We start from the raw sequence: 137,357 nt of genomic DNA on the forward strand, positions 1-137,357 counted from the left end.
TCTGAAATAAACATAATATTATAGATGAGTGGATAAACAAATGGATGGATGTTCAGATGAAAGAAAGAATGAGAGAGACAGAGAGAAAGAAAGAGAGTGTGTGTTAGTCTGATGGAAGGAAAGATAGAAAACTGGTTTGTCTTGCCCTACCCAGTTTAGCTCAGTGAAGAGAGTGTCGGCCTGCAGACTGAAGGGTCCCAGGTTTGATTCTGATCAAGGTCACATGCCCGGGTTGCGGGCTGGTTGAGGGTCGGTTGCGGGCTGTGGGCTGTGGGCTGGTTGAGGGCTGCGGGCTGGGTCCTCCAGAGGTGGTGTGCAGGAGGCATTGATGTTTCTATCGCTCTCGCCTTCTCCCTTCTTCTCTGAAATCAATACAAATATTTTTTTAAGAAAAGAAAACTGTTTTGTCTTCAGTTTGTTTTCTGAATAAAATTAAGATGCAGTCACTTAGAATATTTCTTCCTGAATCTCTCCTTGCTGTCCAAGAAATCCTCCCTTAGCAGCTGAGAATTCCTGATGAGGTTCCTTTGGAACCCTGGGGTCAGCCTGGCCTAGGAAGTCACACTCTGTCATTTTCACCCTCTTCACTGTAGAAGGGGATCACACGGGGCATAAATACATCTTCGGGGCTGTCTGCCACACTCACATCATGGTTGTTCAGTAAGTGTTCAGAACGAATGAGTTGTGTTTTCATTTTATAATTTAACTCTTATTTATAATTAAACATCTGCCTTATTGCCAAATGTTTGGGGCAAGAATTTGTCACCTGCCCACCCTCACCTGCAATAGTCTGCAGGGTGTATCTTATTTCATTTCTCAAATAAAATGTAAAAAAAAAAAACAACCAGCAATCCTGGAATGTGGTGATGCTTTTGTACACTTTGAGGTACTTATAGAAGGACAGCCAAGCAAAATATTTTAAATTAGCAGCATTTCAGAAAACCTGGGCATTGTGGCTGCTGTACATATCCAGTAACGCCACTAATCAGAACATTGAGTTCCCTCCATCTGGAGAGCACGCCCTAGTGTGAAAAGCATTTTCACATGTACGATCTCATTTGAACATATCACAGCTCTGAAAAGAAGACAGGGTAGATTCTATTCCACCTTTACAGATGAAGATTCCCTGACCAGGTCCCAGTTTAGGTACGAGGCAGAGCCAGGCATAACTCTTTGGTTTTCTGATTTCTGATCCAATAGGGGTTTGAACTATTAGAAAGGACTTCCAGGAGGTCCTGTGCATAGGATAGGGTGGGTTATACTGCAAAAAAGACAACCCCAACATCTCAGTGGCTTAAAACAACAGACATTTGTTTCCGCTCATGTAAGTCCAGTGCAGGTGGGTTGACTTTAGTGATCCCATACTTTTTATTTTTTATTTTTAACATTTCAATACAGATCAGCATGTCAGGCTCATTTCAGCTCCTTCACCGCCAAACCGGGGGCAGGGACTGCTTCAGCTTCTTTGTCTGAGATGACCAAGGTATAAGGGTATCAGCTGCATCGGACTTTGAACTTCACATTATCCTTATTTTTCTTGGTCTTGACAGACTTGGCGTCCTTTCGCCTGGCTGTGCGCGGGAAGTCCTTGATCTCCTCAATTTTGCGAGGCATGTCTGTGGCCGCGCAACAAGTGCCTCCCATACATTTTTATGAGTTGATTCTGACAACAGCCTGGAAGGTCAATATTATCCCTGCATTTCTGGTTTAGGAAGCGGAAGCCCTGAGGGTTAAATAACTTGCTCCAGAGTTCATACTAACCAGAGGAGGGGAGTCTAACTCCCTTGCTCTTCCTTTTCTCCACCTCTCAATTTCATAGAATGTTCTCTTTGTCATCCCATAAGTGATTTAGTTTTATAAAGCAGTGGGTGGGGGATCCTTAGGGGCTGGCAATTCTACTGACAATGTTTTATTTCTTGAGCTGGGTGGCAAGCACACAGATGTGTGTGTGTGTGTGTGTGTGTGTGTATACATACTTCTTTTTATGTCTTAAATATTTCAAAATATGTTTTTAAGAAAGAGGGGGAGGGCAGATGGAGTCTGGGAACCAGTGACAGGTTCTTATCTTAATAACATAAGCATTTGCTATGAACATTGGCAACTAAAAAGCAGGAAATACAGTATTGTTATCACGTATTATATCATAGACCAGCGATTTTCAACCTTTTCACTTCACAGCACACATAAACTAATTACTAATATTCTACGCCACACGAAAAAATAGATTACATTTTTTGCCGATCTGACAAAAAATAGGTGTCATTTTGATTCATTCACACTGGATGTCTATGTCGTGTTGGCTGTTGTCATTTTTTTATGTGACGATCTAAGGGGAAAGAGGTCAGTGCCCCAGGCTAAATAGTCAGGTATTGCATGTTTTAAAAATTCTTGCAGCACACTGGTTGAAAATTGCTGACCTAGATAGTTATAAATAGTGTACTTACATTACTAGCTAGCTAACCTCATCTTTCCAACAAACATGTGAGGTAGGTACTATTACATCCTCATTTTCATATGAAATGAAAAAAATGGAAGTCATATTACGTAGATTATAATTTATAAAGGGGGGAAAGCTAGATTTAAATGAAGCACTCTGGTTTTAGAATATGTGTACGTAAAAGCCACCACCATGTAATACCTCCTTCAAGAGCCAAATTTGCAGAGGTGGGTGGAAATTTTGTGTGCCTCCCCTGCAAAGTGCCTGTTACATTCCTTAAAGATTTGCATCCAGTAAACAGGGAATTCAAGATAGCTTTCTGGTGACATTGACAGGAAAAGGGGCGGTATAGCTGGCAGCAGTTTCAGGGGAGGGGGGAAATGTTTAATATATGAGCTTGCTTGCTTGGACTGGTTGAAGGGGAAGGACCAGGTGATAAGAGAGGATTCTGCCAATCATGAAAACTTTCTTGGCAAGGGAGGTGGAGTCTAGGAGGGATTTAAGAATTCTCGATGGTCAAGTGATCTAACCCAGTTAGGGGTTTCTCCTGATTGGATAAGGAAAGCTATAAAAATCGTTTTGATTGCTACTGTTGTGGCAGCTGCTCACCAGATCGCTCACCGTTACTGGGGCAGATCTCATCGCCGTAGTTTTGGGAGAGAAGCCCAGCCCCAGCCGGTGTTGACAGCTGGGCCAGCCCCAGCTCCAGGTTGACAGCTGGACCAGCCCGCGCATGCGCCGCAGCGCGCAGAGATGGAGGACCGCCGCCAGGGGACGCCCCGGCCCGGCCGCTCCTCCCCGCCCCCTCCCCGCCCCAGCTCCCGGGCGGGCAGAGAAGGCGGAAGTAGGGGCATCCGCGGCTGGGGTTTGGGCTCCCGGCGGTCCGGAGACGCGGGAGCGACGGCCTGCGGGCCGAGAGAGAGGCGTCCGGGCCGCCTCGGCTCGGAGCGCAGTGCCCGTTCTTTCCTGCTGCCTTGGCTGAGCGGAATCGTGCGGGCGGAGGAGGCGGCGGCCAAAGGACGAAAGCGGTGAGTCTCCTTCCGACGGCCCCCCGGCAGCCGCGGCCTCCCCTCTCCTCTCGCTTCCCGCTAGTGGCGGACGCCGCCCCCTCCCCTCTCCTCTCGCTTCCCGCTGGTGGCGGACGCCGCCCCCTCCCCTCTCCTCTCCTCTCCTCTTGCTTCCCAAGGGTTGGGGACGCCTCCCCTGTCCCTTCGCTCCCCCGAAGTTGGGGACACGTCCCGTCCCTTCGCTCCCCCGAGGTTGGGACGCCTCCCCCCTGTCCCTTCGCTCCCCCGAAGTTGGGGACACGTCCCGTCCCTTCGCTCCCCCGAGGTTGGGACGCCTCCCCCTGTCCCTTCGCTCCCACAAGTTGGGGACCCTCCCCTCAGCTCCCCAGGCCCGCGGGGACCTCCTTCCCAGCTCACCCCACTCCCGGGCGGGAACCCCGCTCCCACCAGGTCAGCCCGCACATTCCCCTTCCCGGCAAAGGCAATTGCCCCCTGGATTTTCCCGTCCCTCCGAGCCGATACAAGCTTAAAAAAAAAAAATCCCTTTACGTTTCCAGCCAGTCCCTCCGTCACTGTCATGGGAAAGCTATTTTTGGGTTCTCCGGTGAACTCGTTTGAGGTCCCAGGCAGCAAGTTTAAAAAAAAAAAAAAAAAAAAAAAGGTTAGGATGACACAAGTCTTCCTCCCCGCCCCGCGCCGCACTGTTCCAGCCGCGGGCGCGGAGCCCTTCCCGGTACTCGGCTTTAGCGGAACTCGGTCCGAGAGGTGGGACCGGCGTGAGTGCGAACAGAAAGCACCTAAAGCGCTGGCAGCTTGAATGTACAGTGTCCGCGTGTTTCTTTTGTTTCTCGGGAACTGCACATTACTGAACGTCTCGCTCCACAGCCAGAGAAACCAGAGAAACTCGTTCAGAAAGGCGACGTGTGGGCCCCGTGCACCTGGCCCCTTGGCGTTGGGTCCATTCCCCTGCGATTACTGGGGAAGGCGGAGGGGCTTTTCTGACCTTGGCGTTGGGGGCGGGGTGAGGACTCCGGCACTCCAGGGAGAAATGCATTTCAGGCCCTTGTTGCGCACGTTGATCCGAGTTTCAGCCTGCACACGCTGTATACTTCGCGGTATTTCAGGATTGCCACTTGAGGGTCTTTTGTTTGATAAAGATGCCGATCAATTTTTGGCCCCTGGGATTTTGAAAGAAATTGTGTGAACAAATAGTGCCTGCCCCTTGAATCTGTATTCAAAATCAAGACAGTTGACTGTTTGGCAGCATTTGCATCTGCAGGTCTTTGCATTTTAAGAATAGATTTTAAGGAGTAAAACAGTTCCTACCTAGTGTTCCTAAAGCTAACAGCAAATTAAAGGCATTTCTTTTTCTTTTAAAAAATATTTTAAATGAAATGTATTGGGATGACACTGGTTGGTAAGATTATGTAGGTTTCAAGTGTACATCTCTACAATACATGATCCGTTTGTTTTACATGGTTTTACTTTATGAGTCATATGTTTAGCTATGAATGAATTTCTGCTGACTTAAAATTGACCAATTCACAATATGACCTGTTGATTTCTTTTTTTCTTTTTTTTATTAATTTCTTTACTGATTAAGGTATCACATATTTGTCCTCATCCCCCCATTCCCATCCCAAACCCCTCCCCACGCATGCCCCCACCCCCCTGTTGTCCGTGACCACTGGGTTAGGCTTATATGCATGCATACAAGTCCTTTGGTTGATCTCTCTCCCTTACCCCCACCCTCCCCTACCTTCCCTCTGAGGTTTGACAGTCTGATTGATGCTTCCCTGTCTCCAGGTCTGTTTTTGTTCATCAGTTTATATTGTTATTTCCCCTAGATGAGTGAGATCATGTGATACTAGAAATACACTTATAAGAACCGAAAATGAGACAAGCAATAATGGTTATGCTGGGAGGCAAATGAATAAGTCTGTAGTGAGTTTCTTTCTGAGTCCCAATTTCAATGTCAAACAGTTCCTTATGTGTACATGTCAGCGATGATATTTCAGTTCTGGATGGTGGACAAATGGTGGTCATGCAGATCCGACCCTCTCTGGTTTGGTCCTGGGCAACCTGCTGCGACGCACAGCTGCTGACTGCTAGTATGGCGAGGTGTTGTCAGCATCTTCCATCTTTGGACTGTTTCTCTTCTGTCTTCATGGCTGGAGCAGTCCTGTCAATTGATTTCTTTAGCTTAGACATTTCTCTCATTAGCACCCTCCTGCCCTCACGCTGGGGCTGGGGGACCTGAGGCTGCACCCTCCCCCCCCACCCGCCCCAGCGCTGGGTGGGGGGACCTGAAGCTGCGCCCCCTGCCCGGCAGGGCTCAATGGGGGACTGGACGTGAGGCTGTGCTCTCCGCCCCGGGGGGTTTGACTGGGGACCTGGGGCTTGACCATGATGGGGCCGGCCGGGTCTGGGTCTCACGCAATATTGAGGCACACGTGCGTGGGCAGGGACTTTACTCTGCGTCCTGCAGCGCACCCCAGACTCTGACAGGAGGGAGATTTTCATATACATTTTACTAATTTTCTTTCATCTCTGACACTTCTATTATAGAGAAAGGGCAAATAGCAATATTAAAATATTTCCTCTAATTAATTCCCTTTTAATGTGCATGAATTTTGTGCAACGGGCCACTATTATGTAATATATTCCCAGATACAGATAGGTGGAATATGAAGTTTGGAAGGTAAAGAAACAGAAGACACGCAGGACAGTTCCCCTGAAATGATTGCTCTGGCTCCGTTATAATACGGCCCCACCCCTGTCATCTTTCAGAGCTTATGCAAAGCCAAAGCCTGCTTTGGGAGCAGCTCATGAGATGGATATCCATGGCACCATATAAAGTAAAAAGACTCCTAAAAGAGCATGTTTTCTGCATGGATGTTGGATCATGTTCTTCTCACGTCTATAGTGGACTCAAAGCACTTTCTATTCTTCCTTCGGTGCTAATTAAAATAGTGATTGTAGTGCCGAAACCGGTTTGGCTCAGTGGATAGAGCGTCGGCCTGCGGACTGAAGGGTCCCGGGTTCGATTCCGGTCAAGGGCATGTACCTTGGTTGCGGGCACATCCCCAGTGGGGGGTGTGCAGGAGGCAGCTGATCGATGTTTCTCTCTCATAGATGTTTCTAGCTCTCTATCCCTCTCCCTTCCTCTCTGTAAAATATCAATAAAATATATTTAAAAAAATAAAAATAAAAATAAAATAAAATAGTGATTGTAGTTAGGAAAGTGACTTTCACTTAAGTCATTATGCCATCCCAGTCTCTAAAAGAAAGGGAGGAAATGTTTTAACTTGCCAGAAAGAAAGGGTAAGCATACATACTGAATGGCACTCAAAATACTGTTTTAGCTTAACTTTTTCTTCGCAGTACAATTACGTGGGTCTGTCTATATACTGCAGGCACAGAGCATGACTATCTGAAAAAAAATTATTTGGAGGATATAGAGCTTCTGTGTTACTTCTTAAAGCATGAAAAATAATGCGAAAGTCAAATACATCTAGATTTTTAGAGTGCTCACTTTCATGTCAACACTGCATTCCTACAGTGGAATTCGTTTTAAGGAATTGTGACTGATTGACAGGTTTTCTTAATAACACATTTGCTATAAAAGGTCTCTTTAAATCAAAATACCTTCAACTCTTTCGAACTGGACTGCAAGAGGGCAGGATATAGACGGCCCAGTAAACTGAATTGTAACTCAACAGTTGGGCAGAAAAAGCAGACTTAGCTCACTCAGTAAGTTGCTTTTTTCTTCTGACTAGCACTTTGATATATTCTGTACAACTAAGCAACAAATACTAATTTCTCAAAGTGATTTTACTTTTTAAAAAAATAAGTGGTTAAAGATCCAAAAGATAAAAATACCTAGAATTGTCAAGGGCAGGGGTCGGCAAACTGCGGCTCGCGAGCCACATGCGGCTCTTTGGCCCCTTGAGTGTGGCTCTTCCACAAAATACCACGTGTGGGCGCGCACGTACAGTGCGATTGAAACTTCGAGGCCCATGCGCAGAAGTCGGTTTTCGGCTCTCAAAAGAAATTTCAATCGTTGTACTGTTGATATCTGGCTCTGTTGACTAATGAGTTTGCCGACCAACTGGTCTAATGTAATAAAAACAAAGGGAAAGAAATTTTAAGTGCAGCTTTATAGACATATTTGTCGCAACTCGAAGAGGCAAACATGGGTATAGTACAAAGTGCACAGGCTCTGGGGTCAGGTAGACCTGGATTTTCATTCCAGCTCTGTTATTGATTAGTTGAATAGTCCTCGACCAGTTACTTCACCTTTTTGAGCTCCGGGGTTTCCACTTTGCTAAAGGGGAGGGGGCAGTGAAATTACTGCATAAAATTACTCGGGAGAGCTGCACATAACAGTGACTCGTTCTTACTTCCAGGCACAGTTCTAAGTGCTTTCACATACCGGCACGTTGGTTCCTCTCAGTCATTCACCACTTGGCTGTCCTGCCCCTCCAAGCCAGAACAGGGCCTCAGCTCATCAGACTGTACGCAAAATCTTTCTGAGCAGAAGAAAAAGATACCTGTGGTGGCCAAAACAAAGATAGAGGATTGCTTTCGTAACCCACCAGGGGGATGATAGTTCATATTGAACCAGAGCTTGCGTTCTGTTTCTAGAACTGTAACTGGCACCTATTGGGAGTTTTCCACAGTCTACTGCAGAGACCTGGTCAATAGGCCATGAATTGCCTTTGGACATTAGTTTCTCACTCAATAATATCATATGATTTAGAGTTTGAAGGCGTCCCACAAAACCAGTAGTTTTCCATAGACAAAGGAAACCTCACTTGTTTTTCCTGTCAGATGATGAAACATAGTCACTTAACATGACTGAAGGCAAAAGGACATACAAATATACTTTTTCAATTCTGTTCTTTCTACACAATAGAAATCTCCACACTGAACATTTGGAAGTACTCATGGAATTTAGATCTAGAAGAAACCGAGATCCAAATGGTTAAATTGCACCAAATCACACACGTAATACTTGCACATGATCATCTAACCCAGGGATGGGGAACCTTTTTTTCTGCTGAGGGCCATCTGGATATTTATAATATCATTCGCTTAATATAATTCACTTAATATAACTTTATGTTGCTATGAAAGAAGCTCCTAGATTTATTGCATTTCGAGTCCCACCTGCAGTTGCCTTGGCAGGGCTGGACCAAATGATCCTGAGGGCCTTAAACAGCCCACGGGCCAGCTATTCCCCACCCCTGGTCTAATCCCTGGAACATTCATTGCTCCTCCGTGCGCTGCCTGCTGGTCCTACTGTTCCTTCAGCTCAGGATACTTGAGGGGACTTCAGCAGCATAATTAAGTTCTTCAGCAGATGCTTAATGAACACCTATTACGTGAAAGATCGTGTGCTGAGTACTAAGGATATGAAGAGTAAATTCTTGACTTCAGTCACAGGAAACAGAATTTAAACATAATTGTGAGATAGCTAAGTACTGCAACGGAGGTCATTTCTTCTTTTAACTTTACATTCTATCTACCTACTAGATCTTGAACTCCTTATTATAGATGCTAGTCATGAAGTAAAGCTCAAAAAACTTGTAAAGTTTTCCATAAATAAGATTAATGCAGCTTTTCTATATCAACGAAGAGGTGACCTGCCTCGATAAACTACGATGTATGTGTATGCACGTTAAGGCATTTTTTTCTTGCGATTTTTACAGAGTAATTGATAAGCTCGTTACTATGAGTCTGCTAAACTGTGAAAGCAGCTGTGCATCCAGCCAGTCTGAGAGCGACTGCTGCACGGCCATGGCCAGCTCCTACAGTGCTGCCGCAAAAGAGGACAGCGTGGGCGCCCCCGCCAGCACAGGGAATCTCTCCAGCTCCTTCATGGAAGAGATCCAGGGCTACGACGTGGAGTTTGACCCCCCCCTGGAAAGCAAGTATGAATGCCCCATCTGCTTGATGGCGTTACGGGAAGCAGTGCAAACACCCTGCGGCCATAGGTTCTGCAAAGCCTGCATCACCAAGTCAATAAGGTACGTGAGCATAAGAAAGAACTGTGTCCTCTAACAGAACCAAATACGGAGAACGATATTCCACAGGACACGGGGCATCCCCAGAGTAGTCTTATATGTAAACCTACTCAAGGAGAAAGATCACTGGACAGAAACTTGAGACATCTGCATTCTTACCCTAGTTCCTACTGTGGTATGAAAGGTAATGTCTGTCTTCTACCCTCCTCTGATCCCCACATAAATAAGTTCTCTATGCTTTAAGAAAATAACATAAGCCCTGGCCGGTTTGAGTCAGTGGACAGAGGATCAGCCTGCGGACTGAAGGGTCCCAGGTTCGATTCCGGTCAAGGGCACATGCCCAGGTTATGGGCTTGATCCCCGGTGAGGGGTGTGCAGGAGGCAGCCAATCAGTGATTCTCTCTCATCATTGATGTTTCTATCTCTCCCTCTCCCTTCCTCTCTGAAATCAATAAAAATATTAAAAAAAGGAAAGAATATAAAATAAGTACACCTTAAATGATAGTAGAGTATGATCAGCTCAACCATACAAAGAATGCTGACTCTATAATCAATCAGTGATGGTTTTAGCCACATTAAATTCAGTCTGTTATCTGATATCTATGGACAAAAGTAAAATAACTAGTATTTTTAAAGAAAGCACTAGTCGATGCCTCTACCTTTACAATATATCCAAAATTCAATCCCTTCTCACTGCCTCCACTGCTGCCACCCTGTTCTGAATCCCCATCAGCTCAGTCGCAGGCCTGCTTCTCGGAACCCTTGCCTTCCAGACTGTTCTCAGGGTAGCAGCCAGAGGGAACCTGGTCATCTCTGCTCAGAACATTGCAGCAAGTCATCTGCGTGTTAGGCCCTGTTCTTAGGCCCATAATCCATTTTCTGACCTCCTGTCCACTATTCTCTCCTTCCACCACGTCACTCTTTGCTGTTCCTTCAACATGCCAAGCATGCTCCTGCCTTGGGAATTGGCTTTTGCTGTTCTCTCTGTGGAACATTCTTTCTTCAGTTAACTGTCTAGCTAACATCTTTCACTCCCTCCAGTGTGGCTCAGATCTCACCTCTCATAGGTGCCCTGGCTGTCCTGTTTACACCACAGCATGCCTCCCCTCTGTCACCCCCCACACTCCCAACCTCTCTTACCCAGTTAGAAATAAGCTCCTTGAGAGCAGGGGTTGAGAGCTGTTTTATTTCTGGATATTTCCTCTGTGCCGGAAGTAGTGCCTGACACCCAGCAGTGTGCTCAGCACCATGGTTGCTTTAACTGAATGAAGGTATGTGGGAGTTCCACGAATGATTCAAGTTCATCTCCCAAGAAGTAAATACGTTTTACTTAATTCAAAAGTAGATGGGAATATTTTAGGTGACTAAGGAAGTAGTGGGAGTATTTTATGTTCTCAATAAATAAGCATCTAGTTATATCGGTGAAATGATTTGTAAGTAGGTAAAACTGGTTATTTACTAGCTTGCAGATTTTTCTTTCAACTTTTAAATAGACTTTTTTCTTTTCTCATGGTGTCCTTGTCTGGGTTTGGTATCAGGGTAATAAAATGAGTTTTGAAGTGTTCTTTCCTCTTCCATTTTTTGGAAGAGTTTAGGAACAATAGGTATTATTTTTTCTTCAAATGTTTGGTAGAATTCACCAGTGAAGCCATCTGCTCCTGGACTTTTGTTGGTTGGGAGGTTGGGAGGAGTGTGGGTTTTTTGGGAGGTGATTACTGATTTACTCTGTGTACTAGTAATCTCAGATTTTCTGTTTCTTCATGATTCAGTTTTCATAGGTCGTATGTACCATATTATGGATCACTGACTTTTTGTAGATAGAGAGATGTATTTTATTGTCACATGCCCCAGAAGATCATCTTTAGCAGTTTTTTAATAGCAAGATATTCATGAAAGTAATGGACAGTGGTCTTAAAAGGAAGTAAAACCCACAAAAGGAAGTCTGAGGCTTTCTTTTCCTATCTCCCTCTCAGCTAGAAATGACCGCTTACTTTGAGTCTAATGTTCTTACATGAAGGGCTTCAAACTTTCTCATCCATTATAATCATTCAGGAAATCAAAATACATGTTAATCCAGTTCCATTTGCTGTGGATAATGGTTTTCAGTTTACTTTGTAAGTTTGTTTTTTATTTTCTCTTTGACACCCATACCTTAGCTCTTAGGTATATATGTCAATAAATTTCTTTATAGTGTCCTATGCTTCTCATAAAAGATCTGACTGTACTAAGAACATTATTCTGACAGAAGCCTCATTAAAGATTGGCTGTCTTGCCAAAACCGGTTTGGCTCAGTGGATAGAGCGTCGACCTGTGGACTGAAGGGTCCCGGGTTCGATTCCGGTCAAGGGCATGTACCTTGGTTGCGGGCACATCCCCAGTGGGGGGTGTGCAGGAGGCAGCTGATCGATGTTTCTCTCTCATCGATGTTTCTAGCTCTCTATCCTTCTCCCTTCCTCTCTGTGAAATATCAATAAAATATTAAAAAAAAAAAAAAGATTGGCTGTCTCTCTCACCTTTATTAGTTCTAAGGCGTTTGATAGTAGACCCATTTTTTATCCACTATGGCAATTTCCGCTCTGGCTTACACACAGGAGTTGCTCAGCAAATGATCTGAGTGATTGATTAATGCTTCAGTAGTCTACCTGACCTGCCACATTTTGTGAGTGAAGATTAGACATCCCAAAAAGTTAAAGGGAAGGGGCAGACAACCAAACTTCCTGGGGATGGTTTTTCCCATCATAAGATGAAGTAACCACTGGGAAACCACTGGGAAGGAGGAAAGAGGTCCTTTAATTCCCCACTAAATTGTCCCCTAGACATAAAAACAAAGGAAAACTTGGGTTGTCCATGAGCCATTGAAGTGTTATTGGTATTACGAGCAGCGTATTTAGTCTATCTCACTAGCATGTTGTATAGCTGCTGACAGAACAGAGGCCTGCCAGACTGCAAAATCCCCATCCTTAACTTGACTTAATTAAGGACAAAGTAGGACTTTATTCAGTTAATTTTTCTCATTTTTTTGGTTGAAATCTATCCCACAGTCTAAAATCCCATAGTTTTTTTGGCCCTAGCTGGTTTGGCTTAGTGGGTAAAGTGTCGGCCTGTGGACTGAAGGGTCTCAGGTTCAGTTCTGGTCAAGGGCACGTGCTTGAGTTGCAGGGATTAGTCCCCAGTGCAGGAGGCAGCCGATCAGTGATTCTCATCATTGATATTTCTGTCTCTCTTTCCCTCTCCCTTCCTCTCTGAAATCAATAAAAATATTTTTTAAAATAAAAATAAATTAAAAAATAAAATCCCATAGTTTTTTATAGGTCACCAATGTGGTACTAGTTGTATTCATTGCATAAAAGAACAGTTCATGAACTGTCCATAAAAGGACAGGTGTTGGTTCTTTTTATTTGGGTGGGGGGAGGGTAATATTATGAAATATAATGTGTTAAATTATTTTCCATAGGAAATAATAAATGGAGAATGTGTATGTGGTGAGCTATACACATATATAACTCTTTTAAACCTGTAAAAGTTGTTTGTATTTTTTAATGTTAATATTTGCTTAAGTCTACTAAATGTATGTATCTTATTTGTTTCTTTTAGGGATGCAGGTCACAAATGTCCTATTGATAATGAAATACTGCTAGAAACTCAGCTCTTTCCTGACAATTTTGCAAAACGAGAGATTCTTTCTCTGATGGTGAAGTGTCCAAATGAAGGTTGTATGCACAAGATGGAACTGCGGCATCTTGAGGTATTAAAGTTATTTCTTAGCCTTATTAGCATCTAGGCAAGGCAGTTCCTAGAGAATAGACACTTCGCTGTGTCCATCAGCGTATTGTTGGTGCCTAGCATATAATTGCTTAGTGAGGTACCAACCCTTTCATCATCTATAATAATAAAAGCATAATTTGCTAATTAGACCGGACAGCCGAACGACCTTCCAGATGTCCTTCTGGACTAAGCTGGGGCTGCACAGGCCAAGGGAAGCCGCCACAGCTGCGAGGGCCAAGCCCCGTGCACAAATTTTGTGCCTCTAATTGGATATAAGTAGAAACCAGAAATTTCTTACTCCGTCTTCTCTGGACTTGCCAAATGATAATAAAGAAATCAATATTCTTTAAGTTTTGGGGTGAAGATTATTAACTATAATAATGAAGAGCATTTTAAATACGAGTGTCACATTTCAATCCCATAACTTCACTTATTTCTATCTTTTTGTTTTCAATCCTCACCCTAGGATAGGAAGGACACACACACACACCAATGTGAGAGAGAAACATCTATTGGTTGGCTCCTGTACACACACACACACACACACGCGCACGCACACACACACACACACACACACACACACACCCTCAATGTGAGAGAGAAACATCTATTGGTTGGCTCCTGTATGTGCTCCAACAGGGGATCAAACCCGCAACCTAGGTATGTGCCCTGACCAGGAAATCAAACCCTCAACCTTTTGGTGTATGGGACGATGCTCCAACCAACTGAGTCACCCAGCCAGGGCTGTTTTTCTCATTTTGAAATAAGCAACAAGTCTCATAGCCATCATCTTAGTACCCTCATACTTTTTTCTAAATTGTGCGTTTTATTATTGAGTAAATGGAGTCTTTCTATAACTTGAGATGAACTGAAGGAATCAGGTAAAAGAATTTGCTTTTAAATTAAATAAAGTCATGTTTATTTTGGTGGTTTTATGAGAAATTAAATATCGTTTATGATCTATTCGAAATTAAGTGTTTAAAACATATTTGCAAGTTGCCCCTTTTACTTAGCTCCTTGGGAAGGAGTAGCTGTTTTTAGAGAGAACAGTATATACTCTGAAGAGATTATATTTAGGAAATCTCTTAAAGATTAGCAGATGCTAATCAATTCTTTTTTCCTTATTATAGGATCATCAAGCACATTGTGAGTTTGCTCTTACGAATTGTCTTCAATGCAACCGTCCGTTACAAAAGTGCCAACTTAATACTCACATTCTCCAGGAGTGTCCAAGAAGACAGGTTTCTTGTAAGAACTGTGCTATGTCAATGGCATTTGAAGATAAAGAGGCATGTACTACTTGGGTTTCTTAATTTCTTCACTCCTTCTCAATTTGTTTTTATGTACATTTAAGGGCTTCACAGTAGATGAGGATGTTATTCCATTCCTGAGTCTATGTTATCAGTTGTGGGAAGACTGATTTTTAAGGAAGTTTAGTAAACCATTTTAGTGACTAAGTGTAGGGTTTATATTTGTATATCTTTTTTTAAATCATTTTTAAAAATACATTTTTATTAATTTTAGAGAGGAAGTGAGAGGGAGAGAGACAGAAACATCCATGATGAGAGAGAATCATTGATCGGCTGCCTCCTGCACGCCCCGCACTGGGGATGAGCCCACAATTCAGGCATGTGCCCTGACCGGGCATGGAACCGTGATCTCCTGGTTCACAGGTCAGTGCTCAACCACTGAGCCGCACTGGTCAGGCTGTATATCTTTCTTAGAAAACGTTGTTTGTACTACTTACCACCACAGTAGATCTGCAAGTAACAAAACCTTCCAGGAAAGACGAGCTGATCTACTTTCCTATGTGATATTTTAATGACCAGTCTTGGATTAGAGACAAACAAGTAGAATGATGCCTGTATAAGAATTATGCCTTACTCTTAATGGGATGTTAAAACTTTTATGGAGAATAAATTAAATTAAATCTCACAACGTGTGTTTTTTGGTGATAAATCACTGAGCTATGCACATATAATGAATTCACTTTTCTGGGAATATGTTACACTTCGATTAAAATGTTATCATTAAAAAGAAACTTCATGGCACCTGACAGCATCATGATGATAGAGCAGTTTTTTTCATATAACTATTAACATACTTCTTTAAACTTTATTTATTATACAGTCAAGTCGTGTTTTTCAAACATCTCTCATCTCAAACAGTTTAGTCCTTGACCAAGTTGTTCACAGAAAAAATGTCTGGGTTGTGGAACCAAACTTGGGTTTCCAACCTGACACTTTCATGCTGATACCTCAGCATGACAAAAAGTGTCTTTCAGGCAACAAAGGAGAGAATGTTTTGTGGCTGGCAGAAATCAACAATTAGCACAATTTTAAAACATAAAGAGGCCTTATTAAGAGTGCTAATGTTGCTAAGAGTGTGAAAGAAGCAATAATCACCGTCAATTGAAGAGGAAGAAAAACTGAACCAGCAACGATGCTGCATGCTGACCTGAAAGACATCCTGGACCCAATGCTAAAAGTGATTCCTTTAAGACTAGTAGGGGATCGTTTAATAAACTTAAGAAAAGCAGTGTATTTATAGATTAAACAGTACATTAGACATGTATTGGATGTAAGAAAGGTTAAAATGGAATCATTTGGGGGTCTGGAAAAGATTAATTCAATTTACATTATTTCTAATGGGAAAAAGTGATTTGGTTTTCAAACAAATTGCTTCTCGAACAGCCTTCTGGAACTAATTAAGTTTGAGAACCGAGGTTCCACTGTAAGTTTATCTTGGTAATTTTTCCTACTTTTTTATGCAATCAAGCATATTATACTCATTAAGTTGATGAGATATTCAAAAAACGTCAGCTGACTTCCTAAAAATGGGGAGAAGGCTGATGCATAACTAGAACAAATTGATGTTTTCCTAAACTTCAGTAAATTAAATGGATGTAACCTGAAAGTACGAACTCATTGTACTTTAGAAAACAAGGTTCACCCTTCCAGGGCCTGTGAGAATCTGAGCACCAGAGCCTCCTGCCCTAATAGTGCTCTGTTCTCTAACCCCCTAAGACCGTGGTTGGCAAACAGTGGCTCGCAAGCCACATGCAGCTCTTTGGCCCCTTGAGTGTGGCTCTTCCACAAAATACCACGGCCTGGGCGAGTCTATTTTGAAGAATTGGCATTAGAAGAAGTTTAAGTTTAAAAAATGTGGCTCTCAAAAGAAATTTCAATCGTTGTACTGTTGATATTTGGCTCTGTTGACTAATGAGTTTGCTGACCACTGCCCTAAGAGAGAGAATTAGATATAGTATTGGCCAGTGATGTCCAAACTAGTCACAGATGCTCTGCCTCCGGTTAAAAGAAGTGATTTCAAAGATTCTCTTTTGTGTACTGTATCCTTTTAAAGAGCTGAAACTCAAGATGTACTGGCAGAGAGAGAAAACAACCTTTACATATTATTCTCACTTTTTTATTTAACACACATCGATGTCCTTAATTTGTTTATAGTGAAAAATTACTTTTATAAAAATAGGGTTTTTTTTCCTCATGTTTTTCTTATATTTTTCTATTACAATTTAGATCCATGACCAGAGCTGTCCTTTGGCAAATGTCATCTGTGAATACTGCAGTACCATGCTCATCAGAGAACAGGTATAATGATTTCTTTTCATGAATTAATATTTCCATAATAGATTAAAGGAGTGAGTTCGGTTTTTAATTAAATCAATACGGCAAAATGAATACAGGTTGAAGAAGTGTTAGAACTCTGAAAATTTTTCATAAAATTAATAAATATGAACATTTCAGAAAACAAATACTCAGCCCTCTCTAAGTACTTAAAGTCATTAATATAATCTCCATGTTTATGTATATTTATACAAGTTCCAGACAAAATCAGGTAATTTTAAGATACAAATAATCAAAATTCCCATTTAAAGGAAAAAACACACACCTTAAATACACTGAGTGGCCAGATTATTATGATCTCTGAACACATAATAATCTGGCCACTCCATATATATATGTATATATGTGTATGTGTGTGTGTGTGTGTGTGTGTGTGTGTGTATACATATATATATATTATGTATATATGTATATATGTGTGTGTGTGTGTATATATATATATATATTAGAGGCCCAGTGCATGAATTCGTGCATGGGTAGGGTCCTACCAGCCTGGCCAGGGGGAGGGGACATGGGCGGTTGGCCAGCCTGCCTGCTGGTCGAACTCCTGGTCGAGGGGACAGTTTGCATATTAGCCTTTTATTATATAGGATATACACTGAGTGGCCAGATTATTATGCATTCAGAGATCATAATAATCTGGCCACTCAGTGTATATATTTACACACTACAATAAGGGTCATAGGTATCCAGAGACTAGCCAAAAGAACAATGAGGTAGAGGAGAGCAGGTCTGTCCAGTGGTAGAGCATTATTTGTCCCCATGGCCCCTGCGACACATTGAGAGATTCTGAGACTCCCAGGATCTGTACCCCTCTGTTCATTTGTCCTACAGACCACTGATGGGGCTGCGGCGGCAGTAGCAGTTACAGTAGAAAACTGCATTTACATTATTAATAGAGATAGGAAAATTCCATCTGATTGCTAGCTTCTGACATTTGGGGAATTTACCCACACAATTTGAATATTAGTCACTATTTATACACCCATGAAATCTGCAAACCCATTGATTACCTTACTAACTAGAAGCAAGCAAAACCTGTCACTCCACTAAACTTTTCCATTTGTCTAAACAGAGTCCTATGGTTTTTTTCCAATAGTCTTCATGTGAAGGTGTTAAACTTTGTTTTGCTTATGAAATCTCACCTCCCTGGGTTTTCTTTTTGCTCTGCTGTAATATTTAAAGGAAACCATGCAGCACATCTGAAACCTGGCAAAAATAAAACTTAATGTAGGAAAAAAAATCCTTGGTTAACAGAAAACCTAGGTTTTGACCCTGGTTGTGCCACTGACTTGCCGCTGATCTCTGGCAAGAAAGTTGAAATTCTAGATAAGGGATCAGCAAAGCAGCCTGCCAGCCCAATCTGGCCCACTGCCTGCTTTTATAAATAAGTTGTATTGGCACATACCCATGCCATGTGTCTGCATGTCATCTATGACTGGTGTTCTCCCACAGTGACAGAGATGAGTACTTGGGACAGAGACCATAGGGCCTACAAAGCTGAAAATATTTACTATCTGACCCTTCATAAGAAATTTTGCTATCCGCTGTTCTGGATGATGCAAAATTGAAAGATTGAGTTAAAACGTCTCTAATACAATTTCCGCTTGAAATATCTATGACTATAGCGAACCTAAATTTCTAAAGGGAATTTGGTAACCAGTTTCAAATATGATTCTCCATAATGGATCTTACCTTAAAAAGTGTTTTTAGAATCCCCAAAAGCTGACACATTCTTTGGAACTTTTATTAATGTGCTTATGAAATACTTCCTAACATCTGAGTCTCCCATTGTAGCCAAAACATGCCCAGGTTAACAAAAGGTAAGATTTGTGAAAGGGGGTCATGAGGGAAGTACCGGGTACAGTCCGTGGCTTTAATGTGCACAGTTGGGTGGTCCCCATTAAATGGCCTGGGCCACAGTGAGAGTCCTGGTGAAGTTTGCAGTTGAGGCTGACATCAGAAGGTGATTTTTCTTTAAAATGCCACTATAGCGTTCCAGTTCCCAGCAACAGGAACAAATTCATTTTCTTGAATTGCATTTTGAGTGATTTGGGGGGTGGTATGTAATGTTGGTATTTCCTTTTCTCTGTGACTTTTGGAAGTAAATACTATTTTAATCTTCGTGGGCTACCTAGTTTCTGTTGCAGCTATTCAACTCAGCCATTGTGATGCAGAGGCAGCCATAGATAATACATGATTTTGTTCATGTGAAATGTAAACCTTTATTTCAAGTGTGGTTTCATCAAACTAGAACATGATATGCAGGGAAAAACATTTTTCAACTTCTGCTTTGGTTTTCAGATGCCTAATCATTTTGACCTAGACTGTCCTACAGCCCCAATTCCATGCACTTTCAGTTCTTTTGGTTGCCATGAAAAGGTAAGGTGTTTCTTTTTTTTCTTTTGACTCTTGAATATAGATCAAGAAAATTCAGTTACATAGTGCAGTGGAGAATATTAGTGGGAATGGAGGTACCTGACAAGGTTTTATCTTCCTTAACCAAGGACACTTAGGAGCAAATGTTTACACATTCTAGACTGGCCTCGGTCCCAGTCCCTCTTCAATACACTCATAAAACTAAATAACCAGAAAATAACCCTAGCCCCTTTACACACACATTTTGGTGAATCAACATACTGAGGGACACATCTGAAGAGCTAATGAATATTCTGTTTGGTCCTTCCCAAAGACCTCCCCTAGGATTCCATCAGCCAAAGAGAGATTAAATAAAAACCTCAAGACAAAGGATATGGCATGCTTTCCCTCCCAGGAGCACGCCCACACCTTTCCCGTCCCCAACTTCTTCCACAGGCGTGCATCTCCTAAACCTCAAGGGACTCCCACAAGACTTGCACCAGGCGAGCGGTGGGCAGTGGCAGCTCGTCCCAGGCTTACCCCTTGGACCTGTCATCAGGGCCCCCATTTTCTCTGACTGCCCAGTGAGCTCACTCTGTCACTGTGACTTTAATTTCTCAGAGAGCCAAAGCAGCCCCACCGGGGCTCTCTCATGTTGCTTCCCGCGCCTTGTATCTTTGCTGTTTTTCTCCTAAACTCTAAGGGACCCCATGAGACTTGCAACCAGGGGAACGGTGGGCAGTGGCAGCTCTGCCCAGGCTGCCCTCCTGCACCGGTCTCCCAAGACCCCCTTTTCTCTGGCTTTCTCTCTCCTATTGCTTCTCCTGCCTTACGGGCCCCAGCTTGAATCAACATCCTCTCCAAAGCCACCCGGACTCCTGTTGTGAAATCTTTCCCTACACAAAGTCAGGAGCCCACACACTACAGTCAGACCCATCCTGGGCTCAGACCCTGTCCAGTAACAATAGGATCGAGAATATGGAGACAAAGAAGGTTGTAGGGGATTGAGTGAAGTGGTGACGTTACTTAAAACCTTTTATTTGGCGCGGCTAGGTCCCTTTCCCAGTCCCCAGTATCTGTTGCCAGCCTAAGGCTTGTGCTTGATTTTTAGATGCAGAGGATTCACTTGGCGCGCCACCTACAAGAGAACACCCAGTCACACATGAGAATGTTGGCCCAGGCTGTTCAGAGCTTAAACCTGGCGGTGGCTCCCGTGCCTCAGCGATATGAGTCTGCGTCTCTGCCTCGGGTCTCCTCTGGGTGTAACCCAGAGGCCTACAATTTTCAAGAAATCATTCAACAGCTAGAGGGTCGCCTTGTAAGACAAGACCATCAAATCCGGGAGCTGACTGCGAAAATGGAAACTCAGAGCATGTATGTCAGTGAGCTCAAACGCACTATTCGAACCCTTGAGGACAAGGTTGCTGAAATAGAAGCACAGCAGTGCAACGGGATTTACATCTGGAAGATTGGTAACTTCGGGATGCACTTGAAATCTCAAGAAGAGGAGAAACCTGTTGTCATCCACAGCCCTGGGTTCTACACAGGCAAACCCGGATACAAACTCTGCATGCGCCTGCACCTCCAGTTGCCAACCGCTCAGCGCTGTGCAAACTACATATCCCTCTTTGTCCACACAATGCAAGGAGAGTATGACAGCCACCTCCCTTGGCCCTTCCAGGGTACAATACGCCTCACAATTCTCGATCAGTCCGAAGCACCTATCAGGCAAAACCACGAGGAGATAATGGATGCCAAACCAGAGCTGCTTGCCTTCCAGAGACCCACAATCCCACGGAACCCAAAAGGGTTTGGCTATGTGACTTTCATGCATCTGGAAGCCCTAAGACAAAGAACCTTCATTAAGGATGACACTTTGGTAGTACGCTGTGAGGTTTCTACTCGCTTTGACATGGGCAGTCTTCGGAGGGAGGGTTTCCAGCCACGGAGCACGGATGCAGGGGTATAGCATCCCTCGTCTGTTTGTTTCCTAAAAGCCTCCTGGAGAAAACGGCCTTTTCTTGCCCTGTTCACAATGATAGCATGTAAACAGCAAAAGCAGCGGGGAAAATGGAACACCCACCAGTGAATGTGGTGAGGGAGGTCGCTCTTGTCACCTGTACTTGTTTCTGTTACAAATACCTAAAGCAGTTTTTCCCCGGGATCTACGGGTTCCATGCTTTTTCAGGTTTGTTACTACTGAAGTACCTGTGGCACATGGTAGCAGCTACTTGTCATTAGTATACCTCTTTGTTGTGCTTTCATGGGCCTTTTTCCAGAAAAATTCTGTCAAAAGCCCAGGGTTGGAGTAGCAAAGCTCAACTCTTTTAATAGTAATGGCCGTGCCTTAAAAGTTTAGCTTATTTTTCTAGTATTGTATGTAATATATTAAACTTGAGAATCACTACCGCCTTGTGCTGGTGCCAGTGGGAAGTTGCTACTATAAAGTTGAGTTCTCATTTTATTTGACCACCGGTAGCTTTCAGAGAATTTGAACGTTAGTGAATCCTTGGAAAACTTAAGTTCTCATTCACCCCCTTTCCCTCTGGGGTGTTACTAAGGCTATTCAGGAACCAGTTTAAACCCTGAATATTAACCTTACTTTTTTAGTGTCAGCATGTCTGTTGAAGAAATCTTGTTAAAGCCTTTCATTCTTCCTTGCTTGCTTACTTCTTCGAGGCTACAAAGTAGCATTTTCAGAGTTTAGAATGCCTCGGCTCAGTGTTGTGCTGTAAATCCCTTGATGTCTACTCAATGCAGAGCGAGTTCCACAGCCCTGCAGCTGTTCTCTGACGCTTAATGCTTGTAGGACAAGGAGAGGCACACGTAATTACCAACATAACAATTTAAAATGGCTCAGCTAGTCAGCTAATATGGCTTCTCAGTGGTGGTGACAAAAGCTGTTTGAAGCAGACGTTTTCAGCTTTTCTCAACACCCTCTGGTTTAGTTAAGTGGGACCAAATTGATTGGCAAAGAGCAAAATGTCTTAATACTTGGGAGATCATTGGTGCCAGCTGAGCAGTCACCAAACTAAGGTTGGAAGTTACAGTGTCACATCAGGACTTAGCTTGAGCAGTCGCCTTAGTCCAACAGTTCATACCTGAGGAGGATCATGGAGAATTTATTAAAGTGGCCAAGTGCTCCTCATAGGGAGAGATGACGTCTGTGCCATTACATACTTGTTAAAGGCCTCTATGTGTTAGTATCATGGTGACATCTCGTTCCCAGGGTGTCCTCCAACTAGTACGGGCTCTTCTCAGGAATCTAAGGGCCTTAGTACCTTGCCCCGATGCAGTTCGAGATGCTCCCCGGGATCGCCACCAGGGGTGCATGCTTACCCACTCCCAGAGCTGCCACTGTGCCCACCCACAGCCTCACTAACGGGGGCAAGGGGAAAGGGGTTGCTATTACTCCTATCAGTGGACTCTGTGGGAAAGAGAGGGCTGTGTCTCTGAAGTTAATTGTCACTGTGTGTCCAAGAGTTTAGAGAACACTGATTAAGGAAACATTTTCCCGACTGATGAAAAATAACTCAGCTATGCTGACCTACCCCTGCTGGAAGGTTCTGCAGTGCATTACGTAGTATGCAGTGTATTATGTGGTGCATAATAAAATTTTTTTAAGAAAGGAATCTAAGAGGACCCATACACTATTACAGTTTGCACAAGGTTGTTTAAAGTTGTGTGGCCATGAGAGATCGTTCTGTCTCTCCTGAGAAGCCATATCAGAGACCCCTGACCATTGTTTCAGATCAGCCTCAGAAAAAGCTAAGAACCATATGATTTCACTTCTGTGCGGGCTATAAAACTGAAACGCATAGACACAGACAGCAGTGTGGTGGTTTCCAGAAGGAAAGGGGTGGGGAAGCAGCAAAGGGTAAAGGGGGCCAAAGGTAGGGTGATGAGAGATGACTTGACACTTTGGGTGATGGGCACACAATGCAGATCATGTATCATAGAAATCTACACTTGAAACCTATATAATCTTATTAACAAATGTCACCCCAGTAAACTTAATAATTTTTTTAAAAAAAAGATCAGCTACAATTTCAAGAGGAAGCAAAGAGACTTTGTGGAGAAGAAAGGTTTCGGTTCCAGGCAGAGCCAGACTGGAAAGTCACTTGGACCTTTACCTTCCCTTATCTCTCTACCTTCCCTCCCCACCCACATTTAGGTTCCTGCCCTGGTGCGTTATGTTTTAAAATGAAAATCAAGCCCTAGCCGGTTTGGCTCAAGTGGATAAAGCATCAGCCCACAGACTGAAGGGTGGTTTGATTCTGGTCAAGGGCACGTACCTCAGTTGCAGGCTCCATCCCGGCCCTAGGGCCCATGCGAGAGGCAACTAATCAATGTGTCTCTCTCACATGGATGTGTCTCTGTGTCTCTCCACCCATCCCTTCCAATCTCTAAAAATCAATGGAAAAATATCCTCAGGTGAGGATTAACAAAAAATAATAAATGAAAATCAAGGTCATGCAGAGATCCTGTTCCCCAGTGCCATTGTCAGTACCCCCTGATCATCGACTAGGTGGCAGTGTGTGTCCCTAGCTACCCCGCTTTCCAACTGGCTTCTGAGGCTCATTGCAGCACCTCTCTCTCTCTCTCTCTCTCTCTCTCTCTCTCTCTCTCTCTCTCTCTCTCTCTCTCAGCAGGGACCCCCGGAACCCCTGCTGTCCCTGTGATTGTGTGTCAAAGAAGAAGTAATCATCGCGTTCCATTTACAAAGTAAATGCTGGTTATTTTTGTTGCCTACCAAAAAGTCTGAAGGAAATATACGAAACTATTTTTGATGGCTTATTTTCTTTGTGCTTCCTTGTATGTTTTACATTTTCTATAATAAACATGTACTTTTACCAGAAAAAATTAAATGTTGCCACAAAACATTCAACCTCACCAAAAAAGGAAATGATATTTAAAAGCTTCCTGGTCTGGTCAAATATCTATTAAAAGCGTGGCTGTGCATTAGGTGCTGAGGAGTCATTTCCTGCTTTGTTTTTTTTTGTGTGTGTGTGTGTGTTTTTCTTCTTTTTTTTCCCTCTACTCAGGAATCTTAATCCAAATAGTAACGGGTGTTTTTAATCTAACTTCAATTTCTAGCTCCAGGTTTCCTATTTGTAAAATGAGGAGTTGGATTAGATGTTTCTAAGGTCCACTCCAGCCATAAAATTCTGCTTTAAGACATTACGTTCTAACTAGCAGCATATCAACAACACTTATGAAAGGGTTTTGCCAGTAGAAAATTGTCTTAGCTTATTTTTTGCTGACAGAATACTTTACTTCAACTGGGTCTGTCAGCTGGGTCTCACTGTAATTTTAATGAGCAATGTTTTTAATCCCCAACATTTGGCATTTTGTAATAAACCAGCCCTTATTTTAGACTAGTCATTCATTGTGAATATAGACTAAAAATAATGATCAAACTGACGTTCCAAATAGAAATGTCTGTTAAGATTTCAACTCCTAATCAAGTCTTTCCTGGAAAGCAGGTGTGTTTTTCCAATTCCTGCCCCTCTCTCCGAAACATGCTGGTGTCACTCAGCTGGCCTACAAGTGTTTGGGCCATGTGTTCATATTTTATCAACCTTTTAGCGTATTTATCACTTGACATTATTCTTGGACATTGCTAAATTGAAAATAAATCGGTTCCTCGTTTCCCAGACATATCTGACCCACTGTTGGAAGACACTTGCCTCAAGACATACATTTTGCTCTTGAAAAACAAGTTGGGATATTGATTTATAGTTGGGTAATTTCTTACTACCCTTTGGCTGTTGCAGCAAAGATAGTTTCTGGCTATATCATGATACAACCATGTTCAACCGTGTGCCGCAAGAATTTTTAAAACATGCAATCCCTGACTATTTAGTCGGGGCACTGACCTCTTCTCCCTTAGATTGTCAAATTAAAAAAACAAAAATGACAACGGCCAACACAACAATAGCCACCGGTGTGAATGAATAAAAAAAAATCACACCTGCCCTGACCGGTTTGGCTCAGTGGATAGAGCGTCGACCTGTGGACTAAAGGGTCCCAGGTTCGATTCCGGTCAAGGGCATGTGCCTTGGTTGCGGGCACATCCCCAGTGGGGGGTGTGCAGGAGGCAGCTGATCGATGTTTCTCTCTCATCAATGTTTCTATCCCTCTCCCTTCCTCTCTGTAAAAAATCAATAAAATATATTAAAAAATAATAAAAAAAACACACCTATTTTTTGGTCAGATCGGCAAAAAGTACCTTTTCTGGTATGCTGCAGAATTTTCGTCATTCGCTTATGTGCGCCAGGAGATGACGCAGGTTGAGAATTGTGGCTATGGTTCAACTTCTATTTTGAGGAACAAAAATAGAAGAGAAAAAAGTGAAATAGCATGAAAGGTGAAGAGATGTTGGGTGGTTAGTTGGGGGGCAGGTTTTAGATTATCAAATGGTCCTGCATCACTGCTCACGCCAGGAAGTCTTAGATAAACTAAGAGAACATTTGTGACCTGTGCATGCAATTAGGACGCATTTCATCCCTGGCTTGTCATTCCTCTATCCAGAGACTCGCCAGTCTCTGATGACCAGATGTTTTTCATGATTTGAGAGGTTTCTCTAACTTGAGACTTTGAAGTACTTTTCCTTCATTCGGTTACTGCTGCCCTTCTCTTGGCTTGCCTCAAATTCTACTCGTCGTTTTCTAGAAAATACCATTGGGTGTTTTGGGGATGCCTAGTTCCTAAGCAGCACAGTGCCTTCAGGGAAATGAAAAGGGGAAAGAAAAGAGTCATTTGTATTTTTCTTTGGAAACACATTTCTTTTCAATTCCCAGGTTCGCATGATGACTTGTAGTTAGTTTCACAGCTGCTGCTGTTGCATCTGTAGAGTAGAGTTGGCACCTCCAGATTCCCAGGATCCAGAAAGATGATCTGGTGAAATCCAGCGAGACGGGCCTGCAGACTGTAACCTTGAATCACAGCCTTCCCTGTTGGCGGACGATGCCTGGTTGTTTTTGCTAAATGACACCTAAGCCTTTAATGTTTTAAAGCTTTCTCCCCCCTGAAAATTCGAATTATTATAAAATACCTGTGAAGTGGGGACCAGAATTTGGAATTTAGATATTGTTAAGTAATGGCTAACACTTAATATGTGGATCTATTAAGAAAGACACCCGATGAATCCAGGGAGCCTCTTACTAATTGTATAGCTGTATGACAAGCCATGAGATGAAATCTGACTTGAAAAGTCGAAGCACACGGTGAAAGAGTTCTATCAAAAAACCTGCTGTTGCCCAGCTGGTGTGGCTCAGAGATTGAGCACAGTCCCATGCACCAGGAGGTCACAGGTTTGATTCCCAGTCAGGGCACATGCCCAGGTTGCAGGCTCGATCCCCAGTAGGGGGCGTGTAGGAGGCAGCCAATCAATGATTCTCACTGATGTTTCCATCTCTCTCTCCCTGCCTCTCTCTGAAATCAATGAAAACATATTATAAAAAAAAAAACACGCAAAAACAGCTGTTGCTTGGAACTTACCAGTAACTATCATGGCAGAATTTGTGAGTGAGTTTTCCTAACCCATCTGGACTCTGCCATGAATGTGTTTTGTGAGAGGGAGTGAATGCCAATTTGGGAGAAAAGGGACACTCATCACAGAAAGACTGAAAATCAGGGTTCGGTTGAAGAGCAGGTTGTATGGAACGGGGAGGGGCTTAAAGAAATTACCCAGATTTACTGCAACACATCCTCCCCTAGGCGTCCCCCTCCATCACCACACACAACACGAAAAACGAGCCCTGGCCTGCCTGCCTGCGGCTTCGCCTCAGAGCGTCTCCCTCAGGCCCGACCAATGAGCCGCAGGGCTGCCCGGGGGGTAACAGGGCCGGTGTACTCCACTGAGTAGATGCGTGACCTGTCCTTTCTAAGCCCGGATTGCGAATGTAGAATCACAGTCATCTCCCAAAGGCACAAAGGATTGTTTACTAGATGACATCTTCGTCGAGGTTGCAAGGATATGACCAAAACAGTGTTTCTTGAATGGCCCCTTATTGAATATGAGAGGCCCGATGCACGAAATTCATGCACGGGGTTGGCCCCAGCCCCCACCCGCCACTGCCACCTCTGCCACGCCCCCCCTCCCCCCCGCCCACTGTGGCTTTGTCTGGAAGGAAGAACATCCGGAAGGACGTCTGGTCTAATTAGCATGTTATGCTTTTATTATTATAGATTAGGTAAAAGAAAACAAACGCTCGATTGACAGGATTAATTCCTCCTGTTAGTTGTTGCTATTCTCTTATCAGCCTGTATATTGCATTCATATCTTTACCCAGAAAGTACTCTCTGAATCAAAATGAAATCTGTATCTATTAAAATACAGTGAGCCCAGCCGGTGTGGCTCGATGGTTGAGCGTCGGCCCATGAACCAGAAGGTCTTGGTTCAATTCCCGGTCAGGGCACATGCCTGGGTTGTATGGAATGGGGAGGGGGTTAAAGAAATTAAGGGCTTGATCCCCAGTGTGGGGGAAACAAAATCAGGCCCTAGGAGAGAGAATGCTAAACAGGTATACAGAAAGTGTGAAACCGGACAGATAACAGCACAAACTTCTTTCCAACTAATGGACGAAAGCCGCAGTCCTCCGGGTTCCAATTCACATTCCTCCTGCTGCTGGCTTCCTCTCCCTAGCCAGCTCCCTGCGTGAGTGTCAGTGAGGCTGCCCCTATTGTGGGGCAATTAAAGTCATCTCTAGTAAGCTTTCTATGGGTCCACCCCTATCTCTTCTAAAATAGACTCAGTTTCCCCACGTCGGGTATAAAAGCTGGCGAGACGCGTCAATGCTTTACAAAACTCCACAGTAATCTTTAAGTTCCATAAATTGAAATACTTAGTATTAATCTCCAAGTAAACCATACTTCTTTTTTTAAAAAACACATTCCACCTCTATTTTGGGGTAACTTCTTCACACTTCTGATTCATTCTTGTGAATGTCTGTTAAACTGTTGTCACTTTTTATTTTGCCACATTTTTTCAATTAGCTTTTGTATGGGAACCAACAGGGACAGGGTTACTTGGTAAAGTAATCATTGCAGCCTTGTTGGGGGATGATGCATAAGCACCCATTTTTGGCTTGGTGGGTAGGGATTTGTACATTGTAACATACATGTGAGTCAGCGAGTCTGATCTTCACAGAATTTATGCTCCTGAAAACTTAACAATAAAACCACACTGAAAAGTAGATCCCAAAATCCTGAAAAATTAGCTTCCCATTCTGCTCTATCCCGACTGGCATGGGGAGAGGGAGCGGGGGAGGGAGGGAGGGAGGAAGGAGGAGAGGGAAAGGAGAAAAAGGGAAAGGGAAAAGGAAAGAGAAAGGGAAAGAGAAAGGGAAAGAGAGAGACCCTGTCTGAGGAGCTCTGGCCTCTGTCTTAATTTGTCTCCATCCCAGGTGCCTTCCCCGCAGCGGGTCACTGAACTTGATGCAGTAGACAAAGCCCCACCAAAGGTCCTTAAAGAAGGTAGCTGCCCTCCCTTTAGAACAGTTAGGAGCCTGAAAGTAAAATGTTTCTCAAACCTAATCTGATAGTCCTTAGGAGCCATTGTTAAAGAAGAAAAGGAAAGAAAGCTCAGGTTTTCTGAATACAACTAGGCTAATAGAGCCGAATTTGGCTTTTTTTTTTTTTTTTAATGTCTTTAGGGTCAATGTTTGCAATTTTTTTTTTTTTTTTGTCTACAGTAAATTACATACATGGGTGGATGGATAGACAGAAATAATATGTACACTGATCTCAACAGGAATGAAAAGTTTATGAGACACTTGCTTTTACTACATCTGATGCACCCTGGTATTTTCTGGTCCTGATGCTCCTGCCTCTGTCTCCTTCCCTCGGCAGGAAGTATGGCCTCAGTGCTTTATTGAAAGGAAAGGCCCATCTCTTCTCTCTCTCCACGTGGGTCTGCTCCAGCTCCACCACTCCTCTAAGTTCTCCTAGCTTTAGGGAAACATCTAGAAATACTTACAGACTCCTTTGTTCTGCTTTTGCCAGCGCCCCTCTCCTGAGGCAATGATGCAGTGGTGGGCTACCTGTTTGAATAAGGACAGTGGGGTGGGGAGAGGAGAGGGGTTTCTTTAAATCTCAAAGAGTGCAATGCTGGCAACATTGAGCGTCTCCTTAATTAGACTTTCAAGGAAGGGGCGGGCTCTTCCATATCTCAGATGGCAACCAGAGATCTCTAATAGGATCCCGGCCTTTGTTAAAGAATCATTTTCCAGAACAGAGCCCAATAATGGCTCTTTTACAGATATCAAATGAGCACGTGTTAAAGACTTTATTAATTTACTGAAGGAACCAGGCAGATGTTATAACCCAGTCAAAGGAGAATCCGAAGAACAGACACACCGACTGGGAATATCTAAACGAATGTGCACAAGGAGGCAAGACTTGGCTTTGTTCTCGATAGGGGAGAGAAGTCAAGAGGTCTAGAAACAAGAGTGGCTTTGCCTCGCTCTCCATTATGTACAGCACAGAGCTGCAAAATAGCTCCCCTAGAATCAGCATCTGATGACCCTGAAGGGATGCATGGGTGTTCCGTCAAGGCACAAACTTTCCCCACGCCCTGTACCCACGGTGCTGTTCAGTGTAATGTGTGAATTATAAAACAGTGCGTCTGTGATGCCCACGCCTGCCCAGAATGGGACCACTGTCAATCAGCTGGTGTGAGATGACAGCTGGTTCTAGTGCCTACAAAACTCCAAACCGGAGCCCAGGCCTGAATAGAGCCAACCCAGCTGGAGACCCAGGTGGCAGTAGGGGGCAGCAAAGCTCCATCCCTAGAGGAGGCAGCCTTCCGAAAGAAATCTGTGGAACAAGGTTAACAAATAAGGGGTCCTTGGCCTTTAGAGCCCATCAATCTCCCCGAGATTGTATGGAGAAGGTTGTACTTTGTGCATTTTTCTGGGAAGAGCATCCTTGTTTTTATGTTTATTTTCTTTTTTGCTTTAAGCCTGATGTAAGCTCCAAAACACTTTCCCCTGATAGTGCAAAGTCCATATCCCAACTGTCATATTCACAAGTTGGTTGCCGAATTCGCTTCAAATTAGAAACACCTGAGGAATTATTAGGTCCACCCATACAAAACCACCATTATTGCAAGGTCAGAAAGAGTCAAGCATCAGCAATTTCAGCCATATATATATATAGCATTCATATATATATATATTCCTGGTCACCCCCTCTCTCCTGCCCCTGTTCTGATACAGCCAATGGGAGATGAACATCTGAGATGAACTGCTATCACCAAATTACGGTTTAGGAATATGGACTGTTGGACTCTAGTCCATCCCAAGGCACCAGCGTTTAACCCTGTTCGTCTCTGGCCACGCTGAACAGTGAGAGCCAAGTCGGCGTTAGGACCACGGCCACCAGGCACTTCACTGCAGGGCTTGCTCAAGGTGTCTGGCCTGAGGACCAACGCCTTGGGGTCTGCTGGGGTGCCTATTGAAATGTGTGTCATTAGACATCCTGCCAAACTCCCAGAGTTAGACTTCCCAAGGGACACTGGGGGATCTGCATACTAAATTGGCATCCAGGTGAGTCTTCTGCAAAATAGAGTAAGTAATCACAGGACTGAAGGTGTCCTATTTCAGGCACTCATGAGAAGGCTGGGTTCTTCGGAAAAGACAATAATGTTCAGAAACTAGAAGGCAGCAGGAAAAGAAGAAGACCCCGTATGAGATGGACCGGCTCCATTAAAGAAGCCATAGGCATGGTCTCCAGGAGCTGAGCAGGGGTGTTGAGGACAGGACATTGTGGACATCACTCATTCAGAGTTGCCAGAGTCGGAGCCAACCCAACAGCCCATACTACACACAGTCACAGAAAATGGGAAGAGAAAGTATCATCCGAGATCTGTCCACTACGTTCAGTATATTTGTTAAAACAGTAAAATCATGGCTCTCATTCAATGGAGAACAGACACGTGTCACAGGTTTTGTTCAGCTCATTCACTTATGATGGAACCATTCGATGGCCAAGCTGATTCCAAGAGCATTCAAGGAAAAAGAGTGCATGTGATCCACCAGGAAAAGCATTTTCAAAACAAAAAAGAATCTTCTATATATATATAAAAAGCCAGCGACCATAACAGCATCACACCCAGAATACCAGAGACCAGAACACCACAGCCCGTGGCCCAGGCTGGCCTCGCCCCCCAGGGTGTGGTTAGGGGGCGCCCTTAGGCAACGCAAGGTGCGAGTTTGATGGGGGAAAGTCAAAGAAATAGGGGGGAAGGCCTTAAGGGTCTGTGGGGTTGGGGTTGTCGCCCGGGGTAGGTTTGGAGCGTGCTGGGGAAGGAAGAGAAAGATCCCATTGGAAAACGGCTCAGCACAGTACCTTTCTCATTGCGAACGGGACGGCGCCAGCCATGGACTGAATGGGCGGTTGTTTCATGAGTGCGCTTGGGACGGACATGTTCATGGCAGCAGCAGTACTCCCCAAACGTCACTGATTCCAAATAGTAAACAGCTATCAACGCCAAAACAGAAAAACCCTGTCCAACTAGAGGCCCTGGGCTTGCCACGTGACTGAAGGAAACACCACTTAAGGAAGAGCTTGGAAAACCGGAAGTATGCGACCAGGGGATTGTGGGATTGTGGAGGACGCCTGGGCACCTACCGCTAGAATGTGAGCCTGTTACTGCGCATGTGCACAGTCAGCCCTTTAGTCCTCAGTCTCGCAGTGTGACTTCTGGTGGGAAATTATTTCGATTGAGGTTTGCTGTTCCCTTGTGGCGAGGAAGATCAGAATTAAAGATTTCATTTGTTACCTTGGTTTGAAGCGGAGGAAAATGGGGTAGTGACGAATAAGAAACTTTGGGGATAGTGAAGGGCCGTTTGTCCAGACTGTTGAGAGCTCAGAATTAGAGTTTAACTGGGATAGAAATCCTGCTGATAGCACCTGATGCCTGAAATCTGAGCACTCTACTCTTAGGTTTTCCAGTTCAAGTTTTTGGAGACAGCCTATTACACATTCCTGGTTGGAAAGTGTTTGTATAGAAGCCCATAAGTATTAGGTATTTGCTGTGTTTACCATGCTTAGGTCTCTGTAAGGTATATGGAATAATGTTAAATGCCTCATGTTCTCAAGAAGCTTGAATTTTAAAATAAAAATTACTAGGTGTACCAGTTAATAATGCGGATTTTATAATCAAAGAAAACACGATAACTTCAAGAGAAACATCAAAAGTGCTTTATTCAAAGTAATGCCCATCGCTAGCTACATATTTACCCCATCTTTCAGGTAATTTGTGGATACCGTCCCAACAGAACTTTTCTTGTTTTGAGGCAAACCATTCAGAGACCTAATTTTCCACATCTTTGTACGTTTTGAAGTGCTGCTTAGAAAGTGCATGTGCCATCGATTGGAACAAGTGGTAATCTGAAGGAGCATGGTCTGGTGAATATGGCGGGTGGGTTAATACTTTCCAGGCAAGATCTTTTAACGTGTCTTTAACTGGTTTTGAAGTGTGTGATGGTGCGTTATCATGAAACAAAATTACTTTGCTGTGTCTTCTGGCCCCTTCTGATTGTTTCACGATCAAAGTGTGGTTCCAATTGACTATTTGTTGTTGGTAGCGATCAGTATTAACGATTTCACCTGGTTTTAGAAGCGCATAATACACCACACATTCCTGATCCCACCAAATGCAGAGCATTGTCTTCTTTCTGAAGCGATTTGGCCTTGCAGTCAATGTTGTGGATCAACCCATGATTTTGTGTGTTTAGGATTCTCAAAATAAATCCACTTTCCATTGCCAGTCACAATTTGGTGCAAAAAAGTCTTTCATGCCATTGAAGCAACATTTTACTGATGACTTTTCAGTTTCCCATTTGTCTTTCATTCAGTTGATGTCACACCCATTTTCCTTCCTTTAAAATCTTTCCCATTGCTTGTAAACGATCGGAAATTGTTTGCTGAGCAACGTTTAATCTTTCTGCAAGTTGTTTTTGAGTATGACACACATCTTCATCTAATAATGCTTATAATTGTTGGTCTTCAAACTTTTTCAGTTGACCTGGACGTTCTTTGTCTTTCACATCAAAATCATCACTTTTAAAGCGTTTAAACCAGCGTTCACAAGTATCTTGAGATGGAGCATGTTCATCATAAGCTTCCTGAAGTATATGATAATTTTTTCTTCAAAATAATGAATTAAAACTTCCCAAAAATGCTCTTTTTTGGCATGAAATTCAACATTTTTAAGTGTAAAAATATCTATGATGTCAACACCTCAGCAAATTTGACATATGAAGTTTTGAAGCTTACTGTCAATACAACAAAATAGCATACATATCAAATTGCATATATATCAACATATGTGTAACTCCATCTATTGAAAAAAAATCCACATTATTAATGGGTACACCTGGTAAAGAAGAAATATAAATATTAAAAATAAAAAAAAGCAGAAGCTTGAGTTTTAGGGGCAAAATCAGGCAGGCAGGCGAGTGGTTAGGGGTGATCAGGCAGGCAGGCAGAGCAGTTAGGGGCAATCAGGAAGGCAGGTGAACAGTTAGGAGCCAGCAGTCCCAGATTGTGAGAGGGATGTCTGCGGGATTGGGCCTAAACCGGCAGTTGACATCCCCTAAAAGGTCCCGGATTGTGAGAGGGTGCAGGTCAGGCCACCCCCCCTTGCACGAATTTTTTGCACCGGGCCTCTAGTGTTAGAATAAGATTGGTTGGTTACAGAAGAAACTGTTCATGTCCCTCAGGCTACTAAAATTATAACCTTTGGAGTTTCCCTTCCTACCAGATAGGAAAAATACAGATTAACATGTAACTTCACAGTATCTGGGCTATCATGAAATAACTAGAGGCCTGATGCACGAAAATTCATGCAAGAGTAGGCCTTCCTTCCCCCAGTTGCCGGCACTGGCTTCCCTCCAGCACCCAGGACCCGGGCTTCCCTCCTCCAGCTGCTGGCAGGCACCCGGGACCCAGGCCGCTTCCTTCCAGCCCCAGCTTTGTCAGGAAGCGTGTCCGGAATGATGTCCGGAAGACGTTCGGTCTAATTAGCATATTACCCTTTTATTATTATAGATAAATAGCAATATAAAACACGGATACATTCTCCTCGAAAATGAGGTAAGCCTTCACTATGACTTTGAAAGGACATGCAGCCTAACTTTTTGCCTTATTTCCAAGTTTTAAGTAATCCTTTTCTGCAGTGAGTGAGAACTGAACCTGGAATGTGTCTACTCACCACCTCTGAGTGAGAACATTCAGGCTGGAGCAGACACATTCAAAACCAAGAACCAATCAAATCAGAGGGAGGAGAAAACAGACTGACGTTCAGAATTCATGTATAGCCTCCTGGGATTTATTTTAGACACCAGCTACAATCACTCCTTCCTGCTTCTTATTTTATTTTATTTTATTGTATTTTATTTTGTATATCCCCATTGATTTCAGAGAGGAAGGGAGAGGGAAAGAGAGATAGAAACATCAATGATGAGAGAGAATCATTGATTGGCTGCCTCCTGCATGTCCTCTACTGGGGATCAAGCCGACAACCTAGGCATGTGCCCTTGACCAGAATCGAACCCGGGACCTTTCCGTCCACAGGCTGACACTCTATCCACTGAGCCAAACCATCTAGGGTTCCTTCCTGATTTTTTAAAAAAAAAAAATACATATTTTTATTGATTTCAGATAGGAAGGGAGAGGGAGAGCTAGAAACATCAATGATGAGAGAGAATCACTGATTGGCTACCTCCTGCATGCCCCCTACTGGGGACCGAGCCTGTAACCCAGGCAATGTGCCTCTGACCGGAATCGAACCCGGGACCCTTCAATCTTCAGGCCAACGCTCTATCCACTGAGCCAAACTCGCCAGGGCTCTTCCTGCTTTTTAAGTCAGTGATCTGTCATTTTTGTCGTTATTTGGCTTGCACACTAGTCATTCCCCAGTAATTTCTCTTTGAAGTTTATCTAAAAGCTTGCTAAGATTTTCAACTTTGTTCTTTTGTTTTTCATCTAAAAACTCAGGCAACTTTGTTTAAACATCAGAAAGGTCCTCTGATTTTTATGAAAAAAATTGTCCATGTGGGGGAATTAAACTCTGACCCTCAAGAAACATGTATTTATATAGAAAAACAGCCTCAATATTTTTTATAACTTATGTTGCCTCTGGAGAGGTAGTTCAGGAATGAATAGCTCTGTTGTAAATGGAGAACCTGAGCTCAGCAACTTCCTCATTTCAGTTCAGTTTCTTCTACTCATTTAAAGTAAAATTAAAATTTAGTAGCTTTTGTGTAGTAACCTTTCAGTGTTTATTTATCTCTAAGTGAGATTACAGATACTTCTTTTTTATACGTTTCTGTATTTTTCCTTTTTCTTAATCTTGAACATACCTTTATATATATATATATATATATATATATAAAATTGATTTTTTACAGAGAGGAATGGAGAGAGGGATAGAGAGTTAGAAACATCGATGAGAGAGAAACATCGATCAGCTGCCTCCACTGGGGATGTGCCCGCAACCAAGGTACATGCCCTTGACCGGAATCGAACCTGGGACCCCTCAGTCCACAGGCTGACGCTCTATCCACTGAGCCAAACCGGTTTCGGCTGAACATATCTTTTTTATTAAATAAACTTAATTTTTAAAAACTCTGTTGGTCAAATTTACCAATTTTTAAGTTATTGATAACAGCATCTACCATTTATTAGCTCTTTGGATTTTGAGGAAAATATTTTGTTTTTTATTTTAAAATAACCTTATTGTGATATATTTTACATATTATAAAATCCACCAACTTGAAGATACTTATACACCCATATTCATAGCAGTCTTATTCATGATAGTAAAAAAAGTGGAAACAACACAAATGTTCATCAATGGATGAACCAAGAGTGGTATATACCTACAGTGGAATATTACTCCGCCTTAAAAAAAAAAAGAAAATTTTGACACATGCTACAATACAGATGAATCTTGAAGACACTATTCTAAGCAAAATAAGCTAGTCACAAAAGGACAAATATTGTATGATTCCACTTACATGAGGTACTTAGAACAGGCAAACCATAGAAGAGAATGTAGAATGGGGTTGGGTGGTGGGGAGGTATTGTCGGGAGTTGTTTAATGGGACAGAGCTTTCATTGGGGAAAATGAGAACGTTCTAAAGGTGGGTAGCAATGAGGGTTCAATGTGAAGGTGCTTGATGCTGCAGAACCACACGCCTAACCATGATTAAAATGGCACATTTTGTCATGTATTTCTTACCACAGGTAAAAAAAAGAAATGCAATTTTAGGTATACAGTTCAAAGACTTTTAGTAACTTTATAAGTTACTAAGTCATAAATCAATTTTAGAATAAACATTTCCATCCCCGCAATAAGAACCCTGAGGCCCATGTACAGTTAATCCCCATTCCCACACCCCAGACAAGCAGTACGCTATCTTTCGTGTCAATAAGTCTCCTTTGCCGGGCATTTCACATGAATGGAATTATACACCATGTGGTCTCCTGTGTCTGGTTCCTTTCCCTCAGCATAACGTCTTTGAAGTCTGTCCATGACGTAGCATGTCATACGTAGGCTCCTCCTTTTTTATTGCCAAATAGAACTTCACTGTATGAACATACCTCGTTTTGTCTGCCCATTCGTCCATCGATGGATGTTTAAGTTGTTTCCGGGGTGTGTGTGTGTGTGTGTGTGTGTGTGTGTGTGTGTGTGTGTTTTCCTCTGCAAAATTAACTGCATTTTGCAGAAGAAGAAAAGAGAGGTTAAGTAACTTTTCAAAGGTCACCCAGTCCCTGGACATGGAAAAGGGTCTGACTGACCACAGTGGCAGCAAAGTGACTGAGGAGAAAGATTAAATTATAAACAGTGTCCCCTGGTTTCTCTGTGTATTCGACCATGGACTGAATCAGGGACAAATACATGATTCTTTAACCAGACCTGGTTCTTGAGAACTTGAATTAAGAAATCAAAGAGGTCTGTAGTCCATCAACTTGAAGGTCTCTGTACCTTTGGGAGATCATGTATATGGAAGAGCAGAGCATTTACACGTGTGTGTGATGTGCACGCATGTGCAAGAGTCAGCTAGATAATCTTAGTTCTTTTTCTTTTTCTTGATTTTTTATTGATTTTTTACAGAGAGGAAGGGAGAGGGACAGAGAGTCAGGAACATGGATGAGAGAGAAACACCGATCAGCTGCCTCCTGCACATTCCCCACTGGGGATGTGCCCGCAACCAAGGCACATGCTCTTGACCGGAATCGAACCCGGGACCCTTCAGTCCCCAGGCCGACGCTCCATCCGCTGAGCCAAACTGGTCAGGGATAATCTTAGTTCTTAAAGGGTTTCCAGGGCAGAGACCAGGAATCCCACCGAATGTCCTCTCCTGTGCCCTCAGAGGTCCTCTCCAAATGGCAGTACGGTGATTATAAAGCAGAGCGACAGTTAAAAGCTCTTTGGCAAGAGGTCAGAAAGAACTAGGTTTGAATCTTGTCTCTGTTATGTTCCAGCTGTGTGACCTGAGGTGAATTGCTCAGTCTCTCAGAGCTTCAATTTCCTCATCTAGTGGAGATGATAACATTTACTTCATAAAAGTGCTCAGGGATTACACAAAACAATGAATGTGAAATACTTCGGGTGATGTTTAGCATATAATTGATGACCAATAAATGATAATTAATGTATTATAATGTATACTAGAGGCCCAGCGCACGAAATTCGTGTGCAGGTATGGTCCCTAGGCCTGGCCTGCGATCAGGGCCATCTTCCCCAGCTGCCTGCACCTGGCCCTGCCCCCCACCGCCACTGGTTCCTCATTTGCCATTGGGTGATCGGTGCCTGACAGCCGGGGAAAAGGACCAAGAGGTGGTCAGTGTGCCTCATAGTGACTGATCCTACAGTCGTTCTGGTCGTTCTGCCCTTAGGGCCAATTTTCATAATACCCTTTTATTATATAGGCTCTTTCTTTTGAATGAATCTTGATCATTATGAAATTTGCATAACTAAATTAGCAACACCAAATTTCTTTTGCTAGTGTTTACATGGTATATATATATCTTTTTCCATCTTTTTATTTTCAATCTTTCTGTGTCTCAGCATTTAAAGTGTCTCTTACTAACAGCATATTGTTATTTTTTTAATCTGGTTTGATTATCTTTGTCTTTTCATTGGAATGTTTAGTCTATTTACGTTTAATGTAATTACTGATATAGTTGTGTTTTAGTCTACCATCTTCCTACTGAGCATGACTTTTACTCCTAGAGTGTGGCCCTTCTGGGGCCTTAACCAAAAGGCCAGGATGTTTCTCAAAGCCCCTCTACCTCAGTAGGACATGAACCTCTGTCTCCTCACCATTGTGCAACAACTCAAATCTGTTCAGCTCTTTGGCTTCCCAGCTGCTGTTTTCTGCTGGGTTTCCTGGAGTTCTCGCTGTCTGCTCAGCTGAGGAGTCAGCCAGCAGCTTGAAGAGCAGCTGTCTCATTAAGTCCTCTCCATCATTCTCCCTTCAAGTCCCAGCTACTCTGGCAGCCTTAAATTCTGGTCTCAGCCCCGTAAGACTGCTGCTTCTGCTATCACCATTCTTCCCCTCCATCCAGCCGCACCAGTGATTTGGCAAAATGCCCTCAGGAAAAACCAGGGTGAATGTGAAGATTGCCCAATACATTTCCCTTCTCTTAGAGGTCATAGCCTCTCAGATCCCGTCTGGACTGGGTGTTCTCCAATTCCTTCAAACAGATGCTTTCTATATTTCGTCCAACTTTTATAATTATTTTGGCAGGAAGATTAATCTGAGACAAGCCATTCCCCTATAGCCAGAACCAGAAGTCTTATGCTGTTTCCACTTACTGAGTGCGTCTCCAAACTACCTTAGCATGGGCAGCCAACGTATTTGTTGACAGGCAATTGACTTGATCCTAGATCAGTCTCCAGAGAATGGAATGACCTCATAAGTTGGACCCCAGACAAAACTATGAGATATTTAACTGATATAAGACAGAAGTATAGGTATTTCTTAAAAGTTATGTCGTCCTAAGAATATGAAAGAATTCAGGAGACTATTAAGATTCAAGACATTCACATTGCTTAGGATTCTTCTCAAAGGTCCTCAAACGTAGGCCAAAAGGCCAAAGAAATTAAGAACCAATTGAATGAGTGACTTGGAGAGAAAGCATACTTCTGAAGGTCGAGTGAAGAACTAGGCAACTGTGTAAGACAAGTTCAGGTGTGTGGCTTTTATTGGAAGGCAAGGAGAAGTTTTACTAAGAATTGAATTTTAGAAAATTCAGTTGGGGATGTCCACAGGAGAGATGAAATCTGCAGACAAATTGGTACCAAGTCATAGAGGTCCAGACAGGGGTGATGAGGGCCTGATAGGCATATGAGCTGAGAAGTAACAGATTTGAGCAAGGGATTCCAGAATCATGGTCATTGGGGGAGGCCAGGCATTGACGGGTGGAGGCCGGGCTCCGAGGCCTGTGGGCCAGGCCAGCCAGTGTGCCCTGGCCACTGAGACCCACCCACCCGCCAGATGCAGTTTCATTCTCCAAGGCTCCCATGTGGCTGGCCTGTTTTCTATTGAGAGAGCAGCAGAGGCAGTGCCCACAGAAACCTTGACATGAAGATTATACTGAATTACCGGGATGGGCCCGATGGACCCACAAGGGTCCTTCAAAGTGGAAGAGGGAGGCAGAATGCGGGCTGGCGAGAGGGAGTCCACCCACCATCGCTGGCTCTGAAGGTAGAGGAAGAGGGCCAGGAGCCAGGGAAGAGGGCAGCCTCTGGAGGCTCCCAAGTAAGGGAGTGGAGTCTCCTTAGAGCCTCCAGAGAGGAACACAGCCCTGCCAACACCGTGATCCCAGCCCAGGGAGACCCACGTCAGACTCCCAGCCAGCAGCCCCGAGAGACAATAAATGTGTGTGTGTAAAGCTACACATCGGTGGTAGATCTGGTGCGCCAGCCATAGAAAATGAAAGCACGTTGTGAGGCTGGCTCCTTATCACTCAGGTCTCAGTTCAAGTCAATGTTAAGAGAGACATTCTCACCTGGCTGGCGTGGCTCACTGGCTGAGCGTCAACCTATGAACCAGGAGGTCACGGTTCGATTCCCGGTCAGGGCACATGCACAGGGTGCCAGCTCAATCCCCAGTAGGGGGCTGGCTCAATCCCCAGTAGGGAGTGTGCAGAGGGCAGCCAATCAATGATTCTCTCTCATCATTGATATTTTTATCTCACTCTCCCTTCCTCTTTGAAATCAATACAAATATTTTTTTAAAAAAGAGAGAGAGACCTCCTCTAGCCACCTTACCTCAGGTAACCCTCTACTCAACTGCCTTTTGCCATCAGCTGTGTTTCTTTATTTGAAATTCCTGTTGGCCTAATAAGATTGTAAGCTCCAAAAACACAGGCACCCTGGCGACATCCCTCACTGTATCCCCAGCACCACGCACAGCAGCAGCTCCATACATGTAATGGGTGGACGAGTGGATGGGTGAGTGGATGCAGCGGTGCACCGAGGACATGAAACCTGCCGAGGGTGAGTGCTTGGCCGCTGTTTCCATAGCAACAGCCTTGGAAGACTCAACAAAAGTGTACACACTCCTCGCTCTCCATCCTCCAGGACCGTCTCTCAGTTCAGGTCACGCCTCTGTAAATGCACTTCCTAAGCCTTCAGAGGTCTCGGGCTGCTGCTGCTCTCGCCCTCCTAGGAAAACGTAGGCCAAGAGTATAAAACATTATAAATTCTTTCTGCCAAAGCGAACTAGAGGGGAATGCATGGGACACCCACGAGTAAATAGGGTGAGCATCCCCCGAACCCACACACCCCGGGAAGAGACCAAGCCCCTTTGGCAGAGGTCCTGCCGTCTCAGACTCAGTGTGGCGTCTTCCAGGCTCCACAGACAGGCCGTTGCTCCAGGAAATGACTTGCCAACCCAGACAAGGACGGCAAACAAAACCCAGGGAGGCCAGCTGGGAAGGCTGCTGCCAAGCCCCGAGGGGCGGCAACAGGAGAAGGGACATGGAGGCAGGAAAAGCGGGGACAGAGTGTGAGGACAGGACGCCCAATGGCCTGCTGCGCTGGCAGATTCAGTCCAGGCGCCGCCCCAGGGAGCAGGGAAGGTGGCGTGGACAAATCGATGTTTATCGGATCCATTTCGGAAACAGACAGCATGAGAGGTTTTTGGGTTTGTGAGCTCACTGGGGGTTTAGAGTGATCGCTTCCTGTCCTTGAACCTCAGCCACAGGAAGATCCTCACTCAGTGATGAAAAGGGATATTCATGCCATGAAGGGGAGAAAGTGTTAGAACACGCTGATGGCTGGAATGCCCATGAACATCAATAACGTGTGTATAGGTACAGTCTGAAGTGTTCACTGTGCAAACAGCCGGTGTGTACATCAGAGGTGAAACTGGCTAACAGCCCTCAGCAAAGTCAGGTTCCCTGGGTCTGGACTGACACTCCCCTTCTCCACCTGGGAGCTCGCTCATTGATGACCGCTGTCCGCATCGGGGCCACTTACTATATGGAAAAGGCACTGGAACACGTATGTAGTGCTAGCATTGTAAACGAAGAAGAAAAAAAAACAACCCAAAAGCCCACAAACCCCAGCATGATTCATTACTTTGCCTGGATCAATACAGCCAAGTCCCAAGTGCTCCGTGTGCTAAAGGACCGAAGCCATCCATTAAGTACAGCACCGTGCTGTGACCGACTGACGTTCCATCCGCTAACGCACATCCGCCAACTTGTGGATCTTACCCCACACACTCTCCAAGATCCTGGTTGTGTTTGTTTGACGTTCTCAGACCTCCGCTGGACACTTGTCTTCCAGCACGCTCGTGGAAGGATGAACATGAAACAACTTGTTAAAACACAACTTCCAGATTAGCAGCCACCCAAAGCACAGCTCTGGTCATGGTTCGGATCTCCGCCCGGGAGGGAAATGCTGTCAAGTCTCAGAGGCGCTTAGAAGGCCCTTCCCCTGCTGGCGGCGAACCTGCCCTCATCCTCCCTCAGCCTCCTCTCGCCTCTGAGATTTTATTAACAAACTTTCCAAGCCTAACAGGATACCGAGAAGGTGCCAGAAGGGTCCCAGGGAGCCTTCTCTTTCCTTCTGCAGCTGTTCCGAGTGGGGCCAACAGGCAAAGACAAAGAGAAGAGAGGTTCGACGTGGACAGAAAGCCGGCAAAGAGACAGCACACTAGCAGAGGCATTTGGAGGCCTCACGGGTTAGAAATTCCAGGCATTTGAATTCCCTTTATTCACAGGGAATGAACATCTCTCCAAAAGGTCCTATATATGCCCGCCTTACTCTTCCCCCCACCCCCCCACCCCCGCCCACAGTAAAGCACTGAGACATTCCATTGCTACAGCCCTCTGCTCATGCAGCCGCCTCCCTACCTCGCTGCGGCTCCTCCTACGAGCCATGACACTCACAAACACAGGCCATTCTGGATCCGAGCCCAGCTGCTTCCAGAGTTCTGCAGCCCGTGAGCCCTGCCCACCATGGGTCCCTTTCACCCCCAAACGCTTCGTCCCCTTTCCCGGAGGGTGTTGAAGACACACCCCATTGGGAAGGAGCCGTGTGCAAGACCCTCCGTGCAAATATTCGCAAACAATTTGTTTTGAAACGATGCACATTTTAAAAATTCAAGTCAAATCCAGGAACAAGACTAATTGGTTGGTATCAGCCGGCCCTTCGGCCCTTCACCCACAACAGGAAAACGGTCAGTTTCTGACGTCAAGAGGGATGAAAGCACCAGCAATGCCCCCAGGGAGGCTGGTTCTGTGAGCTTGGGAGGAAGCCTGGGGGGAAATGCAGAGGCTTCATCCAGCCTGGAGGCCTCCCGGATGTGATGTAGGGGACCCTCAGCACCAGGGGGGCATCTCTTGCCCTGTAATCCTGAAACTAAAATGAGGAAGGCGCTTTCCCAGGGCCCTGCCTGGTAGGGGCTGCGTCTGCGTTCACTCCCCACAAACAGGGAAGGAGAGGTACCTTTTCACCCACACACCTCTGCATCACCAGACCCAGAGCGGAACTCCAGCACATCCTTTTGGGCTCTAGGTATGGCCCAGTCAGCCTCCTGCCACAGCCATGCCAAGGACACTGGGCTGTGTCCTTGGGGGCATTGGGCAGTCCAGGATCTGAGCGGGGAAGCCCAGACATGAAATCCGGGCCAGGCAGGCCAGGCTGGAAATCAGAAAGTGGACATCAGGCAGCTGGGTCTGTGTGGCTGCAAAGAGGTGGTCACAGGCAGGAAAACAGAGAGGTTGACAACAGGGATTCCCCCCGGGCACTCAGACTAGGCCTGTCCCCAAGAACACACAAGGCAGCCTTGCCCCAAGGAAGGGCCCGCTGGTGAGCCACAGGATGGGGCTGTCCTCATGCTGGCTGCTGGGCAGAGCCGGGAGGTCCCCAGGTGGCAGTCAGCTGAGGGAGGCACAGCTGGGCTCCGAGTCCTCCGGGCAGCCCCCGGCCACCTCCTCCAGCTCCTCGGGGCCGTCGGTGATGTTGGGCTCGCTGGAGCACTGGCGGTGGGGCGGCGAGAAGCGGGGCGGCAGGAGCAGGCACTGGTCCTCGGCCCCGGGCTCCTCGCCTAGGCCTGAGTGCATCATGGTGGCCATGGCCAGCAGCTGGATGTCCGAGTGGGCGTTGGCCACCGTGTGCCGCCGGACGCTGCCACACTTCTCCAGGTAGGCCTCCCCCTCTTGCTCTGTCAGAGGGGTCAGGGCCATCTCATTCAGGGGCCGGCCGCCGGTGGCCATCGGGGAGGCATAGTTCAGGACCGTGACCTTGGGCCGGACCCGGGAGTGGCGCCTGGCTGCAAGAGAGAAAGCAACAGAGGCTGTCATGGAGGAGGAAATAGCGTGGGGGGGCCTGAGGGGGTGTCAAAAACTCCTAATCGATGGGGAAGAATGACTAGGGGGCAACATGCCAAGGGGCCACCAAGACAGGAGGATCTATGCCAGCCTGTAGCAGAGGTGCTCTCTGAAGGCTGGAGGCACCCGTTCCTGTAACGTTCCCACATGTTTTACAATCGCCATGTATTACTTTTATGATCACAAAAGTCGATACCTATAAAACAGAAGCAGCAGGAGAGTTCAAAGAAGCAGCAACCCCGTTCAAGAACCAGCCTTTAAAACGCCCTTGAACACAATTCATTTCTCTCCCACTGCTGCCAAAAGCAAGCACCCGAGGTTGGCAATTGAAAACCCCCGTATTGTGGCCCCAACTCTACAACCAGCCAGGCAGGAGGTGGGGCTGGGCTGTTTGCTGAGCATTCCCTACATGCAGGTCCAGGAAGAGGAAAGAGCTGGAACAGAAGCTGGGCCCAGGACACAGGTGATTTGGGGGTACAGGGGGCAGATGTGCCGGGCGGACCCAGGCAGTATCTCTGGAAGAAATGGGAATTCATTGGATGATATACAGGGGCCCCAACCTGGGAGAATGAGCCAGGAAAGGTGTCTTGGTTGGGTGCCTGGAAGTCGCCCAGCTCTCTGACACTGTTAGTCCCGCAGCCCAAAACCCAGGGAAGGTTAACGGACAGCAAACTGACAGGAGAGGCCTGCCGGGCTGCTGAGAGCTGGAGCCAGAGTGAGGTGGGCAGCCTGGAGGAGGGGGTCCCCATGACTGCTGCAACAGACACTTCATAACATGTGAAGTGCTGGGCTCACAGCAGGAGAAAGAGAAGCATACATGTGATGTGGGGCCTGCCACTGGGGCTTGAGCCCAGTGTGTGTGTGTGTGGTGGGCAGCTGTCCCAGGGGCAATCATTAACTGAGCACCTATTATGTGCTAGGTTCTGTCCCCTAGGGCAGTGGTCGGCAAACTCATTCGTCAACAGAGCCAAATATCAACAGCACAATGATTGAAATTTCTTTTGAGAGCCAAATTTTTTAAACTTCAACTTCTTCTAACGCCACTTCTTCAAAATTGACTCGCCCAGGCCATGGTATTTTGTGGAAGAGCCACACTCAAGGGGCCAAAGAGCTGCATGTGGCTCTCGAGCCGCGGTTTGCCGACCACTGCCCTAGGGCGTGCTTCACCGACATGATAGAGCCCATTTTGTAAAAAAGGAACTTGAGGTCGAGATCTATATTCAGGCCCAGGCCACCAGCAGAGCGCCCCCGCCCCCCCGCGTTGTGACCACTGGGAGGCCCTGACTCAAATACTATTAACACAGGTCAACACGGCACTCCGGGGACTCAGAGATGTCCTGCAGAGGGCTCAGCGTGTGGCCTGGGGTCCCGGAGAGGGAGGCGGAGGCACATGCGTGCCTCATCGGGAATGGTCCCTGGGGCCAGGCCACCTCTAGCTGGGCTCGTAATCCCCGCAGGTGGCAGCTCTGCCTGGGTCCTGCCCTAAGGCAGGGCAGCTTCTTTCTCCGCGGTGCTCAGCTCAGAGAGGTTGATTAACTGACTCCAGGCCACCCAGCTGAAGCCCAGCCCTGAGGTTGCCAAGGCCCTCCTCCTTCCTCGCGGGCCCCACCTCCCCTCACTGCTGCTCTCTGCCTTCCGTGCCATGACTCACCCAAGAGGCCTACCGCTCTTCCTTCTGCTTTCTGGGCAGAATGTTTTGGTTCCCCAAACTGAGTGTGGGCAGAGCCCAGACCACAGGGGCTGCTGGGCTGTGTCAAGTCCCCTGGGAAGACAGTGTTTGCTCGCTCAACTCCCACCAGACTCCAGAGGCCACCCCCAAGACAAGTGTCAGCTGCCTCCCCAGTGGGGTCAGCCCCCAGACCCCTCCCCCCGCTTGGGAGGCCTTAAAACTGATGGAGGCCTGGAGCTGACAGACGCTCCCCCCACTGCTCCCCCCACTGTCGCTGTTTGCTTTCTCCTGCTTGTCTTCTTCACTCCAGGGAAGGCTGGGCCCTGCCACTCAGAGGAGAAAACCTCCCAAGTAGGGACTGATGAAGCTGTCAGTGCCCCCTGGGGCCCTGTGAGCAGGGTGAGGGGCTGGGGCCCGCCCCCTGCCCCCTCTGCTGGCACCTACCTCCAGGCCACCTCCTGCCTGTCACACAGGGTGGGGGAGGGAAGGCCTCTTTTCCTTCCTCCCGCACCAGGCTCCCCCCCCCCCCCCCGCCCCCGCCGACCCCCAGCTCTGGCATCCATCCCCTCTGCACGGAGCCGGCGATGGCAGCTCCTTTCACACCCCAGAGAGAAAGCGGGTGAGGCGCTCCCTGGCCCTTTGTTGGGGACTCGGTTCCCAGCCTTTGATGTGCAGGGCTCACCGGCTGGGCCCCACCGGAGGGGCGGCCATAATGCGGGCATTGTGACCCTGCACACCAGGCCACTGTGGGTGTCCCCGCCAGGCCCCAGCACCTGAAGCCCTGAATGCCTACTTGTCAGGAAGAGAACTATGGTATCTGGAGGCAAAGGCTCCCCCCGCCCCCCTTGCTGGAGACACAGTTGGTGGAGGGGTGGGGAAGGCCAGGGCTTTTGTGTTTGCTCACAGGGCCCTGGAAGCAGCCGGCAGTGGCTTGGAAACTTTGGGAATGCTACAGAAAGGTAGGGTGAGGGCCTGGGTCCTGACGAATCGGCCTATTGAAGATTTCATTGTCCCAGTAAAACGACGGCTTTGGAGGGGAGACACCCCCCCCCCCCCCCCCGCATCACGGCCTCCGACTCATCTTTTCTCTGAAGTGAGCCTTGTATATCCAGGGAATGAGGCTTATTCCTCAAGTCCATGGGCCTGGCTGGCAGAGAGAGAGAGGGGGGGAGGGGGGACCCCAAGAATCCCAGATCAAACATGTAAAAAAAAACCACCTCCCCAGCTCTGGTCACCTCCCCTCTTGTGTGAAGCTTCTTAATGACTCTGAGACCCAGACACCACAGTCCCCACCCGCAGCGGGTTGTGCCAGGATGAAATGAATACATGCCCAGCACCTGGAATGTGACAGGCATTTGGTAAGTGGTGGCTTTTCAGATGATTATCCCGCTGCCCTTGACCGCTCCCACCCCTAGCCAGGCCCCAGGACCATGGCAAAGCCCTCCTGTGGGGACAGGCTTTCTCACGCCCAACGCCTCTCCTGGGTCCTTACTACACTCCTCTCCCAGGGGCAGGATAAATGCCATCATCTCCATTGTATGGAGGGGAAGACTGAGGCCGGGAGTCCTCGAGTCTGGGAAGGAGTGTCCCCAATAAGGAAGGGCACCGCTGTGGCCAGTTTAGATTGATAGCAGCCGAGGTTGGAGGGGAAATGTCTGGTCTCAGCTGCGTCTTGGACTAAGGGAGGAGGAGAGGGAAGGACCACTCCTCAGATGCCCCCCGCCCCCAGTGAAATCACAGCCATCTCCTAGGAGTGGCCAGGGGTGAGGGGGTGCGAGGGGAGGTGGAGCGTGTGGGAAAGCTGGGCAGTGCACCAGCGTGGGGACTTGGAAGCCTGGCTCCATTCGCCAAGTGCCCTCAGTCCTCGTTTCCCTCACCTGTGAAACGGGAACGACAGTGCCTCCACTGTGGCCCAGGGTCCAGCCACCCAGACTGCCCTTGCCACCAGCCTCTTTGCAACTCTGAAGCAATTTCAGTTCCTCAAATGCTGCACCCTCCTGCTCTCCACCCCCCACCCCAAAACCCTCCTGAAGATCCTTCCCTTTGCTTTGGGGACAGGCTGCCTTTCCTGTTTACTCAGCTAACTCATATTCATCCTAGAGGTCCTCAGCAGATCTCACTTCCCCCAGGGAGCCTTCCCTGATTTCCCCGTCCAGGTAAAGTCCCCCGTGGTGGGGAGCCACAGCCCTTGTACTTCCCCACTCAGAGCACTTGTACATGGATGAGTCCTCGTCTATTGTTTGTGCCTTCCTCACCTGACCGTGCTCGCCAGAGGGCAGGGGTGGGTCAGCCTTGTTCCGGGATAGACCGGCAGCACCTCAAAAGGTGCCTGGACAGGGTCTTAGTGCGCCCTTGTTGGAATGACAACACAGAAGTAATCCAAAAAGGGTCATTTCCTCCCCTCTCGGCTCCTACTGAGACAACACCCTGGGCGACAAGGATGGTCCTTAGTCCAAGAAGGAATCCTCCCGCCTTTGCTTTGTAATGTGACAAAAGCATGTATTGTATTATTTTAGCTGGAAAACTGAAGCTAAGCCTCTTAGAGTAAGCCCTCACTGAACAAACTTCTGGGGCTACCCTTGCCCCCGGCTCTAGGCCCAGCGATAACGGGTGGAGCCCTGCCACGGCCCAACCTGGGGGCATCTGACATCTGGATCCCCACCCCGCCCGGGGAGGTGAGCCCGTGGCCACCCGAGCAGGAAGCTGGGCTCCAGGAAGGGTGCGGCCACAGGTGCCCAGGCCCATCTGGGAGAGCAGGGTTCCTTCAGCTGTCATTTCCACTCCGCCTCCTTCCAGCTCCTGGGTGGAATGAGTAAGTGATGAGCGAGCCAGGGATGGGGGGACCTGGCAGGCAGCAGGCTGGGGCAGCACCCCGTCTGCGGTGGCTGTGGTTAAGCCGATGTCTCCAGAGAAACACGAAGGGGCGGTGAAGACCGCAGCAGCCCTGCCTCTCTCTGCAGAAGAGGCCCGGGAAGGGACAGAACCTCTCTCTCTCTCTCTCTCTCTCTCTCTCTCTCTGCAGGAGAGGCTCGGGAAGGGGCAGAACCTCCCCCCCCCCTTCTCTGCAGGAGAGGCTCGGGAAGGGGCAGAACCTCCCCCCCCCCTCTCTCTGCAGGAGAGGCTCGGGAAGGGGCAGAACCTTGCTGGAAGCTGCCCCTCCGCTCTGTGCTCTGAGCACAGCTCCAACTCCAGTCAAGCAAGGAGAGGGGCAAAAGGTTCTAAATCCAGGGAATCCTTCCCCGGCCCTGCACCCCTCTGTGGGTGCTGGTCGTCCTGGCCTCGGGGTACAGATGCCATCCATCTAACTTACATGTTTGAGTGCCTACTGTATACCAGGCACTATTCCAGTTACTGGAGACAGAACAACCAACAAGAAGTTCCTACATTTAGGGAACTTTTGTTTCAGACGGCAACTGAAACGTCTTTTGCGATAAAAATGCCTTATTATAGAGCTACTTCCCTATCTAGACGGAGGTCGCACTCTACTAGCCTCGACTCTAGCTTCTCCAGGGGGCCTATTGCCGAGCCTGACGCTCACTAATGCTAACTTCCCAGACACCAAAAAACGGCCCCAAAAGGGTTGGTCCCCAAATCCAGGAGCCCCTTTCCTAGGTGCGCAGGCCCTGGCGGTACCTACAGACACGGAGCGGGAGCAGCAGCGCCACCTCATCTGACCACACGTGCAGAAGAGCTGGCCTCCCATTTCCAGGTGATTTCAAAAGGGAAATCCACCACGGGCGGTTTCCCACTCAGTGGCGGCGGGTGCAATAAGGCAGTTTCTGGTATCAGACCCAGGAGAAATTAACGTGGCAGGCACCAGGGGAAGATCAAAAAACCACGGGTCAAAGATGCAGGCCAGACAAGCACCGCGCCCCCGCCCTCCCGGGAGGCACAGTAGGGGCCCCCGGGGGGGAGTCCCAGGGTGGGGAGAAGGTTACCAAGACACAGGCCAGCGGGGAAAAGCGAGGGGTAAACGTGCACACATTTGCACAGGCCTGCATCCGAAGCAAGAATCTTGGCACATCTTTGTGGCTGATAGCATTATCATCAAGGCTCGGGCCAGTTCGGGAGCTGTGGCCCTTACCCAGCAGGAGCTGTGGCCCTTACCCAGCGGGAGCTGTGGCCCTTACCCAGCGTGTGTGTGGGGCCCGAGACGCCGCGGTCCTCGCTGACGCCCAGGAAAGGAGAAACCACTTGCTTCACCAGCTCCTCCAGCTGCAAACACCCCTCAGTAGGGCCTGTGGGCTCATGAACACTCTGGAAACAAACATCCAAGAGGGGCAAAGGTCAGTCAGCGCTGTCAAGGCCAGCGGGCCCTCCAGCCATGTCCAAGGCAGTGACACCAGCAGGCAAGCTCTTGTGGCTGGAACGCAGGGAACCGAGGCCTGCATCATGGGTCCCTGTAATCACCCGCCATCATCGTTGCCATGGCGCCTCTCCCACGGGTCCCACCAATGCAGCTTGTGTGGACTGTCCCCACCCCAGCTCCAAGGTTGAGGATTGGCCCCAACCAAAGGAATCCCACTCCCACTGTCACACTCGACATGCAGGCACTTTCTAGAAGCACATGACACTCTCAAAGCAAAGAGGCCTCCCACCAACCCGAGGAAGGTAACAGTCTCCTTATCTCCCTCTACAGATGAGGAAAGAAGGCCCAGGGAGCTTAAGCAAGTTGCCCAGGAGAACACAGCCGGTCTGTGGCAAACACCCAAGAATGGGTCCTACCGGTTTGGCTCAGTGGATAGAGTATCGGCCTGCGGACTCAAGGGTCCCAGGTTCGATTCCTGTCAAGGGCACAGGCCTGGGTGGCAGGCTCGATCCCGTGGAGGAGGCAGTAATCAATGATTCTCTCTCATCACTGATGTTTCTATCTCTCTCTCCCTCTCCCGCCCTCTCTGAAATCCATAAAACAAAAACAGAAAATACAGGAATGGAACCCAGGCTGTCTGGCTCCGAGCACATCTTCCTGCCACTTGTAAAGAGGCTAGAAAAGAAAGGGGGACCGAATACGAAAAAGTCCAGAGCAGCAGAAGAAAGGGAGTCACAGTGGAGCGAGATGTGTGTTGAGCCCCAAGATGAAGAGGCCGGTCAAAAAGCCCAGCATGACTGGAGTCCTCAGAGCCCAGGCTGGAGCAAACACCAGCTAAAGAAACAGTGACCACAGCAGCCAGATCCGGAAAGGAGCCAGAAGTGACCAAGGTTTTCCAGAAAACCAGCAGACCCATGGGGGACTCCGCTGATCGCTGGAAAGGACTCCAAGCCACGCGCTGGGGCCCAGGGGCTGCCGGGGAGCAGAGAGGCAAGGACCCTTGGAGCCATGCTCAGCCCAACGGCCGTCCTGTCAAATTCTCCAGGCGGAATGGATTTTAAGTCACCCTCCCACCCCGCAAAGCCCAGTGCAAAATGAAAACGCTGGGTCCCTTGTTCAAAAATTATTAAGAGTTTCAAGATGGTGCCCAGATGTGTGGCTCCGTGACTGAGCATCCATCCTCCCACGCACCAGGAGGTCTCTGGGTTCGTTCCCCGCCAGGGCACGTGCCTGGTTGTGAGCTTGATCACCAGTAGGGGGCGTGCAGGAGGCAGCCAATCAATGTTTCTGTCTCATTGATGTTTCTCTCTCTCTCCCTCTCTCAAATACATAAAAACATATTTAAAAAACAAGCAAAACAGTCTTTTGGGCTAACCCCAAAGAGCTGAGCCAAGTCCTGAAGGGCGGAGCCCAGCCCCCAGGGGCCTAGCATAGCCCCAAGGAGGTGAGTCGAGGCCTGAGGAGGTAAAGCTAGCCCCTAACGGGGGACCGTAGCCCCGAAGCGCCCAACCTAGCCCGGGAGACTTGAGCCTAGACCTGAAGGGCAGAGCCAAGCCCCTCAGTGGCCTGACACGCTCTTCCTTCTGGCTGCTGTCTTTTTAGGAAGCCCACCTGCCCCAGGAACCTTCCAGAGAGCCCTGGTCTGGCTCGAGCTAGGATGCGGTGGGTTCTTGCTGTTACTTATAACTCCTGACTCCCTGACCGAACAGGGGAGGAGGGATGGGTGCTCCCTGCCTGAATGACCGGACTGCGTCTCCCTCCCACTGGGACCCCAGCGCAGAGCTCGGCTCCAGGGACCTCAGAGATGCTCAGGGGCTGTCCAGCAAACGGAAAATGAGCAAAGGGACATGAACGACTAAAGGACACGACACTCAGCTAAGGTGCTCTGGTCGTTCGGTTCCTCCCCCCTTATCCACAGCGGCAGTCTCTTTCCTTCTTTTCTTCCCTCGGCCTTGGGGCCGCATCTCCACCGGGGCCTCACCTGCAGGATGAGCAGCATCTGGACGATGGACGGGGGCAGCTGGGACGGGCCCAGCAGCAGCAGGTCGCCCAGCTTCACCTTCAGCAGGACCAGGTCACGGAAGCCCAGCAGGGAGATCTGGCGGATGGTCAGCTCCTGGCCCTGGAGGAGAGAAGAGGCAGTGTCAGAGGGGAGCGCTTCCTGGACCTGCCACCAGCCACCTGGGGGTTGTCAAAGCGGCGAAGACTTGGCCGCCATCCTTCAGAATGAAAGCTTTGCTTAACGTAAGGTGAGATTGGACCTGCCTAAATAAGCCACAGGTGACACGAGATGCATATCCTGGGGGCCAGGCTGTCCCGAGTGCCCCATGAGGGTCAGAAAGAAGGAAGAGAGAGGAAGATGGGTGAAACAAAAGAAAAGATCACCACCTCCTCCTGCCCACATTCAAGGCTGCTTCCTCAACTTCATCCGGTAACTATTGGAGCACCAGTCGCATGCCCGGCGAAGGAGGAAAGCATGGGGCCTGTTAGATTCATATAAATGCAAGTAACTCAGGAAGAAAAAGAACTGGGGGAGTAGAAAAAAGGGACTTGTTCAACCACGTGGGGTGGGGACAGAGAAAGAAAATAATAGCTAGTAGTCCTAAGAACTGACACGAAGCTCAGACCATGGCTAGGCATGATTTAGAATTCAGGGGTCCTCAAACTACGGCCCGCGGGCCACATGCGGCCCGCCGAGGGGCTGGGTGCCACTGCCTGTCCTGCTTAGCAGCCGACTCGTCCCGGGCCCGCAGTGCGCATAGGAATTTGTTCATAGTTTTTTTATAAACTATAGTCCGGCCCTCCAACGGTCTGAGGGACAGTGAACTGGCCCCCTGTTTAAAAAGTTTGAGGACCCCTGATTAGATATTCTTGATGTAAAATGAATGCCCGTGACCACCCTTTGAGAGAGGTACTATTATAAAACCCACTTCAGGGTGAAAAATCCTAAAGCCATACAACTGGATTACAGACCTGAACTTTTTAAAAAATATATTTTTTTTGATTTCAGAGAGAAAGGGAGAGGGAGAGAGAAATAGAAACATCAATGATGAGAGAGAATCATCGATTGGCTGCCTCCTGCCCACCCCACACTGGGGACGGAGCCCACAACCCGGGCATGTGCCCTGACGGGAATCAAACCGTGACCTCCTGACTCATAGGTCGATGCTCTGAGCCACGCCAGCCGGGCTAAACCTAAACTATTTGATTTGGGAGCTCCCGAAGTTTGCAAAACAGAAAGGGAAAGAAGGGCCCATTTCCCAGGCTCTCCTTTGCACATATATACACAGAACACTCCAAAACTCAATTGCTCTCAGTAGAGACAAAGGTATCATTCGAGTATACCCTGCCAATAGGACATGCGGAAGTTTAGCATTTCTTACAATTCCTTAGGAAGGTTTTACAGAAACATGGGCAAGAGTGGTGTGGCCAACCCTTCATCCCTCTACCCTCCAGTCCCAAGACACACACACAACAGCCACCCACGCCTTCCAGGCCCAGTTCCACCACCCCTCTGGACTGCCTGCCCTGACCACCTCACTGGCAGTGGCCCACCCCCTCCCCAATCTTTTCCAAGGTCCTGCAGTTTCTATTTTCTGCATCATGCCCCAGCACTTGGCACTGACCACTTATCTGGTAGGTATCTGTGCCCTCACTTCACCTCCTAGAGCCCTTTCAGTTTACAAGAGGGAAAAACAAAAGCAAAGTTCCACCCCCTTGAGCACAGCAGGTGCTCAGAAACACAACTGTCCAATGAGGAATAGGTCTTGCAGACACCGCAACCCACAGGGAGTTGTGAGAAAGATCCGACTGGACTCACAGACATCTCAGAGGGTGTTACTACCAATAATGAGCATCCCTAAGTCAGGGGTTCTCAAAGTGGGGTGTCTGGACCAGCAGCAGCAGCAGCACTTGGGAAATTAGGGGGAAGTGGACAGGAGTAAAACCAATTGTTGCCAGGTCTTATAATCTTCCAAGAGAAGCCTAGTGGTACCAGCCTCAGACCTGCACAGCTGGGCTCCTCTAGGCCCTCCGGCAACCGTCTCGTGACAACGCCCACCCCAGACCCCACACGCCCCATCCTAAACCCATCTGGGTACCCTTCCCTGGGATTTTCATGCCCATATGGCCCTAAGAGAGACCCAGGATGGCAAACCCCCTTCAGAGGGGTGGCCAAGTAAAACACCAAGTGTCCAGTGATATGTGAATTATTCTCTAGTCTGTGTCTCAGACTTTGCATTATTTATGTTGATCTGAAATCCAGATTTAACTCAGCATCCTGTATTTTTTTCATTGGCTAGATCTGCCCACCCTACCTCCCAGGACTGCCTGCCTTCTTAAGACCCACTGCTGGCCACGGAGTGACCACTGCAGGGAAGGGAGATGCTTGTGGGCACGGTGTTTGGGTGGGGGTGGGGTCTGAACTGCTCTCAGTTGTCTCTGAGGGGAGCAGGATGAGCTGGGGATGGGGGGAGGAGAGCTGTGGGCTGCAGGCTGGGGGTTTCCACCACAATTTTCAGGGGTGGGCCCAGAATGGGGGATGGACTCCACAGGCATAATCTCCCAGTTTTTAAACATTTGACAAACAGTTCAAAGAATTCCAGGTTCCTTTAAAACAGCACTCAGAGCAAATAAAGCACGTGGGACATTACCTCTGGCGCAAGGCAGTGCCCACCATTGCTAGCAGATGGGTTGTGGCTGCGCCCAGGCCCGCACTTCACCAAAGTCCCAGGAGACAGGACCCTGAACCAGGGGGGCAGGAGTGGGGCAGTGCGCATGGCAGCGCAGGGCTGTGACACCTGGGTCCACCTGCCCTGGGGGTGTCCATTCTGACCTGGCACTGACCAGCCCTGCGGGAGGCTGGAAGGAAATAAGTGGGAGAATGAGCTGAGGTCACAGGGGGCACCTCTCCTCTTTCTGCCTAAATTCCTCCCTTCGCAGGAGACGAAATGGAGCTACGTTCTGAGAAGTGAGATGGGTTTGCCCAAACCACACGAGATCCCGAGTCGGGGTTCTTTCTGCCATGTCGTCTTCAGGAACCCTTTGTGGAGGGCAAGGAACTCCACTCCTTTCCCCCAATCTGGGAGCAACAGGGAAGCTGCTTAAAAATTGGGCTTCGGAGAAAGGGAGGAGAAAGGGAAAGAAAAGGAAGAGTAAGAAGCAGGCCACTCCAAGAAGATACGGATGTTCTCCAACCCAAGAGGGCAACGAGGGCCTACGAATCGCTACCTCTGCGGGGCCTCCTCTTCGCTCGAGGTTAGATGCTAAGGATGGAACCCAGCGCCCTGCAGAGACCTCCGAGTCCTTAGCCAACCCAGGCGCCCGGCCTCCTGTCCTCCCCGTCACCAGGAGGCTGCAAGTGGCAAAGGCCGAGCCGAGGCTGTTCCGGCGAGACTGACCTGAACTGGGTAAAATATGGCCTGCAGGGTGGGGAGGGTCTCAGTGAAGAAATGATCCCAGACTTCAGCCAGAACCTCAATGCGATTTTCACCTAGACGGGGGCGAGAAGATGGGAGGGGAGAAAGAAAAGAACTCGTCATTACTTGCAGAAGAGGCCAGAAGACAGCTCCATCCATTGGAGCATGGGTGAGGGGACGCAGGGGACGAAGGCCCATCACCTACATTTGATCTGTAAGGTGTTACTACAGTAACCACGGGGTTGGATGGAAAGACTCAACTGGAAATATACAAATATGCCTTCTGGCCCCAACCCAGAAAAGAGAGCTGAATTTTGAAAATCGTATAATAATTGTTATTATCACGAGAATCGTTACAACATTATCAGTCCCTGTGCTAAAGTACTCATCCATGAGACATCTCATAAGTAGGCTCTATTACCCTATTATACAGGCTCAGAGAGGTCAAGTACCTGGCTCAAAGTCACACAGCAAAAAGGCAGAGTCGGGATTCCAGAACCGTGCTCTTGACCAACATAAACTGGGCAAACCCTGTCCTCACTTATATATTGCTTTGTTGTTGCTTTTCAGTCACTAAGACAATGGCTTTTTATTCTGGACTAGAGGCCCGGTGCACAAAATTCGTGCACGGCGGCGGGGGGGTGTCCCTTAGCCCAGCCTGCACCCTCTCCAATCCAGGACTGCTGGCTCCCAACCGCTTGCCTGTCTGCCTGCCTGATTGCCCCTAACCATTTCTGTCTGCCAGCCTGATCACCCCCTAACCAGTCCCCTGCCAGCCTGATCAATGCCTAACTGCTCCCCTGCCAGCCTGGTCACCGCTAACTGACCTCCCCTGCCAGCCTGGTCACTCCTAACTGACCTCCCCTTCAGGCCTGGTCACCCCCAACTGCCCTCCCCTGCTGGCCCGGTCACCCCTAACTGCCCTCGCTTGCCAGCCTGGTCACACCTAACTGCCCTCCCCTGCCGGCCTGGTTGGCCCCAACTGCCCTCCCCTGCAGGCCTGGTCACCCCTAACTGCCCTCCCCTGCAGGCCTGGTTCCCCCCAACTGCCCTCCCCTGCAGGCCTGGTCCGCCCCCAACTGCCCTCCCCTGCAGGCCTGGTCACCCCTAACTGCCCTCCCCTGCAGGCCTGGTTCCCCCCAACTGCCCTCCCCTGCAGGCCTTGTCGCCCCCAACTGCCCTCCTCTGCCGGCCCAGTTGCCCCTAACTGCCCTCCCCTGCAGGCGTGGTCCCTCCCAACTGCCCTCCCGTGCCGGCCATATTGTGGTGGCCATCTTGCGTCCACATGGGGGCAGCCATCTTGTGTGTTGGAGTGCTGGTCAATTTGCATATTACTCTTTTATTAGATAGGATTTGAGCTGTCAGTTGAGGGAGGTGGAAAGAGGGCCTAGAAACTGTCACCTCCACCCACTGCTTTGCATGCAGCATTTCGGTCTCTTGTGGGACACAGGACCTGTATCCCAAGGCAGTGCCTACTACTCACCCCTGGGATCAGGGAGCCTGAGCCGTGGTCAAGCACCACCCCCAGGCTAGATGTCCACAGGTCACCCAGTGCCACCGGAAGGCTGAGTGAGGAACTTTGCCCCTACAGGAAAGGCGGGCAGCGTGGGCTGAGAGGGGCCTGCACAGTGGCTGCTGTTTAATGACCCAGATAACAAAGCTGATTGGGCACTGTCTTTGCTCATCTGAGGCAGAGAAACTGGGTCAACCAAGATTAGACACCAAGAGCGGCGTTTGGCCCAACACCGCCAGTTGCACTGAACTGGTACAGAGCTCCATTTAGTACGTTCCATCTATTAATTTAATGGACAATAAAAGCAGTGGCTGGGAGAGAGACCAGAGCAAGGGCAGGACTGGCAGCTAGCAGGGCCAAAGACACGCAGATCTGGGAAGGTCAGCATGAGATGTACGCAGGGGCAGGCGGGGGGGATGCAAACCCCTCGCGCCCTCCCCTTTCCCTCACACAGCGCTAATGACACTCTGTTGGGATCACTTATGCTTATTTTACTTCTCTGACTCCACCAGGACGGGAGTGAGTGCCTGGGCTCTTTCTGTCCTACTCACCATTATATTTCTAGTGCTTAGCATGATAAATCAATTTCTAGACATCTATGAATGAATGAATGAATGAATGGCAAGTGTTAAGTGTACAGGGTTCTGGGGTTGTTTTTGTTGTTGTTTTTTTTTTATTTGCTTTTATTGATTTTTAGAGAGAGAGGAAGGGAGAGGGATGGAGAGATAGAAATATCATCGATTGGCTGCCTCCTGCATGCACCCCTACTGGGGATCAAGCCTGCAACCTGGACAGATGCCCTGACCGGGAATTGAACGATGACCTCCTCGTTCATAGGTTTGTGTTCAACCACGAGCCACGCCAGCCAGGCGGTTGTGTGTTTGTTTTGTTGTTGTTGTTGTGGGTTTGTTTGTTTTTTGCAAACACTAGGCCTGGGGAGTGGAGGGAGGTAACCATTTAACCCGGATACGGGACAAGACAGAACAGGACTTCATGATTAGCTCCAACACTCCCCTTTGTTTGAAAAAAAAAAAAAACCCTCCATAATGTGGGCTCCTTGGCCAGGGGAGTCTGTTTCCCTCTGTGTCTTCACCGTCTTCTATATCCCCCTCAGCCTCCAGCCCTCACTCTGTGGGTTTTATTTCAGCCCCTTCCACTCACCAGGAAGGTCCCTTAGTGCTCAGGGCCTTTGCATGTGCCAGGCCCTTTGCCCACACTGTTCTTTCCCTCCTCTCTCTGCCTAACCTACACCTGTTTATCTCTGCAGTTTCAGCTCCAACATATATTTTTATTGATTTCAGAGAGGAAGGGAGAGGGAGATAGAAACATCAGTGATGAGAGAGAAGCATTAACAGGCTGCCTCCTGCATGCCCCTCACTAGGGATCGAGCCCGCAACCCAGGCATCCTACTATGGGTGGCGTGATATTCTTAGTACTTAGTCTAGCTGCAGTTTTATATTTGGTGATTATTTGATTAACATCTGTCTTCCTACCAGGCTGTGAGCTCCACAAGGGAGCTAGGATGTAATCCTAGTATGGTTTTGTTCACCTAGGAAAGAACCTGGTATATAGAAGATAATCAATAAATGTTTGGCTCAATCCATCAGCATCCTCTTTTCAGATGAAGGCTATGCTAGTTCTCTGCAGGAACGCGTCAGCCCAGTACCAAAAACCCAAGGTGAACCCCAATACCCAGATTAATGTGTCTCAAAGGAGAAGAGGCTGTTCCAGCTCCTCACTGACAGCCCTTATGCTAAGCCTTCCGGTACACAGACAAGCAGAGGCCCCCCTGCCCTGAAGGAAGGGAGGTGAATCCTGAAGATTGATGCCGGGCCTGCCGGCGCCTGTCTGCTCCCCTTCCCCACCCAGAGGGAAAGCTCGTGGGCACGTGAGGCCATCCCTCAGCCCCGCAGCCGGAAGGCGCCTGTCCCGGGAGCCTGGACCGAATTGCTGGCTGCAGACACCAGAGAGTAATGGAGGCTTGGAACGTGTTCAGAAAAGAACCTCAGACAGACACAGGGTAGCCCCGGGGAATCAAGAGTTCAAGGAAGGAGATGACATCACCTCCAGAAACAGCCCCCAAGTCAAGGACTCAGCTCCCTGCAAAGCCCTCCCTGGATGGAAGGGACTCTCTTAGAAAACTCCCCTCTAATGCACCATGAGAGTTTAGATCACCAGAGATACAGAGAATAGGAACGGGAAACGTCCCTCACGTCAAGGTCACTAAAGCTCAGAAGGGACGGCTGCGAGTCATGTGGCACATCCTCGACAGAACGCCCCACGGATAGGAGCTGCCTCTGCCCTTTCTGCGGCCACGAGGCGGCGTGGATGTAATTAGCAAAAAGGTCAATAAAGTGCAGTCTGTTCAGCGAAAGGAAGGGTCCTCTCAGTCCTTTCCAAACTATATTTCAGCAGGCGTCCTCAAACTACGGCCCCGTGGGCCACATGTGGCCCGCCAAGGACATTTATCCGGCCCGCCGGGTGCCACTGCCTGTCCTGCTTAGCAGCCGACTCGTCCTGGGCCCGCAGTGCGCATAGGAATTTGTTCATAGTTTTTTTTTTTAAACTATAATCCGGCCCTCCAACGGTCTGAGGGACAGTGAACTGGCCCCCTGTTTAAAAAGTTTGAGGACCCCTGTTTCATAGCAAGAGAATCCTCTCCCCCAAACGAAATCTTTCTTGGAGTCTAATACATAAACTAGAGCAGAGACGTTCTGGCTGAAGGTATGAAACCCTGGAAGGTTCCCCTCAGGCCCCTTGGCTGTGCAGAGAGAACCCTGGCACTCAGACCCCGGGACCAGGGGCCACAGAGAGACCCCCCGGGCCTGAAACTTGCCAGCCCACTTTGGGGCCGCAGCCCAGAACCCTGGAGGACCTGCCTGCCCACCTAGCTCCATTCTGAGGCTTCCCTCTGAGTGTCTGTTGAGTGTCACTTGGGGCAAAAGACATTCCCCTTTCCTCTTTTATTTTTTTTTATTTTTCCTTTCTTCCCTTTCCTCTTTTAAAAAAAATATTTTTATTTATTTCAGAGAGGAAGGGAGAGGGAGATAGAAACTTCAATGATGAGAGAGAAGCATTGATCGGCTGCCTCCTGCACGCCCCTCACTAGGGATCGAGCCTGCAACCCTAGTGACCAGAATCGAACCCGGGACCTTTCAGTCCGCAGGCCGCTGCTCCATCCATTGGGCCAAACCGGCCAGGGCCCCCTTTCCTTTTTAAGGGCACTCAGATCTCTGGTTTTGCTCAGCATCCTTTTCATAAAGCTGGTATTTGTCCATATTTGCAAGAGCATGTAATAATTCCCCAAATGACTTGCAGGCAAATAATGTGCCCAGAGACCATGCTTCTTTTTCCTCTTTCCTAGCCTGCCACCAAAACGCAAAAGGCCTACTAAGTGCTCATCAGAGCCAGTCGCTGGAAGCAAGGCCTTGGGTTGGTGGGTATTTGTAAGCGTGAGGAGTCTCAGCATAGATGGATGCAAGGGAAACAAGGCCACAGGTTCAGGCAGCTCTCAGACAGAGAGAGGCGAGTGTCTAACCTCTGATCTTCACAGGCTGGTGAGCACTCACTGTGTGCCAGACAGCGCCCTCTGCCCTGCCGGCTCTGCATTTCTCTTCCTGCCTTGCCTGTCCAGGAGCTACTTCCCTGGACACCAGGCTCTTTCCCAGAGAATGGGAAGAAAAAGGGGTGACCTAATGCCTGCAAAGTCTGGGTCTGGAAGGAAGTTTGTCCTACAGCCAGAGGTCTCAGGCTAGAGCAGAACAAACAAAAGAAGGAGGAACCAGTTTGTGTACCTACTATGTGCTGGGTATGGTGCTGCGCCAGTGATGCACTTGATCCTCCCTGCCATCCCGACCCCCATTTTATCATGTTAAAGACACTAAAAGCCAAGGCTCAGAGAAACTAGAAACTTGCCAAGCATCACCCAAGAACGAAGGGGTAGCCGAGATCAGGACCCACACCGGTGGGAGCTGACGGAGTCCCAGGTGGAGCTGTGGGGTTGACGATTCTTGCCTTTGGACCCACCTTCCAGTCCCATTCTGTCTTGTCAGATGGACTCTAAGCATCTTTTACAGCCGGAAAACGTTCCTTTGCCTATCACACGAGACCCCCTGAAGTGGCTGTCAGCTTAGCCTGATGTTTCCGTAGTAGATAGGTCCCCGGTCACTTATGACAAGACAGAGGACAGAGGCCACTAGGAAATAGCCTGGATCAGACAAGCGAGAACAGCATAACCGGACCCTCCTGTAACTCATCCCATCACAGCAGACCACCGGCCACACCCTCGAAAACCCCCCTTACATGAGGTCTGCAAAGCGACCTCCCGGTTCCACTTCCTGTTTCGTGAAGCACAGTTGCAGCTTGCCTTGGCACGAGAGGCTGACTCAGAGCGAAATGCTGCCGCCTCGCCGAGAGGCAGGGCCGGGTGAATCCCTCACGTGGGGCCGGCCACATTTGGACAGAAGCACTTCGCTGTCCCTCCATCAAAGGCTGAGTCCGGGGAACCCCGCTCCCCGAGGGCAGCCTCATACTTGCCTTCGCACAGCTTAATCTTCTCCTCCACAAACAGCAGTCCTTTCGCAAGAAGCTGGTTCTGCCAAGAGAGCAAAGAACACGAGAGCTGAGCTCCTTTGCAGGTGGCAGCACTCTGCCACTTCCAGCGTCCTGGGTGCTGGGAGCTCGCCGTGCCTCCACGTGTAAGAAGCCTTTTGTCCTCATGGGAGGCCGGAGGCTCCGGGAGAAGACAGCCCATCGCCAAAGAGGGAGACAAGCGCCAAACCCAACCTCCACTGCCATCCCTCCAGCCACGGAAGCAGCGTGCCGCGAGCCTGGCTGGATTCTATGGACCAGGGGTCCTCAAACTTTTTAAACCGGGGGCCAGTTCACTGTCCCTCAGACCGTTGGAGGGCCGGACTATAGTTAAAAAAAAAACTATGAACAAATTCCTATGTGCACTGCGGGCCCGGGACGAGTCGGCTGCTAAGCAGGACAGGCAGCGGCACCCGGCGGGCCGGATAAATGTCCTCAGCGGGCCGCATGTGGCCCGCGGGCCATAGTTTGAGGACGCCTGCGTATGGACGGACACTGAGACCCAGTGTCCTTCCAGACTTTTCATCTAAACTCAGAAAAGAGGACCGGGAGGCGGCAATGGGAAAGCAGGCAGAGAGAATAGGTTTTTAAAAAGATAAATTTAGGTTTCTCACGCCGGCATGAAGGAGACTGCACGCAAAATCGTTAAGCAGAAGGATGTGTCCGTCAAGTGTGTGCATGGAAGGTTGTGGGAAGAGGAAGATTTAGTCCCTTTGGAACTGCAACTAACCACAGTTAAACGTTCTGTGTCTGTTAGAGCCGTGGTCGGCCAACTGCGGCTCGCGAGCCACATGCGGCTCTTTGGCCCCTTGAGTGTGGCTCTTCCACAAAATACCATGGCCTGGGCAAGTCTGTTTGGAAGAAGTGGAGTTAGAAGAAGTTTAAGTTTAAAAAATGTGGCTCTCCAAAGAAATTTCAATCGTTGTGCTGTTGATATTTGGCTCTGGTGACTAATGAGTTTGCCGACCACTGGGTTAGAGGGCTCAGGCCCCTCAGCTCACTGCATTCCAACCTCTGGATCATCCTGTCGGTCGGTGCCATTCCCCTTACTTCACTGGCGCGCACAGTGAGGCTTGCCCACAGGAGGTGGTGCTGGTCCGCCTGGTGCCAGGAGCTGTGTTCTCTCCACTCTGCTTTGCTGCCTTCCAGCAAGGCCTCCCGCCCGGACCCCTTCCCTCCCTCAGAAAGCAACGGCTGGTCCCCTAAGCCATGGAGCAGCCTCTTGGCACGTCCCAGCAGCTCAGAGAGCAAGAGTGAGCTGCTGCCTCTCCACTCGCCTCGTTACCAGGTTATGTAAGGCCTACGTTATGCGGTGGGGGCCCAAGATGACCTGATCCTGTAACAAAACATCACGCATTTCTTAGTACCCTCCTTTATAACGAGCCCTGTTAGAGAGATGATGAGGGCATGAATGGCAGAGAGGAAAGAACTGTGACTCAGACAAAGGGTTCAAGTCCCAGCTCGGCCACATTCCAGCTCTGGGATCTTGGACTTAACTTCCCTGAGTCTTCAGTTCCTCATCTGTAAAATGGCATCATACGAGCAATCTCATAAAGTTCTCATAAGAATAACCAGGCCCTAGCCGGTTTGGCTCAGTGGACAGAGCGTCAGCCTGTGGAGTGAAGGGTCCCGGATTCGATTCCAGTCAAGGGCACATGCCTGGGTTGCAGGCTTGATCCCCGGTGTGGGGCGTGCAAGAGGCAGCCAATCAATGATTCACTCTCATCATTGATGTTTCTATCTCTCCCTCTCTGAAATCAATAAAAATATTAAAAAATAATAGTAATTGCTACACACACACTCACGGTATTTTACGTCCTTAGCAATCAGTGGTGGGTAGTGATGACAATAATTGCTCTCTTAGCCCAGCTATCTTCACACAAGGAGTGGGAGTCTGTAATCAAGAGTCCTACATCCAAAACATTGCAATGTTTTCTCAGAGGTACTGTCACATTTGTGACTAATATAACATAAACCACATTTCATAGGTTCTCGTAAAATTCACAAGATACGGCCTCATTTTGAAAACTGGTCACTAGTTTCCAGGTGGCAGATGAAACCCTAGAATCCAAGTGATTTATAAAGAATTCCTTCACGGAACATGATGGGATGGACAGGTAAAACCCTAACCGTGTTCTCCACCTTCTTGCCAAGCAAAGGCATGCCAGCAGCTTCCGGGTCAGAGAGCAAGAAACCCCTGAGCACCAGACTCAGACAGCAAAACCGTCCTTGAGTCTGCTGACATTTCCTCCATGTGATACAAAAATCACGTTGTATCCTAAGGAATAAACTTTAAAAAACGGCCTGGGTTCTCCTTCCTTTCTTTCCACCAGTTCTTCCCCCTTCAAAAAGACATTGGGGGGGGGGGGCTTTTTTTTTAAAGAAGATACTTGTGTCTTGTAGAGAGATGGAAAACATTCTTTTTAAAATCCTCATAATACACAGCATGGCAATTCTGGGACTGGGGTTAAAAGGAGCCTCAAAGTCCATCTAGTCTTTCTCCCCGCTCCCCCTCCCCAGTCCTGTGGTCAAATCCAATGGTCACATGCGGTTGGGTGGACCCGCTTTCCAGGGAGCTCAGGCACCTTCCAGACGCATTTGAAAACGCTCAGACTCCTGGGAGTTGGTAGATGCTGTTATTTTTCAGTTGAATAAGCTGAGGCTACGTGTAGGGTCTCCCGCTCCTACGATGGAGCACAGGCCACTAGAGAAGGCTCTTTCGGGCCAGCCTCGCACAGCCCCGCCGTCCATGCAGTGGCGCCTGCCCCATCGTGCATGCTCACCGCCTCGACTGCACCCCCATCTTCCCTCTGGTGGACTGGCCTGGTTCCTGTCCCCTACCCGACCTGCTCTCACACTGAGCCAATCATCTTCTCTCCTGGGAATCTGCACTCACCTGACCCCAGTGGGCCCTGCAGGCCTAAGGGCACGCGCTTGGGGTTCAATGTTCTGCCGTTGCCACCTACACGTCTTTTTAAATATATTTCATTGCTTTTTTACAGAGAGGAAGGGAGAGGGAGAGTTAGAAACATCGATGAGAGAGAAACATCGATCAGCTGCCTCCTGCACACCTCCCACTGGGGATGTGCCCGCAACCAAGGTACATGCCCTTGACCGGAATCGAACCTGGGACCTTTCAGTCCGCAGGCCGACGCTCCATCCACTGAGCCAAACCGGTTTCGGCGCCACCTACACTTCTTAATATTTTTACCTTTGACGTTGTGCTGTGTAAGTGAAGTCTGATGGGGCAATGGAGCAGGCATGGGGGTTTGGGGCCTCAGCTGACTCATGGACCTGCCTCCTACCACCTCCCTGGAAAGGTTTTTAGGCACCTGCTCCCCACCTCCTGGAGCCTGGCCCAGGGGGGTCACCATCACCTTGCCCCATTACTGTCATCCTAGCCCCCAAATGGTGACAGCGTTTTTTTTTGGGGGGGTCAGGGCGGGGGAGCTCAGGCACTGGAGCCGAGAGGGGCAGGGAGGTTCCGGTTGGTGTAGCCCTCCCCGACCTGGGTGGGCAATGCCCTGATGCATGTGCTGGTGACTCCACAGGGGCCTCTTGACCCCCCTAATCTATGTACCCAGAGTGCAGAGGTGACAATCTCTTGGGGGTCACCCATCCAGGGCCCATGGGAAGCGGCCACATTTTCATTTTGCACTGGGCCCTGCAAATGACGAAGCCTAAGGACACGCCAACTGGACGTCTGGGGGGCTTAAGGCTGCGAGACCTGAAGACAGGAAGATAGAAGAAAACCGGCCTTGACTCGGGCAGTGACCTGCACTGTTTATCTCTTTAAGCATCTGTGCTCCCCAGGCCTCACCTCCCAGTACTCCCAGCCCCTGACAAATGCCGGACTCTGGAGGGCTGGGCGATGTTTGCTGCGGGCAGCGGGGCTGGGGCTGGATGGCAAGGGGGCTGCAGAAGAACCCGCTTTTCTCTGTCCATTCCCTGCCCTGAGGCACCAGCTCCGCCCCTTCTCCAGCCCCCAGGCTTCAAGCCAAGAAGCAGTTGCATTAAGTAGCAGCCCCCTAAGAAATGACTGGGGACTTGGAACTGGGCCGTTGTACTTGAACTTAGACATGGAATACACAGCACTTTAATGAAGTGGCAGACAAGCCCGGAAATGAAAAACAGCTGACATACATTTTCTAAGGCATCAAAAAATGGGCTCCTCACCAAAAAAAAAAATGAGGTTCAGCTAGGAAGAAGGCAAACAACAAAGATGTCTGGGGAAAGGCACCCCAAACCATCCGATCACCAGGGGCTTGGGAAGACCCAGCTCCTTCTGGGAAATCACAGAGGGAGGGCAGCAGAGAGGGGAGGGTGGGAGGGTGGGTGGCCCTAGCGTGGGGTTGGTCAAGCAGGCACCTCGTAAACCGGCCACAGGGACTCAGGACACCGGGGAACCAACAAGGCCAGGGGGCAGGGAGAGTGATGCGACTGCCTGTATCTTTCTGGAAGAAAGGCCTTTCCACACAGGAGGAGTTCTGTAAATGCAAGGGTTGCCAGCCCTCCCTCGCGTCTAATGCTTTCGCGGTGGTGACGGCAATGATAATAGGGAGAATGACAGAGCTGTGTGCTGGTTTTTACTCTTTGTCAGCCCCGGTAGCAGACCCTATTCATGCATGTCTCACTTACCTTTGCCACAGTCCTATTCCCTTTTTTGCAGATGAAGAAACTGAGGCTCAGGGAAGCAACTAGCACACGTGAGACTAGAATCTGCACCCTGGTTGGTCTGAATCCAATGCCCATGTTTTCCCCCCAATATATTCCTCTGGTTTATACTTTAGCAAGGATAATAAAAAACACTAAGGTACAAAGAGCCATCCTCTGTTGACTGTTCTCTATGCACCAAGCACTTTGTCTATGGCCGTGGTCTGCAAACTGCGGTTTGCGAGCCACATGCGGCTCTTTGACCCCTTGAGTGTGGCTCTTCCACAAAATACCACGGCCTGGGCGAGTCTATTTTGAAGAAGTGGCGTTAGAAGAAGTTTAAGTTTAAAAATGTGGTTCTCCAAAGAAATTTCAATCGTTGTACTGTTGATATTTGGCTCTGTTGACTAATGAGTTTGCCGACCACTGGCCTACGGCATCTCACCTACTAGCCTCGTCAACCCTTTGAAGTAAGTACCATGTTCACACCTAGATTACTTCTAAGAAAACTGAGGCCCAGAGAGGTTCGGTAACTTGCCTGCAGTCACACAGCCAATAAGTGCTCTAGCAAGGACTGGAATCCAGACCTACCTGGCAAAAGGGCTGGCGCTTTTAGCATCACCCCCTCCTGCCCTGTCAAATGGAGGCGTTTCTTAGGTGCTTGCCCACAGGGGGAAGTAGAAGAGACCCATTTCAGGTTCCCAGATGCTGGGGGCAGTTGGCTGGGCAATCTCCAGCCACTGAGTTTCCCCCTGCCCAAAGCTTCCATCCAGCCGGGTCATTCCTGCTGCTACCAGCTTCCCAACTTACACCTCGCCGAAGTCTTTTGCGGGCCCTTGGTCTCCACCATCCACAGCTGATGTCTAACACGGTGACGACTTGGCTCCTAGGCGGAGTCTATTCCCGAAGAAGGCATTCTTTCCGACCCCAGAGGGCCGAGCAGCGTGTCGCTCTGCCTCCCGAGACGTTGCAGGAACCAGCGATTCCACCCCAGGCTTTTGTTTGCAGGGACATCTGTGTCTACGAAAGTTCCTGCGGTTGGCACCCAGCCAGTGATGGAAATCGTGGCCGCCTCCGCTTCTTCCCTCCGTGACTTTGAAAGTGCAGCCAGCACCTCCGAGGATGTCTGCATTTCCTGTGAACTCTGATCCTTCCAAGATAAGCCATGAAAAGTCTTACAAACACAGCTCACCCCGCCGGGCCTCAGAGAGTCCCTAATAAATCAGTTCTGGGGGTGGGGGGGGTGAGTGTGATGAGACCAGAGAGAAACGCCCCGGTGGAGAATGCAGAAGATTAAAAACCTGATACAAACGCTAGTTCTTCATTCGGCGCCCTGTCAGTGGTTATTAAAAGGTGAGTGGGGATTTTTTTGAAAAAGACATCTTACAAAGAAGCAGGAAAACAGTCCATGTCTGTTTTGCTGAACACTCTTCTCCCTCCCCCCCCCGTCCCGCTCCCCCCCCCAAAAAAAAACAACCCTGAAATTTCTCTTCTCTGGAGTTTTCAGGGGATGTCTTAAGGGCATTTTAACATTGAAAGCATAATCCAAATTCTTTTCATCTGTGGCCAGGTGGCTGGGTTGGATCTCTGCTCTAGTTGGATCTTTTACTAGTTGTACGGTCTTGGATAACCTCCCTTCTCGGAGCTGCGGGTGTAGTATCTGCAAACGGGTACGGTCACAATCTCCCCCGCGGGCTGTCAGGAGGCGTGAACGATGCAGCATGGGCAAGCGGCTGGAGAAGTGCTCCGACTGGAGTGCGCATCGCAGTCATGACCGTTTCTGATCCGTCGGAACGGGGCCTGGGAATCTGCGTCTCCAACAGGTTCCCAGGTGAGGCCGAAGATGCTGGTCCGGGGACCACGCTTTGAGAACCGCCGGCTGAGAACAATGCTCAGCACAGGAGTCTTAAAAGTGTGAGCCCTTGTGATTATCATTACTTTTGACCACTTTGGAGCTCTTCGCCTCAGCGAAAGCTGTCCTGTCTAACCAGTATTTCTCAGCCCTTCTAGCTCAGTCTTTACTTCTCACAGCCACTGAGGTGCTCAACGTCCCCTCTTATTTGAGCACCCCATTGCCAGTGTCTATCCCTGCCTCCCACCCCACCCCTACCCCCACCTCCGCATGCCCTAAAGCTGGCTCCTGGATTCCTTGCCTAGTCTGTAGGAAGTCACCCAATCTCATACATAATGGCTTCCTGAAAACAAGTGCTCATGTGGAACGAGCCACTTACCGGATAGAAGGAGGCGTTCTGTGCCCATAAAGCTGAAAAGGACTATAAAATCCCTAATTAACCTTGCATTCGCAGCTCATCTGCGGGTGATGTATTCTCCGCATTTTGCGCCCACGTGTTCTTTCTTTCACAATCGAATGGGCAATAACCTAAGTCCAATGAGGCTAAAGATTTGCCATTTCAGCATGTCGATTGATTTTCACCTTTATCTCAATTAGATCGAGCCCTGTGGTTATCAATTTCAAGATTCATTTTTCCATTTATCTTCATAAAATTTGAGAAGAGTATAATAAAAATATTCGGATCATTGTAACGGCCAGGGAGAGTGTGTAGAATACAGCTGCTGAAAGGTAACCGCTGGCTGGCGGGCAGCCCCCCGGACAGTGGCCTGAGACATCCGGGGGTCCTCTTCGTAGCCCTCTGGGGGAGCCACCCCATCTTCTCCCCTCACAGTGGCCATCCCAATGTTTACAAGCTCCACAATGTCTTTCCTCCAGGTACGGGCCAAATCCAAAATGCGACCTCTAATGACCTTCGCACCTAAAGCCACCCTCCTCTCCCTTTCTTGTCTCCTCACTGAAGCCCAGCTCCTGTTCAGAGCCCTTCTGTACACTGACCCCGACTTTGCCTTCAACGCAGAGTACAGGTGAGCTGTCCCTTACTACCCTCTATCCACCTCGCTAGCTCTTCTCCCATTTTGGGAATTCCACTCAATTTGGAAACCTCCCCAGATTGATTAAAGAAGAGCTGGCCCGGCCGGCGTGGCTCAGTGGTTGAGCATCGAAAAATATGTCCCCCCACTCTTTATCATCTCTCTCCCCAACTTCCTGTGGAACCCTCCCCAAGTCCCATCTTTGTCCCTGAAGAATATATTCATTCTGGGCCTGCTTCTAGGCCTTCCCCACCCACTCGGGTGCTCAGTTAACACAACGCTGTGTGTTACCCGTGGGGAGGCAGCCCTATCGCTGCCCCATCTTCAGTTTCAAACTCAATGGGAACCAGGACGTGGGGTCTCCTCCTCTGGCATTCCAGCAGGTGCCATAAGCACCATGAATCTTCTCTGGTCATAATGAGCTAAGGGGAAGCTCGTTTTCTCAGATATGAGTCGCAAATGGAAATATTTGTATCCAACGCGATAAGGCCTGTGACCTATTGGCAATTGTGGTGACGAATGTTTCCTTCTCCTAAGTGCTGCCTTGTGCAGAGTCATTGACAAGAGACTGAGTTTCTGTATCAAGCAAAACTAGCTCCAACCACCAGGAGCTGAACTTCCTGGGCTGTGGGAAAAGCTCTTACTTAACAAACTCAATGCAGCCGGCAGATGCAGACACACAGCAAGTGCAAACCTCCCGTCCCGAGGCCTGAACCACAGGTACCTAATTAGGCAGGCAGAAAAATGCAGAGCATTTCATAGCATCAGTTTCCCGAGTTATAAGGAACTAACTATCTCTCGGAGCTGTCGCTGGGATATAGAGTTCCTCTTAGAAACCCCAGTTTCCCTTCCAGGTGTAATTTCAAACAGACAGGGGGAAAAGGAAACTCAACACTGGAAATGCCAGGGGTTCTGCCGACCAGCGTCTCACGGAATCTCTGTGCTTCTGCGGATCATCAAACGGCGTCTTCTCTGTGTGCAGTCGGGAGATAAGCACCATTTCCACGCGCACTCCTCCTGCCCGCCCCTCGGGGCATTTTCATTATTCCCCACTGAAGATTTTCTTTCTGAGGTTCTTTCTTTAAAGCTGCAACTTCAACGTGTTCACCTCCCAAAGCCGAGCCATGGAGGGTCCCGGGTTCAGTTCCAGTCAAGGGCACATGCCTGGGTTGTGGGCTCGATCCCCAGTAGGGGGTGTGCAGGAGGCAGCCAATCCATGATTCTCTCTCATCATTGATGTTTCTATTTCCCTTTCCCTTCCTCTCTGAAATCAATAAAAATATTCTTTAAAAAAAGATTCAAAACAAAATGGCTCTGCACCCACATGAGACGCAAAACCTACATTGAAATAAAGTGTCTAGGATAGCCTTCTCTCCAGTCTAACACCTGAAGCTCAGGAAAACCCCAGATTCGAAACTGTGAAAACCTGGTCCCACCCCACACCCCCAGAGACTCCACATCCACCCAGCAGTTCCTCATGAAGCTCTCAATAGAAAATGGCATGCGGTTATTAGCTGTGAAGTGTTTGGCATGCTTCGCAAGCAGCCTTAACCACCCCGCAAACCTCAGGGCCTCCTCAGATAAACAAGTCCCCACCCAAATGTCCTGCCCCACCTGTCCTGAGGGTGGCCCCCCCCCCCCCCCGTGCCAAAAGGCGACTGACATTTAAAACTTGGTTGAAACCACACCAAACCCTGTCTATTTTAAATGTCAACGGGGAAGGCAGCTGGGCTGGCAGGCTTCTCCAAGACCGACTGAAAACCCACTTCCCTGCAGTGGGATTTAAAAAATCAATCATTAGAGGCAGCAAGAGGAGGGAGTGAGGACAGCACTGACCTTCACGTCAAGGGCGCCTGAAAGGACGCACATTTGTGACTAATTATCTCTTTCCTAATCTTTACATCCGTCTCTCCTCTCTCTCTCGGTAGGAGCTTTCTTTCCAGCAGTGAGACATCTGACCCAGTGGAATCGCAGGCTTCTGTAAGGTCTTGCTTGGTCCACATTTAGAGTGGCCGTTTTCCACTGTGTGTGTGTGAAACGCCTGACATTTGTCGTTCTTTTAAAGTACACATAAAAGTTTATGCTTCCCGAACCATTAGAAAAAATAAACAAAAGGATGTCTGTGTTGTCTTTAAAACCTAAAAACTCTTTGAACTGCCTTAGAAGTATACAGAATACTGCCTCAGATACAGAATACCACCAACCTGAAACCAAGATGTTATCTAGTTTTCTGTCACTTTCCCATTAAAAGAGGTGGATTACACTTTAGAATAACAAATATGGATATATATAAATTTTCTTAAATATATATATATTTTTTATTGATTTCAGAGAGGAAGGGAGAGAGAGAGATAGAAACATCAATGATGAGAGAGAACCATTGATCGGCTGCCTCCTGCATGCCCCCCCACTGGGGATTGAACCCACACGTGGACATGTGCCCTGACCAGGAATCAAACCGTGACCTCCTTGTTCATAGGTCAACGCTCAACCACTGAACCATGCCATCCAGGGTGAATATATAAAAATGTAATGAATATGTAGTACTTCTTACTCTATGCTAGTCCTGTTCTAAGCACTTTACAAATAATAATGTATTTAATCCTCACAACAACTCATAAGGTTAGAGGGGCACTGGATCCTCAAATCTTCCCACTATGACCCCTATTTTTACAGAACAGGAAACTAAACACAGAGAGGTAAAGCAACTTACTCAAGGTCACACAGCTAGTAAATGGCTACGGTGGGTGTTGAACCCAGGAAGCCTGACTCGGAGGGCCATGCTCTTGACCACCCCCCTCTGTTGCCCCCGATACACTAAGTGCTGAGTGCTTCCCATGAGTTATTTCATATAAATCATACAGTGACTTATAAGGTAGCTCATACTTTTATTCCCCTTTTACAGATGAAGAAACAGAGGCAATACAAAGGCAAAGCAGCTTTCCCAAGACCCCTCAGCCAATTGGTGGGCACTCTGACTCCATTCAGGTGTCACAGGACACCTCCCCATAGCCTTTCCTCTTGTCCCTTTGGGTAGAGTCAGGAAGGCAGCTGTGTATTAGAAACCATTCTCTGCCCAGCAGCTGTGGCTCAGTGGTTGAGTGTCAACCCATGAACCAGAAGGTCACGGTTCGATTCCCAATCAGGGCACATGCTCGGGTTGCAGGCTCAGATACCCAGTGGAGGGTGTGCAGGAGGCAGCTGACCAATGATTCTCTCTCATTGTTGTTGCTTCTCTCTCTCTCTCCCTCTCCCTTTCTCTCTGAAATCAATAAAAGTATGTTAAAGAAGAAAGAAAGAAAGAAAGAAAGAAAGAAAGAAAGAAAGAAAGGAAGGAAGGAAGGAAGGAAGGAAGGAAGGAAGGAACCATCCTCTAATGCCGTGGTCGGCAAACTGCGGCTCTCGAGCCACATGTGGCTCTTTGGCCCTTTGAGTGTGGCTCTTCCACAAAATACCACGGCCTGGGCGAGTCTATTTTGAAGAAGTGGCGTTAAAAGAAGTTTAAGTTTAAAAAATGTGGCTCTCAAAAGAAATTTCGATTGTTGTACTGTTGATACTTGGCTCTGTTGACTAATGAGTTTGCCGACCACTGCTCTAATGGATCCTGGAACTCCTTTGCCCCATAACAATCGTGTTTAGGCAGGAGAAACATGACATCATCTGATACCACTCTATCTTTAACAGAGCAGACCAAGAGGCTTCCCCACAAGAAATAACTTGGCGAACGGGTCATATAATTAACCCAATTAGATTGCCACATGGGGGTGGGGGCGGGGGAGGGAAAGTCACTGGAGAAGCAGTTTTCAAAGTGTGGTTTGGAGCTCCCCGGGGGACCTGTCAGACCCTCTCCACATGGTCCAAACTATTTCCTTCGTAACACCGGGCTGCTATCTACCTCGCGTCCTCCGTGAGTGTCCTGTGGGGTTCTCCAGAGACACCCCCTACACATCGCTATAGACTGAGCGGGAAGATTTGAGGATCCAGCGCCCCTCTAGGAAGCCAGATGGGGCGGAGATTTGCAAACATACCAAACAATGCCACTCTTCCACTTGTTACGCTGAAAGTTATTTTTCATAAAAGTGCTGTTTATGCCAACATGTATCAGGTTTTTGATGAAGTGAATTACGGCATATCGTAACATTTCTTGGGTTTAATTTCTATGGCGAATGAAGGTAGAGATAATCCAAGTAAGATAAAATTGTAAGCGCATAAAGGGATCTTGAGACCGAAGAGCCCAGGAACCACAGCCTGAGATGGTGACCTCCGTAAGAGCGAGACCACTCGTGCTCCATGCCCCGTACCCTGCAGGAACTCGGGATACTGAACGAAGGCCCCGGTGCACAGTAGGGCCCATCCCTTTAGGTACACGTCCCCACAGGCACAATAATGAAAGAGGCTCAGACCCACACTCTTACCTGGAAATAGTCTGTAATGAACGCTCCGAGTTCGCTCTTCAGCAGCCGCCTGGGGAGAGAGAAACACCGTCAAGCAGCCCTCGCTGGTACAGCTCCCGCTGTCCGGGTCATGGACACAACACCAAGCACTTGAACTCTTGGAACTTATCTTGGCCGAGTTAAGATTCAAACCCAGACCTTCTGCAAACTCAACATCTCTTCCCATAACCCCGCCCCGTCTCTCCTCCAAATCCATGGGAGACATGAACTCGGTGCCATGGTTTGGGTGCTGGGCAATGACAGGGGCCCAGGCCAGGCCTTGGAGGGTGGACTTCCCTCGGCCCTGCTGAGACCGCTCCGCCAATGTCCCCAGGGAACTGGGGCGATGAACATCCTACAGGGGGTCCGCTCCTTAGCTCACAAACACAGCCTTCTCAGGAAGGCAGTCACCACAGGTCCCAGAAACGGAGCTGGTGGAGGCAGGCAGGGCGCCTGGCTTCATGTGAAACGAACAAACAAACAAAACACCAAGGAAGAGAAAGACCACAATTTTGCAAGCCTCCACATTTGCAGACTTTACAGCCTAAATGCATTTTTTCCATGCATTCTTCAACCAAAGATGATAAAGTCTGGTTAGAAAGAGGGGCAATGATTACCCCTCCTACACAGATAAAGAAATTGAGGTGCAGAGAAGTCCCCTACATAAGTCAGTGGCTGAGTTACGATTCAAACCCAGACCTTCTGCAAACTCAACATCTCTTCCCATAACCCCACCCCGCCTCTCCTCCAAATCCATGGGAGACATGCAACTTGGTGCCACGGTTTGGGTGGTCCTACCCACCCCCATCCCCGAGGGACTGTGGCAGTGGGGAGGGGACCACGGTGGGGAGGACAGAACTTATGTATCCAGGCAGCGAACAGCTACTGCCTGTGATGTGCCAGAGATTGTTCCAGCCCCTGGCGCACGGGAGTGAACGGGACAGGGGCGGCCTGGCTCTCATGCAGCTTCTATTCCGGGGCGGGGGGGGGGATGGGTGGGCAGTGTGGACAGATAGCTTGTCAATCAACACCCTCACAGGATAAGTTCCAGGAGTCCAAGTGCTCAGAAAAAAAATAAAAATAGGGCTGTGGGCACCAGCAGCTCCCCTTCTCCTTGTGACACATCACGGGCCTCCCCCTACCGCTCTTTCCTTAACTGGACCCAAACCAGGTGAGGGAGCTGAAACCAAGACTCACTGGCTCCCAGGTCCGGGGGGTTCCTGGGAGTACAGGCTTCCTGAGTTCAAGATCTTCCCCACTAGGTATCGTCACAGAATTATCCGAACAGCACCGGCCCTCTCTGATCATTCAATTCCTCCCTCTCTTGTCCTGGGTGGGCAAGTCAGTAAGCTTCTCTGTCCCTCACAAAACCCCGTCTTGTCCTAACCGGTTTGGCTCAGTGGATAGAGTTTCGGCCTGCGGACTGAAAGGTCCCAGGTTCCATTCCGGTCAAGGGCATGTACTTTGGTTGCGGGCACATTCCCAGGAGGAGATGTGCAGGAGGCAGCTGATCGATGTTTCTCTCCCATCCTTGTTTCTAACTCTCTATCCCTCTCCCTTCCTCTCTGTAAAAAATCAATAAAATATATTTTAAAACACACACAACCCCGTCTTTTCCTGTCTAGCCGTGGGCCCCACGAAGGTGCTCCCAGAAAAAGTGTGCTTCATTCAGACAACGGGATTCCATGCACCTGTGAGAAAGCACGAGGGAATGCAGAAGTGCTCGGAGCAATGCTACGAAGAGCTCTAAGTCGCATGAAGGAAAGAGAAAAACACAAGATTGCAGAACCGTGTGGGTAACACACTCCCTTGTGAAAAAGGGGAAAATACACATTTTTATTTACACAATGTCAACCAATTCATCTGTCAAAACTGCTCCCACTTGTTTACCCTGGAATGGCTATATGAGTTGCTTCCTAGGAGGCCCTCGGTGCTGAAATTAGCACCCTGGTTTTTAAACACGCACAACACACATACATCTTAAAAATTATGTATGAATGCACTGGGCTTTGCCCAGCTGGTTGAGCAGCGACCTATGAACCAAGAGGTTGCGGTTCGATTCCCCGTCAGGGCACATGCCTAGGTTGTGGGCTTGATCCCCAGTGTGGGGCGTGCAGGAGGCAGACGATCAATGATTCTAATCACTCTCTCTCTCTCTCTCCCTCTCCCTTCCTCTCTGAAATCAATAAAAATATATAAGTATTTTTTAAAAAAAAAAACACATCTTTTTCTTAACAATCACCGCCACGAAGGTGACCTGGATGGCCTGAAGCCCAGAAGAAGTGGTGGCAGGGAGTTCCCATCAAGGGCACAGTAGCAGGAAGCAGGCTGTCCCAGGGCCCTCAGAGAATCCCACAGCCGAGAACCTGCCAGCCCCAGCCCCTCGGGCTGGTAACCCGCTCCCTTAACCCAGAAAGAGAGGGAGGGGTAAGGAGAGGGCAGAGCTGGCCAAGCCGCCAGGGAACAGACCAGAGCTGAGTCATATGCAAAATCCACCTTCTATTTCTATGCTCTGTGTTTATTCTGCCAGCACTTGGTTTACAAGGAAAGGGTGCTTCGGAAAACTCTAGAGAAAGAGGGATTTTCCACCCCTCTGCCTCGAAGCACCGCCTCCAGGGGGAACGGGGCAGGGGCTTCCCCCAACCGAGGAAAGAGCGACTGATGGAGAATAGGGACCCTGGGAATTCCTAGCCTTTACAGAAAACCTGCGCTGTATTAGACCAGAACGAGAGGGCCACCCGGAGCTCGGACACGATTTCTTCCCACGGGGGCCGCTCTCTCAGGAGCACCTCCTGCTCCAAAAATTGGGGGTCCCAGACCTAAAATCGCAGAGGGACAGCTCGCCCCGCCCCCTGCTGCCCCACAACGTGAGCCAGTTCAGCTTGGAGGGCACAGGGAAGAAGAGAGGCAGGAGAAAACAACACAATGAAGGAGCCTGTGGGTTGTGGGTGCCTAGATGAAAAGAGCCGGAAACCCCCACACTAGGATGTGCCCTCAGCCTCCTTCCACCCTTCCCACCGTTTCCCGGGAAACAGGAAAGGAATGACTTCTTGGAGCAAAAATAGATGACAGACAGACAGACAGACGGACAGGCAGATCAATGAATAAGGAATACAAACCAAATTGCTGCTCGGATGAGGCCTGGCTTTCCCCCCACCCCCAGTTCAAGTTTACTGAGCACTTACTAAGTAGCAGGCGCCGTTGTCAACAAGGTCCATGTGTTTCCTTAAACTCTATGGTAGCAGTAACATCTCCACTTTCCATACCCATGGAAAGGGGCCCTCGGAGGTGACTGGGGAGCGTGTGCAGCAAGCCCCGCCCCCCCCCCAGAGGATCCTCGCTGGCGGCCAGGGCCTAGAGGCGGTGCCTGGTAGCCTGAGCGATAGGTAACCTGTGCAGGTGCCCATCCCAGGGGAGTCCCTTGTGGCTGTTCCCTTGGGGACTCCGCAGGATTGCTGCAGGGGCTAAAGGAATTCACCCTAGACCGGGAGTTCCTAGCACACAGCAGTGAGTGTTAGCTGGGAGGGTTCCACCCAGGTCGTCTGACCCCCGAGCCCTGACTCCTCTAACAGCTCCGTTCTCCTGCCTGTCGGCATCTTCTTGAGAGCATTGTCAGACTAGCGATGAACCTGGTGCTAAGGACCCAGGCGAAGCTCACGAAGGGGGCCACAGCGTAGGGCCACACCACCCCGATAAAAGGGGGGATTAAGACGATCGGGGCAGAGCTCGGGGGAAGCCTGTGGTGGAAGCAACATCCCAGCATACGCGGCTCCCATTCATCCCTTTCCCACCTTGGACTTCATTCGAAAACAAGAGTCCTGCTGCCACCCGCCAGCTAGAAGGAGAAGGAAGTGGGGACCAGAGGCAGTGGGAAGGGAACGCTTCTGTGGGACCCAGCCCCAAAGGGAAGCGGGGCATGAAGTCCGGGCAGAAGCCAACAGGGCCATAGCCAACAAACAAGAAATGGGGAACCACTCACTGTCGTATTATCTCATCCCCGGTCCCGCCCAGGCTGACCGGGTGAGACGCCACCCCAGAGGACAGGGTTTCCTGTTGTCACACGACCCGCCGTCTTGCCCCTCACGCCTTTGTCAACTCCGCTTCCCACTTCTGGGGCTTGAAGGCAAGGGGGGGCGTGACTGGAGCTGGGGTCCGGCTGGGTGAGAGGCACAGGGGTGGCAGGATGGCGGGAGAGTGGGGAGCGGCAGAAATGAGGTAGAGAAATCCCTTTGATCCAAGCCATCATCTCCCGTGTGCACCCAGAAAGACCCAAGGCAGCGACACCCCAAAGGAGGACGAGGCAGCTTGGAGGCAGGGGCTCAAGGTCAGTCAGCATGAGTCGGGACAGCCTATCGGTTGCTCAATATCTCCGTGCCATTTGGCAATTAGGGGCCGCCCCCAAGTACCCAGACCCTCCGCCCTGACCCCTTGGCGGGATCCTGCCGGGCCTCCTCATGGACCAGCAGGGGCCCCGGGAACCTGGGCCTGGCCTGTAGCAGGTCAGTACCTACCCAACCTGGTCGCTAACCCCCCCAAAACGACCCACCTCGCTTCTGCAGCAGGAAATGTTTCAAGCCGTAGCGCATGGAAACAACCCTTTCCTCCTCGGTCCACTGTGGGGCCCATCGGAGGTGGGTGAAATGCTAGTACTCCCGCCCCTGTGTCTGCACCCCAATGGGGGGCAGTGGGGACAGTGGAAAAGATGGAAAAAACCAACAAAGAGCGTTTCCCGAGCTCCTGGTTGTGGTGCACGGGAGATGCCAGGCTGCCGGCACGCGGCATCCCGAGTTCTCCCACAGCCTCTCAGGTAGGAAGGCATCCTCGTTGTGCAAGCGAGGGGAGTGATGCTCAGAGCCCTGTCCAGGGCCTACACTGGAGGATCCCAGCTCAAACTGAGGCAGCCTGAACGTCAGCCAGTGGCACCTCCCGTGCCCACAGGGGCAGGCGCCCGGGCACGAGCAGTGGGGCTGCAGCCAACTCCTCTATGGCCAGCAGCCAGGCTCTGGCTCCTGCTGACAGGTACCAGGCCGGACTGTGGGTCCAGCATTGCCCAATGTGAGCGTCCCAGAGAGGCCTGGATTTTTAGGGGAGATGTCTTTTTCTAAACACTGTGCAGGCCACACTCCATGCAAGCCAGAGCCAGGTTTCAGATTTGCCTCTAACTATTCATGCCGCCCCCAAAGTCAAGTCTGTTTCTGAACCAGAGCAGACAAAAGGTGTCAACACACACCCAGTCACCTGGGCCAAAATAAGAGAAGGCCTTACTTACGCCCTCCCAAACTAGGGTCCAGGCTGGTGACCTCCCCAACTCTGCTCGATGAAGGCATCTATGTCCCAGCACGTCAGGCCTAAATATGGACAATGCCAGCTCTGTGTACTTCTTTTTTTTTTTTTTTTTAAATATATTTTATTGATTTTTTACAGAGAGGAAGGGAGAGGGATAGAGAGCCAGAAACATCGATCAGCCGCCTCCTGCACACCCCCCAATGGGGATGTGCCCGCAACCAAAGTACATGCCCCCGACCAGAATCGAACCTGGGACCCTTCAGTCCACAGGCTGACGCTCTATCCACTGAGCAAACCGGTTTCGGCACAACTCTGTGTACTTCTTGCAGCCTACTTCCTGTGTTTTTAAGAAAGCAGGAGGCTCAGGTTCAAATCCCAGCTCCGCTACTAACTAGCTATGCAACTCTGGGCAAGTCAATCCACCTCTCTGCGCCTCGATTCCCCCATCTAGAAGACAAAGGATATAGGACCCGTCCCATATGGATGTGGTGAGCTTTAAAAGAGTGGCCTTATCTAGATCATGGCTCCTACCAAACGCTACACAAATGTCTGCGATTATCATTCCCTCACGGAACATCGCCTCGGCTGTCTACTCCGCCGCCAGGCGCTACACCAGGCTCTCCCAGGCCCTCCGCCTACTCATCGCCTCCCAGCCCTTCCCCGGCTGTGGGTCCCAGAGGCTCCCTCAGGGGGATGGAAAAATCGGAGGTGGATTTCCCTTCGGGGGCTCAGCAGCCAACTGAGCTGAAGGAGACGTTTCAACTCCAACCTGGTAACGATCGAGCACAGTTCTTGGAACCTCCTCTTTCCTTGAAAATCTCTGGGTTTCCTTCCTGACACCCCCCTCCCCGCACACACAGAAGCAGGGTGGTTGGAGAGAGGAGGAAAATGTGAGTTTCCTGCCTCGGGCCAGCTGCAGATAACTCATCTCTGGTTTCCGGGAACCTCATCTCCGAGCATTTTTATTTCTGCAAAGAAACAATATCCCGCGAGAGAGAAGGAAGGGGTGGGAGGGCAGGGAGAGAAGGGTGGCAAGACGGTTTCCACCGGACTCCTACCTGCTCATCCCTCCGATTTCAACGGGGGCATCGCTTTCTCCTACATCGAATTATGCGCCCGTCCTCCACACTTCCCCGGCCTTCTGCATTCGGCCATCACCCCACTTAAAGCATCGTATGATAACAGCCTGCTCAGTCCCCCTCTCTCACTCTGCGGTAGGCTCTCCCAAGGACAAGAACCGCACACCTCAACGGTACCCCAGAACCTGGCCACATACCTGGCAGACGCTCCACAGATACCTACTGAAGCCATGAATCAGAGAATCAATTACCCCTCCCTCTCTACACACCCCCTCCAGCCGGTCCAAAAGGGAAAGCACTTTGAAGAACCTATTTGCACAGGTTCTTATAGGAAACCAGACAGAGAACCTGCAGCTTGCTCACACGTCTCCAGTTCTGCGTGGTCACCTACAATCAGTAGAACAGTTGGCTGAAAAGACTGTTTCGGGAGAGCGTGCTCCGGTAGCGCAGAGCTCGGCCACGCTTCCTCCTGGAAGAGCTCGTGAAACCCACAGCTCTAACCCCGATCGCCCCCACCGCCAAAATGCAGCCACCGCAGGCCGGAGGCAGGAGAGGGCCATGAAAAACCCCAACCATGTCCCACAGAGAACTTAGGCCAAGAAGATACGCAGGGCCCGCCCAGGCCAGGGCAGACGGAAATTCAGGGCGGGCAGAGGGTAGGTCGTGATGACTAGACTGTATCTATTCTCTTTCTTTTAAATATATTTTTATTTATTTCAGAGAGGAAGGGAGAGGCAGAGAGAGAGAGAGAAACATCAATGATGAGAGAGAATCATTGATCGGCTGCCTCCTGCACGCCCCCCTACCAGGGATTGAGCCCACAACCCGGGCATGTGCCAGAATCGAACCCGGGACCCCTCAGTCCACAGGCCAACGCTCTATCCACTGAGCCAAACCAGCCAGGGCGACTGTATCTATTCTGAAAGGTCACTCTTTCCTTGCCTTGAGGGATATGACATGAGTGCACCCTGCTTCCTAAGGCGGTTTCCATAGAAAATGTTCCTACCGACAGAGCACGTGCCCTGACTTTCATCTGGGGGAAATCTGCCACTTTATTGAGGGGGGCCGTTCCCGATGAATTTGTTCTTACAGGGTCTCCACATCCTTCTCTTGAGCTAATAGCAAGACGTAGAATTTGACCATCCTCGGTCCCAAGTTCTTCCTCATAGCTGGCCCAAAGTCTACCTGCTAAAATGTATCCTGGAGTTCATTTCTGATGACATGTCCTAAAAGAAAGGGCCAGTTTTCTGTAACAACTGCACTTCAGGACCCCATGACACAAAACTTCACATTGGCTAATACAGGATGGGGCGAAAGTAGGCTTCCTCGTACAGTTGTGAATACGCAAAACAGAGTCTATTCCTGTTTTATTATGTATTAATGATTGTATGATTTGCCATACAAACAACTGAAAGCCTGCTTTTGCCCCACCCTGTATTTATACTCCCAGGGAGTATGCGAACTCCACAGTTAGAAAGAGGGTCGGGCCGGCTGGGGCCACCCGGGGAAGCTGGTGGATGGAGGCTTTGACACTGAGCTTGTACAATCCTACAAGATTTACTGCTGTTGGCCCGAGTAGAATAGAGAACTGAGAGGGTCATTTCCTCTGCAGAAAGGAGACACAGCTGGCTCTCCTTGCAGGAACCGAGCCTCACCCAAATGTCAAATCCAGCACGTCCTTCGAGGAGCCCCTAGGTCAGGATCCCTCTAGTTCAAAGTGGCTCACCTCGTCCAGACTGCTAGAGAAATCCATCGCCTTGCCCCGTGCTCCCATGCGTGGTACTCCCATCATTTGTCACGTTAGTATGGCCAAATGTTCATGGTAACAGGATAATAATGGCTAAGGCTTATTATGCGCTGGACGCTGTACCCGTGACATGTTGAGCATTATCTCACTCCCCGACCACCCTGAGATCGATGTCCTCATTGCCCCCATTATATAAAAGAAAAAAAGAATCGTAGAAAAATGAAGTGCTGGGCCCAAGGTTCTACAGCTAGTCTGATCTTTTTTTTTTTTTTCTTTTCTTTTTTTTAAGATTTCTTACTGATTGATAGAGAGAAGGGGAAGGGAGGTACAGGAAGAGGAGAGAGAGGGAGAGAAAGATCAATGTGAAAGAGAAACATCGATCTGTTGTCTCCTGCAGGCCCTCACTGGGGATCAAGCCCAAAACCCAGGCAATCAATCTGGCAACCTTTCTGTGCACAGGAAGATGCCCAACCAACTGAGCCACACTGGCCAAGGCACAGCCAGTCTAATCTTGATCCCCAGTCTCTTTGAATCCAAAAGCTACTCCTTTAACAAGTTAACAATATTCTACCGAACCTGGGACAGATCTTCTTGCACAGAGAACTGTCACGACGGGTTGAAAAGTGGGCTTGAGAATAACTTACATTCTCTCCTTCCACATCTCTTCCCTGTGTTCCTACCGTCCTGTGCCCCCTCACCCCCCATGCACGCGCCCCACCACTGGTCATGCTTCAACCATGTGGAGTTTCTGGATGTGGTCTGCCAAGAGGTGTCCCCAAAGGAAAAAGGAGAGAAAAGGGAAAGCAAAACCCAACTGCCGACATGAACATTAAGTAGAGAACAGCATGTCTCTTTGGGCATCTTAACTGCTGAAATGAGGGCATTATTTTGCTTCTGTGTAGGCACTTTCAGATGTGGGCACATGTGCAGGTCAGCCCACTTCATTCAACTTAGAGGACCAGGTCACATAGGGGCCTGGGACGTGTTTCACGTTCTCGGTTATACTCTGAGTTGTTCCTGTCATGTGAAAGCTCCAGTCTAACCACCCTCCCAGGAAAGGGCCAGGAGATGGACAGTACAGAACATGGGTAACATGGGTAACATGGGCTCCAGTTTTTAACAGCTTTGACTATAGGTTCAATTCACATATGAGCAAACCCCAGCCATATGTATTTCCCATCAGCCTGAAAACTGCTCAAAACAGAGAGGGGAACATCCAGCAGCCCCCAAAACCCATCAGCGAGGGGGTAGGGGGGGGTCTCATGCTCCTCAGAGGGTGTTAGGAATCACAGCACATGATGAGGGATGGGCTCACAGGCTCATGAAAGGGATGATGGCAGGAAGTTCAAGACCATCGCCTTAACCCTTCTTCCAACCTAAAACCCTCTCTCTGACACTACAGTAGAGTGCAAGGAGCACAGGTGTTGCTATGAACTGGATTGTGTCCCCCCGGAAAATTCATATATCAAAGCTCTCCACCCATCCCCGCCCACATGATGGTATTTGGAGATGGGGCCTTTGGGAGGTAATTGGAGTTAGATGAGGCCATGAGGGTGGGGCCCCATGGTGGGATTCGTGCCCTTCTAAAAAGGGACGCTAGAGAGCGTGCTCTCCCCACTGGTGTACATAAGAAAGCAGCCATGTGGACCCATAAGAAAGCATCTGATGTTGGCCAGAAAGAGTGCTCTCACCGGGAACCAAATCTGCCAGCATCTTGATCTCACACTTCCCACTTCCAAAACAGTGAGAAATGTCTATTGTTTAAGCCACCCAATCCATGGCATTTGTTATAGCAGCCTGAGCAAACTAATACAGGCATCTAAGTCAGACAGGAATTTGAATCCTGATTCTACCCTTATGGCTGCATGAACTTAGACAAGGTATTTGGTTTTACTTACCCACAATTCTGTGGATAAACTACTGATGACAGTGGTTGCCTCACAGGGCAGTGAGGAGGGTAAATGTGTTGATGGATGTAAAAGATGCCTGGCTTTTCCAGGCTCCCTTCTTCCCCCTCGAGTGGCCTTGGGACCAGACTCTGGGATGCGACACACCCTGTCAGTGATGACTGTCCCATGCAGGCCACAGCTGACCTTATAAACAGGTAGCCCGTGGGTCAAATTCAGCCCACAGATGTGTTTTGTTTGGCCTGCACCAATGTTTGAGGAAATGTGGATTCTTTATCAACATTTAAAAGCCAGGAAATTTCACATAAAAATCCCAATTTCCTGTTCTTGAGAAATAAGATGATAAGTCACTGGACCTGTGCTCTGCCGGGGTAATCCGCTTCGCAGGGGGTGAGCTCGCCCATGTCGAAGACCGGCTTGGCACCCGGAGGCTTCTGAGTTAGCAGCCCTGAGCTGGTGAAATCTGGCCAGGCCTCTACTTTTCCTGGCTGCCCACAAACAAAGGTTTTAGATACAATTTCAGGATCGGTCTCCCGAGGTGAGGAACAATCAGCTCATTCCTGAGTCACCGTTTTTATTTACTCTTCGATTGTGAGCTGAAGAACCCCCAGGAGAGGCCAGGGCCTGAGTTCTGAGGGTAACACTGAGCTCCCATACCTTGGGCTTGGCTGACCCAGCTTTGCCTCTGTCTTGGGGCCTGGATTTCCTCCTCTGTGGGAGGAGTCCTTGGGCTAGATGCTATCTATGGACTCTTTCCATATTTGTGTAATTATTATGTGAAATTCAAGCGCCTGGGTAGAAATGTAACACAACCCTGTTTACTTCTGAGCTGGAAAGGTTTTCATGAAAGCAGGGCTCTTAAAACACCTCATTGACCCTTAACACAGATCTTGACCAAATGTCAACAGGATCTGAATAATGGCCTTGTTTATTGTTCTGCCCACTCCAGGGTAGGATCTTCTGCCTTGATATGTTGTATTTAACACAGCAGAGAGGAATGAACACCAGGGCATGAAAAGATCTGATATTTAACCTCCTGTCTCCAGGAGACCATGGTGCTCAGGGCCCTGCCCACCTTACTGCCCTCACCTCCCACCACCACCCGACCTCTGGTACTCCATGCACAGGGGTCTTCACCCAGGTCCTTGCTCACTGCCACCACGGGACCTTTGCACCTGCAGTTCCCACCACCTGGAGCCCTCTTCACCTAGTTAATTCCCACTGATGCCTCAGCTCACAGCACAGGCATCCCAGCACCATTCCTGGCCTCCTTGGCAGGATTGGGTTAGGGGGACATATGCTTTCCTCGCTCCGCTGTGTGGTACCAGCTGTCACAGCTGCACTTGTACATTTTACAAGCATGACTGGCTCACTAATGATTATCTCCCTGACTGAATATAAATTCCAGGAGGGCAAGGTCCATGTCTGTCTTGGCTCATTGTTGTCTCTCTAGTCCCTGGCCAGTAGGGAGGCACTCAAGTATTTGAGGAATGTATGAATGGATAGATGAATGAATGAATGAATGAAAGCTGACACTACTCTATTGGGACTCAAGTATATGATGAATGTATGAATGGGTAGATGAATGAATGAATGAATGAATGAATGAGTGAAAGAAAGAAAGCTGACACTACTCTATTGGGACTCAAGTATTTGATGAATGTATGAATGGGTAGATGAATGAATGAATGAATGAATGAATGAAAGCTGACACTACTCTATTGGGACTCAAGTATGTGATGAATGTATGAATGGGTAGATGAATGAATGAATGAATGAATGAATGAAAGAAAGCTGACACTACTCTATTGGGACTCAAGTATGTGATGAATGTATGAATGGGTAGATGAATGAATGAATGAATGAATGAATGAATGAAAGCTGACACTACTCCACTGGGAAGATTCTGGAAGACAATAAACTCCTCAAGGACCATGTCTTATTGAGGTTTGTATCCCCAAAACCTACCAGGAATGACAGTAACTGATAACGATGCTAAGAACTAGAGGGACTCACACACCCCAGACTTGGGTGGTGACGGGTGTTCATGCTGGCTCCTTTGGTTGAGGGTAATGTGCCCAGTAAAAAGGACTCCCTTGCAATTAAGGGACCCAGTCCTGCCTGAAGGGCTTCTGGGAAGACTGGACTTGTATGGCACTTTGGCCTTTAATTTCTTTTTGAATGAAGAAGCGATGCCTACAGGTGCCCTAGGCACAAAGGCCCCAAGATTCCGAGGGCAGAGCTGAAGGACAAGTGTAGCTGCCCGGACTGGCCTCCCTAGACAGTGAGACAATTAAACCCCTCACTGATGGACGGCCAGTTTGTCAGATTTTTGTTCCTTACAGCAGTGTGTATTCTGATATGCCACCTCATAGTAACAATTATGAAGTGAGTTCACACATGGGGAGAACAATAAAGAATAAATGTCGCCTGTCAACAACAACAGCAAAAAAGAGCCACAAGGACCAAGTACTTAGTGTGTGTGTCCCAACCCTGTTCTAATGGATTATTTGTGTAACAACTCACTCGAATCCACACAAGAATCCTATGGAAGTAGACACATTTTCTATCCATGTTTCACATAAGAGGAAACTGAGGCACAAAAAAGTCGGTCAGTCACTTGGTAAAAAGAACCGCAATAAAACCCCCAGCATTGTGGTTACAGCTGCTTGTCATCTTGCCTAACGTGGTGCCGAAAGGTTAAGCAGGGACAGTCAGTGTTTACAGAATAGAAGACAGCTACCATCCATGAGCCCTCTACCCACTGCCACACACACACACACACACACACACACACACACACACACACACTACATCCATGAACAAATGGATGGACCCCCTCTGGAACAGAAGTCTCTAGACCAATAAGGGTCAATAAGAATCAAGCAGAAAACAAAACTTAAGGTAAAGCCCCCGGTGGGGTAGCGCCCACTGCCCTCTGGCCTGGCCTGCGCATACCTGATGTTTTCATTCAGTGCATAGAGCTCGTTGCTCTGCAAGCCTCCGCCTTTGAAGACGTTGATCACGGCAGTCTGCACGCTGCAAGGAAATAAGTAGAAGCAAGTCCTGGTTAGAGGATCTGCCTCCCCACAGCCACGTCAGCAAACAGCTCAGGGCTGAAGGGGGCTGGAAGGGCAAAAAAAACAACACACAAACAAACAAAAAAATGCAGCATAAACACGGCCACATTTTCATCCCCAGAGCCCATCCTTTTCCTTCCAGGGTTCTTGGAGAGGAAGGAAGACTGAAGTCAAGAGGACCCCCAGGTAGCCCTCTCCCCCCACTTGCTCCTGGCCGGCAGCCTTCCTCCTCCCTCACTGGCAGCCCTGCTAATAAAGGGCAGGGGGCGGCCTTCCCCGCTGAGTCTGAAGGAACCTGATGACGCTTTCTGCAAACAACAGGGACCTAACCTGGCACCCCTTCTCCCAGGAGGCCCTGTCTACAGAGGGCAGCCTGGGGCTCGTGGGAAATGACAATTCCTTGTCTTATTTTTTCTAACAGTACTTTCCTTGGAAGAATCTCACTGGCGCCAGCCTCACTGCCCCCTCTGCTCCCACCCTAGTTAATCCCTTAAAGGGCCACAGTCAAGTCTCCACTCCACCTTCTCTGAGACCCCAATTATTTCCGCAAGGAGCTGATTCCAAGGGTCTCGGGCCTTTTTTAAAGAACAAGGACCCAGTTAACCTCAAAACATTTCAGAGGCCCCTCTCCCTCCCCATCATTAGAGCTGCATTCACTGAGAAAATCCATAACCACCCAAACTTCTGACCCCAAAGCAGTCAGTGAGGCTTCCGGAGAATGCTGCCTTTCATTTATCCGGAGAGTAAGTGCAGAGATTTGAAAAACAGTGGCCACAGGAGCGCAAAGCAGGTTATTGATGCTCTACTCTGCTTGTGCAAGAGAAGGCTGGTGTCTCGAACCTCAGCAAATGGGTAGCAATTATTTATCACCCTATTTGGAAATGTTAATAGCCCAAAGGACTTGCTCTTTCTAGAGTTTAGACTTTCTGCTCTAGATAGAGGAGTAGACATAGTAATAAACAAACAAAACAAAAAAGCCCGGAGTCTCCTCTCCCAGCCACCTGCGGCTCACTCGTCATGTGATGGTCTCTTAGCTTTTCAGATACACATCTGACCTTCCCAAATAGGCAGAAGGTGACTTGAGGTTATGTATATGGTCCCACCCAGGGGTCCTCTGAGTGGGAATGTGACAAGTGAGCATCAACAAGTCACTGTCAGTTCCCACCCCACTGTCCAGGGCTAGGTAACTGGCTCTGCTGGCCTGGAGGCCCCCAGGGGTCCACTCTGCCTCTGCTAAAACAAGGACAGCTCCGATACAGTCCCTGGAGGAAGGCATCCTCTCTTCATCAACTGTCCCTGAAACTATGACCTTCTGACGCAGAGATCTCGGGAGCAGCAGAAGCTAAGCCTGGCCCCGGCCCTGCTCTGGCCCTGGCGGCCCCACCCCCCCCACCCCCCCCCCCCCCCCGGCCGCCTGCTCTACCTGTTCCAGGCCGAGTTGGAGCTCAGCTGCAGGGCCTGGCGAGTGGCTTGGAATCGGGGAAGGTCGCTGAGCACCGGGGAGCTCATGAAGCGCGGTCTGGGCCTGCGAAAGGAGCCCATCTTGTGGACCTCGGCGGGCAGGCTAGGCGTGAAGCTGCGGGTCATAAGTCCAGGTGAGGGGACGGCTTCTCCTCTGGACCAGAAGGTTCCGACTGCCCACGGAAAGGGCTTCTCCCAGGGTGGCTGCCTTCAGGCTCTCGGGTTTTCTTAAAACCACAAATGGAGCCAACACCTGAAAAGAGAGGGCAGCGTTTATTGAAAACTCCTGGGCCACATTTTGGAGAAAGTCAGCTGGGACTTGCGAACCAAATGATCCTAAAAACAACTCCAGGACCACCCCCACCCCCACCCCCCGCCGCCCCATAACATCTTTACCCTGTGGGGTCCCATCCGAAAGTGTTAACAGGTCTGTTTTGGTTTAAACAGTGTTGGTCACCCCACAGTAGGAAGGCAGTGCCAAGGGGGCCAGTTTGAGACCAGCCTGACAGGAAAGTGATTTCTAATTCAGTGGTTGAGTATCGACCTATGAACCAGGCGGTCACAGTTCGATTCTTGGTCAGGGCACATGCCGGGGTTGCAGGCTCAATCCCCAGTGGGTTACGTGCAGGAGGCAGCCAATCAATGATTCTCTCTCATCTTCAATGTGTCTATCTCTCTCTCCCTCTCCCTTTCTCTGTCTGAAATCAAGCTATATATATAAAAGGCTAAGTGACCGTCCGCCCCTCTGACCGTCGGGTACCTAGCACATGCACTGACCACCAGGGGGCAAATGCTCAATGCAGGAGCTGCTGAGCTGCAGTGACTTGGCAGAGGCGGTTCTCAGGTGATGCACCCTGGAACCAGAGAGGAGGGAGCTCGATTTCTCACGGGGCCGCGCAATTCCACCTTCAGCCATGGGTTATGTTGTTGCTGGGCCACTGTCAGCCCCAAATCTGGTTTACTACACACTTGCGTTTGTGCTCCACACCCTGTACAACAGCAACTTTGCAGAGTGCCCTCTTGCACTCTGGGACCCCTCAGGCGATGGCCAAGGCCCGATCCCCACAGGCCAGGCCAAGGGACCCCACCTGCCAGAGGGACCCCACTCACTCCACAGACGCCCTTTGAGCCGTGGCGCCACCCCAGGTGCGGCTGGCCGGGGAGGGACCACAGTAAGTTGGCTCGAGGGCATGTCCGGTCGTCTCACCCAGTCCTGCCCTGCCGGGCACCACCCGGGACCGCCTGCATTAGTCCCTGCATCGGTGCCAGTGCTGCCAGCGGGACGACCAGAGCGTGAGTTTTCTTTCTTTTCCCCACCCCTCCCTGTCCCTCCTCACTCCGCACAGGCCCTTGGAGCTGTGGCACCGCCCCAGGAATTCTAATTAATTTACTTTCAATCCATGCATCAGGTCACTAGTAAAAATATATTTAAAAAAGGAAGCAAAAAAAGAAAAGTGATTTCTAAGCTGTGCTTGACTGTAGTTCCTTTTCAATGCCATCAAAGTTTAGGCACGGGCTGGGTTTCTGCAGACCCCCAGTGTGGTGCATTAAAAGATAGCTTTAAAAAAATGCCTCAAGGAAAACACAAGAGCTCCTTGTCCTGGCACTTGAAAGCCTTCCAGGGATGCCCTCACCATGCCAGCCCATGTGCATTGCTCAGTATTTCCTGAAGTGTCAGTGTCTCTTCACTCGGGCACATCTCCCACCATCCCTGGCCTGCCATTCATTCATTCATCCCATCAGAACAGATTTTTTACGTGTTTACGACCATCAGGAGCTGTGGGGCATCCAAAGATTTCTAAGGCCTGGTCCCTGCCCTCAAGAGGCACCTAGTCTGGGGAGAAGATAACTGTCAGTGTATTCATTCATGCAATAAATATTTGTTGAGCACCAGGCCCTCACTCACGCCCTCACTCACGCATTGGGGATACCATGGTGGCCCTGGAGAACACGACCTCTGCCCTCTGGAGCTTACAACCAGCAGGCACTGTTCCATGTCCTCATTCTTATTCCCTTTCTCGGGCTTTCTGATTGTATCGACTGCTCCTCTTGCCCAGAACTCTCTTCCTTTTCCTCTCTGCGTATCTAAATCTAATTCACTCTGCAGGCTGAGTTCATGGAGACTGTCCCCTGAGCAGTTCCTGGGAGACTTTATGCCTTCCTGGTTAATAGCAATGGCTTTGGAGTGAACCTTGGCTCAAGTCTTAATGAGGCCACTCCCAAGTGGTGAGACTTTGGGCACATGGAGTCTAAGAGTCCTCAGCTGTCAGCCGCCAATGTCATAGGTCTGATGAGATGTGAAATGAGGTCGTGTGACATACCCAGCAGATGTCAGACCCAAGACCCACAGGAGTTGTCTATGTCCATTCAGACCGATAGCTTTCCTTTCTTTTTTACCTTTCAATTTTATTTGGTACTAGAGGCCCGGTGCATGGATTAGTGCACTTGTGGGGTCCCTGGCCTGGCCTGTGGGGATCGGGCCAAAAACGGCTCTCGGACATCCGCCAAGGGGTCCTGGATTGCGAGAGGGCACTTCTCAGGTGATGCACCCTGGAATCAGGCTCCCTCCTCTCTGGTTCTGGGTGCGTCACCCGAGAACCACACCTGCCAAGTCACCGCAGCTTGGCAGTTCCTGTGTTGAGTGTCTGCCCCCTGGTGGTCATTGCACGTCATAGCTACCAGTCCAATGGTCAAATGGTTGGATGGTCGCTTAGGCTTTTATATATATACTAGAGGCCCGGTGCACAAAATTTGTGCATGGAGGGGGTGTCCCTCAGCCCAGCCTGCACCCTCTCCAATCCAGGACCCCTTGGGGATGTCTGACTGCTTCTGCAATCCAGGACCGCTGGCTCCTAACCGCTCACCTGCCTGCCTGCCTGATTGCCCCTAACTGCTCCCCTGCTGGCCTGATCGCCCCTAACTGCCTCTGCCTCGCCCTGCACCCGGGACCCAGGATTCTCTCCTCTGGCCAGCCACAGGCGCTGGCGCTCGGGACTGCGGGGCGGGCGGCTTGTCCCTCTCCAAGGCTGCAGTCTGGCTGCTCCCCATTCCTCTCTTGCGAGCTCATTTCTGCCTGGCTGGTCCCCATTCCTCTCCCCAGTGTTGAGTGTCTGAGCCATTAGGGCATGACGGTGTGAGGGTGTGATGACCATTTTATTAGCTTTTTATTATATAGGAGATATATATATATATATATATATATGGGTTTCAGGTGTACAGCTTAGTGGTTAGACAATCATATACCCTATCTACTGTTCCCCTTGATATTTCCAGTACTCACTGGCACTTCCATAGTTATTACGATGTTATTGACTATATTCCCTATGCTGTACTTTACATCCCGTGACTACTTTGTAACTACCAATCTGTCAGACCAATCGCATTCTTTCTCGGCACCTCTAGACCTGTCCTGTCAGTCTCTTACTCTTTAGTGAACCTCAAGTCCCAGTTGGTGGCTTAGAGTGAGTTTTGGAGCCCATCAGAGTGAAGAACAAAAGGAAACACCACCGAGGTTACGGTCACTTCTTTTCTCCCGGGTTTACAGGTTAGCCCAGAAATATTCCCATGGCCACCTCTCTCACTGGCTGACTCTGCTATGACCCAAAATCCAACACTGAAAGGAAAGGAGATATTCTGGCCATAAATGTCCACCCTCAGGTTGACAGGGGGAGAGGGTTTTGCATTTGAAGAAGGAGACACGGAGGTGTCACCTCCCAATTCAGTGCTGCTCTGGTCGGAAGAGGAACGAGGCTGTGAGACAGGCACCGAGGCCAGCCATCCAGAGAGTGTGGGAGGGGCCTGCCGCTGTCCATAGGCAATGGGCCCGGTGACAATGAACTTGTGAGACCAAGAGCTAAGGAGGGAAGGGCTTGTCCTCCACCTGTGAAATTCAGAGGAAAGCAGAGTCATGCCCCATTTTCTTTTCCAGTCTCCTGCCCCTCCACCCCATTCTCGGAATGAGTCAATAGTGACGAAAATGTATCAATGAATGCTGGGGGAGTCATCATATACGCCTGCTCTCTGTAACCCCACAAGTGCCACCAGAATTTGGAAAGATCTATACAAATCAATGAATGAGGCAAAGAAGCCCTAAAACCACAGATACCCCTTCAGATCCGGACACTGGCTGGCTTTGGGAGTTAACTTGCTCAGTAAAGGCCACACTATTAAAAGAGGTTTATTTCCCGGCCCTTCTTTAAACGGGCCTGCTAAGTGCGATTCCTCTGTGTCATTACAGGATATTAACTCCCTTTACGAGAATCTTAAACTTGGGGGGATGGAACCACCTCCCCCTCGGTGGCAGCTGTACGGGGAAGTAGAAAGGTAAGTTGGCTGGATTCCTCCACCTGTTCACCTTCCGGCTGCCTGCCAAGATGGCCACTTCTCCAGGAGGCTGTGTGATACCAGGGGTCACGGGGCTGGCTCCTGTCCCCCCCCCCCCACTTCTCAGCTGGTGTCCCCCAGGCCTCCCACGCCAAGCCACATGCATATCCAGCAAGACCCATGGGCAGCCCCATCCACACAGATGACCCTTTTTCATAATTTTCAGCCAAAAGGGACGATGCCTGAGGCTCCCACAGCCTCCACACTCCCCCCCCCCCCCCGCCCCCACAGAGGAACACACGAGAAGCTGCGTCTGACTCATGCTGCACCTGCAGAACCTGCCGCCCCCAGGTCCTGGCAGGCGGAGGGCCCAAAGCTGTCTTTGTTCTCGCCACTCGGACTCCGGACAGAGCCAGCAGGCTCTGCAGAGCGCCGTGGAGAGGAAGCTGCGGCAGCAGTGACAAGATGGCCCAAAGAGAAGAGCTGACGCACCCCATACCCACCCATCGCGGCGCTGGCCCCGCCGGCACAGGCTTGTCCTGGCCTAAATGTGACAGATCAGAAAGCAGCAAGATAGATGGGGCCTCGGAGTGCTGCCCACCCAGGCCCCCACTGACAGGTAATCAGAGAAACCTATCAACGCCACCAACGCAAGCTCCCTGACTCCTGATCTCGAAGGTTCCCCAGCCCCACCCAGGCCATTCTGTAAACTCCTTGAAGGCAGGCATGGGGACTTCGTCTCTGAAGCACACTGCTGCTTAAGGCAAGGAGGAAGGAAAGGAGAGCGATCGGGGGCCTCGGCCGCCTGCCCAACAGGACGAGGAGCACTACCACAGCAGGTAAACTTCACCTTCACAAAACCCCACTGGAAGATCAGAGACGTGAAGCAAGCTGCCAGAAGTCACACAGCTCATGAGTGGCAGATCACAGACCGGTGCCCAGACTGGCCTAATGCTACAGCCTACTCCCACCTAGTCATGCTACCAAGCTCAGCCAGGCATGCATCGTGCCTACCAAGTTAGTCAGGAACACTCGGTCACGAGATTTCATATCAAAATGGGAACCTCGTGCCCCTGAGATAGAGAAACTGGCCTAAGGGACTCTCTGACCACATTTGATGGGGGCAAGAGGAACAGGATGAAAGGAGAAAGCAGGACGGCCTAAGTTTGACACCCACTCCTCACTAGCTGTGTGGCCTGGGGCAAGTTACTTGACCTCTCTGAGCCTCTGTTTCCTCCTGCATGAAATGAGCATGCTCACAGCGGCTACCTCAGGGTTGTATTCGGATAAAATGAGTACGTATTTGTAAAGCACCTAGAACTGTGACAAACAGCAAACGCCACATCACTGCTTGTTCAATAAATAAAATAAACGGTTGTTTCTAAATCTCCAAGCAAGGTCATTAGTGGGACTCTGGCAACACTTCCTCCTGCTCATGGCGACCTCAGCAAGACCTAGAAAACATTCAGGAGCAGGCAAGGTCGCTGGTCCCAGGGGGGTCACAGTGCTGTATCGGGACCTCACCTCCTCAGGCCTTTGGTAACTCACGTGTTATTGACTGACCCTTCCTCAAGTCTCTCTGGCATGTTCCTCAGTTTCAGAGTTTTTCTTTTCGTGGGTTTTTTTTTTTATTAATATATTTTTATTGATTTCAGAGAGGAAGGGAGAGGGAGAGAAAGAAATAGAAACATCAAAGATGAGAATCACTGATTGGCTGCCTCCCTCATGCCTCCTACTATGGATCAACCTGCAAACCTGCAACCCGGGCACGTGCCCTGACCGGGAATCAAACCATGACCTCCTGGTTCATAGGTAGATGCTCAACCACTGAGCCACACAGGCCAGGCAGTTTTGGAGTTTTTCCACACATCATCACACTTCTAAAGTTTACTCTGACTCTATAAAGCAGGAAAGCAGAATTCTGTCAAATTAGGAAAGTGAGGGTCAAACTGGCTGAGGGACGTGGCCAAGCTGGGAAGCGCTGGGTCCAGGAACCAGACTCGGCTGCGAGTCCTCCAGCCTCAGGCCTGGCCTTCCATGTGTGCCCCGCCAGTCAGGTCTCCTTTCCCCCTGTGTATTTTTAAATATTTTCATGATGAGACATACTTTAAAAGGAGGTTATACACTCACAAACACATACACCTCAAATCTCTATATATAAAAGCCTAATATGCAAAGTGTCCCCTCAGGAGTTCGACCTACCAGGAGTTCTATCGCTCCCTATGACATGCGCTGACCACCAGGGGGTGGCACAGAATGAAGGAAGGCCCCAGCTGGCAGTTGCTAGGGACCCTACCCGTGCACGAATTTCGTGCACTGGGCCTCTAGTAATGATAATAAACTACCGCCAACTTAAGAAATAGAATGTTTTCTTAGAAATAGAATGTGCTTTTCTGATAACGGCAAACCTGCTGATTTGTTATAAAAAATGTAAACAGTCACAGAAGGCTACCACATAGAGAATGAAAGGCCTCCCTCTGGCCATGTCATCACCTAGGAAGCTCTGGCCAGAACTTCCTGAGACGAGAGAGACATTCTCCGTCCGTGTGTCTAATCCAATAGCCATGAGCCATATGTGGCTACTGAGCCCTTGAAATATGGTTTCATGGTTGAGGGACTGAATTTTAATTTACTTTTTAATAGCCATACTCAAGTGCACACATAATATTTTAATAAAAATGGGTAATTTGTTCTTTCCTTTTAATAATACATCATGGACGTCTTCCCATATCACTTGCTATTCATTTACCTACTTCATTATTTTTAACTAGAGACCCGGTGCACAAAATGCATGCACTCGGGGGGGGGGGGTCCCTCAGCCCAGCCTGTGCCCTCTCGCAGTCCGGGAGCCCTCGGGGATGTCCGACTGATGGACATCCTTAGCATTGCTGTAGAGCGGGAGAGGCTCCCGCCACCACCGCTGCACTTGCCAGCCGTGAGCCCGGCTTCTGGCTGAGCAGCGCTCCCCCTGTGGGGGCGCACTGACCACCAGGGGGCAGCTCCTGCATTGAACATCTGCCCCCTGGTGGTCGGTGCGCATCATAGTGACCGGTTGCTCCGCCGTTCGGTTGATTTGCATATTAGCCTTTTATTATATAGGATGGTTTCTTAACTATTTCATTTAAGGGATACCATAACGTCACTTAACCAGTCCCCTACAGGTGGATTTTCAGTAGTTTCCCGTTTTTGTTACCACAAAGAATGAGCATTTTTGCCAGTCTTAGCAACCACATGACCCTTTGTGTGGATGCATTCCAGAAGTGGAACTGCAGGGTCAAAGCGCCCGAGAATTCTTAGCTAGCGACACCCACCCCCTGCAGAAAGGAGCCGAGAGGCCCCAGGCCTGTAGCTCCAAAGCATGAGCAGCCACTAGAGCAGCCGTGGGCAAACTACGGCCCGCGGGCCGGATCCGGCCTGTTCGGCTGTTCTATCTGGCCCACGGAGCAGAAAGAGCGGAGGGTTCTCTTGCTCTCCCCTCCGCTCCTTTACTTTGAATTTATATTAGTTCACACAAACACTCCATCCATGCTTTTGTTCCGGCCCTCTGGTCCAGTTTAAGAACCCATTGTGGCCCTCGAGTCAAAAAGTTTGCCCACCCCTGCACTAGAGGTTTGGGAATCAGACCACCCCTGGCATCAATGCTTACTCTGCCACTCACTGACTGTGGTGGGCCAAAAGCTGGCGCCCTAAAGATATAGTCACTTCTTAGTCCCCGGAACCTCTGAATATTACCTTCGATGGCAAAAGATGTGATTATCCACGGGGGCCTATAAGTATAATCACCTGTCTCCTGGTAAGAGGGATGCAGAAGGAGACCGGAAACAGGAGAAGGAAAACAAAAAACACAGAGCTACAGAGAGAAGGTGATATGAAGATGGAGGCAGAGACTGGAGGGATGCAGCCCCAAGCCAAGGAATGCCGGCAGCCACCACAGAAGCTGGAAGAGAAAAGAAACCTATTTCCCAATGTCAGCTAGAAACCAGTAAGCTGGGAGAGGAAAGGGGTGTGTGGGGGGTGGAGGGGGTTGTCCCCTAGAGCCTCTTGAGGGAATATGGCCCTGTGACACCTTGATTCTGGACTCTCGACCTCCAGAACCGTGAGAGAATAAATTTCTATTGTTTAAAACAGCCACAGTTGTTAATGCAGCCACAAGAAATGAAAACACTCACTGTGGGACCACTCTGAACTGCAGTGTCTACATTTGAAAAGTGGGAGTAGGAAGCCACCCCGGCGAGTTGTTATGGCGATGAGAAAGATTGCCTACGAAGTGCCTGTCATGATTCCCGGAACTATGCAGGTGCAAGATACAGGGGCAGTGGAGGGTCAAGCGAAGGTGCTAGCGCCAAGCTTACCGTGTGACCCGGGCATGGGACCTAGGATTGCTAAGGGGCTGGATGAGATGATTTAACTAAGGTTTAAAATAGTCCTGGCATGCGTAAGTGCTTTATAAATATTACCTGTTATTTATTTTCGTTACCACCATCTAGGGCTACCAAAACCAAGTACCACAGACGGAGACTTAAACGGCAGACGTTAATTTTCTCACAGTTCTGGAGGCTAGAAGCTCAAGATGAAAGTGGCAACCGGCTTGGTGTCTTCTGAGGCCTCTCGCCTTGGCTCGCAAAGGGTCACCATCTCACTGTGTCCTCACGTGGCCTTTCCTCTGTGTGCGAGCATCCCTGGTGTCCCTCTGTGGGTCCAAATCTCTTCTTACGAGGACACCAGAGAGACTGGATGAGGGCCCACTCCCACGACCTCATTTTAACTTGCCCTCCCCTTTGAGGACCTGTCTCCAAATACAGTCGCATTCTAAGGTGCTGGAGGCTAGCTCTTCAACATATGAATTTTAGGAGGACACAATTCCACCACAACTACCACCACCATCATCATCATCATCATCATCATCATCACAAAAAGTTCTTCATCTAATGTCTCTGAGTCAAAGAAACCACAGTGTTGCCCTAGCACAGTGGTCAGCAACTCATTAGTCAACAAAGCCAAATATCAACAGTACAACGATTGAAATTTTTTTTGAGAGACAAATTTTTTAAACTTAAACTTCTTCTAACGCTACTTCTTCAAAATAGACTCGCCCAGGCCGTGGTATTTTGTGGAAGAGCCACACTCAAGGGGCCAAAGAGCCGCATGTGGCTCGCGAGCCGCAGTTTGCCAACCACTGTCCTAGCAGGTTTGGCTCAGTAGATAGAGCATCGGCCTGTGGACTGAAAGGTCCCAGGTTCGATTCCGGTCAAGGGCATATGCCCGGGTTGTGGGCTCGACCCCCAATAGGGGGCATGCAGGAGGCAGCCGATCAATGGTTCTTTCTCATCATTGATGTTTCTCTCTCTCTTTCCCTCTCCCTTCCTCTCTGAAATCAATAAAATATATTGGAGAAAATTAAAAATAAAAAAACCACGGTCTTTTGGTAGGTGTTCTCTTTTGAAGGACCAAGGCGGTTAACTTTTAGGAAAATGTGCTTCTAAAATGATTTGAAGGTTAAGTTTTGGGTGCTTAAAGGGTTCGCTTCCATTACCTGGGAAGCTGGGGTCCTGGGCTCCTGACGCGCTGTGGCGGTCACAGGGTGATGGGGCCTGATGGCTGCCCTCGCTCTCCAGGCTCACCACGCAGGGGTTTTCTTGAGAACCTCCATGCTCAGGATCCAGGATGTGTTTCCTGGAGAAAAAGAAGGTGGGGTCTTGCTTTCTCATCCCAGCTGCCCAGGCCAGGGCACAGGGAGCGGGCACAGCCAGCAGGCGGGGCCAGCAGGCAGAAGAAGGTGGTACTCTTCGTGGAAAATGCAAATGAATTCCACTAAGGCACCGACCCTGGACTCTGAAAAGGGAAGTCGAATCATGGCACAACTTAAAATAAAGAAGTGGGAGGCTTGTAATGACTGAGGCTTCCAGGAAAAAGCCACTCTGCGCGTAAGTAACAAAGAAGTCAAAGACAACAGCACAGTCTGGTGTGGCTGCCTGAAAAGGAGGGAAAGGCAGTTCCCAGGGAAACCACTCAGCCAGCCCAGTTCACAGGCGCCCCTCGGGAGCTCCCGCAGTCAGGAGGCCCAGCGTGGGGCTCTTCCCGTCGTCCGGGGACAGGGGCAGGGAGATGAGCGTCCTTCAGCGGCACTGGGGCTCAGATACTGTCATTGACCTCGACCCATCCACTCTAACTGCAGCCAGAATTACCTTTATAATGACAACGAGGATGAGAGCAACAGGACCCTTTAATGAGGCCAACTGTGGAACAGGCACTCGGCATGCATCGTTTCAGCGTTTTTAAAGTGAACGTAGAGGGTCGCGACCAACCATCTTTAATGAAATAGGTTAGAATAGAAAACATCAGCGCGCATCGATCGCATGTGGGGGAGACATATAGCTTACATGGGTACTCATGTGAACCCACAGGAAATGTATCACATGCTTCATACTGTATGTAGCAGTCAAAATGTGAGAGAGCCCCCGTGTCTGATCTGCACAACCTCCAGGATGCGATGACCATCCCCATGTTACAGAGAAGGAAATGGAAGTGCCACGTGATGAACTTGCCTAAGGTCATACGGCTTGTGACAGGAGGTGCTGGGGCAAGAACCCAACAGTCCAGAGCCCACTACACTCACATCACCCTGTAGCTTCAATGCCTTCAAAGGTTCCATAGAGCTCTCAGTACACTAGTAAATCCCCAAGCCCCATCCTCACACCGTAACCTCCCACCACTGCATGCCAGCTCTTTGGCCTTCCTTCATTTCCTCCAACACCACCTGCTCTTCCCTGCCCCAGGTCCTTTGCACATACTGTGCCCTCTGTGTGAAATACTTTCCCCCCTCTTCTCCAGGTTCATACCCGCACACATTTTATCACCTGTTCAGAGGCCCTCCTTCACCTCTACCCCTGATTAGATCACATCAGCCCATAGACCACCCTCCTCGCCTCCTTTATTGCCCCGTCACAGTCTACCACAATAAATGACTATGGATCTACTTCTTATTGCTTTTGTTCAGTCCATAAGGGCAGGGACTATGTCTATCTTGTTCTCAGATGCATCCCCAGGGCTTCCTGCAGTGCTGAGATTCACAGATATTTGATGAATGAGCAAAGGAACCAGCCATGTGAGACGAGCTATGGCTGGGAGGGGCACAGGAACTGTAAGCAAGTGTCACCTGAGAACACCAACACCTAAAACTAGGGCTTTACCGACGCAAATATTCTGGTTTTGAAATTAGATCATTCCACGTTTAAATCCAGCCTCTACAATGTCTGAGCTGCGTGACCTGGGTAAATGACTCAAACTCTCTGAATCTATTTCCTCATGTGTCAAATAAGTGTGATACTGCTCTCAATGTTGTGAAGATTAAATAAGATGGCTTAGATCATAGCCTGGCCCCTGGTAGGGTCCCCCAAAAAAACTGCAGCTAGCATTAACATTTTTATAAAACACTGTATTCTTCCCTAAACCCTCATAGACTCCAAAAGGTGACACAGGGCCAGGGTATGGGGCAACAGGCCCTCTCACGCACTGCTAGGACAGCAGTGTGGGGCAGCTGCTAGGGAGGGAAATTTGACAAGACCCACCAAAATGACAAAAGTTACCACCTCTGACCCAGCAATTCTACCTCCAGGAATTTTACTCCAGGCGTGTCAAGTGACCTATGTAATGGGGATTTTACTGCAGCCGCCTTTATGACGGCGACGGGTGGAAGAGAACCTAAATGCTGGGCATCCGAGGACTGGCTGTGGGACCTAGCGTGTCCCATATGCTGGAACCCCATGCAGCTCTAAGAAGGGTAAAAACTAGGCATTGTTGGGGTGCTCTCCAGGGGACACACTAAATGCAAGGGTGCTAAAAAGCTAAACGCAGAATCGTGGGTGTACACATCACCCTACCATCGACGTAAAAGGAAGGTGAGAAGAGCGTTGACATAGTTCATTAAACGTGAGTAAGATGTCTTTGAAAGGACCAACCGGAAACTACTAACACTGGTTTCCCGCGGGGGAGGGAGCTGGGTGGCAGGAACACCGTGGGGAAGATTTGTCTCTATAAACCTTCCTGTCCCTTTGGATCTTGAAACATGAAAATGTGTGACTTACCCAAATACGTAAGTGAGGACAACCGTGAGCCCCCTGGCCTGCCCCCTAAAAAGGAAAGTCAGAAAGACAGCTTACAGGATTTGTTCAAAGCCGCTCAGCTCACGGAGGGAGGGAGCCAGGCTTCCAACTTGGCTTCTGATCCGATCCCAAGCTCAGCACTCTATCCATTACAGTCCGTCCACTCGACGCCCTCCCCTCCCTCGATGGCTGCCAGCTCCCTGGCCTGCCTTCGTTTCCTCCAATGCCACCCACTTACAGGAGGCAGCCACGACTCGGTCCAATCTGGTCTTTACCATCTCAGGCTAGAAGCCCAATTTTTACCAGATCTGAATTTTTCAAGAAAAGCCAGAAATCCAGATTTTCAGAAACGCAAAATCACCCGATTTTTGTGTAAGTGTTGGCGGTGAATTCGCCAAGCTGACGAGCACTTTAGGAGCCTGACCTATAGGTGCATGACCTTTATTTGATCCCATCCCAGCTACGGCCACCAGCCTTCTCACACCTTTTACCCAAGGCCTATGCTGCCACTGTGGCCTTGGGCCAGTCCTTTCCCTTCCCTGGGGCTTCTGACTTATCAATTAAGAGTTCAGCCTAATCTATGGCCACAATGATCTCTCAGCATCACCAGGTATACATTCAGCCCCTACCTGAGAGCCTGGGCACCTCTGAGAGAGCAAATGCCACAGCGCAAACCCAGAACCTTCAGCCCAGGCCTCCACTCCCACCTGCCACATCATCTAGTTGGCCAGCCTCTTAACCGACCAGCTCTCGGTCTCATCTCACTCTGACCCCACCACCGAGTCCTCAATTCCCCTTTGTGTTGAACCCACAGATCCACAGTTCCAACAGGGCACGCCAGCCGCGCCCGGGCTGTGGCTGAAAGAAACCCACAGCGAACAGAACCCACCGAGCCAACCTGAGAAACTGGGTCTGAACTCCACACCATGCCCCGCCCACTGGATGGACACCAAATCAGAAGCAGGTTTTCAAGACCAGTGAGACCGTTTTGCACATCAACTGCCAATCATCGACTGTTTGATTACATTTACTGCTGATAAGAATATAGTATCCATCGTCACAGGTCGGTCATGATGGTCGGAGGGCGCCAAGACTCTTGGCATCTGCCATCTCCGTTCATTTCCACCCTACACCCGTGAGGTAGGTTTCATTATTCCCAGTTTGCAGATGAAGAAACTGAAGCACGGGAATGAAGTTGCCTAAGGTCAGAAGACTGGTAAGAGGGACCCGGAGTCAAATGCTATCTGACTCCAGGCCCTGAGCTCCTAACCCCTCCGTTAAGCAACACTGTCTGCCGGTGCAGAGACGAGAGCTCAACGCCACCCGCGGCTTCCCCTCTTGAAGGTCACCGACAGCTTCTTACCTTGTCCAGGCAGCAGGCGCTCTCTGCGCCTTACAGGAAGGAGGCTGTGTTTCTTCACAGCACTTAGGAAGCAAGCTGAAGTCACCGTGTTTGTTTACTTGTTCACGGTCTGACCAGCCCTGAGAGCAAGTTCCTCAAAGTCACAGACCTTGCCCGTCTCGGTCACTGCAGCATCCTGGCCACAGGGAAGGTGCCCAGGAAGTAGTCTTGAGTGACAGAATGAAACGTGGACTTTCAAGCCACCAGGGAGAACGGTCTTCCCATTTCCAAGGGACCAGAAACATTCCCTTCACAGCGGACTGCACTCAGGTCCACCTAAGCGTTATTATTTTAAAATAATTTTATTGATTTCAAAGAGGAAGGGAGAGGGAGAGAGAGAGACAAACATCAATGATGAGAGAGAATCATCGATCGGCTGCCTCCTGCACGCCCCGCACTGGGGATCGAACCCACAACCCGGGCATGTGCCCTGGCTGGAAATCGAACCGTGACCTCCTGGTTCCTAGGTCGACGCTCAACCGCTGAGCCACGCCGGCCACCTAAGCATTATGGACCGTGGACCCTGGGTCTGTTTGCTGGCTAGTGGAGCCTACAAACTTGGCAGAGGAGACACGCCCTCTGCACAGCGCAGCCTGTTTGTTTTGATCGAGGACAGACTTCCCAACTCTTAGGAGACAAAGGCCGGCTGAGGGACAGACACTCACTTCTACAAAGGAGAAAAGGTTAAGGTCACGTTTGGACTACGGAAAAGGCTCCCCAGGAAGAATGAGACCACTTTCTCAGCACTTCACTGGAAACCGAGTGCAGACAGAAGAGCCTGGAAGTCAGAATGGTGAGGTAGTCAACACTGCGCACACAGGATGCAGGCTCGAGTGTCTGTCTCCGCTTAACAGCGTCCGCTAAACGTCCACAGGACTCCGGGCACTGACAGCTTAGACCCGTCGTCTAGCAAGGATCATTGCATCACCCCATCACCACCCCACTGGCCTGCAAACTGCTGTGTAATCACCAGAAAACTCCCCCGCTTTGGTACCAGTCAAGCAAAACTGTGGGGAAGAACCACACGTCTTACTTACTCATCTCTAAGCCTCACGTGTAAGTACCGAGTTTCTCAGAGTGCAAATCGTTTGGGTGTGGCCCGTGCTCGCCATCCAGGGAGATTCTGCAGGGCCTGTCGCAGATGATAAACCAAAAGTCTAGACATCAGCCAGCGGGAGCTGAACTGGCCATTATGGGAGCAATTACACTTCTGACACGTAACATACTTAAGACCTCGGTGGGGGACAGAGCCGTCCAACGCTACTGTCTGGCAGCCACGGGAGTTTTAACGACGGGGAAATGTGCTCTAGACGGACATGTGCTACTTATTAAGACATAGCTGCGCTCTCAGCTGCACGGGCAGATGAAACGCCTTTTCAGAAGACAAGGAGATGAAGGGAAAGGAACCTTCTCCCGGGTCATGCAGTCAGGCCTGAGAGCCTTGAACATCAGGGGGTCAAAAAGCCGAAGGGGCTCTCAGAGCCATCGTCTCCCCGAGGTCACGAGTTCAACTCGGGTGCATTCAACTACCAGACGGCAGAAGGCCCACTGGGTGCCAGGGTCTGAGGAGAGGAAGCCGTTTGGGGCAAAGGAGAAGGGAGTGTGGGTCCCGTGCCCCAGGGGCTCGCAGGAAATACTCCAAAGCCACGTTATACATGCAGCTGGCCACCACGGACCGTAACTGAAGACAGTTGAAACAAGACGGAGGCAGAAAGGTGAAATCCCCTTCTCGAGTTACAAGGCAACACTAAGGGAAGGTCAGCCGAGAAGGGTGAGGTCCCCACTGCCTTGGCCTGTTCTGCGGGGAGTGCGGCCGTGGGGCCTGGAAAGGACAGTTGGGTGGTTTGAGAGCTTTGGGGAAGCCTAGAAGGAACTGATTGTCCTGTCGGTCAACAATATTTTTTTTAAATATATTTTATTGATTTTTTACAGAGAGGAAGGGAGAGGGATAGAGAGTTAGAGACATCGATGAGAGAGAAGCATCGATCAGCTGCCTCCTGCACACTCCCTACTGGGGATGTGCCCGCAACCAAGGTACATGCCCTTGACCAGAATCGAACCCGGGACTCTTCAGTCCCCAGGCCAACGCCTCTATCCACTGAGCCAAACCGGCTAGGGCATACAATATTTTTAATTATCTCAGAACACCACAAAGGATTACCACGTTTGCCCACTAATTCTGACTCCAGACGTTTACAATGTAAGTGGCCACGCAGCTCCCACGGCGGTGGGCCCAGCAGCCAGCAGCCAGCAAGCCGCAGCAGAGTTCTCCAAAATGACGGCAGCAGCTGACGTGGCCTCCCCCAGAGACAACTGGGGAGCGGTCCCAAACCAGTTCCAAAGCCCTGGTTAGAACGAACCAGCAAGTGTAAAAGGCTTTCCACAGAGGATTTACGCCGCTGAGGTCACGAGCAGGTCGTGGCAGGGTGTCCGGCAGCTCAGTGCAGAATAATGCAGACACACATCCCAGCCCTTGCTGGATTTCTGCCCCAGTCCTTGGGAAAAACGACAAAAAACAAATTCGCGCGGGTATTGTCCCAGGCTCGGCTTAAGCTGACACCTAGACTAGTTCCCGGATGGCTGAGGGAGCCCAAGTGGTCCCTTAACCCTAGTATTTGCTTGAAATCTAACTGCTGACACAAATGCCTTCAACAAAACTCGGAATCTGGACTTGGCCGGTGTACCTCATCAGCTGGGCGTAGTCCCACGCACTAAAAGGTTGCGGGATTGATTCCAAGTCAGGGCACATGCCCAGGTTGCAGTCTCGATCCCTGGTAGGGGGCATGCATGAGGCAGCTGATGGATGTTACTAGGCTCTTACATCGATGTTTCTCTCTCTCTTTCTCTCCCTCTTCCCTTCCTCTCTCTCTAAAAATCAATAAACTATTAAAAAAAAGAAAAACAGAACCTGACCGGTGTCGAAAAGAACCAACAAACTGGAGAAAGTTCTGGAACCAGTGAGGAAAGAAGCAAGAAACTGGAGGTGTTGCCCAGTGTTGGCTCAGTGGATAGAGCGTCAGCCTGCGAACTGAAGGGTCCCGGGTTCGATTCGGGTCAAGGGCACATGACCGGGCTGTGGGCTCCATCCCCAGTGTGGCTTGTGCAGGAGGCAGCTGATCAGTGGTTCTCTCTCATCATTGATGTTTCTCTCTCTCTCTCCCTCTCCCTTCCTCTCTGAAATCAATAAAAAAATATTTTAAAAAGTAAAAAGAAAAGAAACTGGAGGTATTGCTGGTGTTTGGCAAGGCCCTGACGTGAAACAGAACACCGAAGGGTGCATGACAGAAATCTACACCTCAGAATTGAGGAGAGGGAAAGAGATGAAGCCTGTAGAGGTAAACACGTGCTTTTATGTAACCTATGATTATACGCAAAATAAACTGTGTCCATAATTACGCTAGGTAAGTTTGGGCAGGAACGGGTAGATGCTGACCAGGTCTTCCCACAGGCCACGTTCCAGGGAGAGTACTGTCCTGGGAGCTCAGTTTGTTAGATGGTTGTCCAGATACAAAGGTTGTGGGTTTGTTCCCCGGTCAGGGCACACACAAGTATCAACCAGTGAGCGCATAAATAAGGAAAACAATAAATACATTTTTTTAAGAAAGGGAGAGAGAGTCTTGGCCGGTGTGGCTCACTTGGTTGAGTATCATCCCGTGCACCAAGGGGTTGCCAATTACAGGTCAGGGCACATGCCCCAGTTTCGGGCTCAACCCCCAGTAGGGAGCGCACAGGAGGCAGCCAATAGATGTTTCTCTCTCATCTATGTTTCTCTCTCTCCATCTCTCCCTTCCTCTCTCTCTGAAAGTTAATAAAAACCTATTTTTAAAAAGAGGGAGAGCGATCTTTCGGTGAGTTTCAGAGCTCCCCAAACCCTTCAAGGCACAGTTGACCCATGAGCACACGAGGGCCCTGGAGAACAGGGTCAGGCCAGCGAGGCATTCCCTCAAGGTCATACCCTTAAGGTTTACACCCTGGATGCCTCAACTCGCCTCGGCCGAGTCCCATGCCCACACACCACCCACTTTGATAAGGAATACTCATACCTTTCTTCCAAAGCTCAAACACACAGTAAAGGTGGTTGATTTTCATTCTAGGCCTATCCTTTTGCTACGGGGGCGGGGAGGGGGGGATGAACAAGCCACACTCCATCCAAAAGCATCAATCAGGCGTCCTTAAATTTCTGACCAAGAACTTGGTGAACGGCTTGCTTTCTAGAGGCTGGCAGAGCCGGCTGCACCTGGCTGTGAGCTTCTGCTTTTTAAAAATATATATATTTGTATTGATTTCAGAGAGGAAGGGAGAAAGAGAGAGAGAGAAACATCAGTGATGAGAGAGAATCATCGATGGGCTGCCTCCTGCACACCCCACACTGGGAATCAAGCCACAACCCGGGCGTGTGCCCTGACCGGGGATCGAACTGGGACCTCCTGGTTCATAGGTCAATGCTCCACCACTGAGCCATGCTGGCCGGACAAGCTTCTGCTTTTTAATGAAGCCAGTATATATAATATTTACTATCCTGCTACATGAATGTAATATGCTTAAAAAGCGGGGTGGGGGAGGCAGAGAATTTTCTCTATACATTTGAAGAATCGCAAAAGCCTCCCAAATCCCAGAACATGTTAGAGCTGGAACAATCGAGGGTTTAAAAAAAAAAAAGAAGTCAAATTTAATAGACTGTTTAAATTCCTAGTTGATGGTAATTAGAGAGTAAACACTATTTCTTTAAACCCTGCCAGACAGAACTTAATCCAATTTTGGTAATCAGTAATCTTTGCTTTTTTTTTTTCTCTCCCTCCCTCCCTTCTCCTCTAAATAAAATGCAAGCATTGACCTACAAAGCCCACAAACTGGCAAAGCATAAGAAAAGAATATTTAAAGAGAGTGATTGGGCAAATGTTAAAGGGCAAGTCCAATGAAAATTAAAGCAGGTCTCACGGGGCTCCCTAATTTATATGCCAAAGGAGGTCAAGGGGACTTCCTTCCCCCGCCACCCCATCTTCCCTCTGGGCACCTCATCTGGCACTCCTGCTCTGCAACGTGACAGCCATCCCCTGCCAGATCAGTGCTAGTAACTCCATATTCACACTTCCTACGGGGCCTCTCTCCTTCTTCCGAGGAATAACTACTGAGGATTATCCTGACGGTCCCTCAGTTCCCCCACTGTCCACCCACCTCCTGTCCCCTCATCTCAGAGCTCCTGCGCTGCTCTGGTCCTGACTTCTGATCCAGAAACTTCCACGTGAACCACGCAGGGGTCCTCAAACTACGGCCCGCGGGCCACATGCGGCCCGCTGACGACATTTATCCGGCCCGCCGGGTGCCACTGCCTGTCCTGCTTAGCAGCCGACGCGTCCCGGGCCCGCAGTGCGCATAGGAATTTGTTCATAGTTTTTTTAAAAACTATAGTCTGGCCCTCCAACGGTCTGAGGGACAGTGAACTGGCCCCCTGTTTAAAAAGTTTGAGGACCCCTGGAGGCCCTTCCTGAGTACCTGGGACCCTAGGTCCTTCAGGGAAGGCCTTCAAGGTTAGATGTCAAAATGTCCTGGGAAGGACAAGGAGCTTAGGTTAATGGCTGTGTGACATTAACTTAAGTTACAAACCTCTTTACACCTCCGTTTTCACATCTTAACGCAGAGAATAGAATATCTATCTGCTCAGGTTGTTGGGTGGCTCAAATAACAACTGTGGCTGTACCTGGCTCACAGTATTTGCCCAATACATCAGTTAGCTCGTTTAACTGGACAAGCTTCAAAGCAAAGCTTAGATCCCCAGCCCTTAACAAACAAGTAAATTGACTCAAGTTCACTTCTAATGCCCCAATCATCACCTTGCACCATCCACGCTCCGATCTTCCTTATAGGCACCAAAGTGGAATCTTCCCTTGTAAAGCCGTGCCTTCAGCTTAACCGGTCACCATTCTCTCTGTTGCCAAATTCCTACCCCTATCCCCCATAAAACCCCACAAAATGTATGCTCCCCAAATTTCAGCAACTGAGATAATAATTCACGCTGGTTGTTTCTATAAGCTTTGCTCTTAACAAGCATTTGCGTTCTGCATGTAGAGGCAACTCCAGGGAACAACCTTTTAATGACGGATGTTAAACACAGTAGGGAACTTTCAGAGGGACTCAAACTCTATTTCTCCAATCAATTTTGTATTGATCTAGCTCTGCAAAAAGATTAAAGAAAAAAGGCTGCAACTCAAGAAAGATTTTGGGACATTTTACCTTGCAAAGGACAGTACACAGGGAAATGTATACACATGCATACAAACCCTTAGGATAGAGAAATAATTAAGAAAGCCACTAAGTCCTTACTAGATTCAATTTTCTATGGAAAAATCGTTTAAATATTGCATATATATATCATCAATGAACAAAAAAGATTATGACATATAGGTCTCGATTGCCAGCATCAGGTTTTCACATAGCCGTGTAACAGCGTTCTAAAGACAATATTAGGATCTTTTTTCTTTTTAAATATGTTTTTATTGAGTTTAGAGAGAGGAAGGGAGAGGGGGAGAGAGAGAGAGATCAATGTGAGAGAGAAACATCCAGCTGCCTCCTGCACAACCCCCACCAGGGCTCCAGCCCTGAACCCCAGGCATGTGCCCTGACCAGAAATCGAACCAGCAACCTTTCAGGGCATGGCGTATTTTTTTTCTTTCAATAATTGAGCCATTCTGTGTATTATGAGACGGAAGGAAGGAAAGAAAAAAAGGAAGGAAGGGAGAGATGGAGGGAGGGAGGGAGGGGGAGGGAGGGAGCTAAGGGGTTAATCAAACTATACATCCAATCAGCAGCTGAGGAGCTGAAGGGAGAGACAGCTCCGGTACAGGCTGGCACTGTAAGCCTGGCGTAGCCAATCTGGAATCCATTCTCAACTCCATCTCGTGTGTGTGACTTTGAACCATTTTAAAATAGGGAACATTTTTGTAATGTTTAAATACAGACTGTTATCAAACGCTTACCCATTGAAATATACATCCATAACCCTCTGGATCTGAAAGAAATGAGGTCTCATTCAGAAACAAGCTCGTCTAAACTGAGGCCTTGAGAAATAAGCCAACTGGACAAACTTATCTCGAATGCCTTTCTTTTTTACACCATGAATGCTTCTGGCTGTTAGAAGCATCACTCCAATACTGAGAGGGCAGTGGTTGGGGTTGGAAAACCGAAGACAACTTTGTGAATGGACCAAACATCGTCTCCTTCTAGGCTCTGCACAGCACCCTAGGTCAGATTCTGGGGCTCAATCCTGCAAGCAGCGAAGGCAGGCCAGCCAGGCTGGCTGCACCATCCTGGGTCGCACTAGGAACCTCACCCGCGAGCTAAATTTAAAATGTGGCTAAATCCGTTTCTGCAAGCTCCATTTCCCCTTCTGACTCACTTGCCGCTGGCTGTTGTCAATAATAGAGCTTTCTAGCCCAGAACAGTGTACCAGAGGGCAGCACTGTGACATTTTGCTGCAATGTAGGCCAACGAAATGTCAAGTCTGCAAAGCAGGGTGGTCGGAGTCACCCAAGGGAGGTCAAAAGGGGCGGTCTCCAAAGCTTGACCAGTGAGCACCCTTTGGTGGGAGTGGAGGGCAGAGGATGGAGGTCATCTGGACCTATAGCGTCCTTGACTGCTTTGGTCCTTTGCATGGGTCATTGGAATGCGCACGTCTCCTCTGGTCCAGAACTACGCCCCGGCAAGGACGCCTGGAGACTCCCGCCTAGAGCTTTGTCCGTGCGGGTCTGCGAAGCGACGTGCTGCGGAGCCGCGGAGCGGGAGCCGAGCCGTCGGTCTAGCGGAGCGCATCACAGTAATTGAAACCTTGCGCACCGCGGGGCTGCAGTGGCATCTATAAATACCGCTTTTCTGCTGACGCACAGAGCGCGGGTTCCCGCCACCGCGGGGGAAGAGGTGGCGGCGTGTGACCGAGGGCAGGGGCCGGGTAGAAGAGGGGAAAACCCTACTGCCGACCAGGGAGGCACCCCAGAGCGGATTCCTGAAGCACAGACTTCAAGTACACAACCCGATCCGACCCGGGGCGGCAGCGGCTAGGAAGAGGACTGGGAAGGGAGGGTCCGAGCGCTTGGGCGCGGGCTCCAGAGCGCCCCCTGCGCGCAGTGAGCACACGGCGCACGCACAGTAGGCGCGCAGGGGAAAGCCTAGCCGAATGCAGGGCGGGCGGGAAAGATGAAGCGAAAGGGGACGCCCGCCGGCGCCGGGAACCGCCAGCGCCGGGAACCGCCAGCGCCGGGAACCGCCAGCGCCGGGAACCGCCAGCGCCGGGAACCGCCAGCCCCAGCCGGGCGTCCCGCGGGCTGCGCCCCGGCCCCCAGTCGGCGCAGGTCCAGCTGCGCGCGGGACAAAGCGGCAGCGCTCGCTGCCCTCTCCTCACATCCCTCCCTCCGGAAAAAGGGGGCGGCAGGAAAAGATGGGCTGTTGGGGCGCAGAGTCGCCCGCGCCTGAGTACGGCAGCGATCTGCCCCACCGGCCTATGGAGGAGGAGAGAGACAAGCAAACTTTCTTTTTCGATCTCTGGGCTCAGCCTGGGTCCCACGATCGGCGGCATCCCCCACCCCAAGCCCGCATGGGTGCCTCGCCCAGCCCAATCGCGGACGCGGGGCGCGCCTTCTCCCAGCCCCACGATTCTCTACGCCCGCCGGCAGCGTCTGATTGGAGGATCCCCAGCTGGTTGACCCCAAATGTGACGCTTTCCCCAAGTCCCCTTTCCCTGTGCCCCACCGGATTGTGCCGGGAAATTCTGTTCTCAATCCTGTGCCACTGCCGAGCCGAGGACTCCGGCCCCTCCCGAGACTTCCCCACGCACCCTCTTGGGGTGCCCGGAGTGAGTCACTTGGAGTCGTGCACACCCGCAGCTCGCCGCCTCCCCAGACTCCGCGTGCCGCGCCTAGGAAAAAGTTTCCGGTCTTCGCGAGAAAGTTTTCTCACCCGAGAGAAATGACGGATTTGGGGGGTTCTCCCCGCCGCAATTTGCCCAGCTCTCCTTCCTCTGTCCCCTCCCAGCTCTGGCCTCGCGGGGTCCCGTCCAGCCTTGAGTACTCTCCAGCGCGAGTCAACAAACCAGGCGGCTGCGGAGCTGGTGACACGTTTCCCTCCTCTCTCATCTTACAGCCTCCTCCTCCTCCTCCTCCCACTCCTCCTCCTCCTCCTCCTCCTCTTCTCCACCCCCCTCCTCCTCCCACTTTTCCTGTTCAGTGTTCATCGCTTCAGTTTTTCTCCGAGGGTCCTCACCTCCCTCCATCCCACTCCTCCCCAGCAGCCACTCTCGCGCTGCCAGGGAGGGGGGGGGCAGGAGGGGGAAGGGGGCGCCTGCACTTACAACAATTTCAGGAAATCCAACTCTTGAACTTGAAAAGCCTGGGAGGATGCAACAGGTCTGGGAGCCCATTGCTGCGCTTCCCCCACACAAGACCACACGCCCCCTCTCCCTCCCCTTCCCCCTCAACAACGGGATCATCCCTCCCCACCCCTCACCCCGGACTAGAAACACTACCGAGAAGCCAAGGGTGATTCTAAGGCTCCCTAGAGAATCGGAGCGTCTGTTCTGAGCAGCAGCCCCATGGCCCATTCCAGAAGTTGTTCTAAGTGCATTTGTGAAAGCATCACTTAAGGGAGGTCTGTCCCTTAGATCTGCAAAACGCTTTGAAAGCTCCCAAATTCTCTTTCCAGCTGAGGGTTTCATGCATTGGAAGGTCCGTCGGAGTTTTGAAACAACAGAAAACCAACCAATCCCAAAATTAAAAACAACGTAAAATTATTTTCAAAACTTTTTTTTTTTTTTTTTGCAGGTGTTAAGAATTAGATGCAGCTGTTTTTCAGGACTCACTGGCTTGCTTAATTTCACCCTATGGTTGAGCAGGAAATACTTTAAAAATGCTGCCCACTTACACATCGCACTTCGGCTTTGAAACCACAGTGACATTTGCTGAAGAAAAGATACGTCTTTTTAAATGAGCACTGGGGGGAGGAGGGGAGAGAATCGTGTTTATTTTTATCACTGTGGTCTTACAATACCTAGGAAGGGGCCGGTCAGGGTGTGCCCAACGGGGAGCGGAGCTGATGAAGCTCTGGGTGCCCCACTTGTCCAGTGACATCAGTGAAAACTGAAGTATTCTCAGTACAAACCCCAGCATGATGGAGACACTTTAAATCTTATCCCAAGAATCACATACGGCGAAAGGAACGCGGCCCCAGGCACGTGCCTGAGAGAGAAAGAAAGGGGGCAGTGCGGTCTGGAGGGAATGTGAGCTATGTCTTCCAGGCAGCTGGTCCAGGGGGTTAGGCGTCAAAGCCAGAAGCCAGAAGGTGAAGGCTTGCGTACCACATCTTTCTCTGAGCTGCAGGGGAAGAGCCGGGTTACTTGATTGTGCTGTGTGTCAGTTTGCAACCAGGAAAATGGGTATAACATAGCAGCTATCGCTTAGGGTTGTTATGAGGATTCAATGAATTCATACAGAGAAAGCGCTTAGAGTTTCTGCTGAGGTTCAACAGATATTAAGCTATTATTCCTATCATTATCCCGCAGGTCCCGGAGGTGAAAAGGAAACTATTTCTACAAGGCCACAGGAAAACTGACTTGGGAACATTCATTAAATGTTGCCAACTCCCTCGTCTCCTTCAAGTTCAATGAGGTCCATCCTACTGGGTCTGTTTAAAATGGCAGCTCCCTCCCTCCCCCACCTTCATTCAACTCTACTTTTTCTTTTCCCACTGCATCTGTGACTTGTAACATATCATATAATTCACTTCTTTTTAAAAAATGGCTTGCACCACCTCTTACTTCCCAGGCACACTCAACTCTACAAGATCATGGATTTGTTCTGTTCACGGATATTGCCCCAAATTCTGGAACAGTGCCTGGCACATCCCGTGCAACCAGAACATGATGATAAGGGATAAGTGGATTCATTTAGCAAATTTGTTCTATACTGAGTGCTTATGGCCGGTTGGGCACTGTGCAATTAAAAAAAAAAAAAAAAAAAGCTAAAACATACTCACCAGGCCTATCCAAGGATAAAAGAAGCTCCCTGTGGGAGAAGTACACTCCCTCACAATGTAGGCAATGCCCGCTCCGTGGAGATGCCATAAAAGAGTATTCAGAGACTGGAACGGAAGTTTATAGAGGTTAAAGTCTCTTCTAACCCTAGACGTTGCTAATTTTTTTTAAATATGTTCTTATTGGTTCTTAGAGAGCGAGGAAGGGAGAGGGAGAGAGAGATAGAATCATGGATGAGAACGGCCACCTCCTGCACACCCACTACTGGGGATCGAGCCTGCAGCCAGGCATGTGCCCTGCCATACGGAACCCGGAGACCTCCTGGTTCATGGGTTGACACTCAACCAAGGAGCCACACCGGCCGGGCTGTAAACGGAATTTTCTTAAAATAAGAAGTAGCTGGCGTTTTGGTGTAAATCAGAACTTTGCCCTAAGGATGATTAATATATTGTACTTGTCATCACCTAAATTTTTACCAAAATTCGAACTAAAGGTCACTGGAACATTGCCTTTTCTTATTAAGAAATAGATTTTATTTTTTTTTAGGACAAACCAATACAGATCACTCTATTTAAACACTCATTTATGGAAGAGGAAATTCTAGGCCTTTATTAGGCACATCAACCTCTGAAATGGAAGTTGGCCCAATCCAGGTCCCTGCTGACAAGGCAGGCCTCTGGCAGCCCCTTGCAAGCACTTGGCCCAAATGCAGCCAAACTTTGTGACAAAGGCTTGCATGCACAAGGTGCCCTGAGCCATCAGATTCCTTTTCAGGAATGTGAACCTGCGTGCGGACTTGCGCGTGGCCCGCACACATACTGTAGCCGGAATCCAGAACAAATGCTAAGACGTCATGACCATCTGAACTCCAGACTCTAGCAGCTGCAGATGGGCTGCCCGTGGACCAGGTAAAGGTACATTCCGTCTTTATCTTTTGATCCCCAGTGTGTCAACATTTTAATTGCTCACATGTAACCATCAGAAAACTTCATGCAAAAAAAATGGTTTTCGGCTTGCCTTGAACACCCTGGAAGGCCTGGCGTTGATCACGCTGCGGGCCCGCACAGCCACAGTCAGCTAGAGCTGGGGCACCCCGCTCCCCTTGGACAGGGCACGCAGCTTCCAGTTTGCCACAAGCCCGGGCACTCCCTACCCCCTGCTTCTCTTGTTCCCAACCTACTCACCCATTCCCCTGCCAGCGATACAGTTAGAGAAGGGATGCTGGCACGTCTCAAGACAGGGCAAAGAAGCAGAGGCCCCCCCAGGGCCTTGGGATCAAAAGTACCATCCACTTCCTGTGCATCCAGAGGCCTGTTCTGCTACTTTTCCTTTGTTCCCCTAACAGTGCCTGCCCACGCCATCCCCATGACGCACGTCCATCCCCAAAGACTTACCAGACTGAGTTTGGGGTTAGGTGTTCGTCCAAAGTTATACACAGACAAGAACGGACAGGACAGGGATCCCTGATGCCAATTCAGTGCTCTTGAGCAACTCTGTACTCCTTCTAGGCCTGATTGCGTCCATCTCAGAATATTAGGGAAACCCACTTCCGTTTTACAGAATCATGGCATTTAATGCCTTGGGATCTGATCTATAATAGGTAGGAAATAAACTGAATTAAGGTGTTCAAGGTCTGATCTCCAGGTTGGACTTCCTTCCATAATACTTCAGCGTCTCATACTATGTCAAAAACTTTATGCCAGTGAAGGAAAGCCTCATACCTTTCCATAACTTAGCTCCTTTATGTAGATGGAACACACAGAGGCCCTGGAAAGATCCCTTGCTGATGCCTGGTACAGAGGTTGTGAGGAGTATAGGTAGGTCCCCCAGGCCTGGGCAGTGTTAAAACATACAGTTTTTCAGGCCCTCAGGGCTCCAGTCATAAAATAAGTTAATGTAGTTACTCATGAGAAATACTCATCTAGATATAGAACTTGCATAAGCCCTCACTATACATCAGCAGTATTGCACCATCCATAACAACGGGACCATTGGAGAATAAGCTCAGCATCTGATCTAACACCAGGGTGTAAAATCGGTGACCTTTGGTCCAGCAGCAAAGCTTAATGCACAAATGAAAAATAGCTTTCCTTCCTTCTGCTCTCTTTAACTTCCAGAAGGAAATGGAGAGCCTTGAAGTTTGTTTTTTGGAAGAAGTTTGGATGATACAAATAAAACAGTTTTCACACCCTTTTCTTGGGAGCAATTGGGTATTTCCGGTATGTTGGTTTTTTTTACTCTCTTCTTTGTCTTCGGAAATATCTGTCATCCATTCTAAAGAAAGGGCTGGTATTTAATTCCATCTGATTGTACAGGGTGTCCCCCAAAAAAACTTATACACATTTAACAGTGTGTATCCAGTTTTGTTTTGTTTTTTCTTTTCTTTTCAGATTTAACCCACTGGAATTAATTATTGTTCTGCAACTCATAGTCCATCATCAGCAAAATCTCCTATATCTTCACCTTTTTTTCTGAACATTTTGTTAGCCTTTGTGTCCTCCCTCAGTGGTTCTCACGCACTTTGGTCTCAGGGTACTCTTAAAAATTATTGGGGACCCCAAAGAGCTTTTGTGTGTGGGGGTTATATCTATCAATACTTCCTGGATTTGAAATGAAACATTAAAATTAATTTATTATAAAATAACTATAATAAAACTATCACATAGTTTATGAAAAATCACTATGTATTTTTCTAAGTCAGGGGAAGAAGGGCATTGATTTACATTTCTGCTAATCTCTTAAGTTCTGGTATAATAGAAGACAGCTGGGTTCTCAACCACTTCTGCATTCAATCTGTGGTGTTATCACACATCATTTGGCCTCTGGAAAATTCCACTGTACATTTTTGAGAGAGCGAGAATGAACGGCTGAAAGATATCTTAGGATTATCATGAACACAGCTTTGGATTTGTGAGCCTCTGACAGTTTTCACAGTCTCCCTGGGTTCCCAAACCACGCTTTGAGAATCACTGTTCTAACTGAACCCTGGCTTTCCCCCAGAGGACCCTCTTCCCCTCGAAATCCTCTCTCATGGTGGTTCTTCTCCAACACTCTGTATCACTGGACGGAGAGAAAGAGTAGTTGTTTTCCTTGCCCCCTGTGCCCTGGCCTGCATGCTCAGTGGTTAGAACATCAGCCCTTGCACCAAAGGGTCATGGGTTCGATCCCAATCAAGGGCACGTACCTGGGTTGTAGGTTTGACCCCCCCAGCCCAAGTCAGGGCACGTGTGGGAGGCAACCAATCAGTGTGTCTTCCTCACATGGATGTTTCTCCATCGTAATGAGGGCTAGATGAGGTCATGAAGATGGGGCCCTCATGATGGAATTAGTGGCCCCTTTAAAAGGAGAAAAGACACAATCTCTCTCTCTCTCTCTCTCTCTCTCACACACACACACACACACACACACACACACACACCGTGTAGTAACCATTACAACTCTCACTCTTCAGACAACACTATGACATGCATGCTATTATTATCCCCATTTTACAGATGAAAAAATTGACACTAAAATAAGTGGTTTAGTCCTTTCCCAAGGTCACACGGCTCTTCAGAGGTAGAAATAACCACAAAGTACACGGTTTTCTTTCCCATTGTAAGTTCTTCCCGACTTTCAGTCACCTTGACCTCCCAATTTAGGAAGAGGAAGTGGCCGAGCTGTTTGGGGAAGATAAATATTCTCTCATCCAAACCACCAACTGTCAGGAGGCTCCCTGCTGGATGTGGGAAACGAGGAGAACCCCGCAGTGGTGGAAAGTGGGTAGAGCCAAGATGCCCCATCCACTAGAACAACTGTCCCTGGCAGGGCCTGGTGTCCACCCCACTCAAGGTAAGCCAAGCCAGCGTGTAGACGGCCACCCTTCACAAAGGCTCTCTGTTCGTTCTCCAACATTAACTGGGGCAGTTCTGGTCTGACAAGAACACAGACCAGCCCCTCACTCAACACCTGTCTCACTTCTCCTTATAAATAGGATACTCACGTTACCAGAGTTTGGGTGTTTTGGCCTGGCTTCCGTCAATGAAGTCTATCTTAGGTCTCCCAGATGGACGTTTCTTAAATTGGTCTCTAAGGAAGGGTAATACCACAGGATGTGGCCAGTGCTGCTGGAGAAAGATCCCTTCGTCAAATAATGTTTGGAAATACTGCACACAATGGCATAATATGCATGAGTAAATTAAGAACTTGGCCCTCGCTGGTTTGGCTCTGTGGATCGAGTGTCAGCCTGCGGACTGAAGGGTCTCAGATTCAATTCCAGTCAAGGGCACATGCCCAGGTTTCGGGCTCAATCCCCAGTGTGGGGTGTGCCAGAGGCAGCCGATCAATGATTCTCTCCCATCATTGATGTTTCTATCTCTCTCTCCTCTCTGAAATCAATAAAAATAAAAATATTTTCTTTAAAAAAAGAACTTGGTGGTAGTCTGCAGGAGAGAAACGTTCAATAATTTCATTTCTTTCCATGGAATACTATTAACAGTTGAGGATCTAGTGTTCCACCGTATAATTGGGGAAATGCTGTCCTAGACAGAAGAATTGTATGTTGGTCAAGTTTGCTTTGAAAAGAGCCCAGGACTAAATAAAATCAAGGGGATATCTTAATTGAGTCTACTCGGTAGACTGTGCTTTTCTGCTTTTTCAATTTCTTAGATGACTAATCTACCAATAATACCCTAAATTTGCTGGGAAAAAGTACCCCCACTCACTTGCCACTACAGAAACAAAACGAGTAACCTCAAACAATGATTTCCCCTGACCTGTCCAAGCCCCTCATCGGGGCTGGAGAACCAGCCACGAGAAGGGGTGATGGAACCGCGTACAGATGTGAACTGAGGACATCTGAGAGTAGCTTAGCATGAGAGGGCTCACTGGGCCCCAGGCCCCAGGCTGGGCCCCAGCAGACAGTGCCTCCTCTCATCCTTACAGCTGTCTGGGATGCATCCCTGACCTGCCCCGTAGGGGAAGACCCAGAGCCTGGCACTGTGCCTCCACTGAGTCGACACTCAATAAATCTTTATTAAAGGAAGGAAGGGTGGGAGGAAGGAAGCAGATTGAGGTTTGGAGATGTTAACTTGCCCAACATCGCGCCTCCAGCAAGCCGGAGAGCCGGGAGTCAGAGGCAGGACAGCTGAGCTGGTCCACACCTCGCCACGCTGCCAAGTTGTTTGTTAACTAGCACACGGCCAGCTTCTAGGAGCTGGCTGGGGCTCCGGCCACATTTGCTCAGTATGTTAGCTTTGGCCTTAGTGTAACGTGTGCCGTTAAAATTGCTGTGTTTATACAGCACTGTTGTTGCTGTTTGTTTTTCAGAATGCTTGAAAATAAGAACTAACATTTAGTGCCTACGTCCTATTTCCAGGCACTATACTGAGAACTTGACACAGCTCATTCCCCAGGACCATCCTAAGAAACAGGTACAGTCATAACCCCATTTTATAGACAAGGAAACGGAGAGATCCTCTGACAACTTCTAAGTGGTGGAGTCAGGATTTAAACTGAGGCAGTTTGACCCCAAAGTTCCTGGCCCTCAAGCCTCTTTGCTAAACCCACTCCTTCTGTCCAGTCACTGACATCCTGAGAGAAGGGCAAGAGAGAAGCAAGTCCCACCCGCAGCTGCATGATGTATTTATTTTGTTAGTTTAACTCTTAAAAGCGTTTACATAGTTCGAAGCACATCACAACTATCAACTAATGTCATTCTCATCATACCACAAAACAGCCGTATGAGGCTGGCCCTATTATTATTTCCATTTCACAGATGAGGAAACCGAGGCACAGCGCGTTAACTAATCTGCCCAGAGACCCACAGCCCGTGGCAGAGCAGGATTCACGCCCAAGCAGTCTGGCTCCCTCATCCTCAGGCTTACCCACCCAGAGAGCTGCCAGATAAGAACAAGGAGGCCCCTCATTGAAAGGTGAAGTCCTCTCCCAAGACCTGTGGCAAAAAAAAAACAAAAAACACCACACCAAGCAAACAAACAACAACAAAAAACAGTCTCTGAGAGGAATGCAGAGCCATCTGCGGCCCTGGAAGTTAAACCCAGCCAGGGAGCTTGAATGACTTAATCACTCTTCAATTTAGATTTCCTGGCTGGATGGGTTCCTGTCCTTCCTACTTGAAATTAATAGCCAATTGTTTGTTTGCATTCTTGTGGGAGGGGTGGGCCATTCTCCCTGGGCCGGCTGGTTCTGGGAGAGTAAGCTCTCAGCCCTGGCGTCAGGCAGGTAAAGGGGACCAACTGCCTTTGTCAAGCGAGCTGGCGGGCATCGGTCAATTCTTGCTGATTCCGCAGGGCCCCTGCCTCCCCTCTTAGCAGGAAACCTGCCCTGGGTCAGCTCACAACTCTTCCGCACCTTTGACGGCGGGGGGGGGGGGGGGGGGGGGGGCGCAGGAGGAAGGAAAGGAGAGAGAAAAGGCGAAAAGGCGTGAGTCGGGGGTTTTTGTTAGGAGGAGGGGCAGGAGGTCTTCTGAGGAAGCTGCGAGAAGTGGCAACCACAGCATCTACAGAAATGACGTTGAGCCATGAACAGTGAGTCCTGCTTAGCACGGGGTCTGCCCCGTGCTACTCGGGAAAGAGAAGAGCTCCGGAAGGGGAGGGAGTGATGTCTGTCCTGGCACAGGGCAGGCGCCCAATGGATGGATGTCAGACAGCTTGTGATGTGATTATAAGCCACCAGCACCTCAAAGAAGCCGCTTTGCTGGCCTCTGGTCCCTGCATGTCTGCCCCCTGCCTGCTCACCTGAGTGACCGAAGGGCTGCTGCTGTGTGAAGTTTGCCTCATTCTTGTTCACTCTTCCCTTTCTTCCTCCTCACCCTGTGCCAGGTGAGCTGCTTATGTTTAGGTCCAGGGTCCAGGCTGTGGAACCAGTGCTGACTTGGGCACATGACCGCCCCTCTCGAGGCCTGGAGCGCCTGGTGCTCTCGTTCCTCATCGAAACACCCCCGAAACACCCCCTTCCCCTCCAGGAGCGAGGCCAGGAGTGTGCTTCCCCCCATCCCAGGCGGGGAGCCCTAGCATTTGGTTCTCCTTCCCCTATAGCGTTTGCCTCCATCTGTCACAGTGATCAGCTCACCTGTGTTTCCGCTCACAAATTACAAAATGAATAACATAGTGTTATGGATCTCAGAATCCCCAGTACGGGACGTAGGCAATGCCTGGGATATAACAAGAGGCTCTGTAAGAGATTTTATGGGAGAAAAGAGGAAGAAAGGGGAAGGAGAGGGAAAGATAGATGCAGAGAAGAGAGGTCAGATGTAATCAATGACCCCTTTAGAACATTAGGCACGGTTGGCAAAATTCTAGAAAGCTCCTATCCACCCACCCAAACGCCTTATTCGCTTACCCACTGTCTCAGATTTCCTCCGTGGGAGATCTGTTCCTTGCAGTAAAGACAGGGTCTCCAGGATCTCCTTGTTTCTTTCCCAGGGGTGATGTGCTGAACTATCAACAGCAAACACCTTAGCATTCCCGTGGAAGATGGATTTTCAAAGGGCAAGTGGGGAGAAAGCACGTCAACACGTTGGCGCTAAAAGTAGAGGAAAAGGGCCCCTAAAAGGGAAGGGAGAGATCGTGGCTTTAAAAAATGTCAATCTCAGTGAGTCAGAGTCATGAGAATGAGAACGTGCCACTTCATTCCCACTGCGCCCTGCCCTGCCCACCCCATTGTCCCTCACGGATGCGTCACTCGGAGAAAGTTCTCCTCCCAGCTGGTGCCCGTTCTGTGCGAGACCAGGACCTCTGGTGTCTACCCACTGCTTTGGGGCCGGCAGAATAGCCTCTCTCTCTCTCTCTCTCTCTCTCTCTCTCTCTCTCTCTCTCTCTCTCTCTCTCTCTCTCTCTCCCTTTTAAGTGATGTACCCATTCATTCCTACTTCAGCCCTATGAGCTTGGATGTGGTCAGGAAAAACACTCTCATATACTAACATTCCAGACGTGCCAAAGACCTCTCGCATCATTTTGTCCAATTCTCTGCCTCATGCTCAACTCCTCTCCAGCACCCCCTCCACAAGTGGGCAACACCTCCCAGGAGTGGGCAGCACCCCTCAGAAGTGAGCAGCACCCCTCAGAAGTGGGCAACACCCCCTCAGAAGTAGGCAATACCCCTCAAAAGTGGGTAGCATCCTCCAGAAGTGAGCACCCCCAGAAGTGGGCAGCACCCCCCAGAAGTGGGCAGCTAGCTTCTGCTGGAACCCTCTGAGGGGAGGGGTGTTCTCTGCCTCTCTAAGCAGCCACTCCATCTGGAAAGCTCCAATGGCTAGATAGAACCCCAAAGCTGCACCTCTGGAACCTCTACGAAGGAGAAAAACAAGTAAAAACAAGGGCATTGTGTTAGACGACAGTTGGGGAAATTGTACAGAAGTTCAAGGGTAAGGAAAAGATTATCTCTGTGCCTCATCTTTGGATAGACATATCTTTAGCTACATACACAAGTATGATGGTTAGTTTTATGTGTCAACTTGCCTGGGCTAAAGGATGCCAAGAGAGCTATGAAACATTACTGCTAGGTGTGTCGGTGAGGATGTTTCTGGAAGAGATTAGCCTGTGAATTGGTAGACTAAGTGAAGAAGATGGCCTTCCCCAATGTGGATGGGCATCGTCCAGTGCATTGAGAGTATAAATAGGACAAAAACAAAGCAAAGCAGAGGAAGGGGGGATTTCCCTCTGCTTGAGTGGGACAGCCGTCTTCTCTCCCTTGGACATAGGGGCCCCAGGTTCTCAGGCCCTGAGACTCAAACTGACGACACCACTGGCTCTCCCAGGTCCCCAGCTGGCAGAGGGCAGGTCATGGGACTTCTTGGCCTCCATAGTCACGTTAGCTGATCCCTATTCTAAGTCTCCACTTATATTCATTTCCCAAAGGTTCTGTTTCTCTGTGGAACCCTGACTAATACAGCAAGTATAAGCCAACAAACCCACTGTATCTTTTTTATCGCATTCCTTCATGGTTCTTTTCTTCTAGTAGAAATCGTAGTTATCTATGGAACCATGGCTCTCAAACTTTTTTTAACTCAATACCCCTTTATTTTTTTAATTAAACTTACTGGAGTGACATTGGTTAATAAGATCCTATAGTTTTCAAGGGCACATTTCTAGGATACATGATCTGTATATTACATTGTGTACCTCTGTATACTCTTAAAATTTATTGGTGACCAAAAAAACATTCGTTTTTTTGTGAATTGTATTTATTCATTTTTTAATATATTAAAAACTAAATCTGAGGAAAAAATTAAAATTATTTAATTCCTTTAATAACAATTTTAAGAACACAAGTAACATATTTTTATGAAAACTGACTATATTTTCCAAAAGCAGCATGCATGCAGTGAGAAGAGTGGCATCGGTTTTACTTCTGGAAGTTTCTCCAGTGCCTGCCTGCAGACAAAACAGCTGGATTCTCGTATCCGCTTCTGCATTCACTCTGTAGCAATACCTATGTCAGGTAGCCTCAGGAAATGCCACTGTGGACTTGAGTGAGAGGAGAGTGGGAAAGGCAAATTGTGTATTATTGTTACTATTAAAATTGTTTTAAGCTCACAGGCCCCACAAAGGAGTATCAACAAAGAGCAGCTACACAGTTTTAAGAACACAGTTTTAAGAAACAAAGAGCAGCTACACAGTTTTAAGAAAATGCGGGGTGCCTTGCTCAAAGGTTATTAAGGCCCTAGCCAGTTTGGCTCAATGGACAGAGCATCGGCCTGCAGACCTAAGAGTCCCGGGTTCAATTCCAGTCAAGGGCACGTACCTCTGTTGCAGGCTCCTCCCCGGCCCAGGCCCTTGTCAAAGTCGTGCAGGAGGCAACCAATTAATGTGTTTCTCTCACATCGATATTTCTGTCTTTCCCTCTCTCTTCCACTCTTTCTAAAATCCATGGGAAAATATCCTCAGGTGAAGATTTAAAAACAAAATAAAAAAGATTAAGAATTTCCAGGCAGCTGCAGCAGAGCATTAAACTGAGCCTAGGGCCCTGCGTGTGCCTGCACAGGTCCCAGGGGCAACTTCAAGGCCCCTGGCCCACACTTGGAGAACTGCTACTGTAATACTATAATATATCGCCTGCATCTTGAATCAGATGGCTGGTTTAGGGCCATTGGTGTACAGCAAGGCACTCTAGAGGCAGGATTGTGTGAGTGTGTGTGTGTGTGTGTGTGTGTGTGTGTGTGTGTGTGTGTGTGTGTGTGGAGCTGCTGGAACACCAGGTATACATGGTCTTGAGCAATAGCAGATTCATAACGAAATACAAACATGACTTGTGCAGGTGTTCTCTGTGGGGGCCTACCACAAAACCTCCTACCTTATTCAGCCTATTCGTCCGCACTGACCACACACCACAGATACATGCACACACACACCCCCCTCTAGCTGATGGGTTGCACCCCTTGTATTCCTAATGGTCGCATGCCAGATAGTCAGATACTTGTCAGGGTTTCCTGTTTTGTTTTGTATTGTGGTTATAGGCTTCGATCAGCAAAACTGGTCTCTGTGGTCCCCATTTTCCTGTTTGGTATCTGACACGTAGTAGGACACCATTAGCTGAGCTGTGCATTAGCTGAGCTGAATCGTATAGCTCTGATGGCGAGGGGAACTTCTGCTTATTAGATGCTGCTAATGGCTGATGGTTGGCAACACAGATACACCATTTGGTTCTCCTTCCTGAGAACTAGGCTCGTAGGGAGCTCAGTAATCTCTCTACTAACAGGTGGACACAGACGTTCAGATGACAATAATGTCATTCTCCAGCAACAAGCCAGCCATATCCATGATGTTCGTGAGGCTTAGATATGTATACGGCTCATAAGGTCATGAGTTTTCATAGTATTTAGAACGAGGCCCCTAGAATCCTGGTAACAAATTAGACAATTTCAATGAACATTATACGCATTTATGAATATAATACAGATTTGTTTACAGTTTTGGTCAAAGCACCTCTCTCTTCAGCATGGAGGGAAGTGACTGTGGCCTCTCTCCCACTCTAAGGTAAGAATCACACCATAAGGGAATTAATCCTTCATAAAGGGGCAGGACATTCTTCTATTCCTATTAGAAGTCACTACTTTGCAAAAGACACAGGATCTCTCGTTTAAATCTGCCATTTTACAGATGGGGAAATTAAGGCTCAGAGACAAGAAGTGACTTATTGGTCCAAGATCACAGAGCTATTTAGTAGCAGCTCTGAGAAGTACACCCACTTCCTCTAATAATTAGAAAATGAACCATCCACACCAGGAGGATGTGGGCTTTCAATCTGACATGGGTCCAGATTACTAAAAATTTAACCACTGATTCATCTGGGGATCGTGAACAAGTTAAGCCCAAATCCTCTCCAAATCTAACTGGACGACAAACCTCCCCCTACTGTCCTGAGCACCATCCCTTCCCACGTGTTCCCATGAAGCATCTTTCCTCCCTTTCATCCTCGTCCCCTCTACTAGCCTCCTTTCCTTCCTTCCAATGTGCATTCCTCACCTTGGGGAGAAGGAGAAACAAGCCTTTGCATGGCTGGCTGCTCCTTGTAGTTATAATTCTATTTCTTTTCACCTGTTTCTGCCAATCTCCTGGAAGTGACATATATACCCAGGGCTCCCTTTTCTCACCTCCCTTGACTTCCATAAGCTTCACAGAATTCACCCACTGAAGGGTCAAATGGCTTTGTCTTGGTCATAATTCTCCTTGACGTCAATTCAATGACCGTGTTTCCCTGATAGCGATATGATGATATTACAGAAGCTTTTATACATAAAAATAGGTCAGGTGTTAAAGGGCCAGTTGTTAATGGCCTGGGGCTTTGGAGCCAGACTGCTTGGCTCACCTCTTGCTTGCACAATTGACTACATGGATCCCTGAAGCAAGTTGCGTCTCAGCTTCCAGATGTATAAAATGAGAACATCACAGTGTCCAGCTCATCGAGTTTTGGTGAAAGGCCATGAAATATGCTTAGAACACTGTCTGGCACGTATTACATAGTCAATAAAAATGAGTTATTGTAGATCTAAGGTGACCAAGCAGAGTTTAAGTTTGCATATCCATGGAAGAGAAGGTGTTCGCTTATGCTCTGAAGTTACTGTTTCTACCAGCTGCAGTCATACAGCCTTCTCTTGGGCATATTTCCTTCAAATACATCAATCTGGGAGCCTGTTGAGGCAAATGACACTCCCTTCCCAGATGGTTTCCATAAAGGGCTCAGAGATCTATGAGATCCATACCCCAATCACCCAAGATTCACTTTAATGAGGAACAGATTCAAAGGAACCTTCAATTCATGGAACATCCATGGCTTGCAACAAACATCTCCAAGCGGCAATTTCCACTTTCTTTGGGTTAAGCCCTTGTGTCTCTAATCCCCAGTTGGCTCCTAAATTTGCATGAGGCTTCTGAGGTTGATGCTCAACCCTAGCCACATAGTTGAGATTTTTTCCAACTTGCTTGTCACTTTTCCTTGTCTCTGGCTGGTAACTGAAGAGTTCATAATCTCCATAATTTTTACTTACTCTAGGATTCCCTCTTTTCTGCATGATGATGATGATGGAAGATATTTCTTGAGTGCCTACTGTGTACCAAGCTTGTTACTAAGCACTTTATATGTATCATTGTCCCCACTGTCCAGTGCTTTGCCTCAAATGCACATGCAAATTCTCCATGATCTGACTTTCAATTTAAAAAAAATGATCTCTACTTGCATTTCCATTATGAGCAAACATCTCCTGTAAAGTAGCACATTCAACATTCTCATTGCTTTGGATTTTGTAATATTCATAAGACACCTCTAAACCAAGCACACACACAACCAACAAGCCATAAATAAGGGACAACCCGGTGGCTGAAACCAAAATAACTGCCCAAGGACTTACTCCTTTCTTTGGTAGTAGTGGGTGTGCTTTTGCCTAGAGCACGACTGTGTTCCAGACTGTACACTAGTAGGAGCTGAAAGATTCATGGAGAAGCGTCTGCAGAATTACTGAGTGTTTACCAGGTCCCAGGCTCTGTGCAAAGCACTTTACATGCATTATCTTAATGAATCTTCAAAAACAGTCATGAGCTGAGTATTGTTATTATTTCCATTCTACAGATAAGGAAACTGAGGTTAAGAAAAGCATTTGCCCAAGTCATAGCAAGCCGAGATTCAGACCCAGGTGCATCTGACTTTGAAGTCCATGCTCTCAGCAGTCCAATCCTAGATTGACTTCTGTCCACATCCTCTAACTGTTGAGTTCCTCTCTGGCTTCTTTCCCTTCTCCCATTTTTTGTGGAACCCTTTAAATCCAAAGGATGACCATTCATTGTCACACCACTGATCTTGCTTTAAACCCTTGAAAGCCATCTCATTCACCGCTGTCTCTCTAAAGTCTCCCACAGCCCCTGGTACACAGTCCTTAAACAATACATGTTTGTTGAATGAATGAATAAACAAATCACCTTTCTAAAGATTATCTGGAGATCAGCTGGCATGGCTCAGTGGTTGAGTGTTGACCTATGAAGCAGGACATCATGGTTTGATTCCGGTCAGGGCACATGCCTTGGTTGCGGGCTTGATTACCAGTGGGGTGTGCAGGCAGCCTATCAGTGATTCCCTCTCATCATTGATGTTTCTGTCTCCCTCTCCCTCTCCCTCCCTCTCTGAAATCAATAGAAATACATTTTTAAAAAGATCATTTGGAACATATTAATCATTTAATTCTTTTTTTAAATTTAATTTTATTGTTTAAGGTATTATAAATAGTAGTACATATTAATTCTTGATGAATGACCCAAGGCCCTCAACCTTTAAGATTTTATGGGTTTTTAGTCCATGAGATGCTGGAACTCATTGTAAGCACATTGATACAAGGCACTGGTTCTCAACCAGGGGTGATTTGGTACCCCCACCTCCACCCGACTGGGGACATTTAGCAATGTCTAGAAACATTTTTAGTTCTTACAACTGGGGGCAGGGGCAAATGCCAATGGCACTTTACATCTGGTAGCAAGGACGTCCTCCAACACACAGGACAGTCACCCACAACAAGGAACTACCTGGCCCAAAATGTCGATAGTGCTGAGGTTGAGAATCCTGATATAAGCGTTTGTTCTTCCTAAAACACGTGCCTTAGTGGCTGAAATGGACCAGGGTCAATACGCTCCTCTGTTAGCACTGCCCTGCTATGTTAATGAAAGGAACAGGGAAAATTGGGGATGCAGCTTGGGGGTCCACGGATCCAACTCCTGACCCTGAAACCTGGAACTAACATGATTTCCTGCAAGCGGTTGGGCTCAACTTTTCATCTGAAAAAGGGGTGCGTTTGGGCAAGGCTCAGGGGGAGCCCTCATAGCTCTAAAATTCTCTCTCTTTTTTTTTTTTCTTTAAGATGTGCTCTTTTTTTTTTAAATATATTTTATTGATATTTCACAGAGAGGAAGGGAGAGGGATAGAGAGCTAGAAACATCGATGAGAGAGAAACATCCATCAGCTGCCTCCTGCACACCTCCCACTGGGGATGTGCCCGCAACCAAGGTACGTGCCCTTGACCGGAATCGAACCCGGGACCTTTCAGTCCGCAGGCCGACGCTCTATCCACTGAGCCAAACCGGTTTGGCTAAAATTCTCTAGTTTTAACAAATTCTGAAAGTTGAACTTTCTCTCTCTCCCTTTCTCCCTTCCTTTCGTATCCTTCTGTAAGTAAAGCTTTATGTTTACTTGTAAGAATCTCTTGCAATTGCCTCTTTTCACTCTTCGGCAATCTCTTCTTACACACACACACACACACACACACACACACACACACACACACTCACACACAGACTTTCTCCTCCCCCCCCCCCCCCCCCCCCGGCCCCACTCCCGCCCCCGGCCCTCCTTATCACCACCTGAATTATAGGTTAAAACTTCTAATCCACCTCCTTTTCTCCAGGGCTAAATCTGTGCGAGATGCAGGAGCTTGGCCCGGGTTACCAGCAGCCCCTAGTATGTGACCTGAGGCACGTTTTCCCTCCCCTTTAAGCTCTCTCCACCTTCCCCTGAGAGCCACTGATGCTTCGGAATCCTTCATGGTGGTCACCCCGAAGTCAGCAGACTTGCCTCTTCTTTGCCCACACTCTACTACCCCTTTCTGCCTAAAAGCAGGGCATTCATTTCCATGGTACCATGAAGAGATAAACATTCTTATTACCCAAGACAGGGAGTTGACAATGAGATGAGCCTGCACATATAAGCCTTGATAAAACAACCCTTATCTTCCATTAGTTTCCCCCATATATTTCCTAGTCACTTTCCCACAGTTTACCGTCCTGAGGAGCCTACACCCCTTTCCTTTGTCTAATCTCTTTTCCACAATTTCTCGCCTTTGTTAAAATGGTATGTTAGCCCCCGAGTCTGTTTCTTTGAGATGAACACTTCTTTTCTATGAAGCCCTCTGCCATGTAAAAATATTAATATTCAGTAAAATATGAATGCTTTTCCCCTGTTATTCTGTCATTTACAATCCTGAGGCTCAGAACCTACAAGGGTAGAGAAATAAATAGTTTTTCCTCCCCTACAAAGGCTATTATTAAAACCCTACTGACCAAGCTCTTTCTGCATCATGAACACAGTTAGGGGCATTGTCCATTGTTCCAGGGGTGGGGAGTGGGGAGGAGGGGACTGATCTTCTCTTCGGAAAGGCATGGTGAGAAGCCTTTAGGTAGGAAATGTTGTCTGCCTCACACTGGAATGAGGGAGTAGAAATAAAGGAAGCTAAAACTGTCTTCCATAATAAAGTAACAAGATTTCTCCATTTCCCTTTGCAGCCTGAGCCACATGCCTCGTGGAGAGGCCCAGGATCATACAAGGGAAGAAAATGCAAGCAGGTGTCCTTCAAGGAAAGGCCGGAGCACAGGCTCCAGCAACATAGAAACTGACCAGGCCACAGGCAGAGATGTCCTGGAAGTTATGGGAATTATTGAATAACTGATTCTCTAGTGCTTACTAACTGCCAGGCAGGGTTCTAAGTACCTTACACAAATGACCTCCCCGTGACACACACACACAGCAAACCCACTGGTGTTATTAATTATGCCCATTTTACAGATGAGGACACTGAGGCACAGAGAAGTTAAGGGACTTACTTGACACCACACAGCTGGCAGGAGGCACACCTGGGATTTGAACCTGGGCAGTCTGACTTGGAAATTGGTACTTTTAACCATTTTACTATATTGCAGGTGAGTGTGCTTGCTCTGGCGATGTACCTAATTCTGTTAGCCCCCCAAAATATAGGAAATAACATTGAGAGAGTATTACATAGAACCTCATTATCCTGGGGGCTAAATGGTGCAGAGAGCTGGAAGGAGCCCCCAGCACCAATGAGGATGGGGCTTGTGGCGATGAGAGAAAGCAGGTGGCAGGAGGCAGGAGCTCAGAGCCAGAGATGGCTTTGGTCTCTCTCCTTTGCTGAACCCTCTGTGGCGATGGGCGGGTCTCGTCGTATTTTTTTCTGGTTATCAAAGGAAAAAATGAGCCCAGTTACCTCTGGACTACCCCAAGATGCCTCATGCAGAGTCGAGTTCAAAAATGATGAGTTCAGAAAAGGGTGATAAGTTAAACCTGCATGCATCTGCCATCAGGGAGGAAATAAAGGAAGCTGCGCCCCACCAGGACCCCCACACTCCCCTTCACCAGCCCCAGGGAGGGGGAGATGTGGAGAGCTTCTTAGTGGGGGTAGGGAATCAATATTCTTACTTGCTCAACAGTGGGCATCACGGGATTCTGGAGAAAGAACAGGGGCCCCTTTCCTTCCTTCCTATGAACAATCGACCAGAAGGAAGCGGGACACTCAGCCCCTGGGTTTTCCCGCAGGAAACCCTAGCCACTAGGGCCTCCTGCTTCCCCTCCTTCGCTGGCCCTGGTTCAGTTCCAGGTGAGTCTTCTGCCTGTTCGGTAAACAGAGGTCAGAAAGGGCTGAGTGCAAGCTCAGATGGTTTGTTGGATTTTGCTTATTTTTTAACTTTAAGTTAGTTGCTTTTATTTATTTTTTAATATTTTTTTATTAATTTCAGAGAGGAAGGGAGAGGGAGAGAGAGATAGAAACATCAATGATGAGAATCATTGATTGGCTGCCTCCTGCACGCCCCCCACTGGGGATTGCGCCTGCAACCTGGGCATGTGCCCTTGACCGGAATTGAACCCAGGATCCTTCAGTCCACAGGCTCACGCTCTATCCACTGAGCCAAACTGGCTAGGGCTAACTTAGTTGCTTTTAGATATAACAATTTTTAAAATCTCAAATTCATCAGAGAGGGATGCTAAAGGCATTTTACTTCATTTTTACTCTGAACTGACTGTGTGCTTGGCAGTGAGAGACTTAAAAAGAACCAGCCCCTTCCTATATTTGCGGGGTACTGCATTAATCACTAGAGCTACTTAATTACTTTCCCAAACCCCGTTTTTCACCAGTCAACTGGAAACATTAACTCCTACTTTATAGGGATGTTGGGATATTATTAAATGTTAATTCTATGTGAAGGCGTCTAACACAGCAATCTCTTTGAATTTAACACCTATGACTAGTTTTCAATTAACTTCTCATTAATAATTATTCACTTGGAAATGCAGGAGACAAAGTCCCAGTTCTCTGGGATCTCACTTTCGGTGGTGGCTGCGACACATACGTGTGAAGTGACTCATTTATGATGCGCGGCAATACAGCATAGAATACAGCCTTACCAAGTGGACAATGACAGAAAGTTCCGAGAGGCAGATATCTGAGTGGTCAGAAGGGGCAGGACTTGAGTAGGTTGAAGGAAGAGCAGGACTTGCGTACAAAGAAGGGTGAGGTGGGCAGCTCCAGGCTTGTGACTCATGTCACCTCCCATTTGTGCCCTGCACTGAGCTCTCCCACTGCACAGCCTGGGTCTTTCGTGTATCATCTGACCCACCCACACCTCATGCTAAGCCCTCCATGACCCAGGCGAGAGGCTGGTGCACCCACCACTCCATCTGGCAGGCTTTCCTGCCATTTGTAGGGAAAGACGTGTCTTTGGGACAGGGCGGAAGGGGTTCGGCTCTGGGGAGAGAGCGCTCTTGGTCCTGGAGATGGAGGAATATACACAGATCACTTGTCCCTAATCGTTTGGGGTCATAGACTCCTGAAAGCTGTAGCTTCCCCCAGCCCCCCCCCCCCCCCCGAAAACCGTGCTTATTTTTCAGTATGAGCCCTGCATACATTCGGGATATGCACGGATTTCCTGAGGATGCTCTCCACGGCCCACAGTTCTCGGGTCAGCAACCCCAGCTCCAGGTACATTGCCATTATGTTCCTTCCTGAGGCTCACCCGCCCCTTGGCATTCCTAGACGCAGCATATTTCTCTGTGATTCATTAACACCTCCCTTCCTTGCATCACTGACCTTGTGCCTGCCATTCCAAAGGTCTTCCTCGGGCTGGCTAGCATGTGACTCCTTCCTCTGGCTATCCTGTTTGGGACGATAAAGTCACTTCCCAGCCTTCACTCTTGCAGGGCACAGAACACCACCATCAATCCCACGCACCAACACCGTTTTTTCTGCTGCTGCTCTCACCCTGACCTGCTTCCCTAGCCTCTGGAGCAAGCCCACATTGGAAAGACCCTTTTCCTCTTTAGCCCTTTGCCATCTGGGTCAGTTTTCCAGAACATTCCTACAAATTGTAAATCTTTCGAGTCAAATAGATTTTCCTCTCTGGCCCTTCCCTGTAAATTTGATGACTTTGTTGTTACTAAATTTTAACAAAGGAAGTTTGGCGCGCACACACACACACACACACACACACACACACACACACACGCTACAAAAATGTCAAGTTCAATGGCCAAGGAGGACCTCTGATGGTATTTGTTTGTGCTGCCCCCTACTGGTTAGAAAAGTAGCACCACTAGGTAAACTGCTGGTCTGTCCATTCTTAGTCAAAATGCTCAGTTTTAGTAGGAATTTATCTTGATTTTAGGTCTGTCTTAGAAAGTAATGTTGGCCTTCGTTGTTCACAGAGGCAGAGCACACTGTGGTCTAGTTTAATGCTTCATAATGTCCATTAAACATTCTTGCCTGTTGACCCATAAATTTCCTTTCCAGGAATCTTCCCTGAAGAAACAGTAAGAAATCTAAACAAGAGGTTTCCCTCAGAGATGGCCATGTTGTTATTGTGGTAGTGAAAAATCAGAACAAAGTTAGATGTCTGACAACAAGTGGTATGACACAACTATACGAGGAAATGTTCACATTAAAACAATGTTAATGAAGAATTGTTAAGGATATAAGGAAACATTTATAACATTAAATAAGCAAGAAAAAACCATAAGCATTGTACAATCTCAACTAAATATGTATACAAATGCCTGGAAGTAATACACCAAAGGTTAATGTGGTTTTCTCTGAGTAGTAGAATTAGGCTATCCTATATAATAAAAGGGTAATATGCAAATTGTCCCCTCAACTGAGAGTTTGACCAGAGTTTGACCAGGGGGTGAGACTGGCCAGCCAACCACCCGAGGCCCATCCCCCCAGCTGGCCCAGCTGGACCCCACCTGTGCACAAATTCATGCACCGGGCCTCTAGTTTTATATATTAATGTTTTCCAGTTTTCCTGTGATCGTGTGATATTTGTAAAATCAAGAATAAAATAGTAAAACTTATTTCCGCATGGTGGAAAAGGCACAGGTTTTAAAATCAAATGACCTAGATTTATATTCTGACTCGGTAACCTTGGATGAGTGTCTCAATCTCTCCGGACCGGTTTCCTCAGCAGCAAGTGGAGGTAATAATAAAGCCTGCATCACAGAATTGTAGTACGACTTGCATAACAACCCTTCTCTCCCATCAGTTCCCCCATATATTTACCTTTTCACAATTTACCACCCCTAGAAGCCCAAACCCAGTGTCCCTTGTCTTGTCACCTTGCCACAATTTATCACTCATTGTTAAAATGGTATGTAAGCTCTCAGGCCCAACCACTTTGGGGGAGTTTGTGTGTGTGTGTGTGTGTGAAACCCCCTATGTACATACAAAATAAACCTTTTTTCTTGTTGATCTATCTTTGGTCAGTTTAATTCACATACCCCAAATTCTGAACCTAATCGAATGCAGTGGTCGGCAAACTGCGGCTCGTGAGCCACATGCGGCTCTTTGGCCCCTTGAGTGTGGCTCTTCCACAAAATACCACGGCCTGGGTGAGTCTATTTTGAAGAAGTGGCATTAGAAGAAGTTTAAGTTTAAAAAATTTGGCTCTCCAAAGAAATTTCAATTGTTGTACGTTGATATTTGGCTCTGTTGACTAATGAGTTTGCTGACCAATGGAATAAAGTTTTTTTTTCCTCCCCTACCCTGCCAACATTTGCTAAACTCTTATGAGTGAACAGAAATAATATAACTTCTGCAACCTGTACTCTATGCTCATTTGAAGCCCCTCCTCATTGTCTTTTTTAGATGTTCAGACCAACTGCTGCCTTTCTTGTTAAAAGATAAACTGAGGCATATTATAAATCTTAAGAGTTTATTTAAGCAAAAATACCCTCTAGTTCTGCAGAATCGGATCTAGCAGACGGGAAGGAGTTGTGAGGAGTTGTACAAATAGAAAAACTTTTGCAGGCAGAAGGATGGGTGCAGGAATAAGAAAGTTATACCAGACAAAGAAGCCAATTGGTTACTTCAAGGTCACTTTTCTTGGCGGGTGGCAGGGGTCTATCAGGCACATTACCTATCTAGTTCCGATCAAGCGATTCCTGATAGACTCAAGATTCCATTTCTGGGAGACTGAAACTGGAATTAAGTTTCGGTTTGGTTACATGGGGTATAACATACACAACTCCATTTTGGGTGTGTTGTCTTGTTTTATAACACGTGAGAGGGTCCCCAATAGTTCAGAGGTTTGTACAGAGATGGGACTGAACAAACCTTTATAGTCAGCCTCATACCACCAGACAGTTAAAGAGTCACGTCCAATCAAGACTTGAACTCTTATACGCTCTTGAATACCACTCACCAATGGTAATTGAGAGCCCCTTTCTAATATCCACTAAACCTATCAACATGCCACTAATGTCATCAAGGAAAGCCCGTTTCTGACAGCTTGCTAACTGGCTAAACATTTGGTCTTTCTCAAAGTCAAGGAAGCCAAAACACTTGCCCAGCCAGTGTGGCTCGGTGGTTGAGCATTGACCCATGAACTAGGAGGTCAGGACATATGCCCAGGTTTCAGGTTCGATCCCCAGTAGGGGGTAAGCAGGAGGCAGCCAATCAATGATTCTCTCTCATCATTGATGTTTCTATCGCTCCCTTCCTCTCTCTGAAAAAAATTAAAACGTATTAAAAAACAAAAAAGAAAGCCAAAACACTTAAAATGGCCTTTTCTGGAGTGAGACTTTTCTGATATAATTCTAGCTGACCTCCCCTCAAGAACAGATGCCTCATTGGCTGTCCCGTGCTGTCACTTCAAATAATGTAGCTACATGTCACAGTCTAAAACTGAAGTGTTTCAGAGTGGATTACAACCATAGTACCTATAAACAATAAAGACAGCTCCTGGCACATGTAAGCACACAACTATTACATGATTATTAAATCTGGTGCAAAAATTCTAGGTAACCCCATGTTCTGAATTTTGAATTTCCTACATGTACCCCCTTACAGATTTTTAGACTATGGTTTCTTCCTTCCTTTCTTTCCTTCTTTCAATGAACTTATATTTGCCCCTTCCTTTCTGAAGTGTAGCCACATTTACTGGGGCAAGAAGACTATTGGTAAAGGGTCTGCAGTCAGAATACTGAGAAGAGTCTGTTGAATTCAGGGTTCCTGGGGCCAGAAAGGCTACCCTCCCCACCCCCACCCTCGCCAGGTCTCACTGCACCTCAGGAATCCCAAAGAAAGGCCTCCTTTGGTGTTCTGAGAGCTCTCCGTTCAGGGAGGTTTTATCAGAGAAATTAAACCAGAAAGCATTCAGCTCAGATAACAGGATTAATTAACATTCCTCTCGTTCTGCAAACAATCCAGCTGGGAGGGGTGCTGGAGGTGGGCCTGGCCAGTCCCGGAGCTGCCCACGGCTGGCCTGGGATTGCCTGAGGTCCGGCCTGCGCCCCGTCCTGCCCAATGCCAGGCTTCCCTAGGATTGGCGCCGGACTAACACTCCCCTGGTCCTCACGGGGCATGTTCCGTGCTGTCTGCCCCACTGGTTTTCAGCTTCGCGTGTGCAGGTTGGTGTGAGAGAGGGAACCTGGTCATAAGAACAGTTGCCATGTAAGAGCAGGAGCTGACGTTTAGGGAGCCTTCCCTGTGGACCAGCAGGAGGGCGAGCACTTGGCATTCAGGAATTGCACGTGGCGTGATCCTTCCCCAGCGGGGGCTCAGCTCTCACCACCCACCCACCCTGAGTCTGTTGCATCTTCCACGACATCGAGAAGGCCTTCGTGAGCAGCGGGTCTTCCCCTGAAGGCCTCATGCAGAGATGGGCACGTAGACTTGAGTCACAGTGTATGCACAGCGGTAACTTCTAAGTTTTCCATTAGCTGTCTCCTTCCATCACCACCCCCACACCTCTTTCCTCCTCGGCTGTCTCTTCATTTCTCCTCTTTCTCCTCCCGACGCTAACTGGAATCCTATGATCACCCTATGTCCTAGGCTTGCTCATCTCTGCAGCCACAGCACCGGGCGCACTGAAGTGCTCGGTGAGTAGCTTCCGAGACACTTCTCCCCAGTGGGTCTTGGGACAGGCATCCCCCACCTGGCGTGGCTACACCCCCCTGCCTCTTCCTGGGAGCCTGTGAAGGGGGCTGCTTCCGGAGGTGCAGGCAGCTAGCCTGACCAAATGCATCTCTCTCTGAGCTGCAGGCTCCACGGATCTCCCTGCAGACTCACCATGCAGCCCGGGAGGGGCTCAGGCAGGCTGGGCGGCCACCTCGGACCCCAGCTGAAGGCTGAGATGTTGCTCAGCCTGGCATTGCGCTTCACCCCTGCCCACCTCGGGGAGAGAATCGGGATTAAGATGGATTACACTTGTTTCTGGGCTAATGTTTCAAGCGAGAGTTGGATGGAGACTCAGTAGAATGAATTCCCTCTGTTCCAAGAGGGGAGAGAGAGAAGGGGGAACGCTCCCCCGCAGCTGGCTCTGAGATGGCCCCAAGTGACTGGCAGGTGTGCCCCGGGTCCTTTCATTGTCCCCATGTCCTCTGCAGGCTCAGCTTTGTTCAGAGCCGCAGGGAAAGGCGGCCTTGCCCTGCTGCCTGCCAGTTGTACAGGGAATCGGCTCTGTGGGTTCTCGGTGAGTCCACCTCAGGCAGCACCAGGGCCAGGGCCAAGGCCAAGGGTGCGCGGAGAGGAAGCAGGAAAGCACTGAGAAGCAAAGAGCGCGGAGCCCAGCACGTGGGTCTGAGCGCAGTGTGTGCACTATTACTAGCGCGGGCCTTCATTTCTCATCTGCAAAGTGGGGTCGTAACAGCACCTCTTCCAAAGGGGCCTGAGGCAATGAGAGGCAACGAAAGCGCTTAGGATGGTGTCTGTGTTCTTCTTGCATGCTGCAGGCTGGTAGGAGGAATGACTGCGGCTGTGGGCGTCCGGGTAATAGGCAGGAGGGCACCGTGTCAATTCAGACAGACACGCTCCATCTGAACTTGGCAGCCTGACTTGATGTTTCCCAAATCTTCCAGTTCTTCCCAAGAAGCCGGAAGCCGGATTTTGCATGGCATCTTCTAATCGGTAAAAGCTGACAACAAATTTTTAAAAACCGTTATTGAGCCCTGGGCAAGACAAAACACGTCGGTGGTCTTGATCCAGCGGGAGCCTCCGGACCGCACCGCCTGCTCGGTCGCTCCCTCCTGCCCTGCAGAGCGGATGAGAGCAGAGCCAGGCAGCCGCCAGGGAACAGAGGGGTGGGTGAGCTGTTGCTATGGTATGCGGAGTAGGGGCGCAGAGGAGATGCAGGATGGGCAGCTGAGGCGCAGGTGGGGAGCGGCAGGTTGGCAGTGCCCAGCGGGGGGCGCTCCTCAGGAAAAGGGCATCCTAGCCCAGGAAAGCCTCCTGCTGGAACAGGGTGCAGGCGCTGCCCGGAGTGCGGTGGCTGTGGTAAACGATGCCGCTGAGGCTTCGCCTCATGAGATCGCCCTTACTTTCCAGTCACCTTAACATAGCACAGTAACTAGAAGCTCAGGAATTGAGCTGCATGGATTAAATCCTGGCTCCACCCCTTCCCAGCTGAGTGACTTTGAACAAGTAACTTAACCTCTCCGTGCCTCCTCCTTTCCCTGTCAAAGTTAATAGTGCCTGCCTCAGAGCTGTCATAAGAAAGAAGGGAAGTGATGCATGTGAAGGGCTAGCACTGTGCCTAGCACATAGTAACTACTCAATAAATGTTATGAATATCCACACTAATGAAAGAGAAACATGCAAATTAACCATCACTCTGCTACGCCCACC

At 48.9% G+C, this 137,357-nt stretch overlaps 2 protein-coding genes across 4 annotated transcripts; one reads left to right on the forward strand and one right to left on the reverse strand.

The window, feature by feature from the left end:
• Window positions 1–3,189: 3,189 nt before the first annotated feature.
• Window positions 3,190–24,219, forward strand: TRAF6 (TNF receptor associated factor 6). Its single transcript, XM_080641996.1, has 7 exons — window positions 3,190–3,465; window positions 9,159–9,476; window positions 13,068–13,218; window positions 14,369–14,527; window positions 16,775–16,846; window positions 19,187–19,264; window positions 20,352–24,219. The coding sequence occupies exons 1-7, from the start codon at window positions 3,191–3,193 to the stop codon at window positions 21,207–21,209; spliced, it is 1,911 nt and encodes a 636-aa protein (XP_080498122.1). The 5' UTR covers window position 3,190; the 3' UTR covers window positions 21,210–24,219.
• Window positions 24,220–42,605: 18,386 nt separating this feature from the next.
• On the reverse strand, window positions 42,606–120,429 carry PRR5L (proline rich 5 like). 3 transcript variants are annotated; one of them, XM_080643062.1, is made up of 10 exons: window positions 120,317–120,429; window positions 97,991–98,130; window positions 88,097–88,387; window positions 86,552–86,632; window positions 73,557–73,605; window positions 61,552–61,609; window positions 55,485–55,576; window positions 52,067–52,207; window positions 49,907–50,033; window positions 42,606–44,049 (listed from the first exon to the last, which is right to left on the reverse strand). In XM_080643062.1, the coding sequence occupies exons 3-10, from the start codon at window positions 88,258–88,260 to the stop codon at window positions 43,655–43,657; spliced, it is 1,107 nt and encodes a 368-aa protein (XP_080499188.1). In that variant the 5' UTR covers window positions 88,261–88,387; window positions 97,991–98,130; window positions 120,317–120,429; the 3' UTR covers window positions 42,606–43,654. The 3 variants fall into 3 exon arrangements, with proteins under 3 accessions (XP_080499188.1, XP_080499186.1, XP_080499187.1); XM_080643060.1 differs by lacking the exon at window positions 120,317–120,429 and adding an exon at window positions 110,908–111,104; XM_080643061.1 differs by lacking the exons at window positions 97,991–98,130; window positions 120,317–120,429 and adding an exon at window positions 110,908–111,098.
• Window positions 120,430–137,357: the final 16,928 nt, after the last annotated feature.

The sequence above is a fragment of the Plecotus auritus genome (assembly GCF_963455305.1).
Source record: "Plecotus auritus genome assembly, chromosome: 9".
NCBI classification, from domain to species: Eukaryota; Metazoa; Chordata; class Mammalia; order Chiroptera; family Vespertilionidae; genus Plecotus; species Plecotus auritus.

What these genes read in the sequence shown, in the direction of transcription:
- TRAF6 (XM_080641996.1), top strand. Translation starts at nt 3,191, where the DNA reads ATGGAGGACCGCCGCCAGGGGACGCCCCGGCCCGGCCGCTCCTCCCCG. An exon ending in GCGGCCAAAGGACGAAAGCG is followed by an intron (nt 3,466 to 9,158) that starts GTGAGTCTCCTT and finishes CGATTTTTACAG; the next exon opens with AGTAATTGATAAGCTCGTTA. An exon ending in CTTTTGGTTGCCATGAAAAG is followed by an intron (nt 19,265 to 20,351) that starts GTAAGGTGTTTC and finishes CTTGATTTTTAG; the next exon opens with ATGCAGAGGATTCACTTGGC.
- PRR5L (XM_080643062.1), bottom strand. Translation starts at nt 88,260, where the DNA reads ATGACCCGCAGCTTCACGCCTAGCCTGCCCGCCGAGGTCCACAAGATG. An exon ending in TCCAACTCGGCCTGGAACAG is followed by an intron (nt 86,633 to 88,096) that starts GTAGAGCAGGCG and finishes ATTTCCTTGCAG; the next exon opens with CGTGCAGACTGCCGTGATCA. An exon ending in TCATTACAGACTATTTCCAG is followed by an intron (nt 61,610 to 73,556) that starts GTAAGAGTGTGG and finishes CTCTCTTGGCAG; the next exon opens with AACCAGCTTCTTGCGAAAGG.